This window comes from Camponotus floridanus, unplaced genomic scaffold, assembly GCF_003227725.1.
Source record: "Camponotus floridanus strain SB8 unplaced genomic scaffold, Cflo_v7.5 scaffold37, whole genome shotgun sequence".
Lineage (NCBI taxonomy): Eukaryota > Metazoa > Arthropoda > Insecta > Hymenoptera > Formicidae > Camponotus > Camponotus floridanus.
The window spans coordinates 1,121,074-1,222,397 of record NW_020229514.1 but is presented as its reverse complement, the minus strand read 5'-3'; the positions used below and the strand labels follow the sequence as shown (position 1 = coordinate 1,222,397).

Below are 101,324 nucleotides of genomic sequence, written 5' to 3'. Positions count from 1 at the left end.
AACATATTAAAATCATAAAATTATGTAGGCTGCACCAACATTATTTTGAATTTAAGCAATACTTAAATATGTATCTGTCTTTAGTTATCTAAAGTGGTTGAAATTTAAAGAGGCAAATATTCAAGTATCGCTTAAATCCAAAATAATGTTGGTGCCGTCAGGCCTTAGACGATTGATCGATTATATTTGATGTTTTAACATCTCTTATTATTTTTTTTCATTATTTCGTCTCGTAAGACTCGTATTAAACGCATATCAAACAATGTTACGACAGGATCAAAGAGACAAAAAATAAAAAAAGTCGGGGAAAATACGACACTTGTATAAATACACACACACGCGCGCGCGCACGCACATGTACGCACACACACACACACACTCCTGGTCAAAATTAACGTATAATTTTTTTTCACTTTTCCTTTAAAAACTGATACTTAAATTTTAACGATATTAATATATACATATATATATATATATATTAATAAAAATAAAATATTAAAAAATATTATTCTTCAGATAGGTAGATACGGATATTTGCAAAATCATGCTGATGAATATAGATATTTGCAAAATAATGCTCTTCCCTATTAATGAGATATTACCCAACATTTTTATCATTAATTTTATCCAACGCGAAATAAAACTTATATAACTTAGGTGACTTTCCACTTACTTATGTATTAACGTCATAAGATGACTGTGTAATTTTTTTTGCAAAATACGTATAAATATTATTTTTTATATATACTAAATAATTATATATATAGACTGTACCGGAATTCGCGGATACGGAATGCGCAGCGTGATAGTTCGTGCCAAAAAAAACAACTTTTTCCTTTGGCAAAATTGCGTCTGAATCAATCTTGATTAACAGAATTACTTATGATATTTGAATAATACTTAAATATATAAATAGTAATATTAAATTAATTTCAACTTGAAACAAAATTTAGAATTGTTTTTCAACTGCCTATTATTTTTTCTTGAACTTTGACAATTGTAATTAATGTTTTTTTCATAAAATAGAAAATTTGATAAAAAATTATGCTATAGATATAACGGGATATAAGCGGTTATTAAAGGTTAAGATCGTGCAAATTACAAGTTTTAAACATAGATTTATTATTTATTTCTCGTGATTCGCACAATTCACACAGACTTCTTTAGAGATTCTTACGTTCTCTCGCGATCCGTATATTATAAGTTTACTGTTGTTTCTTTTTTTTCTCTTTTTGAGCGGCGTTCAGTAAAAATAATCTTATTCAAGCGGTAACGAATGACACTTGATTTGTGCAAATCTAGAGGTATCAAAATATTTTCTATACGTCACAAGGAAAAACGATGACACTTCTTTTTCTCTTTTCCGATTTTCTCTCGTGGGGAGCGTCACAAATTATTTCTCTTAAATCTGTCTTTCCTTGTCCTTCTTCGGAATATATTTAAGGCCGTGTTTATACTTATCTCGCAACATAGGAAACCACGATGTGTGTGTTTGATCTTGCATAGTATTATTATCGGACTACTTTTATCCGCCTGTTTTTGCGGCGATTGTAAAACTTACAATTGGAGCGATTGGAGCTTGGTAATACAAGCAATTGCGACAGATACATGGAAGGATGTACAGAAAGTCATCTCAGAAGAGCGTGAATGTTCTTTTTCCCTCGCATGCATCTTTCTTAAGGCTCCGGAGTAGTCACCGCGGCCATCTTTAAATCATGTCATAAGCGAGAAAAGACACCCAGATTTATATTGCGACTGACATTTAAATAAAAACATGTTTGAATGAAATAAGACTACCAATCTCTTCAGCACACCTGTAAAAATGGACGGATACTAATCCTTTCCTTTCACAATATTTATAAATAGCCGTAAATTGAGTCCGAAATGAAGCCTTGAAAATGCGAAAAAACACGCGATTTGACAGCTGTCGAAAGGAGAGGAAAATATTACTTTCTAAAGTTTATTTCTTATACAGCTTAGTATCCGTCCATTTTTACAAGTTTCCTTAATACATTGCACATCACAACACTAGCACAAAGCAAATAATTATGAAATGGGACGCAACGTAAATTGGGCTGTCATTTCTCACTTACGAGACCATTTTTCACGCCTTGTAGTTCACTTTAACCTATGTCACCACCGTCAACTCAGAGTTTCACGGTGAGTACTCCGGAGCCTTAATATCCAAATCGCTCTGCTTGTCAAATTTTCACACGTCGACAGCGAAAGAACGCCAATTGACAATCGCTCCATATAAAGCCATATCCTTACACTCTAAGTACACATAGGTATCGACGATAGATTTTGTTTTATATCTTTACACGTATAAGCTCATTACAGTTACAGAAACATCCTAAATCCTCCTCGATATACTGTGCTCGATGTACTTTCTCTCTTTTTCTCTCAATCCCTGTTTCTCTCACCACTTAACGCTATTTTCGTGTTGACTAGTACGCAGTAATCTTATAGATCTTATACAATAAATTAAAGATATTTTATATATCTCTTTATATCGGCGACAACGCTATTCCGTGATTTGTGTCGCGTATGTGTTTCGCCATAATTAGGATGCAATGTGAAAGAGAAAAAAATGCTTATGTTCCTTTATTTTTATAAAATAAAAGGCACCAAGTTTCTCTTTTGCCAAACGTTCAGTCTATTTCGGGAAGCTTTATCGGAAATTAAGAATGCGAGTTTATTCTGAGCAACATATTACTAGAAATCAATCACTATCTATTATTGTGCAAATAAAGTGATATTTATTATAATTTCAGATAAGTCACTCTTGCATGTGTTAGCATGATTATTGTTTGTATTACTTTAAATTGTAACTTACTTGAGAAATAATGTTGCAAAATGTAAATATATATATATATATTCACTGCAAATTTTAAATACATACATATATATATATATATATCTAATTTGCAGTGAAGTGTGTGATATTAATTCAATATTTAGTCTGTGTTTGAAAATACTCGCACACAATTTTGCAGTATTAAAAATATAACGATAAATAAAGGATAAAACTCCTGATTTCCATAAACGATTTCACATTATTTTCTTATACATTTTCCTATACTTCTCAGTGAGAATTAATAGGAATTTAGAAAATAATTTGTGCGAAAATATAGGATTCGCCGATGCATCTTATAGTTATAGAAACAAATTAATAAGCGAGTTAAGTTATGCAATGGTGCACTTTGGTTTCGTTGAAACTGTGCGTTTTCACGCATCTCTACATCGTAATGAATATTAAAAATATTTTTCACATAGATATACATCGATTAGATTTTCGGCCCGTGACACGCAGGCTTCCGACGACTTAAATGTACAATTCATCTAAGATATACATAATAAATCAACAATGTTATACTCGAAGTAAAAAAAACTTGTGGAAAAATGTGGACGTGTTAAATTATTCTACTAGCTTTGGCTACGATATAAATAATTAGTTCAATTAGTACATGTCGATTTGATTAGTTTCTTCCTTACACTTTCGATGTTTAAGAAGCAATTTCGCAGAAATATACAGTTCATTATAAATATATGTCTCATTTTTGATAATGTAAAATAGTTTCAATTCCAGCTTCAACAAATAAAATTCCATGTAATGCATGCGTGACATTTGCAATAGCGCGCGCATACGTATACATACGTACATATACATATACATATGCATATGCATATACATATATATATATATATATATATATATATATATATATATCTATATATATATATATTTGCCTTTAATAATATACATAAACAAACCAATCTCAACATATACTGAAATTGTAGCGATATTGAGGACTTAGATCTAATATATCTTTACAATACAAAAGACGCTATTGGGGTGCTTATGAATACAAAACATATACCGACACATATTTTTACTGTAAATATTCTCAACCGATTTTTTTTTTAAATGAGCGTAATCGACTATAATCGAAAACACTCGTGCTTATTATATACTTTGCAGTTTCTCCTTCAACTTCAATAATCGCGCATATTTATATTCATCCGCTATTCATTATTGATGTATATACATTTATAAGACGCACACTGTATATTCTATCAGTAAATTAAAACGATCTCTGGGTACTCGCCTCTCTCTTTCTCTCTTTTCAATATAGAATTTTGTACTATCCGTTTAATTATACTGAGAGAATAACAACGGACTGCAATAGAGACTGTTTTCAAAAGAAATCGCCATCATTACCATCACACAGAGCTCGATGTTCAATCAATAAATTACGTTAAAAAATATGAATGTCGGATATATGTATGTGTAAACTTTAAAAGTTTATATATCATTACAGCAATCTAATTTTTTTCTATTCCGATAGGAATACTTTTGACATATTACCGTCGGTAGGGCGGATTTTTTTTTAATTGGTTGCGCGTAATTTGTGCAAAATAGAATTCGCGAGTGAAAGATTAGACATTTGATTTTGCATATTGTTCACTCGCGTCTTCTTATGCACAAACTGATGTTCATCTTAAGCCCACCCAATATAGTTTTAGCCTTTACATCGAATAATTTTAAAAAGTTATTCATTGTTCACGACAAACACGAATATATATTGCACTTTTAGTATAACAATCATTTTAAATGTTTAGATATAAAAACACATAAAATTTTAAATTTAAATCAAATATAATAAATTAAAATAAATATAGTTAAGTCAAAGATAAATTTTTATCTTAACGAGTATTGGTAAAATAAATAAATTTAATGTTTATTCTTTCGATGTATTAGATGATAAATAGATAAATGTATTAGATGATAAATAGATTAAATTATTTTAATATATATCTTGTATATATATATAATAATCAATATATATAATGTAACTCATTACAGACTTATGCATTATATTAATTTATAGAAGTGTAAAAAAATCATATTTTTAATAAATGCATTGAATGATTCACGGAAAACATGATCGAGTGGGCTTTTCGTACATGTTCTAATGAGGACATGACAAATTCATGGTCCCGTTTACTCTCCCATTTTTTTCAAAGATGTTTCGACTAGATTCGCGATATATACTAACATACTAAACATCGTGCCAGCGATACCTTAAACCTGCACCATACCTGTATATGAGACAAGGCTTCACGAAGTACGATATAATACCTCTCTATATCACACAGACTTACCTAAATTGTATACATCGTGGATGTTATGCAAAAATCCTCTTCTTATATAGTCATATAATTTGACGTTATACAAAATAATAATTTACGAGACTAGTATGTTCTTGTAAATAGGCCTGCATGTTTTCGTGTTAATATCTTCGCATTTTCGTGTGTGTTATACCGGTTTACTCACAAAACTAAAGGCACAGTTAGCTTAGCTTATGTTTAGGTTGGCTCGCATTAGACGCATCTGAAATGCAATTTTGTGGCTTGGATCAAATCAATTTCTCTAAAATATAATTAAAAACATAAAGTTCTAATGAGAACGATTAACTATACATATATATAATGTGACTCACCTCCGTTAGATGTTGTTCCAAAGCTACTAATTAAAGAACAATTTTGACTTTTCTGAAACAAATATGGTTCTTATTTAATTATATATAAAATAAAAAATAAAAAATTGATTTGAGAGTCAGATTAACCTTTTCAAAAGTAACTAAATTAATTTAAGAGTGTTCAATTACGTCATATAAGTATTATAATAATCAAAATATATAAATCAATTAAAGTGTACTAACATCTCCCATTACAGCTATTGGTGTAGTTCCAGTTGCGATAGCGACTTGATGTTCTATTAAATAAAACATGTACTCATCGTAAAGTAGTCTGATAAGATGGAAAGATCCAAAACTCGCAGCGCTTCTCAAAGTGAGATCTCGGATAACCATCGAGCTATAAAAGAAAATAATATACATTCAATTAAAAGCAAAATAAAAATAAATTATTATCAATATAACAAAAAATAAGATGCGTACCTATAAAACGACCACTTGAGCAAAAATTGACGTGCAGCTTTAGCAAATGTCGGCTTCTCCTCAAATGGTTTAAGAACTCGAGTCACGACTCCTTTTAACCAAATCGCCCAATCTTCCAGAGAATTTTGCTGTCGTAACGTTGATTTAAAATCCTCCTCTAAACGTTGTACCATGGCATAATCACATTGACAAACCCAGGATGCCTAAAAACAATCATAAATGTATAATTTTTATGTAATATCTTATAATATAATAATATCTTTGTTTAGAAAAAAAAGATATACCATGTATATTGAATATTAGCATAAAAAGACAAAAAAGAGAAGATAATTTTGTGGGAATATTTCAAAATATCGACTTACTTGTTCTTGCACGTTATGGAAATCGACACGATTAAGATCGGTTAACATTTGATTGATTTGACTAGGATTTTGAAGCACCGCACGTGCTGCCTGCGCAAGATGATTTAATGACGTATAGCGCCTTAAAGTTTGAGCAAAAGCTGACACTGCAGTTAACTGTAACCAACAATTATATTATACATGACATATATATTCAATTATTGAATTTTTTAAAATATATGTTTTACTAACATTTTTGATCATCTAAACATCGTTGTATAATGAATTTAAATAAGATAATACCTTAATTTGCATCAATACTTCAGGACAGCCGACCATTGCTGACTGTAACCAAGATTCCAATCCTTTTGCAAAGTTTCGAATAGATTGTGTCAACGAACCTTATCAAGACAAAGAATAGCATTTAATACACAAAATAAAATAATGATAATGAATCTTGCAATAATCTTACATACTTGGTATCGGTCGTAATACATTAGGCATTAATACTTCGACTAGATTCTGATAGAATGTATAGTCCACTTTTTTGATAAAGTCTTGTACTCCTGTGCATTTACACATCTGATATAATTTGGTTCTAAAAAATAGAAATCATTACGCGTTATTCATTACGCGTTCATGTCAAGGTTTATAAATAACATAAAATTTATATGCAAATGTGATGCACATATAAATAATGATTCAAAAAGAGACTACTTGCAAAAAATATTAATTAAATTTTAATATTTTAAATTGATATTTAAAAATAAATTGATTTAAAAATAAATTTAAATTAAATCATTTTCACATGCAATTTTTATATGATATTGATAAAAGTATCTCTCACTTTGATAAATATTTCTCCTCTTCGCACTCATCACCATTATTGTTGTCTTGGCTGCGCCAGAATTCTCGCCAGAGGCTTTCTACCGTAGCAAATTCAAAATTCACCACCGCGTCCAAAAATGCCTCACAGTGTTCTCTGTATATACTGCGAAACGTATCGATATCCTCGAGAGTGCAATCTTCGGGCAAAGAAGAATCGTGACCGATAAAGATTTCCGGAAAATCGGGAATTGCGCCACTTGCTTCGCCGAGATACTGATGATATTGCGGCGGTGAGGAATTCGAGGAGATATTTGTGTTTGCATGTGCATTATTTTCGTTATAGGATGACTCCTGCTTTTGATTGACAAATTTAAATCGCTTAGCTTGAGAGTTTGCGCTCTGTTGTTGTCTCGACGTGCCATCTTCGTTCAATATAAGTAGAGGTGAGCTTGGTTTTACGCGAATTCCATAATAATGATATTTAGAGTTTCCCCTATAATTAAAATAACATACCATGTAATGAAAGATATATCAATCCAATGTATATCATAATGTCTTTTGAATTATTATAAAAGCTTTACCTAGTCCCTAAACGTCTAGTTCTCAATCCTAGGAATACAGAACGTATCAATTTCCCGAAACTGGCTGCATTCACAGGATCTAATTTGTTGTCGGAGCAATGACGTAAATAATGATTGTAGAGAGTTGATCTTGGAAGAGATACTCCATCAGCAGTTTCATAATTTTCCAGCAACCAATGCACCTATTTAGAGAGATATATAATTAATATTCTATAATATTAATATTTTATAAAAATAATTCTATTAAAAATATATTAAAAAATGTAAGAAAATGAAAATTATTTTATTTATTTTTATAGCACTTGAAAAAAATATTTGTATTATTCTGTGGAAAAAAAGATATCAAAATTTTATCTCTAAAAATAAATTTGTATTAGGAATATAAATAGGTTCGTTGCGACAATTGTTAGAAAAATCTATCAATTGCATAACTATGCATACCATGTCACATTTCATTAAAGATTGCATGAGAGAAATTTTTTAGAAATCAAATTATGCATAACAATATTAGAATAGTATCTTCAAAGCAATTTAATTAATAAAACATGCCAAAAAAATACTGATTACTACACTAAATAAGCTAAAAAAAAACAAAAAACTAAGAGATTGGTTTCTATCTTACAGTGGCTTGGGAAACTCTAGTGGCATGCGTCATATTTGCAGCCGCAGCCGCTGCCTCTTCAACGGTGACAGTAGTACCTCCAGAATTACCGCTGATCAAGTATGCCCCGCCACTCCCGCTAACCACTGCTTCCTATCAAACAACCCAATATACCAATGCATTGTTAACCCCTGAATTGAAAGAATAGTAAAGATTTCTTTTCGAATACTAATATGATTTCTTTTAAATCATAAATTTAACTTTTAAATCTATAAAGAATATTTAATTATATATTATATCCAAAAAACTATGCAATCAATCAAAATAATTTATTATATATATTTTATTTTTTACTTTCATCACCCTCTGTGTTTACATATATTTTTGACAAAATTTAGACATTAGAAATTTGAATTATATTTCTGTTAAAACTGTTGAGAAAATTAAATATAAATTTCGATAGCCTTTACAATCATACAGATCCCCATGCTTGCAGAGATGAGACATAATATATATTTTATATCGCAATTGATTGTTCAATGTAAGGCTAGTTTACTCAATTTCTAAAAAGTGAAAGCAATCGAAGGAAGTCGTAAGACATGCAATCTTACCGCCGTTTCCGTTTGCGGGCTGGCACGCGCAGCGGCCGCAGATATGAGCGCGTGAGCAGTCGGATCTCCATCTACTACACTTTGTTGAATCAAATATGTACCGTTGCCCTGTGATAATAATTGTCCGGTAGCTGAATTCGAGCCTTGTCCTGTGACCTAATCCACGAAACGATTAACGTTAATATTACTGTGATATTATAATTATTGTATAATGATTCTTATTTATATTACAATTATATATATATATATATATACTTGTGCATATGTTACTGGTGTGGTTGCTGGAGTGTAATATTGATTCGAAGCTGGAGTGTACATTGCTCCTGCCTCGCCGACAGCATAAACAGGATATGTCCTGTAAAATATTACGTCATTATTATAGGCCATTTTATAAGTTATAAATAGTTTATAAAAATTAAATATGCAAGATCACTTACATCTGGCCATTCGTCGGTATATACGTGGAACCATCCCCTTCAACATATTGAACATAGGTCGGATGAGAAACTGATTCGGACCCCACCGCCTCTGCGTCACCGGACACTGAAACAAAAAAAAATAGATACAGTTAAATATATCTGAATACACATTATTTGTATCGACATACAAAGCTCACATATAAATGCAATTTTATTAAAACACTTGTAATTGTTAAAATTTCCTTAATGGAGAAAGTCACTAAAGTATCTTTGGTACATTGCACTCGGATAAAGCGAGAGAAGAGAGCAGTTCTGTAAATTATTAAAAATTCATTAGTAAATTCATTGTATCTATATTTGTTGGCAAATGCATAAAATAAAAAAATAAAATAGATTGAATAATACTATATAATCGATATAGAGATACATGTAAGATTGGAGATCTTTCATTCTAATATTCTAAAAACTAGAATGTACAGATAATAAAGGATATAAAACGCATGCTGTTTATATTCTGCCCTCACCTACAGCCGTTGTGAGGGACGCGTAGGATGGTGAATCACTCGTGCCTAGTGTAGTCAGAGTGGAAGTATAGAGATGCATGTTTTTCAGCAGCATGGAAAGGGCCAAATCTCTACTCAAACACTATAATTTTTCAAACTGATTCTCATACTCACCGCAAATAATAATTTATTCGTAATCGAGTTTTAAATACTTGACATTAACTTCTATCTATATGTTTATGCAACTAAATATCTATAGTTTAGCGTGTGATTGTTTGCAATGTGATGCTGTTTGTCATTAGAATTGTGCATATTGCAATTAGATGAAATAAAGATTGATTCTTAATGCTTTTTATATTAGAGTTACACTTATATTTGATTTTTGATTTATTACCTGTAACTGTTATGTAATGCGGGGAACCACTAACAATAGTGCCAGCTGATGTAGAAGCTGCGTCAGAATCCACTAGAGTATGCTGGCCCGAATGAGTAGTATTTACTACTACTTGTGCTGTAACATGTGCTGGTGTACTTGTCGAGCCGTTGGAAGAATCTGCAGCTGTTTCAAGTGGATCCTGAACCAATAACTAAATTATTATTTATAGTATGCATGTTCTCTTGTCCCACGATTTACTTTCATAATAAAAATTTAAAAAATTATATATGCCTTTTATGTACATTTATAATATCAATATGTATAGTATGGAGAAAGTACTCATTTGTAACTGCTCAACATTTGTATATCATTGTTATCAGATACTAAGAACAGATGGCTCAAACATGTTATCAGATTGGGTCTATAGTACCTTTAAAGGTGTACTGCAAACAGATGTTATAATATCTATCACATATAATAAAATACATTAAATAATTCTGAATATATTTTTGACATTAAATTCTTATATCTTCAGTTTACAATAATGTATAATAATAGGGTAATAAATCTTTAAAAGAGAAAGACAGAAAAAAAATAATGCAACACAAAGTGTATTTTATAAATACTGAGATTAATATAATAGTATAAAATAATAGTATAAAAGGAATATAATTTTCCTCACAAATTGACAAAAGGCATATAATTTATAAATAATACAGAATAATTATTACTAACCTGGATGGGCTGTAGATTATTTGGACTGGAAGGATCAGGACTTGTTACAACAGTGATAAGTTGCTGGCCTCTGGCAGACTGAGTCTGTGCTCCGCTACCCCCACCACTGGAACTGGAAGTAGTAGTCACGACAACCACACTTGGCTTAGATTCCACCCCTACCGCTGTGGAGCTACCCCCACTGTTATTAGCTCCGGTGGATGCTGCTGCGAGGGCATACTGGGCTCCTGTCGTAGTCATGGCAATCACTCCTTCACCTCTCTCTGCACCCACTGAATCACCACCACTGCTGCTATCTCCCCGCTGCTGGAGAGACGAGTCTATAACAGAGAGATATACATATATATATATATATATATATATATATATATATATATTCTCTCACTAAATATCAATAACATCTTCTACCAGACCCAGCGATGAGATCTTTAAGAACACGATGTGCCTCTGCATTCCCATTTTAGCTTATAAAACATGGATATGTTCTAATAATGATGTGAAACTCTATATATATATATATATATATATATATATATATATATATATATATGGATATAAAATTTAATATTAAATATAACAATGTGTGTGCTATATAAATATTTCTAAAATAAATTATTTTTTATTTTTGACAAATTATTATACTTCACAAAGAATATATTTTGTTTTCATATTAAAATCTATATATATATATATATAGGAATTCTCAAAATAAAGTTTATCACATACTAACATTCATCATTTAGATCTGATTTTCTCGTTTGAAACTTGAACACAAAAGCCCAAGTAGTTTTTAGAATACATACAAGATTGTAAATAAATTTTATTCATCTTGAAGCGATAAGTCTTCTTGTACAGTCGATAAGTCAATTTCTCGCCAAAAAGAGTGAAAAAAGAGAGAATCTCGTGTGATTCTTTAAAATAAGATATTCGTGCAAAGGTGGATAGTGTATTTCGCGCCGAGAAAAACTTCGAGATCGCGAATGTTCCTCAAAACGAGCGTCGAGGATGAAGAGACGAGAGAGCGTCGTATGTGTATAAAACGATGAAAAATCCCACCCGCGTCCCGTCCTAACCTATATATCTCGCAGCGCGAGATCGCAATAACGTACTTTCTCGCAGGTGTGGCATTCAATAATCCACAGATCAAAGGGAAGCCCCGACATGGAGTTCGCGAAACGACGAACGATACACGTCACTGCCATTATTACCCGTGTATATCATGGTGTATCGGAACCAATGGTGTACCTGTTGGGGCGGCAGGTACCAAACACAATGTATCAAGGGGAAGAAATCGGCTGGGGTGGATAGATAGGGGAGGGGAAGGTAAAGGGTGCCCCAAAACGCGCGCTACCCACGCGTGACTGAACACACATACACGGCTCGCTTTAAGGGGGTTGAACATATCAATGAAGGCAGTTGGATCAGGAAAGCAATTAGAGAGCATTATCCTGAGTAACTGCATAAACCCTCACTCTTTTCGCCAAAGATGGACCAGGGGAGCTAATAAGCGACGCACACTCTGTGTTAATATATTTTGCCATGTGTCGGGGGAAAGGTGGCTATTCTGTATATTTTATCCCTCTTTGAAAAAAACTACATAATATAATATATAATAAAACATGATTCTTCTTATATACATATATATGAGAAGAAAAATCTCTGTTATATTTTGATAAGAAAAAATCATAACACTTGTTACTTGATATTATTGATTAGAAGAATTGTAACTGGATATCTAAGGGTCACTTGTTTTGATATACATATCAGCCAATTAATATAAGAATAGGAAGAAAAAGAAATATGCTATAATATTACCTCGCATAATAGTCTTTGCCCTAATATAACTAAGCAGCCTAGCATTGCGAATAATAAATATGTAAAGAAAAAAAATACTCTACTGTTCTGATAATGTTACATGTAGCTGTAAATACATTTCTAAATCGAAATTTGAAGAATTTTATCCATTCATATTTTTTAAATACAAGTAGAATATCTTTTCTTAATATGATTTTTATGTAAAACTTTGGAGCATTTGTTATATTCTATGTTATTTTTTTAGATATACTTAACATTATATTTAGACTTGGGGTGATGTCTTACATAGCATTTGCCAAATGTTACTGAGCAGGCTGATATGATAGTCTGTGTTTGTTACCTATCTACCTACCTACATACATAATGTCATAAATGCACCTGGCCACTGTTATGCATGGCTGATTGGGAGAAACTTATGTTCTTTAGTCTTTCCTATTGATACAATACATTTATGTATTTCATTTATATTCAATTTTCCCATGTATTTAATTGTGTGTGTAAAAAAGAATTTATTACTTAAATTTACACATATATCACATAAACTGTATACTTTTCTGTATATTGATATTTTTTTTCTTAACCCCTATGAAAATAATGCACCTGGAGTCAGATAAACTCAGGGTGAGAACTTATGCAGATGTTACAAAGTAAAAGGGAGAGATAAGAAATAGATAGCATGAAATCTAACGATAAACATTAGCGACAAAAAATGTAGATGAATCATAAAAAAAGTAAAACATAGCTCTTAATATAAATTACACAGTATGTTCAAAGAAATTAATTTTGAAGCAAATTGAAGCAAAAATGGCTGAAAGAATAAATATATTCATCAACTTGGAGATATCAGTTGCAAAGATCTTACAGCTGAAAGATTGCATTCATGGATAATCGATAAACCCATTTTAATTGGAAAACCTCGTTGCTTCTCAATATTACATACCCCATAGAAAGTATACTATAATAGGGTTGCCAATGCATTACAAATTAGGGGAATGAAGCCAGAGATCTACAACGATCTCCCTGTTAAAGACCCTGTTAAAGACTGTTCCAATATGATGTTCGTGTTCAATCAATATCTATTATATGTACAAAATTGATGACAATAACATGGAGAAAGAAATTGATAGAGTAAAATTACACGATTCAAAAGATATAATTCTAATTTTGCCTTTACATACACTGCAATCTAGAGAAACCCAATTGAGATCAATTGTAACAAATAGATTATATAGATTCTCCGCAAGATAAATTTGCTGCGATTTAACAATCCATATTACTACTGTGTGAGCAACAATTACATTCTGTACATTTAAAATTCCAGAAATTCAAACTTTGATAGAGGGATAATTTCAAAGTATCTCCTTAAAAAAAAAAAAAAAACCTGCACCCTCACTGCACAAGTCGAAAAATGATTGCATCAACTGTCATGAGAACGACGTCTCCGTCGCCGTCACTTGAAATTCCGAAATTAACGATCAGGATTTCGGACGACTATGCTCCGATGACCCGTCGACCTCTCTCTCTCTCTCTTTCACTCACCTGTCTTCATGAATGGCTTGTACTCGAACGCAACGGCGCCCGGGCGCACTCGTGCGGCCGAACGACGTGTCTCCCCGTCCTCGTCGTCGTCGTCGTCGTCGTCGTCGTCGTCGTCGTCGTCGTCGTCGTCGTCGTCGTCAAGCGGGTGCGCTCTCTATCTCTTTCCCTCTCTCTCTCCCCGTCTCCTTTTTCCCTCTGTCATACGCGCGCACGCACACACGTACACTCTTTTTCTCGCTCGCCTTCGTTGCTCGGTCCCTCGGTCCCGAAGGCGGCCCGTCACCCAGGAGACCGCGGTCGGCTCGTAGGGTTCGCCCGGCGCCGGTACAAAGTGTGAAAAGAGCGGAGCGACACACTCCGACAAATCTCTATACTTTGTTGTGGACGGCTGGCCGGAGTGGTGTTGCTTGTCTGCTGCTACGGTCGCCTTGGCTACGGCATCACTGACCGCGTCACGATCAGGAGCGTATTCGACGCCCGTTGCGCCACGGATGGCTTTTCCGTCGCGATTTAAATTCTATTCACTCGCCTCAAATCGGCTTACGTTCGTTTCGTCCCAATTCCCTGCGATTAGGCGATAATGCGCGAGGTCCTTTCAATGACGGAAAGCTCACGTCGATGACAAGTGCGTGTCATAATGCGGCTTTTCGGCGCCATCTTTGGCGCGCGCAACTCTGGTTGCGCGCGCATCAGATTCAATAACGTAACTAGGGGCCTCGTCTATCTTTATGCTTCTTTTATCTCTCTATTAAATTTCCTTTATTTTTATCGAAATAAAATTGTAATTTAAATAAGTAAAAAATGTATGATTAAAAGGAATGTTTTTTTTTAAATAAATAAATCCGAATATACTTTGCAAACGGATCCTTAGCTCATACGTTAATGACGTAACTAGGGGTCTCGTCTATCTTCATGTTTCTTTTATCTCTCTTTTAAATTTCCCTTATTTTTATCGAAATAAAATTGTAATTTAAATAAGTAAAAAAATGTATGATTAAAAGAAATATATATATTTTTTAAATAAATAAATCCGAATATATTTTGTAAACGGATCCCTAGCTTATACGCTAATGACGTAATTAGGGCCTGATCTGGCTTTGCATTTGTCTTATCTTTTCTTTAAATTTCTTATTCCTTTATTTTCATCAAAATAAAATTGCATTTAAGGAGAGAAAAAAAACTGTTGAATTAAAAAGAAACTTTAGATAAATCAACCGGCGCTAATTATTATTACGTTAGGAATAATTACTTACACAATGGTTGGTTTCTGAGAAAATAGTAAGGCATGTCCGACCAATATTCGTCCACCATCTTGCTGGCGAAATTTTTTTCGGCGGGATCGTTTCGAGTTGGTTTCGCGCCCAGCTGTTCCTTTCTTCCTGTCGGCACTTTCGAATCGTCGAAATTCGCGGGAAATCCTCGAATTCGGCGGTTTCCAAAGATACCGTTTCCACGGGATATCCACGAAAATATTTTCCGCGAGACTCGCGCGAGACGATCCTCGGGCGCTCTCCTCGACGATAACAATTGCGGATCGTCGGTCGATTTTTTTACGCCTAACGTCGTCTGCCATTGTTGCTTTAGCGCATCGCGTCGGCGTAGAAAATCTGAAATTCACGAATAAATTTGTCAAAATGACAAATTTATGTTTATATTAATTTATATTTGATATTAGAGGGATCGCTTACCTCGGGAAAAATGCTATGCGACACATTATCGTGCATGTTATACCTTGTTCGGAAAATGAGTCGATCGGACCTGTGTCAGATAAGTACGAAGTTGGCCAAGCATTTTAAATCGATGATCGACGTGTGTGTCGCCAGTAGCGAATTAACCTAGTTCCGGGCCATCAAATTCTCGTCTATAAAATAAAACGATAAATCAATATAATTTCTTCAGATTCAACCTTCGAAGCTAAAAACGCGTAGAAAATAATCTATATGTTTATAAATCCTGTATAATAAGATAAAATGAAATTTTCTTGACTAGAATCGAAAATTTGAGAAGTTATTAAAATTCCCGCTCCTCGTCTGAAGTAATAAAAAAATGGAGAAAATTGGATCATTTCGCATATGTAATCTAAAAAATATATTTAAAAAATATAAAATAAAATATATTTTAATGTAATGTAAAATAATATTGATATAATACACATACACAATTAATAGAAATTTGGGCATTATATCGAAGCGTACTCCCCCTCATGCGCCCTTATCGGCTCTTGTTTGCGCAGGACATGCGCGCATATGCTTGCTGCGAGCTGCGAGGGCGGCTTGGCGGCTGGCGTTGTCATCACGGTGTTGTCCAGCTGTCGCGAAAGATGATGACCTCGTCGGAAACGTCGGAGGTGGAGAATCTGGGAGGCGAGAAGGGTCCCGAGGACTCGGCGATCCTGGAAGTGAGCTCCATGGCGGTGGGCGGGATCGTGAAGCAGGAGAGCCGCGACGTCGATTTCCTGTCCAACTGCAGCACCTCCATCGAAGGCTCCGTGGTACGAGAACCTACGTAACATAACCTGGGACCCACTTTGACAGTTCGTTTTTGCGCCTCCTGTTTTGCTCGACATCGCTTCATAAAATGATTAATATGTAAATTAAAATTGTAATAGGCGACATTTTTTAACGTACACATATGTTTAATTATATATGTATATACATGTAACATATGCGATAAATTCGCGCGTGCGCGTGTAAACTTGGATAACTTTAAAAGGGGGAAGAGAGCAGTTCATCAGATTAATTGTTTATTATGTCAGTTAATAAGTATTTCGTTACAGATTGCATCTCCTTCTATCGATAGCTTCTCCACTTTGCCGGATCAAGAGATATCAGATTTTCAGACGGACTCGCGAGATCTGCAAGTGAAAGTGGACAATCCGCAAAAACATTTAGAAACCTTGGAGACGTATATTACATTCCGTATAACGACTAGAGTAAGTATAAACATATAATAAAGTATGATCTGAGTCGTACAATAATATTAATACATATTATAATCATATATATTATAGACTACGCGTCCAGAGTTTGAAGAAGGTGAATATATAGTTCGCAGACGCTACAATGATTTTATATGGCTGCGTCAAAAGTTAGTAGACAATTATCCGACACATATTATACCAGTAAGTTTTTATTCTTCTTTTGAGAATAAAAGATACACATACATATATAAAATTAAATTATTTAAGTTATGTATTAAGAAAATTAAAGATTGTTTACAAATTCTGATGCTTGTTACAGCCAATGCCAGGCAAGCATACGCTCCTCGCTCAATTGGATCGTTACTCCAAAGAGTTTATCATAGCACGCATGAGGCTTCTGCATATATTTTTAAACAGAGTGGTGAATCATCCAATTCTCAGCTGCGACAAGAATCTCCATATTTTTCTCACTACCAAGCCTGCAGTAAGTAATAGTCTTAATATACCAATGCATACTATATTACAAACCATAAATTATTATTGCTATATACAGGAATTTCTCATTTATCGTAAAAACCGTGGAAACGTACTCGGGAAAATGACCGATTCTTTGCAAAACATAGCAACTACATATACAATGAAACAGCATCATTTGGAATTTGAGCAGATTCGGGATTATTGTACAGCATTGAGCGAAAAACTGTCGGCCATAGATAAAATTAACCATCGCATATACAAAGAAAGGCAAGGTATGTAAACTGAAACTGTTTCTAAATATAATCTCATTGTTATTTTAATAAATCTAGCCCTTAGCAATTTTTTTTCATGTTATACATTATAATGCGATAGATTATTTATTGGAGCTTCATCAGTTACATCCCATATTCACACTGTGGACAACCTCAGAACCGGAACTCGCGAGTATTTTATTAGCGATTGCCAAAGCAGTAGAAACGAACGCGATAGCTCATCAGAAACTCTTGGAAAATGTCCCTAACGATGAACGCGAATACATCTCGTATATAGAGGCGGTTAAAAATGCATTATCTCGACGTGACTCGATGCAGATTGAATACGAGATAACCGTTGATGTATTAGCAAAGAAGAGATTAGAAAAGGATCAGGTACTAATCTTGTATATATATATTCTTTTTTAATCTTTGAAATTTTTTAAAATCAAGACAATTGTATTTTATTCGTGTAGCTGATAGGAAATACAAACTACACAATACCTGCACAAGGCTGGGGTGGATCTTTATGGAAAGCAGAATCTCGTGATGAAAAATTAGAGAGACTCGGTCAAACCATTCCGCGATTAGCTAAACAAGTGGAGATATTGCAAGATCGCGTGGAATGCGCAAACGAAAATCTGCGAAGCGATCTACAGAGATGGAACGTAGAGAAGCAACAGGATTTAAAGAATATGCTAATCGCGATGGCGGATCGACATATCAGACACTATCAACAGTGCATGAATGCGTGGGAAGAAATTCTCACCGGCCTTAAATTGGACGGAATTGGATCTGACGTTAATGTAGGTCCACCTGTTAAGATACCTGTTTAAATTGCTAGTCTTTCTTCGCCACTCTAAAAAAACATAGAATAAATATTAGTTATACACACAAAGGTAATAATACACCAATTTAAGAATCTCTATTATTACATAATGACACAAAGTTTATTGCAAATCCAAAGAACAATCTATCGTTAGCTTCGATATCATTGCTTCTAAAATCGAATCATTTCTTCGGAATCTCGAGATTACCATACAGTAATTGTAATTATTTAATAATTGCGGAATTGCAATGAACGCGTTTGATGATAATAAAAATCGCGCATTTATGTATATGTACATATAATACGCTAATATCAAAACTCTATTTGGAAAACTCGCCTTTATGATACAATAATCTTGTGATAATGTGAAAAATTAAGTATATAACGCGTTTGGTCCTACATACTAAGGGAGCAAGTTCTTTCAGTATATATCATGTACAGGAAAGATTTTTCAATGTTTCCTCTTTTTTTAGAGGTTTAGATCACGAATTATAATTTTGGGGACCAAGCATTGAGCCGGTATTATCGCCATTGGTGTTTCTTTCTCTTTCCTACTTTGAATCACATTATAATATATTTATTGACAATCAGTTTAGCCACCTATATCTACTACTTACCAAAGTACAGTTACCATGATAGCGTAGAGATAGTCAATGTCAGAGTATACTACAGCGCTGATAAATTTTATAAATCGCGGAGCAAAATGCTTGCAATAATTTCGTTGTATTATTAATTAGTACCTTTAGTCTAAGATATTTCTAAGTTATGAACAAATCACGTCGCACTTAGTCGTCACGCTCTTGGCATCACGGAAAAGAAATATAATGAGAATTCTATATATATGGCGCTTATATATTCCTCTTCTTGTATCTATTATTTATGCTCAAAAAGAAGGTACTCTTTGTTATTTGTCATAAGTAAAACGCAGAATACATTCCTATTTACATTATATGCCGCGGCTAGGCGCAAATCGGCAAAAATGATGAAATTTGTATCAATGAATAAATTATTGTTTGCAATGAAGTGCGAAGTGGCTTCTGTGTTTTCTTCACTCTATTAAGGCGTCGTCCGTTTTATTCTATTTCTGGTGTTAGATAAAACTGCACCAAATTGTCCAGATCGATAAGCTTGGTAATAGAGTCACCTGTAATTGATTCTATGTACATGAGAAATGTCTCTAAAAATGAATAAATTTCTACAACGGAAATACTGACCTGCTAAACTCATTTCGTTGTGCAGAAAACGTACGGTATGCGCATACGGTTGTTGAATCTTTTCACGTAACTGCGTAGCCAAACGACGCGTCGGATTCCACAACTGGCTACGAAAATTTGGTACATTTGTAAGCGTCGGCTTCCAAGATTCCGGTTTGACCTCCTCCATCGGCAATACGTCTGTTATTCTGTACTGACTTGTCTCGATATTCCATGTAAACTTACATCCAACTTCGTATTGCTTTCTCTCTTGCGTACTGTTGAAAATGTATTAATTTATCAAGATCATAATTTTAATGATATTTTAGAACAACGTAATATGTGTGACAATTCATATAGGATAATACAATACAAAAGAATCATGATTAATATTCATAGAATGGAAGAATAGTATGTGTGCTTACCATTGCGTTTGGCTGCATAACTCACTTGCCTGGATTTTCATTATGTGTAAACATATAATGTCTCCAGTGAGCGCACATACATCGATCATTTCGATGTCATAGTCACTGCAATGCCAATACTTTTTCTTAAATCTCGTGCAAATCCAGTCTGCTATGTGATGAGAAAAAGTCTCGATATCGAAACTCAATTGAGTTATAGAGACACACGGCACTATCTGAAAGTATTGTTACATATATATATATATATATATATATATATATATATATATTTATATATATTTTTATATTTATATATATTTAATTTATAATTATTCTAGAATTCCCGATTTTTTCTAAAATATTTAAAGAATGAAGAATATTAAAAGATTTGAATATGTATTTCAAGATAATAAATACCAATTTTTCCGCTTTACTATTGCTGATCATCTGCATTTGAACATATCCAGAACCATGCACAAGCATTGGAAGTACACATTGATAACTTACATATCCTCCTGTTTCTTCATCTGTATATAAGCATCATATATTGATGTACAATATTAATATTTTACAGTTGAAACTAATTTATAAACAGAGTTCCAAAAGAGTAAACTTGTATAAAAAAATTTGAATACCTTCCACATCTGTAATTACTGATATCATCTCGTCGTCGAGCTCTATATAGCTACGTTTGAAACGCGCGGTGCATTTTATCGAAGGATACTGCAAATTATTTTTAGGAACCAAAGGTGAGAAACTCTGACAACACTTGCCGACGCGATCTCTATCACGTACAGTTCCGTTAGACAATTGGTTCTGATTCAATGGTCGAAGCACATTTTTCTCAGCTAGTAAAGATACACAAATTTATTACATCTTTCTTTTTTTAATAATAATCGAGGATTTTACCTGATTCGGGATTCGACAAATCATTGGCTATATCTTGAGCAAGATTCAACTCATCTGATTCGCTTTGATCTGAATCGAACCAGTGCCTTCGTCCGTTCGGTAGTACCGCTGGCGATATTGCCGGTGAGGAGGATATTAAATGTATGGAACAGGCGCCACGATGCCTGAATTGATCGCGTATATTCTTGAAAGGAACTATATTCTCTGCATCTTCCGTCTCATCACAAAACTCATATTTCTTGTCAGCGAGTCGGCGTTTCCTGAACGAACTGAGCTTCTCGCAGGTTGTTTCTTGCGTCTCATCAGTAAATTCGTACGCCTTCTCCGCTTCGAGAATGAGCTTATGGGTCGCTCTTGTTGTTCTCGTTGATTGGCTCGGGTTTACGACAGGCGGAGGCGAGTGCAAATTCGATCTCTTGCGCGAGCTCGGACGAAAAGATCTGGTTGCGATGGGCGGCGACATCAAGCGGGACGAATAGGAGGACGATGGGCTACTACTGATCGAAACAGACTGCAATGGCGAGTTTATGGAAGCCACGGAATTGTCCGAAGCACTTGTGGATTGCGACGAACTAGAACTCGATTGTTGGCTGCTACTATTAGTCCGTTGGACTTGGGTTCTGTGACTAGATTCCGAATTGCGAGTGCGCAGAATATCTGACGGTGGAGTGAGTATTGGCAACGACCATGCCGCTGTCGTAGTCTTGAGATCAGTGGGCAGCCTCTGCGGCGTCGAACGCGGCGAACACGACGGATGTTTCACCAGCGTAATCAGATCGCTGCCGATATTGAGTTCCTGCGACGTGTCCTCGCAAAAATCTTGCAGGATCTTGTCTCGAACCGAGATGGCTGTCTGTTCAATGCCACCCGGTCGCTGCGAAGCGGGACTATTGCTGCTATTATTTCGGCACTTGCATTGCTCGATCATTTCCGAGCATTCGCATAACTTAACATTTAAAGCATCGGCAGCGGTAGACTTACTATTTATATCACAGATACTGTCGCTTTGATTGCTGCTTGAGATTTTTAACGGTAAATCGCGTCCCAATCTCGTTTCTAACTTAATTGCTTCATCTAAAAAGTCGTGTTCTAGACTGGATTCGCATTTCGGAGATCGATCAAGAGGGCATTCGGGCGTGCCCAGCTTTTCGTCTGAACTTTCGTATCGCTCTGTCCTCGTCGAGTAATCCGTTTCCTCGACGTCACTCATATCTAGCGGAATTGTATCCGGAACTATAGAATCAGAGGCATTCGGTTTATCAGATGTCCTCTGATTTTTCGACTTGGGTATATTCAAATCTACTCTGAGAACGTGTAGGAAGTTTCCTGTGTTGACCACCACATGATTCCAATAATTCAAACATACTTTAGCTCGAAATTTCGGATACGGCGAGATGACTTCGTATGTTGTATGAACCGTGAGACCATGTTGCAAGCAGTTACATCGCACGCAACAGTCCCAATTCGCAGCTAATTCTGCATGATAATATTAAGAATATTAATTAATAATACATAAATACACATGCCATTTGTGCACACACATCTAAAGATCTTTTCTTTCTATACAAAAATTTTAAATTATGCATTACCTTCACCCTCTTCCTCGTACGACGCAGCGACTTTTAGACAATCTTTGCAGTTCTCCAGAGACGGTACCGTTGTTATAGTTAAATATGCTCTATCAGTCGATTGTAAATGTAAAAAATTTGTACTGTAATAAAATAAAATATATAAGATATAAGATTATTGAATTTCTCTAAAGATTTATCTCTTAATTCTATATATAATTTAAAACTTACCAGAGGCCATGTATTACAAGCTTATTTCGCTCCATTGGCCATTGTGATATAACTATGCTTAATTCCCTATAAATTGGATAATTGCCAAACAATGTAACTTCAGCAACTTTGCGAGCGACATGGTTTGGTGTGAAGGCCCACCAGTGTAATAGATATTTAAATAAAGACGTATTACTGCTGAGCTCCATCATGTATGTATATGTGAGCAGAAATTGACCACACTGAGTCAATCCCATAACAATGTGCCTTGCAAAACAAAATTTTATTACTATTACATATTGTTTACTTAAATTAGAAGCTGAATTATTGAGACATTTCTTTGTTAACTAGTTAAAATTTGACGATCAGATATATGCTCAAAGATTTGCTACATTAATGTAGCCTTTGTTTCTCAATTTTTATTAAACAGAGAGTTCAAGCTCAAGAGAGAAATAGCTAAGAAACTGATTAAATAAATCTATTTAATAAATCATTATTATCAATATATACCCTGCTTCGAGAGCCGATTTTGGGATTATATGTAAGAGAGACAAATGTCGCCATTTAGGTACAGTTGTAAACAGTCTTTCCTCTGACGCATAATTGTGCGCCGATAGACATCCTCTCATCTGCAAACAAAAATAATTTAAGCCCACAATGTTTAATAGTCATTTATATGAATTAACGCACACTGGTGATATTTTGTAGGAAGAAAACAAATTTATTAGAATATTCATATACAATGTCGACGATTCTCTTGAAGGAAAAAAATTATACATCTAAGAAAGAGTAGGGTATCTTCTAAATGCAGGCTGACAGCTGACTCTGAGCAAAATAAACTAAACAGCGGAATAATTTCTCGCTTCTAGTCGAGTTGTAAGTTTTATAGATAAGGTAATTCGTCTTCTGTGACAGCTCGAAATGAGCCTGTCAGTCATGATGCGGACTCACGATCGGGCTCGAGGATTAAGGCCGGCTTACCTCCCTTATCAGCAGTTTCTGCAGAAAATTCTTCTTGCTACGTCGATGAGACGGACACGGCTTGCGTCCCACCACGACGAATTCCGATCTTTCCGACGTAATGTCAGAGAAAGACTCATTGCAACAGTCTGAGGTAGTGTCGGAAGACGACGCGTCCGCCATTTTTAAATAATCTCGCTCGTGGCGTCACGACTCGTGTCGCGGCGTGGAACACGACTCGCCTCGGTAGGGATGAAAGGGATCATCGTGTAGGAGTCAGCTTCTCTTTTTTTTCTTTTTCGAGTGACAAGTGATACACACACACACACACATATAAACACACAGCCTGCAGCCTGCATCAGCCGATCAGTCGCACACGTGTGGACTCTCGTGACAAGCGACACGGCTCACGTTGTGATTGTGACAATCACTGACGATACACATCAACTGCGAATATCGTATTATGTATATTATGTATATGATGAGTAGCACCTAAGGGATAATCGAGAGATTTTGCATTAAAAAAGTATTCCAACACATATTCTAAAACATATTCTACGCAAATATAATTTATTAGAAATAAAATGGATATTACATTGGATGATAAACTGAATGCACTGCAACAAATAAGCCAGCGGAAGCTTGTAGATATACTGGATGCTATTCCAGGCACAAAGGATCTGATAATAGAGCAGAAATTGATGAAAATACTGGACAGTTTTGTAGGAGTGACTGTATTAAAGTATAAATGTTTTTCCAAATTCTATATGTACTAACAAATTATTCTATTATTAAAGATTGTATAATCTTACTTAGGCGATACGGAGTGGACAAGATTTATAAAATGGAAGAAGGATTAAAACTATCAAACAGCCAACGTATATTTTTAGTATCTAATGATTTAATTGCATGCAAGAGGGTTCTGGATCAAATACAATCCGAAATATCTCATATTACTAAGCCTCATGTCGAAGTGTGCCATCATTTATTGGTCGTGCCATTTGTTCCAGCTGTATTACATAATTTAGTTGAAGAGGAAGGTCAGCAAATTATTATTGTTATTATTATATTATCCATTCTATTTATCTCAACTATTATGTCAAATCATTTTCATTTAGGTTTGGCTGAGCTAGTTACACTACAGACACTATCTACAGAGTTTATAAAATTAGATGGAAATGTTTTATCCTTAGAAAATCCATTGTTCATTGATCTTTACTATCACAAAGATACCAGTCTTCTGCGAGCATTGGCACGCAATTTATGGTCATTGCAGTTGATACTTGGTTCACCAAAGCTTTCATTTTTTGTTGGCAAGCATAGCCAACAAGTGGGCAAACTGATGGAATCCATGGAACATTGGGGTTCGTCCAGCTTAGAGAACGAAGTCGGCGCTCTAATTGTGATGGACAGAAGTTTTGATTTGACGACGACTCTGTTGACACCTATAACATATTCGGGTTTATTGAACGAAGTTATAGAGGTGAATGTTAACACAGCAGTGCTGGGAAAATCACAAGTTAAACTGGATCCTGATAGAGATCAAATCTATGGACAAGTAAGAGATACACCCTGTAGTGACGTTTTCCCGATTTTACACGGAAAGGCTAAGTCATTAAAATGTATTCCATCTTTATCCCGAGTCATTATACTAATTGATATCTCGCTAATAATATTTCAATATTGGCTAATATATTAGCTGAACAGGAAGCCATACAAACGATGAAATTGGCCGAAATGGAGAGGTATGTTTCAACAAGATTGCAAAAGACCAAAGATATGACGCAACAATTGACGTTTCACATATCCGCGTGCCAGACTATCATGGATACTTTGGGCTCCGAGTTTCAAGCCTTGCAAACGATCGAGAAATTGATGCTCGACTGCAAGGACAGAAAAGAATGTTTGAGTTATATAGAAAGGAATATAGGTACACATATATATATTTTTTCACTTTTAAAATTAATAAAATTTGTAATCAAGTTATAATCATATTAGTTATAATCAACATTATAATTTAATTACAATCAAAGTATACGAAATATCTGTCTTGCAGATGAGCATGCGTTACGATGTTTGCGTCTTCTATGTCTGCTGTCCATCACTACCGACGGTGTTACACAGAGCGAACTTCAAAATATCCAAAAACTACATCTCCATACTCACGGTTATCAACATATCCCATTATTTTACAAATTGCACACCGTTGGTTTATTAAAATATAGAAATGAGAATATTTTACATAAATTACCAAATTGGAATAGCGAGTGGAGCAGCAGTGCACAGAAATTAAAAATGTTACCCAATTACTCTAAACGATATGATCAGAACAGTCGTACTTGTCCTAGTTATGTGTTCAACAATGCTTATATACCCGCCATAGTTCGTATTTGTATAATTTTCTTTCTAGAAATAATAATATTATTTAATTTTGCAATAATGAGATGATTAATTGTAGGCACAAATATTAAACATTATATCGAATCAAGAAAAGGATCCTCGCAGCTTCGAAGACTTGATGAATTTATCGGATTGCGTCGTAAGTGGCCAACGGGGCGCGTTATCGCCAAAGATGGTCGTGATTTGCGTAATTGGAGGCATTACATGCGCAGAAATAGCGGCCTGTCGACTCATTGAGAAATCTACGGGGATACGTCTCATCCTTACGTCTGATACTATTTTAACGGGTAATAAACTGATCCAGAGAATACAAGAAATATGAAAACTCTTGTTACGTTCATCAGGAATGTAAAAAATGTTGCATCTATCCTTTTGTATAAATGGATAAGAGATTACAAGAGTATTTTATATATATAAACAACGAAAAGAGTAAACGCGAATGAATGAGCTTGCAATGTATCAACACGAATTGTGTATATAATTCTTATCGATATATTATTTATATATGAGTGCTTAAACGTTACAATGATTACGTTTAAACGCTCGAATAAATGTCAAAATTTAATATTATTTCATTTATTATCTTACTTAATAATTCCTATTCTCTTCTCGATTACGATCGCGCTCGCGATCACGTCTCTGCCGACCCCAATCCTGTCCTTGGCGATTATAATTTTGACGATCGCGGAAATTGCCTTGATTTCCTCTCGAGAAAAAGTTGCCTGCAAGTGTTTATTATATAAAAATCAATTGTGATTAATTTTTGATTATAGCTTTTTGATAAAAGCTACATATTTTATGTGTAAGTATTTTATGTGTATTATAATAAATAAAGTATACGAAAATATATAATGATGAAAAAATATATGATTTCTTAAAAAAATTATGTACTTCGTGTTTACCTTGTTTCATTTCAAAAATACGTTCATTCGAATCGACAAAGTTGTTTACTTTGTCAGTGAGTTGTAGAGCTAAAGATTGAAGGCGGCTCGGTTCGCTGCGATGCATAACAACAGTTCCTGTCGGATCATCCAAGGATGCCTAAATTTACGAAAAGAAAAAATGCCATATAAATTTTATAAAAAAAATCTATATTATATCTTATTCAATTTAAATATTAAAATGATGTGTATTTGCGCAATACCATAAGCTCTTCATTAATAATCATTTTGCTGATAATGGAGTGGACCACAGGTCGTTTTAACTGAAACATGTCTGCAAGTTTTGGCATCGAGATCGAATCATAAACATGCGAATATGTAAACAGATAAGTCCTCAACGCTTCTTCCTTGATCAATCGCGTCAGCATAGCTCGTACTTTCTCTGCTTGATGAAAAAGATCCCAGACCTGATATCAATGAAAATAATTATCAATCGTGTATGAGAATATATTAATATATATTATTATTCTCGATTTTTCAAATTTGAAAGGAATATATAATAGTTAGTATGTATAAACTTTTATATACCATTTACCTTTGCATTCATCTTTTCATTTATAATGTAATTATTGCAAGCAGACCAATTTCCATTACGCATTGCTTTTGCAGCAGCAACAACATGTTCCCTCATAGATTCCGGTGGTCCCACTAGCGATTGACGTTCGCTAGATCTTAATTGCTGATAGAACGTCTTCGAAATCATTCTTCGCCTCGCATCAAATTCATGCGCTAGAATTAAATAATTTGTCACATTTAATTTATTGCTTTAAAAATATATAATTGTTGAGTGATAAATATTGAATATATTTTATATATAGAAATTAATATTAAACACGTATGGAATATATATATTTACCAGCCATATACGGAATCTCGATAAGCATTGCTGAGACGAGGTATACGCATTCGAGGAGTTCTAGATTTATATGCATGTGAAAAGGCATTTGCCTTTGCTTTTCAATTTTCTCCTGTTCCTTACTGCGTTCGTGTTGTCGTTGCGGAAGTAGACCTTGCGCCAAAAGTTCCTTTACTTTACCAGTCACCATTAAATCAACCAAACAGTTGTGGGCATCTTTAATATTCGCATGACGAAATGCACATAATCCTAAATGAGCTATTGTACGGTTGTATAAAATCTAAAAAATAATATAAAATAAATATTTTATTACAAATTTTTTTTAATAACACACAATGATAAAAGTGCATGTATATAAATTTAAAAACCTGTGTAGCTGGATCAGAATGTTGAATAGTTTCCTGGAGATGCGACATCAGAATTAAATCTCGAGCTTGGAACCAATTATCGTGAAGTGCATGGTGATAAATGTGCGAAAGAATCGCGCGAGTTCTTAATCGATCGGTGTTATCATGAGCATAAACGTATTTGCATAATTTTTCCATGACTTGTACAGATGTAATTGTTTCTGATCCCAGTTCGTTCTAGTACAAAAAATAATTTTGTTAGTATATCAAACAAAAAAATTTTTGTATCTACAAATATTTTATACAACCTACTTCTTTTTGCTTAAGAACATTTGAATCAAATTTATAATATAAATGTTCAATTTTACGCAAATAGACGCGGCAAAGTTCAGACACAATTCCTTGCCTTTCTAAATATTCCTGCACCTTATCTATTATAGCAGCAACTTGCTTTTCATCTTTTAATCTGAGAAAAGAAGATATTTTATTTAAAAAATAACACAAATCACATAAAATTATTTAATTCTTTGAAAAATATTACCTCTCCACATATTCATTACTATGTGGGTCACATTCTTTCAATAATTTAGTAAATTCCTCATCAAGACGCTCCACCAATGTCAATACACAGCCATGCATTTTAAATGGCGGTGTTTCGAAATCTTCCGTTTCTTCTACAATTGTTTCTGCTATTATCATATCTGTACTGTTTAACAACATATCCAACATTTCGTTAATTCGTTCCAGTATTCTGTAAAAAAAATATTGTATGAAAAATATTCTTTAAAAAATACTAGCTAGTATTTCATACACATTTTTTCTCATTTTATATTTTAAAAGATTAATTTAAATTTATATTATATATATTTTTGCAGAAGTACATACTTGGACCAATATTCTGGCTTCATAGCATCAGAAACCTTTGGATTATAATCGAATATAGAAGACACAATAGAAAATTTAATCTTCACAGCTACAGCTGGACCAAGATTATGTGCATCAGCAATCGATTGCAACTCGTGCAAGAGTTCTATTTGTTCCCGTCTATCCGTACGCTTTTTACCGCGAGCTGCAATTATCTCAGAAAGTTTCTTCAACACCGCGTTGGTATTAATTTCTGCATCCTTGGCGAACATCTTTGGCTTTTCAGAGGGGATAGCCACGCCACCTTTAACAGTTTCCCACTCTCCTTCACCATCATCTTCATCGCGTTTCTTCTTCGTTCGTTCCTTCTCTTTACGCTCTTTACGTTGTTCCTTTCTCTTTGCTTTATCCTCATCATCTTCTTGGGCTGAAGCTCTATGTACAAAAATGTACATTGTATTATATAACATATTTATATTGTTGAATTTATTCTTTTATATTATTTTTCATTAAGCTTTATTAAGAAAATATACTTTTTAATGAAACGTTCACGAATATTTTGATATTGGCCTTCGTCATCACTGCTTGTACTCTCACTGTCTGAATCACTGCCCCAATCAGATTCACTTTCACTACCGTCTTCGCCATCAGTTGCAGTCTTCTGTAATGCAACATGTGTGCAATAAGTTTATAAAGAATTATATATTATTTGAAACAGCTTATCAGAATAAATTGTATTATAAAAACCTTAAACTTAGCCACATCTGGTTCACTAGCTTCTGAGCCTGCTTTCTTAAAAGCTACAGCACTGTCCTCTTCTTCTTCAGATTCCATAATCTCCTCAGCTAAATAGAATTTCTTTATATTAAAAATCTAAATTTTTTAAATAAACATTTATAAGAAATATATATTTCATAGTTAAACCTCTCTCTTCTTCTTCATCGTCATCCTGATCAGGATTCTCCCTAAATTTGACTATATCTTCTTCAAAATCTTTGTTATATTTACGTAGCTTTTGACGTAATGTCGAAAGTGATTTGGAATTATTCTTGGACATATTCTTACGTCCATCACGATCTTCCCATACGTCATTAATGAAATCTTCCATTTCTACTAAACATCTAACATAAAATCGTGGAGTTTGTCCAAGTTCTTCTTTTGCAATTACTGGTAAAGCTTTTTGATAAGCTCGCATCAAATCCTCAAAACCTAAAATAAGCATTTACAAAGAAAGAATCTTTTTATTACATTTCTATATATAACAAGCTATAAATAATGATTCAATAGTTACTAATGTTTAATACTCTATTGCATAATCAACAATAGGTTTACAAAACTGAAGTTACTTACTCGTTAACATACTGCTCATATCTTTAATTTTCTTATAATTCCTAATAAGTTTTATAAGATTAGCAATTTCTTCATATCTCTTTTCTTTTGTAGAGCGCACAACACGCTTTGTTTCCTCCTCATCATCACTAAACTATAAAAATATCTCATGTTATCTTAATAGCAATAAAATTGTGTAAAAGATTTAGAAATAAAAAATATAACAATGTATTTAAAAAAATTTACTGCAATTTTATAACACGTACAGTAAAAGCTGCTGCTGGCGCTCTTGGCAGCTGTTCCTCCTCAGATGCGCTATCAGACTCAGAATCTGAACCAGTTGCGAAGAAACGACTCATGATGGCAAATTCTCTATAATAATCAAAATAATATAAAAAAGGCGATACATATTTATTAATTATATTTTAAAGCTATAACTTTTTGCATGACAAAATTTAATAATGCATTAGAAGATTCAACTGTGCCAAATCAGAAATTTAAAACAAATATCATAATTTCAACAAGTATATTGCGTAATATACAAATACGATTTAACAATCTCAAAGAATCACAGAAATCACATATGGGGAGTGATACATTCACTGTGTCTTATTTTGACACATGGCGTAATATATTTTTAATAAGAGAATCATAAGCCTTTTACTTTAAAAGGTGTACACGAAATAAATGCGAGTGATAAAGTGCGCGATTTCCAAACGTATTTTAAATTACAAAATTACCAATATTCTCTTGACAAAAGCAGGCGCGTCGCCGACAGTCGCGAAAAGAGAGAGGTTAGGATTAGAAAGCTCACGGCATGAAAGGCGAATTCGCAAACGCATTAAAGCCGCGTTTCTAATTGGCTTGCCATTTTAATGACTCATGAGATATGATAAAAAAGCCGCATTCAGCTTGTTTGATCACAGCCAATTATATCGACCTATAATCAGGAACCATTGACCAATCAGAGAGTTCTATTTTAAATAGGCCAATTGGCGACGCGGTTGATCGGGTGCCACCCTATTCAGCAGACTCAACAGTTGGGCAATATTACTAGATTTTTCGGTATAATTCGACGCTGATTGGTCGGATCTGAAAGTAGAAACCAATCATGTTCGATTGCTCTTTAACGGTTGAATCCGCTGAATGTGGCCAATAGAGAATAATGTAGCAGAATAACGTTATTTATAACGACGACGAATATATACCATTTCATTTTAAATAACTTGAAATATATTAGAAACATTCAATTCATTTCATTGTTTTTTTTAACATTTAATTTTCTTTATTAAGATTTTTTAATGAAAGAAGAAAAAAAAAGGATATCTAGAAGATGAAACGAATGAGTTTATTCACTGTATAAAATAATTTGATTTGCTGAACGCATAAAATGATCATCCGATAATTGTGATCCGACACTTTAGCTACTTTTGTATGTACTGACTTTTGACAAACAGGTGATATGATATCAAAAAAGGAAAAACAGAGATAGAAAGAAAAAAATGTAGCAGGTAGGCCAGGTCGCACAAAACAAATATCAATAAAGGAAGAGAAAAAAGATACGAATTTATTTCATTAAGGAAAGCTTCAGTAAAGAGTTTGCTAGTATTTTGGAAGTTATTTATTAAAGCTTTTGAAATGGCTTTAAGTCCTGGAGATCCGAGCTCTTATGCAAGACCAGGTATTTTTTTCATTATTATCATTTTTTATTATTGATTTCTTTGTTATTATCAGTAAAACATTTAAAAATCGTTTTTTGTTAAAACAAGACAAAGTGCAAAAAGATTATCAGTCTTTAATGTATTAACATATTTAAACAAAAAAATCTCTTTAATAAATTTCTAAAATACACGTATTCCATAATTTTCTGTTAATAATTTATATTTCAAAATTTCTTTTTAAATAAAATTTAATTAAAATATAAAAATTAAATAAAATATAAGTATAATATAGTATAAAATTTAATTAAAATATAGCATGCATGTAAATTGATTTTTATTTGATAAAATTTATATATATATATATATATATATATATATGTATGTATGTATGTATATGTATATATGTATTAGATTTATAAGTTTATAATTATTACAGATCTTGCTGTTGTAACTCATACTCATTTAGAATTAACTGTTGATTTTGATCGGAAAGTTCTTGAAGGCAAAGTAATATTAGACATAGAAAGAACATCTTCAGCTAATGAAATAGTGAGTGAGAATTTGTTTCATGTTAAAAAGGAATGTTTCATGATATTAATGTATATCTAAAAATTAGATTTTAGATAATCGCAAGCTTGTTATATCAAATATCACAAATACTGTTGATGGATCTAGTTTAGAATATTCCATAGAAGCTGATGTTGAATTTGGAAGTAAATTGGTTGTTCAGTTACCACAGACTGTTAGAGATGATAATACTAAGTGAATAAGAAATGCTTTTAAGAAAAAAATAGATATTAAAAAAAAATTATCAATTCAAATATTTGATATATTTCTTTTCAGGTATAAGATTGAAATTATATATGAAACATCTCCAGATGCTACTTCATTACAATGGCTAACAGCTGAGCAAACTGCTGGTGGTATACATCCTTATCTGTTTTCTCAATGTCAGGTAAAAATAAATAAATATACTTTTTATAATATATCTTTTTTATATTTATATTAATGTATAGCATAAATATATTCATGTATCTTTTAGGCTATACATGCTAGATCCATGTTTCCTTGCCAGGATACACCATCTGTCAAATCTACATATTCTGCTAAGGTAGATATTTATACTTAGTTATACTTAATATATTTACACTTAGTTCGTATTCATTTATATAAGCACAAACAAATATATTGAGTATTGATAACTATATTAGTAAAGGAAACAAATATTGTTTTAATTAAACTGAAATAGAGAAATGTTGAATTTAAATTTCACATATTGATATGTATTTTATTTTTTAGATCTCTGTATCAAAAGAACTTACGGTTGTAATGTCAGCACTTTTGGATAAAGTATCAGAGAATTCAGACAAAAAAACATATGAATTCCATCAGCCAGTACCGATACCATCTTATTTAGTGGCTATTGCCATAGGTGCACTAGTGTCCAAACAAGTTGGTCCCAGAAGTAAAGTGTGGGCCGAAAAAGAATATATTGATCAAAGTGCTTATGAATTTGGAGAAACTGAAACAATGCTGCAATGTGCTGAACAATTATGTGGTCCTTATATTTGGGGTAAAAATAAGAATTGTTCATGATAAGAAAACTAGCGTCTACGAGCCACAGCGGATGGTAATGCCTAAAAATTCTTTTTAATTGTACACGAAATTTAAACGAAAACACGGCATATGCATATATTTTACTTGGTGCATTTAACCAAGATATAGATTCTCATTTTTGAGAAATTCTATAAAACCTATAAATTCTATATCTTGGTTAAATGCACCAAGCAAAATATATGCATATGCCGTGTTTTCGTTTAAATTTCGTGTACAATTAAAAAGAATTTTTAGGCATTACCATCCGCTGTGGCTCGTAGATGCTAGTTTTCTTATCATGTTATTTAATATATAACGAGCCTAATTCCTTTCGATTTAGTTTAAGAATTGTTCATTTTATTATATGCATAATAATTCTCTTATAAATTATATTTCAAGAAACATTTTTCTCTTAATCTAATTTTGCTACATTCCTGATATTTGTACAGGCATTTATGACATATTAGTATTACCACCGAGTTTCCCATTTGGCGGAATGGAAAATCCTTGTCTAACATTCGTGACACCGACTATACTTGCCGGGGATCGTTCTTTGGCCAATGTCATTGCTCACGAAATCTCACATAGCTGGACAGGAAATTTAGTTACAAATGCAAACTTTGAACATTTTTGGTTGAACGAAGGTTTTACTATGTTTATAGAAAGAAAGATTAATGCAAAAATGTTTAGTGAAAAAACAAGACATTTTGAAGCATTGCACGGTATTGAATGTTTAAGTGAAGAGGTATGTACTGAATATCAAAAATAATAAAGAGAAATAATTAAATAAATATAAGCAATAAAACATATTATTTGAGAATAATGTATCATGTGTTATTGCATTTTCACTGTTATCTTTTCTGAAGACATATTATTATTATTATTATTACAGATGAAAAATCTCGGTGAAACTAATCAATTAACGAACTTGGTGCCAAACTTGATCGGTATCGATCCTGATGACGCGTTTTCAATTGTGCCTTATGAAAAAGGACATACATTCCTGTTTTATCTAGAGCAGCTTTTAGGTGGACCAGAAGTATTCGAACCATTTCTAAAATCTTATTTAAATACATACAAGTATAAAAGTATAAAGACTGATATTTGGAAAGATTACTTGTATCAATATTTTTCGGAAGAAGTTAAGGTAATTTTCATTTTTTTATAAAAAAAAAATATATATAATTTACTTTCAATACTAATATTATGGATAATTTTTATCTCGAATTTTAGTTGTTAAATTCTGTCGATTGGGATACATGGCTCTATAAGCCAGGTATGCCACCAGTGATACCTGATTATGACAAAACTTTAACAAACGCATGTACCGAATTAGCGAAACGATGGATCCAATGGGATGAAAGTACTGTTTCACCTTTCACCAAATTGGATATAGAAAGTTTCTCTCCTGGCCAGAAAGTAACATTTTTAACCAATTTACATAAATCACCTGATGTTTTATCACTTGATAAGATACAGTTGATCACAGCCACTTATCAATTGGATTTAGTGAAGAATTCTGAAATACGGTATCATATTAATGTCTCTATGAATATTGATATTGTAATTACATAATGTAGCACATATGTATCTTTCACAGATTTGTTTGGTTGCGCTTGTGCATCAAAAGTCGATGGGAGCCAAAAGTTTCTGACGCTTTGGAATTTGCTACCGAACAAGGACGCATGAAATTTGTTCGTCCTATATTTCGAGATTTATACGAGTGGCAAGAAATGCGTCAGCGAGCAATCGATGTATACTTGGAAAAGAAAAATAAGATGATGTACGTGACTGCACACATGTTGGCAAAGGATCTTCACTTGAATGATTGAAACGAGATAAATATGATATTTTATAAAATAATATGCGATACTAATTTCCTATATAACTATAAGAATGCATCCCAATGTTCTTTTTTCTTAAAATGTAAATATGAAAATTGAAATAAAATATAACTTGCTTGTATGATATGATATTCAGTTAACTAGAACTAGATATATAAAATAAGTCGTAGCTAGACCCTCTCATAGTATTGTTTACATCAATGAGCGGAAATTTAGAAAAAAAGATACGTATTTATTTATTTAGATGAGATTTACTTCAGAGCACGTTCAGTATTCAACTTTAATTTTATTTTCTCTTATGATATATAAGTATAACATAATTACCTGCAAATGCTATCATTTTTGTGTGCTTACAGTGATACAGAATCAACATTACAAGTACTATATTTACAGATAACATCTGTATAATAAAAAAAGCACCAAAAATCTAATGATGAAAAAAGAATAAATATTGTATACCAGCATAAGTATCAACCAATTATTCCACCGCTCTGTTTCATTAGAGTTGCAATTTTCTTTTATATCATAAATATTATAAATAAAATAAAGATTTCTGTACGTTTCAAATAAATTTATATATTTTATGTATGTAATACTGCGCGCACATATTAAAAGGTGATAATATCGCAGTTATAATAAGATACAATCCTGGCAATGTAGTGATTTTTGGATCCTACTTAAAATAATTTAATTTGATTTATTTTTGAGAAATGCGCACAATACTTGAGAACAAATTATTTTTGTGCCATGTATTACCTGTGTAAAATTCCACACACAGTATCATATTGTCTGCGATATATGAAAAGCTTCATCGATAAAATATGATTGAGATATAAGAAAAGTAATATAGTACTTGTAATGAATAACGTTAATGTGGAATATATAAATATTTTATATTTTAATTTCATATGATCAAGATGAGATAAGACACTTATGATTACTTTAAAAATGTGTCCACAAATATCATGTAACTTCAATAGCTGCACATTCGTCAAATTAATCTTATTACGTTAAATGAATCACAGCAGCTTGTTTTAATTTAATCTAACCTAACCAATTATATTATATGCTCCTCATTAAAATGTGTAAAACTGTACGTCGCACATTTAATACGATTAATATACTACGTAATAAAATGTAATACACTAATGAAATAATTAAATATTATTTTTGAAAGCATGATAAAATCCAGGCAGCATACACTTGTGTTTACATCGACATCCAAAGCACTGAGAAGTTAGATTAGGTTAGGTTAGATCGAAAAAATTTATCGTTTAACAGTTGGCAGCCCTACGAGATAGGCTGTGCAGCATTGCGCGTATATAAAATAAATTTAAAATCGCTTCTAGCCTAACCATCTTCACGCGATCGACTTTATTTGAATTGCACGGCATTGCATCGAATTATGATGCTGCGCCGATTTGTTCGAACGTAATTCGGGACATCGCGATGCTGTATAAGCGTCGAATGAGCACGAATTGTCACGCAAATATGATAAATCACATCTACTCACCGTTCACCGGCTGTTCCACAGGCCGCTCCACTCGCTCGCCTCAGGACATCCCATTCCGATCTTGATGCACACAAACTCACACGATATCATCAACGCGAACGCGCGACACTTTATTCGGCACTCCCGATATTCGCTCGCATCCGATAATCATCATCAAGGGCGCAAATAACGCGACGCGACTTCGCTCCATCTTCGCGATCGCGCTATCACTGAATTGTCGAAAACAGCTGTCGCGCACTTTCACTGACATATTATGAAAGTCGCGCGATCATCCTTGGATACTTTAGACGCTCTTTCACTCGCGATATTCGTTTAAAAACGGTTAAAAGACGCGAAAAATGCGGACGTACGACGATCCGTGTAACTGCGTATGACTCCGAGTCACGTATGACGCGTATGACGTAGCTATGACGCGTATGACGTAGCAGTCACGCGCCAACATGGCGGCCGAACCACTGCGCATTCGTTTCTGCGCATGGCCATTCCTGCGCGCAACGTTCGCACAACTTTGATTTCTGAAATATTGTTTACGGCTTTAATTAATAGCACATAATGATAAATATAAAGATGGAATTAATTAATCATATTGGTCATATATGTAGATTTGCCTGAAGAAAGAGAGAAAAAATTGAGATATTTTTAATTTTTTTTTTAGTAAAAAATGGAAATGTCTATTCATAGGCTTGTTCTTCTTTTCCTCTTTTGTGCAATTTCGATTCAATATATAACGTAGAAAATTCATAGTATATTGCATTTATTTTTATATATTCACAACTATAATATTCGCGCGATCATTTTTTGACATTTACAATACTCGTGTACCTTGTTCTCGATGTTCATTTTTAAAGGAATAAAGAGAATTATATATAAATGTAAATAAATTGTCCGAAGAGAGAAAAAATTGAGGGATATTTTTAGTGTTTTTAGTAAAGGTTGAAAATGTCTATTCATGATAAAAATGCAAAGAAAGAAAATTATTATGTTTAAAATAATAATTTCATATGAAATACAAAATTAAAAGTTACATTATAGAACTTGACTTTCTAAAAGCGTAATAAAACAATCAAATAGTAGACAGAGAAAAGACTAATTGTAAAAGAAAAAAAGGTGTTAACTTAACTAAACCATTTAGCTAAATTATTATCTTTTTAATTGGAATATTTAACTACTATAAATCTAACATGACATTTATTTAACTTAAATATTTCGATATTTCAATTAAAAAAAAAAATAATTTAGTTAAACGGTTTAGTCGAGTTAACAACTTTTTTTCTCAGGTACGTGAGTGTGTGTGCGTGCGTGTGTGTGTGTGTGTGTGTGTGTGTGTGTGTGTGTGTGTGTGTGTGTGTGTGTGATTTTAAAAATATACTTGTATATAAATACAATTTTCACATACGTCACAGTACGCGTTAAATATTTCGGCAGCGAGCTAACACGTCATTCGACCTTGTGACGTCATTTGGCCTTGTGACGTAGCGCGCTATTGTTTACATACGCGACGACCTCCCCTCATTCGCACGGCGACATTCCAACGGAGAAAGTAGCGATACGGGCCGCTCCGTATTATCGAATTCTTTTCCTAAAGGTACGATCGCGATTAGATCGAAATATAATAATTCGACTATTACAAATGACAAATAATTAACTCTTATAATAAATGCAATTGTGGCGACGATAAATTCATCGAAACGCGATCTTTCATTATTACAAATAAAAATTGAAGCGATAGGGGCAAAAATTACAAATTTTCTTGCAATATTCTTCGATTATCGAACTTTACAAATAATAATTATTTCTTTAACATTGCATAGAATGAAATTCGATTTCGCCCGATGTTTTAAACTTTCCTAAACTGCATGCATATATATCATATTAATTAAACGATTGCTGTATCACCAATTTACATTACTTTAATATTTTAATCTTATGATTCGCGTTATTATGCATATATTATACATCAACAAATAGAAATAGTTAATTAGTGTAAGAATCGAGTGGTGCATGATTTTGGCTTCGTTTAAAAATCGAGCGAATTATTGTAATTTTTGTGTCCCTCTCTTATAATAATAATAAAATAATAATAATATTATAAAAATACTCGTATCTCGTATGATTATTTTGCGATCGGGAGTGCCGTGCAAAGTGTCTCGCGATCGTTTCTGTATATGACTGAAATATAATTAACTGAAATATAATTGTTTGTTCGCGAGTGAATACGTGACTGCTACGAGGAAACAACAAAGGATAAAACAACAAAAGAGAAGGACATCTGGAAAAGTATCGGACAGTCAGAAAGCAGGGAGAGAGCCTGAAACAGCCAGAGACATGCGGTGAGTAATTTATAAAAATTATTTATTATTTATTATTTATATACACTATTTTTAAAATAGATATATTGCTTATTATTTTATTATCGTTTTATTTTTCAATCATTTAAATATATAATTCGGATTAAAATGCAGTAAAACAATCGAATCGTAGATCTAAATAATTAACTTAACAAAAAGATCCATAAAAGATATATTAGTTCTTTTAATAAATAATATCGTATACTTAATCTATATAAAAATGAAATATTATCTATTTATTTCTAAATATTAAATACTATAAATTTAATAGTTATATATTTTGTAAAATTTAATTAAAAGAATCTTTAAAATATTCCAAAAAAAACGAAGAACTTTTCTCAACGTAGAAAAAGTTAATTATAAACAAATTTATATTTAATTATTATAATTAATTTATATTTAATTTTATTGGAATTTTATTATTAATTTTATTGCATTGTCAAACTCTACGTGATCTCTGTAATGATAGCTATTCACGAAATAGGTACAGTGAAATAATCAATTATTATCGAAAAGAGGCAATAATATACTTTTAAATCTAATTTAAACTTTTGATAAACGATATAAAATTTTTTTATTATGAGAAATCTTTATTAAAGATCATAATTGCAAATAAAAATGGAAATAACTTCATGAAGTATATTAATCGGTTAATAAATAATTAATCCGTGTGTACGTGTGTACGTGTGTGTGTGTGTGTGTGTGTGTGTGTGTGTGTGTGTGATTTTAAAGATGTGTGTTTAATAAATAATTAATCCGTGTGTACGTGTACGTGTGTGTGTGTGTGTGTGTGACTTTAAAGATATACTTGTACATAAATACACTTGTATATAACTTTAAAAATATTCCCGTTATGTTAATTATCCGATTTTTATTCGATCGTTTTATTGCGCGTTCTGAATCAAATTATATTTAGATCAAATGATATCAGAGAGAATATTTATTTATTATATTAGAATTCTAAATGTGTGTGTGTGTGTGTGTGTGTGTGTGTGTGTGTGTGTACACATATATATTAGGATAGAAACAAAATAGAAATAGAAAAGTAATCATTGCTTGTAAAGATTGCAACAAAATAATAATTTATAATTTTCTATCGTATAATCGAGTATCGTATTTCGAGAGCAATCAACTATTTATTAATAATAAAATTGTATATAACTTACGAATATATTCCACTTATTCCGGACGTTAATATCGCGACAACGACGAATAAACTTTTCAAAAAAGTTCAATTCAACTATTTCATGTATGAGACAGTTCTACCAATCACTGATACAAAAAACTCGTCAATTGACCAGTTGGTGAAACTGTTTCAGTCCTGAGTATTTTCTTAAAAGAGCTGTTGGCGCACATACATGCGTGTATTATGTTTACGCGTGTCACGCGTTCGAACAAACCTTAGCCGGTATTCATAGTCCGATCTTATATTTAAGATTGTCTTAAGTCTGGTCCGAGGTTGACTTATGACCTCATTCAACCAATCAAACAGCTGCGTAGCATTTCAAGCTCGAACTTAAGACGATCTCAAATATAAGATCGTACTATGAATACCGGCCTTTGTTAATCTAGTGACTTTATTCTTGTCTGATTTGAACATTGTTCATCTCATCTAGTTCAGATAAGAACCATAGCATGGACACGAACCATGTACCGTTATCAAACGATACAGTTCACGTCCACTTTCTCAGGCGGCACCTAAGGGACAATATGCCCGTTAAAGCGAGGTGGCCGCTCTTAGGTTTCTCTGCACATGTAGACACATACACAACCATGTTAAAGATGTCAAACCATTAAGAACGATGATTTTCATTTTGGCATTCAAAGCGGTGATAAGTACACTTGTGGACAATTATTTACCTAATGTATATGACGTTCTTTGAACTTTGAGCCTCATAGAATAGGAACTGAAGTGTCAAAGTGCTATTAACGAAAGGAGACATTTGCAATATTTTCTTCAGTTTTTAATATACAAATCTTATTTGTTAAACAACGCTTGTTCTAATTTTGTAACTATTGTCATAAACAAGTCTACAAATATTTCGCGTGTATCAATCCATATTTAATACGTGCTAACATATTGTAATACACAAAAAATGATTAACACAGGGTAAGTATAATCTTACAAACATGATAGGTACATAAATGTGTGAAAAACGTTCATCATTGTTACAATCATACGTGTGATCTACATTATTGAATTTTAATATTGCGCAATAATTATATATTTAAATGTGCAGTAGAGCTAAAGTAATTTTTATGATGTATGTAAATTTCTACAAAAAATGTAAGATATATGTTATCTTAAATATTTATAGAGTTATATATAGTCTTAAATACTTATATATTACTTACGTAATTGATGTTCTTCTCCCATTTTGTTAATTAAAAAAAAATTCATTGACTTTTGTATATAAAGCTTAATTATTTAAAAAATGAATTATTTTTGATTGATATGTAACATGATAAATGAAATATATTGGATTATAAAATAAAAAATTATAAAACTATAAAAAGTTATAAAAAGTTATAAAAAAATTATAAGATAAAGCTCTTGCATTTAAAATTTAAAGCCAGCAAAATTTTTTATTATATAGTATGTAATTTATATATCATTGATAAATAAAATTTAATTGTTATTTTCAATAAATATACTATATTCTATAGTAATATGTCCAATAAGTAAAAGAACAACATTAAATTTTGAAAATTGACCATTTTTTGATTAAAAGTTATAATTTATATTTTCCAAAATTCACTGTAGCTTTATTTCTTCAGTACCTAGGAATTTTAATTATTAAATATCTTAATGACTTGAATATGAAGATTCTATTAAAATTCTATTAAGATTCTATTAAGATTCGAAAATTAAGATTCTATTAAAATTGAATTGCAAATATATCCTAAATATTATTTGTGTGATTGTAGACTTGAGATTTATATCCTCAACAATATCATAAATCTTATATTGTTAAGAAAAATGATACTGATCTTTATTAATATATATTTGACACAGGAAGTTGGCTGGTCGCACTATTTTTATTACAGGAGCTTCGAGAGGTATTGGAAAAAGTATAGCATTGAAAGCAGCAAAAGACGGTGCAAATGTTGTTATTGCTGCAAAAACTGCCCAACCACATCCAAAACTACCGGGTACCATTTATACAGCAGCTAGCGAAAGTAATTATTGATTATTAATTATTCAATAGATTCAGATTTCTGATAAAAATCTTATTTTGTGGTGCCATTTAAATAATTTTATCAAGGTATATTTCTATATGCGAAGAAATATATATTTTTAAATTTTAACAAAAATTAATTCATTATTAGCATATAATAAAAAAATTATTTCTAATAAAGAAAAAAATGTCTTGTATTTTATTAATTACATTAGAGATGATAATCTTGATTTATTGCATATTATTAATAGTGAATTTTTCATTATGTATAATAAGTATTTAGTTAGAGAGTTTTCGAATTTAAAAAATGCTTTAAATTTTAATTATATAGTATTCCAAAAATTTTGTTACTGAGCATTTTTCTTATTTACAAAATATGTAAGAATGGGATATTTTGCGATTTTATATTTGACAATAAATGTCAGCTAGATATGCATTAGATAAAACAATTTTAAAGTTTAGAAATTTGTTATATATAATATATATTTTTCAGTTGAAGCAGCTGGTGGTAAAGCTTTACCTTGCATCGTGGATGTACGGGATGAAACCCAAGTGATTAGTGCAGTGGAAAGTGCTGTTGCAAAGTTTGGTGGTATAGATATTGTAGTGAACAATGCGAGCGCTATTTCTTTAACAGGCACTATTGGAACGGATATGAAAAGATATGATTTGATGAATAATATTAATGCTAGAGGAACTTTCCTTGTGTAGGTATCTTTTTATATCATAATCTTCTTGATATTCAAGCATATGTAAGATTATATATATATATACATACATATATATATATATATATATATATATATAACATTTTATTAAAATTATTAATATTTAATATTCATGTTGTAATAAAATTGTGTTCTAGATCAAAAGTCTGTATACCATATCTAAAGAAAAGCACAAATCCGCACATAGTTAATATAAGTCCACCATTAAATATGAAAGCAATTTGGTTTAAAAACCATGTTGCATATACAATGGCTAAATATGGAATGTCCATGTGTGTTCTTGGTATGGCAGAAGAATTTAAACCTGATGGTATTGCAGTTAATGCTGTTTGGCCAAAAACAGGTATGTTATTGATGTCATATTTTTATAAAAAATAATCATAGTATTCATTATTCAAAGTAATGTGTTAGTAATACCTCAAATGCAGAATATATAGCGATATTAAATTAATTAAAATATGATAAATTATTTTTATTAAACTTATTTGTTGCATAAAAAAATTTGAACTTAATATTATATAGAATTTATTTATATTATTTTATTTCCAGCTATATATACAGCTGCAATGGACATGTTATCAGGTTCGGATTCGAGAAATGTTTGCCGAAAACCTGATATTATAGCAGATGCTGTTTACACTTTGCTTTGTAGAGATAGTAAATCTATTACTGGGCAATTTATGATTGATGAAGACATATTGAGAAACGAGGGCATTGACGATTTTACACATTATGCATGTAATCCAGGTATTTTTATTTCTTTAATACTTTATAAATAACTAAAAAATTAGTATAGGTTATCACAATTCTCTATATAACAATTAATAAAATTCACATATTATTTTGCATTGTTACTTACATATTTTATTTTTTACATATAAAATCTTCATAAAGATATGTAAATATTGCTGAATATTATAAATTATTAAATGATTTTGAAATGCTTTTGTAATAAACATGTTTGTAATTTCTTTCTTTAGCAAACAAGGACAATTTAATGTTGGATTTCTTTTTGGATGATAACACTTTGGATTCTCAAGATAATTCTAACAAAACAAATAATAATGAAATAGGACAAGTTGAACGCATATTTATTGCAATTAATGCAAATTTGAGTAATGAATTAGTAAACAAAACTGGTGCAATATATCAATTTAATGTAAAAGGTAATTTTCCTTTTTGTTTCTTGATTCAAGTTTTTATAATATGATTACAAATATGAATATATACATCCTTTTTTGTTTCAGGAAAAGAAGCTGGTGTGTGGTTTCTGGATTTAAAAAATGGAAAAGGCGCTATTGGAAAAGGAGAACCAACTCAACCGGCAGATGCAACACTTACAATGGATTCAGAGAATTTCTTTGCCATGTTTTCAGGTACATATGAATTTCAATGCAATTTGTTTTATATGTGCATGTGTGTACATGTATAATTAATGTGTGTTATTGTTATGTGTGATATAGTTTAATATAATTAATATAATTTTTTTTAACTTGCTTTATCAACAGGTAAATTAAAGCCAACTGCAGCATTTATGACAGGCAAATTAAATATTAGTGGAAATCTGCAAAAAGCAATGAAATTGGAAAAATTAATGGGTAGTTTAAAATCTAAATTGTGAAACTAAAATTTAATATAATATTGTTGAAAAATGCCACATATTTTATATATTTTTATATATAATAATATAGAAAATGTTTATAAATTAAAAAAATATATATATACATTTTACATACGCACATCACATGTGCAATTTTTATCTTTCACAAAACTAAGAGAAACATATATTAATACAATTGCATTTTCGATTAATTATCTGTACTCAATTTTGGCATTAATATTTCTTTAACCAAAATTTAATTATAAATCTCATTTTTATTTTATAAGCTCAATTCTGAATATTGATGTTGAATTGAAGACTTGTTAGATAGTTTTATATGAAATTAAAAATAATAAAAATGAAGATTTAACTCTTAAGATATCAAGATTTGCTAAAAATATTAAGTATTCAAAATACTGCACTTAAATTGTAAAATAAAATGTACTGATATTTCAATATTTGTTTTTAAGAGATATTTATTCCAAATTGGAGTTAATAACATTGTTCAGATAAATGCATAAATTGTAAATGCAAATTGCTACAAATTAATACTTATTACATTAGTATCAGTATTTCTGACTGAATTGTTTATGATTGTTTCTATGAAACAGAGTATTTCTCTATTTCAAAAAAAATTTGTAATATATAACAAATACAAAAACAAGGTAAAAAAATATGTAGATATAAAAAAGAATAATATAACAATTGTATTTTTATAAATTATATTCAAATAAATGGGAGTTATATATATTATATTAATTAAATTATTGCACATATTGTTATAGGAATCTCAGAATAGGAAAAATAAATATTATATTTTGTATATTGGAAAGAGAATGAAAATTTATATATATATATATATATATATATATATATATATATATATTCATATATATATTTCACATATTTCATATGTTACATATTTTAAATAGCAATATTCCCTTTTGTGTAACTTTTTTGTAACATTATATAAACTTACGTAGTTATTTTAACATTGAAAATACTTTCTGTAAGTAAGCCTCTTGCCTTTTCATAAACTCCAAAGAATATAAAACCCCCCAATGTAATCCATGTTATTCTTGGTCCGAGACCGGCAAATAATCTATGATATTAAAGCATTTAATTCTTATTTCATAAAGATCTTATTTCATAAAGAGATTACCAAGAATATATCTATTAAGTAAGGAACATTTAAAATATTTGTCAATTTTTTATTATAGAGAAAAACAAAATCACTAATTGTAAATATTTACCCACGAAATCCGTTTTCTATATATGTTTCATGAAGTACATTTAGTATTGTCAGTTGTGATGAGAGCATGGTTTTGTTAGCAAGCATTATCCTCGTTTTTGCAACATCCAATGGAGTTGTAACAGTTGCAGAAATGCTTCCTAAGATACACAGATATATATACACATTAAATATACAAACAGGTCATTCTATTTATATGATAATTTATTATCCTATTCTATATATTTATAATATAAAATAAAAACCTGAAATTGCACCACAGATTGCACTTTCCATTGGATATATTTCTCTCTCAATATAAAAACTATAAAACTTCTTCAAATATTCCCATAATGGAAACTGTACTATACTAAAAGGTGTGTCTCGTAATACTGTACTCCAATATCCACGGTACAATAACTTAAGACCAAGTGATTCCTTATCATATATGAATGCTTGTTTTCTTTGTTTCATGACTTCCACTGGAACTCGTATTAAACATGCTACCTTTGAATATAAAATAATATGATTAATATACATAATTAATATGACATATATAAGTATTTTTTTTTACAAATAAATTAATTAAATACAAACAAAAAACATATAAAGTATATATTATATAATTAAACGATTATTTAGTATATTTTATTTAGTATATTTTATTTTAGTATTTAGTATATTTTAACTTTGAATATAAAATTGTATCTATATATTAAATTTTTTTTTCAATTTTTAATTAGTAAAGGAAATAATAATTATTAAAATAGCACCATTTCTCCTAATGTTGCTGCTCCCATATGGACTATTGTATAGTACTTTGCAGAAATCTTTGGTTGCATTATAGTTTTAATTTCTTCATATGTTAAAAAGAATAGCGCAGCTAAAATAAGAGAGAAAATATATTAAATATATATATATATATATATTTAATATATATATATATATATATATATTTATTTATTAAATTTATATATTTATTAAATTTTAAATCGGACAAACACCTGTTGGTGCTGAACCAACTATGACTGGATAAATTCCTCTATAAAGACCTGTGAAACCCCCAGCCTTTAAAAATCCTTGTACAGACTGCAATCGAGTTTTCAATGTATCTATTGGGAATAATGTAATATCCACAAATGTTCCCGCTGCACCTCCTGCCTAAATAAATAAGTATTATATAAATATATAAATATTTTATTTACTATTTTTATATTTGACATTTTCACAATCATTTTTATTATTATTTAATAGATATGTTCTTATGATCTAATCATTAAAAATATAAATATTAGTAAATCAATAGTTGAGTTATATAACAATTTTAATTAGTCCTATTTCTAATATATTTATTGTATTCATATATGAAAGAAAAATTTAAAATATTATTTGTGAATATTACATGTGTAATAAAAATACATTGTACAAATGCAATATTTTGCTTACAACAAGCGAAGTAACAAAAACATTCCGCACGTTCGTTCCTTCTTTTCTTCTTTCGATATTCGTCATTTTGTTCTTATGCTAATTATTCTTATCTGTAAAATATAACTTTTGCGTTGATTAATGTAATGTGGCTCCATTGATTATGCAAATTGTGTGAAGAAATTACTTTACTCTCGATGAAATGTAATCTACGTATATATATTTCGGGAATAAAAGAATATATAATGTTTTCTTCGTGATTATAATAAGAATTATAATTTCTTTTATAATCTTTTTTTTTAATCTCCAGTGTTCAAGTGAATTGCACGATATTATGGATTATCATGAGATTATTTCTTTTTTTTTACTGAGGTGGAGGATTTAACGTCATCAACCAATTTTGTCTTATTCGATTTTTTAGACACGTGAGATTATTTCTCATTATATCGAGGTTAGAAATCTATCAATCATATCTTTTTGGGTTATGTTTGGGCTACTCTTTGGGTTATGTTCGAAAATATATCCGTAGGAATAGAATAATGTTTGATTGTCCAATTAGAACAAAAAAAAGCAAAGATTTCTCTCTCTTGATAGGTCAATCAAGTGCTATTCTATCCGAGTAGATTTTCGAACGCAACTCTGCTGTGATTTTTCGCGCATGCGCGAATACAACGTGGTCAAACGGGACGTTCCCGCGAAAATATGCAGTTGTGGAAAATGTAAGCGCGAAAGTTTAGTGATGCGTGGTCCAAAATAACTTATAAACTTTTTGTGAATGTACAAAGTTATAAGAGAAATTTAAATCGTTAATTCGACTTCTGTCTGTAGGAACGAGATTGAGAGAAAGCTTAGCTCGAGTAAATAGGTGAGCTCCATAATCAATTGGAACATCTTTAATCCAAGTGTACATCGATATTGATACTGAACACGTGGATACAAGCAAGTTTGAGCTGGTTAAGTGAGTACGAGATTCTTACGATTCATACGTGAATTTCATTACATTCTACTCAACTTTGACGATCAACGAGAACAAAATCAAAATGCGAATTAGATTCAATCTAATAAGAATCTGATGAAAATCTAATGAGAAGTCGAAGAATTAAATTATCCATTCTTTTCTCATCGAACGTGTTTTTTCTAAGTGATTAAAACTGTATTATTAATTCTCAATTGTTGTTTTGAAAAAGAACAAATTTGTGAACAGATTGTCGTTTTTGAAATAGTTCTTTCTTTTCTTCATTCAAATGCTGACAGCGAACAAATATTTTCTATTATAATGATAAAAAAAATCGGAAAAACTATTTAATATCTATAGAATGAGATGTTTCTTTTAAATTTTTATATATTTTTTTTAAATACTTGTTTTTAGCAATTTTTCTTCCTTTTTAACAAATCTATTCTGACATTATATTTTTGCTAAATGAAATATTTTGAGTATCATCTCCATGTGTTTTATGTAAAGTAATTTAATGTGTTTTATTTCAACATTCTTTCCTTTTTTAATTTATCTTCTATTTTTTAATAAATCAATTAAATATAAACTATTATATTTTTTTTAATTATATTCATATATGTTAATAATATTTATAAAATTATATATGAGTATTAATAATACAATTTTTTAGATATTTTATTGATATTAAATTCTATTTCACACACATTTATCTGATTATAAATTCTCTTATTATACTTTTTCATAATATAAATTAGCTGAAATGAAAAATGTCCATTTATGACTTTCAAGAAACAATAAACAAATACAAATACAATAAATATTTTTATTATATTATATACACAATTTTATTATATTTTTGTTAAAATTTCTTGTTAATTAGTAAATTATATCTGAATGTGAATTGTTAAATGGATATCTGCAATTTTATATAAAGAAATAAAATCAATAGAGTGCAAAGTGGACATAATTCTAGTTTCTTCCGCCAATTTCTCATATATTAAGTAATAATTGAAGATTCTTAATATCTACACATATCGACTTAGCTTGCATCATAACATCGAAAACGAGAAAATTATTATGAATCACGCGCAATAATTCATGTAGATTGTGATGAAACAAATAAATTTTTTAGTTTAACAAAATAGGCTTATATGATAAAAATATTGCTATTCTCTATTTGTGTACAATATATTTATCATAAAAATATATAAAAATAATTGTGAAAATGATTCAAACCTCAATGTTATTGTTCTGTACATAATATGATTAGATAATTTAAATTTTACAAATCTGCTTTGTATAATGTATTAATAAAGATAGTTGCATGAATTTTAGTTGCAAAAATTCTGATATTTTCCTTTGCATTTTGCTCGCTTTTGCCATGTCAACATGTCTAATATAAGTATCAAAGAATTCTAAGATTATTTGCAGTGTTATAGTATATTTTTAGCCTTATATTATGAATGTCAACAACACACTTGTTATACCACATGTTAGCATTTTTCTCTTCATTACAGTATAAAAAAATTTATTATAGGAGAATTGAAAGTTGACTTATCTCCTTATTTTATCTAAGAACATAATATTAAAAATTAAGATTGTTAATCATAAACAATCTTTATGATCGCGATTAAAAAGATAATATCTTCTATAAAAGTTGTATAATATTTCTCATTTAATTCTTTCCATTTTTGTCTTCTTAATTAAAATATTTACGAATATTTCAATTGCAGATATATATATGTATATATATATACGTCCGTTTTTTTATCATAATTATACAATTATAACAAAAGATGGAAATAAACCATGTTATTCTTATTTATATGTTAAATATGTAAAATTCCGTTATATTTCGGAATCGATCTTAAAAGATAATTAATATTATGTGTAAATTATCATGCTGTTCTGTATAAAGTTACACTTGCAATATGTTGATTCGCCATAACTTCAACAATCGCATCTCGTATACCATAACAAAACGTACAACCAAAAGGATTGGTTGTATTTGTCGAAGATGCACGATTTAATACTACAGGACGCGCGCTCGCTTTCAATTGTTCACTCACTCTATCCCATTTTGTGTAGGCAGTGATCTAGAAACAAGATTAAGATTCATTTATTGATCGATAGCGTATATAAGTACATCTAATTGTAAAAAGAATTTTAAAAATATTATCTATATATATCTATAATTACCGTAACTGGAGAAGGAGAAACATCTATCAGTTTTCCCGATTCTGCGGAATTATTTTCAGGCGGCAGAGTCAAAGAGAATTCACAACGGTGATATATATTAAAGTTATAATGTCCTGGATAATTCGTGTGAAGCACAAACTTTTTTATACATTGAGTTTTTGCATTGAACAAGATATCCTGTAAGATATATTTGAAAAAAAATTTTATGTTACGTGTAGCGAAATTGATAAATCACAATTGTGTGTGTGTGTGTGTGTGTGTGTGTGTGTGTGTGTGTGTGTGAGTGAGAGAAAGAAAGAATCGATTAAATTCTAAGTCTAAAATTTAAGTAGTAATTATCTATATTTAAATAATAAAATGTCTATATTTATTTTTCGCGAGATTGAAAGAAAAATTAATAAAAAAAAAATAAACAGCATTTCATTACTTTTCATCGAGCAATAACTAGTCTTTAGTATTATCAATTTGTAATATTGTTTTGATTTAATTATAAAAAAATCATTTTATCGAAAAGGTATACTTACCAAACCTAACGTGAAATAATTGTAGAAAAAATCTGATCGTCTTATCTTGTCTCGTTTATGTGCGTGTGGACTGTGGATACGCATTTTATCCTCAGCTTTGTAGAATACCCTAGATGGGGCACCAAGTGCGCTTAAGACGTCTTCGCAAGTGTCTCCAAATAAAACCTAAAATCATAAATCATAGATTAAAATATATACATAATTATTTTTATTTTAATATTTTGTTGTGATAGAAATGATAATCAATTAAAGATGAATATTTCGTATGTCGAGAGAAAGATAAGCAAAAATTAAAAAAAATAATATTAAATTATGCTGACAAAAATAAAAAAATTTAGTGTAAAAATTAATTTTTTTATATATTATTATGCACATTTGATTAGTATACTGATAACCCTTTTGGAATAAGATAAGATTTTTCAGTTTGTGGATTAATAAATAAGTTTTGATCAGCTTTATTGTTGAAATCAAATGTAAAATACATGTAAATTATATATATTTATTAATCCAGGATTAAAAAAGAAAGTTTTCAATATAGTTTTCAATATAGTTTTACTAATCTATACTGTCAAATGTACAGGACAATATACATGAAATATTTATTTTTATGTATAGTATATAAAAATTATTTATATTTTATATTCGTGCGTCTAATAATTATAATTTAATTGTAATATGGAAACAATTAAAGTACTATATTATTTTATCTCCTACATAAAGAAAAATATATTAATAAAATATAAAACATTACCTCTTTGGTCAGACATCGTTTTTTCGGCTCCAGCAATGCTCTCGTCCCACAACTACCTTCAGTAAAAAGATGTAATCTAAGTCCTCGAGTTCGTGTTTTATCTCTAATAATGTCAGCTTTTTCCAAATATAAGTTATTGTGATAACAGACCTATTCAAAAACATATATTAAAGATACACCTTATCATTCGTTCGATAGTTTTGTTTTATTTTAAAAAATGATAAAGAGATAATCAAAGTCTAGCTATATAATTACAAGTGGCAAAGGTGGTGGTGGTGTTTTTGAACCATGTTCTTCGCCGCTACCACCCGCAGGCATATTCCCAACGTAAATCGCAGTTTTCGCGACCAAAGGAGAAGTGCCATTAGGAAATTGTAACGAACCTAATCCATGGGCATAACCAGGTTGAAATTTCGAATCGATTGGAAAATAAAATGACAGTCCTCGAAAATTCAATACAAACACCTGTAATCGTTATTATAATGAATAAGATTATAATGAATGTCATGTATATATAAATATTATCGAATGTGTATGTGTGATAAATCTATTCGTAATTTTCTATGACTGTATATTTGTATAATTAAATTTAAAAAAATAATGATTCTATACCTGTTTTTCGCTATCATAAACACCGGGATGAGTTGCACCGAAAGAATGTTCGATCTGTTCGATCGAAGGTAATACCTCGGGCGAATTAAATGGCAAGCCGCAATATTTCAATTTTACTAATTTCATGTTATAAATTTCAATTATCTTAAGTCTTTGTACAACGGGATCGAATATAAGCCGAATGCCATCGTGTGGTAAATTTATTACTAGATCTACATCTAATGGATTCTGCAAATATACATAATACTTAATAAATTTATATTATCTCATTATAATAGAGATAAAAAGAATATTATTCATGCATTCTAAAACTATAAAACATCCAATGCATAATTTATGTGTATTATGTACATATGTAAGTTTTATATATTAATAAAACATCGAATACTTACAGTATCACTATAAAGTACTTGTACTCCTCTTATAACACCAACTTGAGATTGTATTATTGATACCGACTGAGAAAAATGCATACCTGTAACATAAGTATATTTAAAACTTGGAATTTTAATTAATTGAAGATCTGCACATTTCTTATTGCATTCTTCATGTAACAAAAAATCTAGCATATAAATTTTATATGAGGTAATAATGTAAAAAGAAGTGAAAAAAAATTAAAGAAGCATGTAATACAATATCAAAAATGGACAAAAATATTTGCCATTAGGAAAAGTATTTATAAAAGTATAAGCGAAACAACTTTAATGAAAATACAGGCAATTTATTGTAACTTTAATAGTTGTTTTGTATATACAAATCATAATATATTGTGTGAGCATAGATTAATCTGAAATAATTATCTTATCTATAATTATAATCTTTTAGACTAATAATGTTAAGCACATACAAAAATTGCAATGAAATAAATAAATATGACACATCAATGCTTTGGTTCATACATTTGACTTATACATTTTTAATTGATTTCGAAAGAGAACATATTGTCAGTATTTTTACTATTCATTTTGCAGATTTATTGGCTTGCGACATTTCCTGTATATATTTACGCAATATGTTTATTCGTTTATTTGTATATATTCTCTGATGTAATAGAGTATCAAAATATGCCAAAAGAATTATATATATTTGAATACATATATGTATATTGCATATTAAAAAAAAAAGAAAAAAATAACTCTCATATTTTTGCTATCGTTCCTTGAAAATAATTAAATGTTTAATATTGAAAAAAAAATAGAAATAAAATGGAAATAAAAATAGAACATAGACACGAAGTCTGAACGAATTGTATATATACAATGAAACAAAGACTAATGTCTACAATCGATATATAAACTGACAGACTACGATCAACCGTATGATCGTTCATGCTCTGTACAATACATACTTTATTGATTCCTTTGATTCGATCGAATAAAATCTAGACGAAAAATAGACTTTTTTTGCGCATCATGCAAATCATAATAAATATACACACTCGTGTCGCTCGTTCTTTTGCGCTTGCGTTTTATCACTTGCCTAAAATAAATTCCCATTGCTCGCATCCGAGGGATCTCTCGGGCACCACTTCGAGTTCCAACATATTATCGCTTGTTGCTGCCTTTACTCGAAGCGATCGATAAACAGTATTTAGGCAAAGCGACACGCGATATGTCAGAAAAGAACTGCGCGTTGTTTTTCGTCTATCTTAACATATCGCTCGATTATTATTCAGCAGACAGCTATATTGCACAATCACATCCCGAACAATGAAGCTCCTTCGCTGTTTCCCGACTCCTTTAGCTCTTAGCTTCTATGACTTCTACAGTTGGCAAACAGTCACTAAACAGCTGATGTGCACCGTGGAATATGCGTAAACATCTAGATGCGACATTCGATTCACTAAAATCTATGAGTCATCAAAAATAAAAGAATGATTCAGTTTGTAGAAAAGAATACATGCTAGATGGGATCACTATTTTTGTCAGAGATTCATTAATTAATACTATTTGATATCATGGCCAAAAACATTATATTCATTTCTATTTTACGAGCTGAAAAAAGTAAATAACTTACAACTATTTCCAATTTCTCATTGTTTAAATTAACAAATAAAATTTCTAAACATTTTTCTTCGAAATTACGTGACACTGTGTCACTTTTATTGCTAAATGTCTGATGAGAAATGTATTTTTAATTCAGATAGTATGATATATAAAAAGAGACGGAAATCCAATCAAAAATATACCTCTCTCTTTTTAATTCTGGCCCTGATTTTCTATAGGATACATCTGCTGCTCGCGCATGCGCAAAAAAAGTAATGCTAATCATAGCTGCCAATTCAATCACGAAGAACAAGAGCAGTAATCAGTACTCAACAGTAACAAAGGAATATAAAAATGTATTAGGCATAGTATATGGCCTCTCTAAGTTCCTGACATTAGATAAATAATAACGACATAGTAGTTTTAATAATATATATATGTATATATATATATATTACAAAGCAATAAATTATGTAAATTAAAATATCATTTGACAGACAAGCTTAGTGATATAAATATTCAAGGTATGTAGCAATATTTTTATTTGTTTATATGGTATAATAATTATCGTCACACAAATCTACATTATATTATAAATAGCAGTCATATATAATGTTTAATATTTCAGAAACAACATTCGCACATAATGGTGGTTCCTAACACTATGATGATGAATGAAAATTTATTTAAACTGCAATGTTTGATTAAAACTACTGAGATACAGCAGAGCATACAGTGCAATTTTGGGAGAAGATTATTTCTTGCACTGACCACCAGCAATGCTGAAATTGTCCTTTATTTCAAAAAAGATCTCTCATGTTTGCCTGTCATTAAGAGAATACCTTGGTTTCAAGGGCCACATAAACAAATAGCTAGTTTTTGTTTCGATCCAACTGGTATTTGGTTATTATGCATAACCTTGGATGGTTCGTTGTACATATTGCCTGCTTTAACTCTAGTCGGTGAAAATTATGTTACTGACAAAAGATGGAAGACAGATGATGCAACCTATATCCCTTTTGTTAATCTTCAGCTCTCTCATTTTAGGTATTGTATAAAACTCAAAAATAATTATAAATAAATAAATATATATATATTTCACAATTATATATAATGTAATTATAATTATATAATATTAAAAGAATTTTTCTACATAGATCATTATATATTTTTAGACCCACTGCTATCACATGGTGGAAAGATACAAAAATGTCTATTGACATTGGTATCATAGGAACTGAATGTGGAGCAATTATACTTTTCAATCTATTAAATGGGCAACAGTTGGGTACAACATATGTCAATGGAAGTATAAGCAGTCTGCATATTTGTCAAAATGAAAACAATGAGGCTGCATTTGTTTTGATAACTAGTAAATTTCAACAACAATGGCGTTTATCTTTGAAACAACATTTATATAATCTTCTACATAATCTTGAAAACAAAGAACTTCATAGTAGCGTAAATTCAAATGGTACTATTTATAATAACACAGAAGATTCTTCTGTTCCTAATAAATCTAAGTTACAAGAACTTAAACAGCTCTCTGTCGAAAAACTGGCCATTTTCAAACAGAAATTAATTGATACTAAAAATCAAACATTAGGAGAAAGTTCACAATGCCATGGTAAGTATATAAGTATATTTTAAAAATACAGGAAGTCAAACAATTTTAAAGAGCTTAGAGAAATAATATTCCTGTATTAATTTTTCTTTTAATTATGAAAAAGTAGCATATCATTTTCTTTCCAAAAGAGCAAACTTGAAATTATTTTTCTAAATACTTGTATTTTCACAAAATATTTTTTATTTTTTATAATTTTATGTTTTAAAATAAAATATTTATGTAATTATTTATTAATACATCATTTTTTCAAGTATATTTATTTGCAAAAGAGAAACAAGCTAAATCATTAGTTTTATATTGCTTTTATTGCATTGTTAGGGAAATATCACTAAAATAATAAAAAGAGTTATTTAAACAATGGACACTTTTTGGATGCATGCTCTGTCCAATTTTGTTTATTAAATATTAATAACATGCTAATGTTATAGATGCTCCAAACAAAAAAGAAATTTATAATGGACTTGCTGTTAATTCAGAAATATCAGAATCTAAAACAAATTTTATCAATCCAGAACCAATATCAAAAGATACCTTTTTAACTTCGCAATATGACAGAGAAGGCCAGCAATTATATACATGTTATCATCCTAGCACTCATCATATCACAGTAAGATACAATTTTATGGTATAATAATCAATTTATCTACACACATGCATACACACATGCAATTTTAAATTTTAATAGCCTCTAACTTCTCTGTATATATGTTTTATTGTTACTAGAATTTAATGTAACATTAATTCTTATATTTAATAACAATTTATTATTCTAGGTGCATAGTTCAAATATGGCTGCAGTACCATTATCGATGCACAAAGTATTCGAATCATGCGAGACTGTTTTATTGACACATAGATTTTTTTTCATTACCGATATTAATCAATATGTGATATATATAATATCTGATCAATTATCTGAAACTCATATAAATAAAGATTACAGATTCAATTCCGAGTCTATTATCGGAACTTTTTCTTTTAAGAGCAATAAGGAAGTGATACGTGCGGTTTACAAAGTAACAAATTTTGATAATGTGATACAAAGAAAAGTCTCTCAAGAAGTAGAGAATAAATGTACTTTACCAAAGAATATAAAAGATATTAAAATTGAAGTACCTAAATTAGATACATGTATAATTGTTACAAATCGTTGTGTATACGAAGTTATTTTAAGGTAGGTCTTATTGTAGCAATAATGAGTGAGAGAAGTATGTTTACAGAATATTGTAAAGATTATGCATATTTATTAAATTATTTATATGCTTTTATTATAGAAAATCACTTTTTTCTATTTTCATGGAGTTAGTATTGAAAAAAAACGAGCTACAAAAAGCAGGAAAATTGGCAATGATTTTTGGACTGAATGGACAACAATTGCTGGAATATGCTGGTGATATATTTCTATCAAATAAAGAATTCCCACGTGCAGTAGCTTCTTATAAAATGTCTAGGGTAAATAAAAAGACTTATAAAATAGATAAATCATAGATTAATTTACCAGAAACAGAGAATTTAAGTAAATTCTATTGGAAATTTAAAGATGTATAAAACAGTAATTTATAAGTATATTATCATTCTTTTGAAACATTTAAATTATTTTTTCTCTCAATTAAAGAAAGATTTAAATATTCTGTTTCCAATGTGACGTATTTTATATAAAATATTTATCATTTCAAAAAAAGAAATTGCTATATATATTATCAAAAATTTCATGTAAAAATATTAATATTTCTTCTTTTTTCTTTATTTATCAATCGCGAGAATTAATTTTGTCTAACGTTTATATTTCAGTGTAAATTGTTGAAGAGTGTGTTAAAATTTGCATCAATTGGTCATACTTCTGAATTATTAAGTTGCCTTACTCACTGCTTATTGACACCTGTCATTACTGAAATGCCTACTGCAACAAGGATACATTTATCTAATTTATGTATTCTTGCCTTTATCGAAATGACATTGAGGGTTTGGTCAGAACAATCTAAAGCAATTTACAAAGAATTCTTGTAAGTTGCATTTTACAATGCAATTATCACACATTACCAAAATGATAACGATATGCGCTTCCTTTCCTGTTAAAATTGTTGGAAAAGTAATATATGCGCTCTTGTTTATAATTCTATATTTTGTGTCCTTAGATACTTTTTATCTACAAATATGTTTTACGACGAATTGTTAGCTATTAATATAGCTGGTCAAACTTATTTATGGGAAGTATTACATCATTTAGCTACACAGAGAAGTTTGTATGGTCAAATGTTGGATATTCTCATGAAGACAGTACAAATGTTTGGCACAAATAATGTTCGCCCAAAATCATGTAATGTATACATATATATGTATAAATATGATTGCATGTATCTGACAAACAAGTTATATACATTAATACAAATGAATATTACTAATGTATGGAATGTAATATGAATTATATGTATATATTTTAGATGGTTTACTTATATGTTTAAGCGAATCTGACTTGATACAAGCAATGTTATTGAATCATGATTTAGCAAGAGCTCATATGTTGTTTGTACGTAGTAATCTGCGGGAATCTCAAATTTTCGTGCTTCAGGTGAGAAATCTTAACTTTTAAGTATTATTTTTTATATAAAATTACAAAAATGTGAATCTGGTTTTTATGTCTCAAAATATATGTTGCAAAATATAAAATGATTTTATTTTCATAATAATAAATATTATATCATGAATAGATTTTATATAGAAATCAAATTTATATTCATATACAAATAAATGTGAACTGTTTATTTTATTTTATTTTTGTTCTTTTTTATTACATTTTTCAGCTCTGCTAATAATTATTTATTATGTTTCAAATAACTTTCACGCATTTTATAGATAAAATGAAAAGAAAGATATATATTATTTTCCATTTGACAACTAAATTAACAAATTAATCAAAGAGAAAAAAACTGTAAAAATATTTTTAATTACTTTTCTTTATTAAAATTTATATGTGAACGAAGAAAAGATAGCTTAATATGTTTACAAAATTTAAATGTTTTTCATTAAATGATTTTTCAAGTGTGCTACGATTATAAAAATAATAAAATAAAATATATTTGTAATACTTTGATATTTTACAGAGATTAGTGACATTGTATGATCCAACAAATCCAGTATTACGACCTAAATTGCTACAGTATATAACACGCCATAAAACGTCATATAATCTACGATCTAGTCAATGTGATTTTACAGATATTACAGATAATATTGTGAGTACTGAAAGCTATTTTCATATAAATCTGTATAGTGACCTGAGAGAGAAATCGATATTTTTCTTAAAAATCATAACTATCTAAAACAAAGAGAAACTTTTATATTAAATTAGTTCTCAGAATCGTTAGTATGCAATAGAATGTTGTTTTTTGATTATTCTTTCATATAAGTATATTAAACAAAAAATTTTAATTTAGCCTTTGGTTAATATTATATTTAACGTTAGATTTTATAATATTGTAAATAGATATGTCTATGCAATACAAATTTTAAAAGAAGAAAATCAATTAATATAAAATAGGATGCTTTAATTATGAAATATTATGCACAAATAACAAAAACATTTTACAGGATCAGCTTGATACACTTGTGGGAGATATAGTAGAAACGTTTATATTAATTTTATTGACTCTTATACATAAGAAACAATTATTAAACTCCAATTACAAATCTACGTTTTTGTATGATGTGCAATTGCCAGAAATAAACAAGGTAATTTCATAAATATTTACTTTTTATAAATTTTGATTTATACGAAATATGGTAAAAGGAAATAAAAAAAGGAAAGTTATAAAGCTTTTATCATTGAAAAATTATAGAATTTATGCAAAGGTATTTTTTTCTTTAAAAAATTGTACGTCTATGAAATTTTTTTCTATGTATCTTTCTTCACATATGCTTCAAAGTATTTCTTTTTTTTTATATTCTTGAAAATCTATCGGGCTTCTATTGTGCATGGTTTTTCAATATGTCTTCATATTTTTTAGATAATTTTTGACAATCTTTTTCTTTATATGTTATTTACATTTTTTAACATATAGAAATTGTAATTACAGTTACATTAATGTATTATTTTAAATTTTTTTTACATAATTTCGGGCATAAATAAAGATAAAATATATTTTGCATATAAAATTAGCGTAACATAAATATTTATCTAATTTTTGAATATTCGAGTGTTTTTGAAAAGATGCTAGAGAAATTTCTCAGATTAAGGAGAGAAAGATTGTCATATACATCAATTGCATAATTACAATCTTGTTTTCCATTTGCCGAATCTCGTATTTCCATTCCAATCATTATTACATTGGCTTAACTTATAATTATATCTTTAATCTTCATCTAAGCAGGAATACTCGGAAATAGCATTGCATGTTGATTTTAAGAGAAGATCACTGAGTGCTGGATTTTCTCATGTTGCTCTTATTAGAAATGGTAACATCTATACTTGGGGAAGTTCGGTGCAAGGTTGTTTAGGTATATATTTGACCTATTTTTTATTTAAATAAAAAAAGACAAATTATAATAAATTATATGAAGCGTTTTAATCCACGTATATAAAGTATAAAATTATAAACACATATTAAGAAAGTATTATTATTTTATTAATATTTTTTAATTAAAAGTATTAAAGTATATATTAAGTATTAGTAATTTTTAATTAAGTATTAAAATATATATCTCTGTCAAATTAAAAAAAAAACTTTTTTTATTTATATTTTAATTTTTCTATTATATTTTTGCCATAATCCTTAAAAAATTTTCTAGAACTTTTAAATCACACATTTTTGTTATATTTCTGTATATTCTTTGACTTCGAATATGATTTAAGATAAAAAGCAAAACATTTGTCTTTCGATAGTCACTACAAAATTTATATTTATTTGTATCTTTCGTTCAGCTCATATTGGTTTTTCGATTTTCTTTTTTAAAATTTTCGATCATTGATCCATTTTGTATTCTTTTCAATTTTTTGGCATATATATATATATTAATTTAATAACTATATTACTATTAATTAGGGACTGGCTCTAGCGTCTTACGATATGGAGCACCTCATGCTATATGTTTCTTCCGAAGTATGGAGGTAGAGGTTTTCAGCGTATCGTGCGGACATTGCCATACCTTGGCTGTTACCAATAATGGAATCTACGCCTGGGGATCAAGTCAATTTGGACAGCTGGGTCTCGGCAAAGTGTTGCAGTGTTCAAGTCCAGAATTGATCATTTCACTGGCGCAAGAAATTATCATCGACGCGGTGGCCGGGCAATATCACTCCGTAGCTCTTACTGCAGACGGCAGAGTGTTCACGTGGGGTTGGGGTATCCATGGTCAACTGGGTCATGGTAACACCGACGAAAAGATCACGCCGTCTTTGGTTACGGCTTTGCTCGGTGTGGTTGTACGATGCATCAGCGCCGGGTACGCGCACACCCTGGCACTATCTGTAGACGGTATTGTATACGCCTTCGGATCTAACGTCCTCGGTCAATTGGGAATCGGTGGTAACGCTAAGAGTTCCATACCGACGAAAATATCGTTGCCGGATGGAATAATACTTATAAATACCGGATATTTTCATAATGTAAGTCAGTGAACGATATATATAATTTGCCTCGCATAAAGACAAGAAGATTGATCCTTTTAAGGATCACAATCGTTTATTAACTCTTTTATTTTTATACTTGTATCGCTAAATAACATTGGGGAAGAGGCAATCTCATATATTTATACTCTGTGTGTTTACAGCTAGCTCTCAGTGATACGAATAAATTATACGTATGGGGCGCGAGTCCTCAGGTTCTCAGGTTACAAGCGCAAGCACAAAAGAGGACTCGTATATTAGAACAACAAGATGAAAGAAAGAATAAAACTTTGGAGGAATCGGAGAAAATGCCAAGCGGCGTTATAAATTTGAACGAAGATCTTTTGGAGGACAGTGTACAAACTGTAGAAACGGAAAGGATCACGTCTAGCGTAGAAACGCGAAAGAAACCATCCGGAAGCGCAAATTTGAGAAACATTGAGTTAATTGATGAGAGCCAAGCGCATTTAAAGCCATCTATCGTCGATACTAGTTTGATAAGAGGACAAATTACTCAGGTTTGTTGAAATGAGTCTGAAAATATTAAAAGATTATGTTCTTAAATTACACTTCACTTAATTTGTAATTTTGCTTAATAATAGTATGAAAGATATATATATATTTTTTTTTATTCAAATTATTTCCGAAAATATTGTTTTGTGACGCTAAAAAAAAATCCTGCATATTTGCAAAATGAATGAGATGCAACTATGTGATCATATTATTATGTATCTAGATATCAGCTGGCTGTCATCATAATGCATTGATAACGAAGGATGGCTCTTTATACACATGGGGCCGTAATCTGGATGGTCAACTAGGCAATGGTACGAGAAAAGAAGTGCCAATTCCAACGCCCTTATCTTATAATCCAGCTTGTATTTTGGCGCAAATACCACCTAGACACACTGATTTTAAGAAGACACAGAATCAACGAGACTCAGATAATGGTGCTAAATCAAACGATTTATCGACGAATAATAAAAATGCGCATGAGAATAATGGAAATGTTACTGGTGTATCGAAATCGGAAAATATAGATCACAATAATAAGGAGAGAAGCAATCCTATAATTAATACCGTTGGGATCGTCTGTGGTTACGATTATACGGTTGCGATACAACCAGGTTAGAAAAAAATAAAAATTCGAATTTTTTTGTAACTTTTTGTAATTTTTTTATATTCTAATCTTTCTTTATGTCAAAATTATCTATCTTAAATTTAAAAAGAACTTAGCAATTTTATTTTAAATGAAGTAATTTCAATTTTATAATTAAATTCAATTATAATTTACAATTTTTTAAATTTTATTTTATAATTGATTATATCTTTATAATTTTAGTAACAAATGTTTGATTTTCCTGTAAATTTTTAATATCAATTTTCAAACAAAATTATTAATTGTCTGATGAAATTCTTAATCTGCAATTTTTAAAAAATAGAAGCATAATAAAATATGATTGATTAAAATCATTATTTATTACACGATTTTTAATAGATTGAAAAGGAATAAAATATAGTAAATGTGCATTTTTTTCAGGAGGTACAGTACTAGCCTGGGGTAATAATAACAGGGCGCAATTAGGTCGTATCCCCGCAAAAGAGACGCGCGATACCGACGATAAACTTGTATTGCTGAAATCGTCAAAGCGAGTAGTACGACTTCCCAATACGTTGCACGTAGCTCTAGACGTTCCCAGTCAAGTGCCCGGTATTTCTATCCCTGTAATCTCTTATCAATCTAACGACGCCACCTGTTTCACTGGACTTATTCGTCCTCTGAGCGTCATCGAAAAGTCACCTGGGGAATTGACGCTTCATTATGTCCTGGAACAATTTTACTCTTTATATCATTCTGCTAATATTATGGACAAGGTTCGTTGATCACTTTATATGATTATAATATGATTAATATGATTAAAGGATAATGAAATTTTATACATAAAAAATAATCATTTTTATCATGTTAATCGTTCAATCGTTAAATGTCGTCTTCTAGATAACATCTCTTATATATCTTTTATATATCTTATATATCTTATATATCTCCTACATATCTTTTATAACTTGAGAGATTTTATTTAATTTTATCATATTGATTTTTTCTCTTTTTTTAAAAAAAGTAATAAAATATTCTTCAGCAATCTCTTTTTTTCGTAAAACATAATAGTAATAGTATCTTGTAAACGCAAATATATACAATTGTGAATATTTTAATTTAAATTCCAATTAAAACATACTATGAATATAATATCTTTTGATAATGTAATAACTTTTGATTTCTGAGTGAAGTTTTCATAAGTGTATAGATTCTCGAATGTATCATCATAACTTATCTGTTACAGTGTATCGAATTGGAAAATTATCAAGCTTGTTCTAAAATAGCGGCATTAGAAGGTGACATTCTGACCGCTTTTACATATCAATTGAAGGCGTTGCACAAATTAAGTATTCGCTCATCTATAAGTCATTCAATGTCGGAAACAATTCCGCGGGAATCCACGGCTAAGATTATTTCGCAAAATGCGGATGCGACGAAGGACACTGCATCTTGTCGAAGCATTAAGAAAAATACTGAATTGTTCAATAGACAGGCGGAGAAAAATCTTATGGAATCTCTGGAAAACAGTGTCACGCGAAGCTGGACAAAGATCTCCACGAGTAGATCATTGAATAACTTACAAGCGATCGCACAAGAATTTTACACCTTTGATTGCCAGGGTGGTTTAGAAGAATTATGTATAACGCGAAGAAAGGAGGAAGAATCACCTTCGAACGAAAACCAGATTTCTGACATTGAGTCTAGTCCGAACAGGGATGAGCAATGCGAATGGATCGAACATCTTTTCGATAAGAACGATTCACTGTCGCACAAAAACATTGCCCGTAACAATGTGCAAAATCTTACTCGATCAATTTGCGCGAAAACAATAATAAATAATGTTAATAATGACAATCAAATGAATCAGTGTGACGCGTATAAAGAGAATATCACGTTTCCTGATAAAGTGTCCTCGCGTTCTCAAAGAAATTATGTGATCAACGAAACCATAAAAGCACTAAAATTTTATTTAAACAGAATCAGTAACGAAGCAAATACTCTGAAATGTGAAATATTACGAAGCGCGATCCGTTTTTGGTTTGAACATGATTTACCTATGCAAAGTTTGGAAAATGTTTTTCTCGAACATATATGTATTATCTATTATCCACTTGGATTATTATTATTTTGGTGAGTTGATGTTACATTATATAACAGCTTTACAGCAACTTATGTTTTTTATCTGATCTTCGATTAAAATCGTAATTTTTTCATTTTTTTTAACATGATATATTTAATAAATGAACGCAGAGATTAACAAAATGCCTTTTAAAGATACAGCTCTTTTTAATTTTCTATATATTCTTTTTCAAATTGTAGATAAATAAAATAAAAAAATAGAAAATATATATTAAAGCTTCAATCTCTGATCGCGCACAAGAAACGTTTTTGACACATGTACATACAGTTCGGGAATTTCTAAGATAGTGAGACTAAAATGTGAAGCGAATCATGATATAATTTCTTTTACAGCCAAGATGCAATGGAAAAATACCTGGATATAAATAAGTGCGACAAAGAGAATAAGAACAATTGGCGGATAAGTGACTTATTCTCGCTCAAATTTTGTCTACAAATATTATCAATGTTGATGCAACATATAGATGAAGGTTTTTCTTTTTTTCGATTTTTTGGAAAACGGATGAATTTAATAAAAATAACATTAACGAATAACTTGTACTTTAGACGATACTATGCCCGAATACATCAAAATCTTCTCTTCTCTAATGGCTGATAATTACGGAGCGCCATTAAACGGATATCCGGGCACAAGTAGAAATAACAGCTCGCAACAAATGATGGAAGGAATTATCAGTACGGTATCCTCCGAAATGGAAGATTCCAAACTATTTGCACACATCAAGGTAAAATGTTTATCACTAATCTATATATACTTCATCTATATATACTTCATTATATTAATTTATATTTGTTATTTATATGAAATTGTTAATTATATCAAATTAGCAAGTTTTTTACATTAGTTTTTTTTCTTTTTTCTGTTAACTTTAAAATTAGTTTATAATAGTCATTTTAAAGAAAATTAGTATGTGTATGTGTCTATCATATAATAAAAAAATATTAATACTATTTATTTTCCATCTTCTAAATATAAAGTTAGTCAATATCAAGATCATACTTGCACTTTCTTTCACTTTTCGCAGAAATTTAAGAACTGCGATTATTTCGTGCGATATGTTCGTGCGTGCAAAGATTATTTCATGTTTTACAGAAATATAACAATTTTATTATATTTTTTAATTATATTATAAATCTTATTATATTATAGTTTATATTATGTTGTATATTATTGTAAGAGATTTATATTAACAGGATTCGGATGCTGTGGATCGTTTGCTCACGATGGAAGAGGATAATATGATATTTACTTGTGGACATCACTTTCCAATTTCTGTATACGAGACGGATGTTATTCCGACGATGGAAACCGAATTATTGACGTCTCCGTCGTTAGTTCTTCCATGCACATCGCAGTATTTAGGAAATATGTTATCTCATACGTCTAAGCCAGAAATTCTATGTCCATCGTGTATAGTTGGAGCATTGAAATTGACGGCAGAGAAAAGTTACGAGTGAAACTATTTCTCCGAAACACGAGCGAAAAGTTTGAGAATTTTTTCAATGATCTGATAATGATTTTCACGCGCAAAGTGTGATCTTTTCATTACGCGTACAACTTTCGAAATAAGGACAGCCATGTTTGCTGTAATTTAATTATAACTTTGACACTAACGAATCATTCTATGATTCTCGAACATATCCGATTTTTAAAAAATCGTATAGCATATTATAAATAAAATTTTGCTAAAAATCGGACAAAACGAGAACAATCGAAATGATTAATGCAGCATAAATAAAAAAGCCGCGACACTTTATCTCTTTTTAATTATAATAATAACAGGAATTTATGCTACAAGTCTTGTTTGATAATATCGTAATTATAACAATTAGAATTATCATCTAACCTCTAACGTTTTCTCGTACGTTTGTTTTTCATTCCTATTCGCGCACCCTTCCTCGCTCCAGAAATGATACTCTGGAACTTGCCCGCGTTCTTTTTCTTCTTTCTGTAAAAAGAATAAAATTATTCAATTTATTAATATATTGATAAATTAAGCAAGAGAGTGATATGACAAATATATTAATATAAATTAATTTATGTAAATATATAAATGTGTGTGTGATATAAAATAAAAGAAATATATTGTTGACCTCTTATTCAATGCGGCTCTTGTTAAGGGTAGATACGCGTAAGGGTCTGGTTTACCCTTCTTCTTGATATCTCCTCCGGCCTTCATCGCGCGATATTCCGAACCATGTTCGCGTTCCACCTTTCTCGCTTTTAGCGGTCGGTGAATACCCGAACCACCAGCTAAAATCGAAATTAAGATGGAATAATTTTTAAGAAAGATTTTCTTTAAAAATTTGTCGAAAACTTTAGAAAATTAGTCGATGATTCTGAGATATCTCGAATCGACAAATTTGTAAATGTACCTTGGTATTTCGACGTTGATTGACTTTTCAAGCTCATCATATCTGATATACTCTCACTATATTTACGTTTTTTGTTGGTGTTCTTCTCGGCCACCGATATATCATCTTTATCTTCTACGAAATGTATAAAAAAGTATTACGAGGTATATAAGAGATATATCATTAACACAATTCTAATAAATTCTAGTAATGCCTTACCGTAATCGTCCTCTTCTAAATTATCCTGAAGGAAAGGAGCCTTTTTCTTATTCTTTTCCTCTGTATCACTATCTTTTTCATCACCATCTGTGATGATGAGGCGGCCATCAGGTGCAGTTTTAAAGCCGTGATCTTTTACTTTTTTTACAGGAATCTTTGGATTTGACACGCCCGGTTGCGTAGCTGAAATATAAAATTGAATAATACGAATCCCTTTTGCTAAATTATTATAAGCCGTTTTACAAACATTAATTACATATACAGAATTACAATTGAATCTCAGTTTAATTAATTAAAAAAAAGAATAATATAGAAAATCAATTAAGAAATTCGGTTTAATTAACCAAGAGAATTAGAAAAAGACAGAATTCGTTAATTTTACTAAATTAATTATAAGAGAGAAAATGTTTAAGAACTTTCATTTATAAAGAATTGTAAACTAACTTGTGATATTTCTAGCAGCTGCAGGATCTATAAGATCGACTATGTTCCCCTCATTCTCTTGAATCCAAGCATCTTTTCTGGATGTTCTCTTTTTATTTTTTGTCGATTCCTCGTTTTCTGTAGCTTCGAATTCCTCGTCACTGTCAGCCAATATCTCCTCTATGCTCTTAGGTCGTCTCTTAGCGTTAAATTCCATGTCGTCGTTTTCTAACTTCTTAGCTCTTTCAAGCTCCCGCTTCTTCCTCTTCGCATCCTCAATCTTGTTGATGTTCTTCAACCTTTTGTTTAGGATCACGTCCGAAGCTGGTACCATACTCGATATCGGCCCTATGCCATACTTCCTTATCAGCTTCGTAAGGATATCGCGTACTTTTTGGCGAAAATGACGCTTACAATCTTCGTTCATTTGCGACAGAGCGTCGATCATCTGTGGTAACATCGGACCTACGACGATGGACGGCATTACGTTGATGTATACCTTTACATAAGACAACGCGGACTCTACTACTTCCCTCGTAGGACTCGTCAGAATCGTACAAACATGCCCCAAGATCTCTCCGATAGTCTCCATGCCCAGAGAACCATTGTAATGATAAGTAAGGGATGCCAAAGCCAGGAGAGTAGCGCTAATGTATTTTTGTTCGCCGCCTAAACCCACCATCAACATATCTGTATAATCCTTGAGGTGCTCAGGATTATCAAGGAATTTCTCGGCGATCACGTTGAGCAACTGATATGCCGTATTGCGGCATCTCTCGTTTATATCCTTAACGCCGAGTATGGCTTCCGGTACAATCGCCTGCAAGAATTTGGTCTTCTCGAGTTGCGGATGCAACTTGACGAGATGCGTCAGGCATCGTAAACGAGCGCCTCGACTAGTCGTAATCACGCTGGTCGCCGATGTTATCAGCAGTTTCTGAATCTCGCGTCTATGTTCCTGCAGAAATTGTTTGCACACCTCCCGATCACTCCCGCATATCTCCTCCAGAAATCTGTAGGCTTTCTTCTGCTCCTTCTGCTTGGTATCATCCTTGAGGACTGGCATGCACATGTCGTAGTATTTTTTTAATTTATCAACGTCCGTATAGCCAATCAGCACTCTTATCAGATCGTAAACGCTCTCCTTGAAGAATTCGTCCGCGCCAGGCTCATCGGCCTTGGTCAGCGCGCGTTCAAACATCTCGTTTGCCAGGTCGCTACTCGCGATTGTCAAGTAAGTCTTGATCGTGTCGAACGCGGCGAGACGTTGTCCTTCCTCGTCCGTACCGCTCGGTTTCGTCGCGTACAGGTTGAAGAGGATCGGTAGGTAGTTCTTGGCGAAGCGAGCGAGTTCGGCGATGTCGTCGACGCATTCGTCCCGCGTCGCTTTCCCGATTAGCTTCCTCAACACTGCCATTATGGATAACTTTAAGTCTTTCCGGTCACTGATCATCATACCTAACAGCTTGGCGATACTCTTAAAATTATCCTTTACATCGTTGGCGTTGTTGCATATGCTCGGCAAGATTGACCAGATTTGCGGTACCAGAAATTCGTACGTCTTCCCTTCTATGCCTGTCTTACTTTTCTCCTCGCATGTCAGAGCAATCGGAAGCAGAACGTCCTTGAAGAAGGAGATGGTGCCGCCCGTTATGCAGTCTTTCAACAGCGGGATCAGCCAGCCCCGCTTCAAATTTATTGTGTCGTCGTCGATCCGAAGAGGGAGGATGTTTAATACGACCTGCGGCCCCATGGCTCTAATTGCAGCTCCAATAGCGTATTCGACATCGCTATTGTACGCGAAATTGTAAGAATCTCGTAGCTCTCCCAGAGACCTAATAATATCCGTAAGTTCCTGAAGCTTTGATTTCCCGATTACTTGGAACATCAAGGCTATGAGATGAAAGATATGACGCCAGGCTTCGAGATATTGATAACTCAATGTCTTGTGCATTATCGAGACAATCTGAGTTAAAGTCGAATTGTACTTATTAATTCGCTCTTCGTTCTCACAGAGAGGCGCCACGCATTCCTCCAGAATAGTCTTGACAGTGTTCGACGTGCCAGTTATGACTTCCGTCTTATTGGATAACCAGAGTTCAGTACACTTACTCAACATTCTCGGTATAACATTGTCCAACATTGTCGATCCAACATTCAAGGTCGAGGACGTCGTGTTCAATGAAACATATATCAGATTGCAGTGAGCCTCCTGCATGACCGCCAACCATGCCAAGATTGGCTGCGTGTCAGTCATGGCAGGTTGATAATCATAAAGGGCTTTAATGATTTCCATGTTTCTTTGCAGAGGCAACGTTGCTTCTGACGGTCTTGAGACAAACAATCCGTGCAACGTTTGCAGACAGCACGATGTTATCAATGCATTTTTTAACGTCATGATACTTAAGAGACGTTCGCAGATGGTCTTCACATGTGACTTTGATAGTTGATGCATTATATCCTTCAATAATGTAAGGATATGCAGAATAGTGGTGATTCCCAATGATGATCCTGGTTCACAGGCGGCATTCAATTGTGCTATGCAGTGCGTCGCAACCTGTTCTGCGGCCGGATGATAAGTCGGTGGCTTCTCGCTCTTCATTATATCGCTGCCTTTGAGGACAGCACATATACCATGTTGAGCGGACTTGCGTACTTTGGGTTTAGCATGAGTGGTGAACGATAATATAGCGTCCAGCACTTGCGCAATCGAGGGATTAGCCCAGGCAGCAGCCTCCTGTACCCTCAACAGCACCGAAAGACAACCTATGCAATGTCGCAGGATGAGAAAGTTATCTGTCATAACATACTTAGAAAGTATCTGAAGGAAAATCTGACTAGCTGCGTCAAATTGCAAATTAAGTACGCTCTTAGGTACCGTTTTCAAGCTCATTCCAAGCAGTGACAACGTCGCAGCTACGGAAGTATCATCCTCGACCGTTTCCAAAGTGGTCATCAAGGCTGCAAAGTATTCTGTCGAGCTTTCATTACCACCGTTCTGCTTGATGATCTCCGTAACGGCTGACAGTACCGCCAGCATCTCTTTGTGTACGAGCGAGGTTGACTGAAAGTGACTGAGAAACTTGCCAAAGGAAACATTGGTGCAATTGCTATAATTGCTGGCGAACGTGTCGAAGCTGTTCGCCGTCCCGTTCACGGTGCTCTCTGGCTGATCCTCGGCGATGTCAAGTTTCGCGAACTGCGGCTGGATATTACCCTGGATAACGTCATGCTTTTGCAGATCCTCCCTCGTGATACCCGGTGTGCCGGAAAAATCCTTGAAGAACATACCGATGGCCTGTTCGCGGTGCTTTGTGGTCACCGGGTTGGAACTGGAACTCTGACCCTTGGCCCATCGTTTTGCCTTTTTCCTGCTTCCTAAACGAGGCAGCTTCGCCATCCTGTTTCTTCAGAGCACGTGAGCAGAGGTTAGCCTATTTTCCTCGTTTTTCGCTCGTTGAATTTCCGTTCTGTTCAGGGTGTTCAATTGTAATGCATAAACTTTCCCTTGGAAAAATAGGGATTTGAGTTTCCAGTATTGCCTACATCGATTTTTTGTCGCGCATGTGCGGCAATATGTAAACAAAATCTGTCGCCCGCCAAATTTCAAATTAATAAAATTCGTGTAGTATTTTTATTAAATCATACATTCGGTTTGAACGATATGATGAGTCATATCGAAATATCCATGTTATTGTAAAAGAATTATGCACATCTTTTTTTTTTTAATGCAGATAGATTTTACAAATGATAACTATATACGAACAATAATTCTAAACTGATTAATTTCATATATATATTTGTGCTCTTTTTTTTAATTCAGGAAATAAAAAGAGTTGCCTGTACTTGAAATAGGACACTATAATACATATACAGCTATATATTTTTTATTTTCTAAATTTCAAACATTTTTATATAATTATATGTAGAACCAATATAAAATATCATTTTATTCATATTATTTTAATATATTAAATGAACTAGAAAAAGAAAAATTACAAACATTTAAAGCAACTTATTTCATTGCAAGAAAAAGAGAAAAAAAAAAGAGAAAAAAAAATAGAGAAAAAATAATATAAACTTTTAAACTTAATAAATGTTGAGATTCTAAGATCTTTCTCTTCAAAGCCTTAAACTGAAAGTATTCTTAAAAAATAAAAAAATTGCTAGTACAAACTCTATAATATTTCAAAAGTGCAGTTCATGATGAAAAGATAAATTTTTATCTTTTATCTTTCATTTTTTGTGTTTTATCTTTTTAAATTTTTATCTTTTAATCAAAAAATACGTATATATATTAATCTTCTTTTTATAAATTAATATTCATCATTTTTCTAATTGTTTTCAGCTGATTGTTCATCAGTGTTTGCAGCATAATGTTTAATGAATCTAGCAGATGGATCCGTAACATTTTTAACCCAGCGCGGCATCCAAAAATAAGGTATAAAACTTTCTGCTCGCCCCTTGTAATATGACTCAAAGATATTTCTAAAATGAGCAAAAGATAAAGTATTATCAAGTAAGAAAGTTCTTTTACTCTAAAATGTTTATGTATACCTATAATAGAGTGCTTCTTTCGTTCTTGGTGTACAATGAGGGTATTTAGTGTGAGCTGCACTTAAATCTTCATCATGAACACGATTTTCTACTATTTCTTGAATCACTTGAAAAAGAGATTTCTTGATAGATGCCACTCCATCACTGAAAGCTTCTTTATGCCTCCATAGTATGTTCAAAGGTAATAAATCAGTTCCATCAAAAGCAGCTCTTAACAAATGCTTCTCGATTCCATCTGTATATACATATTCAATTTTTTTTGCTTCCTTTTATGCATTTCTGGATAGGGATTTGCAACATTTATAATGTTCAATTTGCTATTACTCTACCTTGAGGTTGTCTTATATTGGAGTCCAAAGATAAATAATATGATGTGAACTGAAGATCTAAAAATGGTACTCTTAACTCTAAACTAAATGCACTCGTCGTGCGATCAGCTCTTAAACCATCATATAAATATATATCTTTCAATAATCTTAAAGATTCATTATGAGCATCTGCTGCACTGGGTGCATCTCTGAAATAAATATAGCCTTGTGCCAGTTCATCTGCACCCTCTCCACTAAAGATTACAGTTGTCTCTGTATTCTGTTTTATATACCTTGAAATAAGATACATCCTGCAAAATAAAAGGTTCTTCTATTATAGATAAATCACTATAAAATTGCATCATTATAAAATTTCCTCTTCTTTAATTAAAGAAAAGAAACATATCTTATACTATAATTTTTTGATTTATAACTGAAAATTAAATCACATTTAATGTTATATATCTTAATATAATTTGTCTTACCCTATCGAAGCTCGAATAGTCGTAATGTCATATGTTTCTAGTGAATAAATAACTTTATTCAATATATCAATTACATCTTTTTCTGTAAAGATAATTTCATGATGCTCACTTCCAATATAATCTGCAACCTATATTGCATAATAAAAAATTTAAACTAGCCAGTAATTACTGATGAAAAAAGATGATACAAAAGTGTAAAAGTTTCCACCAACCTGTCTTGCGGCAACAATATCTGGACTGTCACCCATACCTATTGCAAAACTTTGAATCTTATATGGTAAATTATGTTCTTTTGCTTGTTTCACTAATAAAGCTGCAACCAAACTAGAATCTAATCCGCCTGACAACAAACATCCTATCCGTCTGTCGGCCATTAATCGTTTTTCTACTGCTGCTGAAAGTAACTTTCGAATATTGCCATGAATATCTTTTGGATTCAAGGCTGCAAAAAATAAATTATATATATAGATATATTATATACTATATACTTTCTCTCTCAGAGTGATAACAGAATTTCATCTACTCACTTGGCCAAGGAATAAACACTTGGAAAGAAGGTTTATCACCAGGTTTATAATAACAAATATTAGACAAAATTTTTGCTCGACCATCATCTAAAATTTCATATTCCTCATAATGACCTGGACGAAATGGTTCTAATGTCCATTTGCCACTTATGCGTTTTGTAATTTCCATTAAACCCTAAAATAATTGTCATATTAGTAAATTATATTTTATAGAGATGTATTTATAATTAGCAAGAAAAAAATTATTTTTAATTATTAATGCAAAATACCTTGCTTTCTGAACAAATGGCTAATTGCCCATCATCTGAATATAATTTAAATAGTGGTCTTACACCATATGGATCTCTGGCTATTAAAATCCTCCTTTTGGTAACATCCATTAAACAAAATGCAAATACACCATCTAGAGATCGGGCAACACTGTCGGCACCATTGCATGTATATAAATGCATAATTGCTTCTACATCGCATTTAGTAGCATATTCAAAATGATATTGTTTTTGTAACTACAATTGCATTTATATTATTTCATACGAATAGTTATTTCACTACTTCCATAAAATTTTGCATACATGTATTTTAATATAAAATATAAAAACAATAATTTAAAGTGTCATATTTATTGCTATGAAAAAAGCTATTAAAAAATGCTTTCTAAAGAAATTGATCACCTGACAAAATATAATGATGTATAAACATATATAAGCAAGTATATAAATACGTTGTTTATACCTGTTTCTATCAATGTCGTTTAACTTTAATCTTAGCTAAACTTACTCTTTTTCTCCTTCTAACTGTTTCTTTAAAAAAAGACAAAAAATAAGTTAAGCTAAGATTAAAGTTAAGTGATGTTAAAACAGCCATTATATAACACACATATATAGTTGTTGCTTATAAATATAATTTTTGTACATGTTATCATTATATTCCACTAATGATAGATTTCTTATTGAAAAATGTTAATCATCTTCAGCAACTTATAATTTTCTTATCAAGTGATAAATTTAATTAATTCTTATATTCTACTTGCCATAATTATGTAACATTAGCAAACTTTGTTCAAATCATTAATATTGTTTTCAATAATATATAATAAATATGCAAAAAATAAAATATTACTCTTTCACAATTATATATTTCCCCGTTACACAAGAGGAAGAGATTTGGATACTTGTGTAATCTCATAGGTTGCATTCCATATAGGCCATCAACAATGGTTAATCTGTGAAATCCTAGATACCCATTCTGTAAAAAAAAAGATATATTTAAGATTTGTAAAAAAAAAGATATATTTAAGATTTATAAAAAAAAAAGAATTATAATATTCTCTTTTCTATTTAACAAAAGTGACCTTAACTCTGTTATCAAATTCGATTTTAAAAGCTTCCGGACCACGGTGCGAGATCTTATCAAAATTTTCGCAGATACAGGTCAAGGACTGCGTGTCCAATCCAAACAATGCCCAAATTCCACACATTTTTTTTTTAAATAATCGTTAATTGTTCGAAATCAATCAAATCGTTATTGCCACGTGGTATATGATAGAGATCCCCGCTGTTACAAATAAAAAGGAATTTTGTAGAATAATCTTATCAAAAGAGAGTCAATATAATATTACGCGATGTAAATACAGCATTATTTAATAAATGATATAAAAAATTAATTAAATAATAAAGAAATAAATCTCATCGATCAGATGTACGTACTTTCGCGCCACGAGTATCCACGTATATATACGAACTACGTTAACACACTTCACTCACGTTATCACTGAACTGTAGATAACTACAGATTTCCAGTAACTGGCAGTATTGTATATACCCTTGATTTTTTTTTCTGATGATGTAATAATTTCAATATTTGCAAACAATAGGAGCGTCACAAGATATAGGAAGATCGAAAGAAGTTTTCAAAATATTTGAGACGCATTTATTTAGGTCATTTATTAAATTTGTAGAAAAAAAAGATGAATGTCAATTACATAATTGTACCATTGATCGCTTATATCTCAGCAGAGATTTTTATATGTGTATTTATCAATAGAAATCTTTTTATCATGTTTTCATATTTTCTATTGTGCTTCTATTGTGCAAATGATGGGCCTAATAAGGGTACGGTCACATGGACTGATATTTTCCGCGTAACGCGTACCGCGTACCTAATTAGAGGCGTAATTCTGTTATAGTATAACAGGAGCACAACAGAATTATTCTAATCAAATATATACGCTAATTATTCTAATCAGATATATACGCTACTTCAGATCATTTATATGACCCTTTCTAAACATGCGCGAAAATAATCCGACAGATCAATGGCCACATTCAGCGGATTCAAAGCTAAGTAACCATCGAACCTGATTGGTTTCTACTTTCAGATCCGACCAATCAGCGTCGAATTACATCGGAAAATCTAGTAATATTGCCCAACTGCCGAGTCCGCTGAATCTGACCAATCAGAATAAAGAAAAAAACCCATGGTTCACAATATCCAATAGAAAAGTTTATTTTCTTGGAAAAATATAGGAATCTTCGTCTATTGGATATCTATCAACCTATCACAAAAATTCACTGGGAATAGCTCGACCAATCGGAATAAGGAAATTTTTGTTCCTCTCCTATCCTGATTAGTCCGATTTGCTAACAACCTTGGAATTAAAATTCTTTCACGTGTCATGACTCATGACCTTAAGGCGCGAAATTGAGAGGAATCTGACAAGCGTCATCTGACGGCACGACGAACGAAAGCTGTCGACAGGCAACGTCGACGTCGCATATCAACGGTCGCGGTGCATATATAACGATATACATCGCACCTTCGGAGATTCCTGCATAATACGTGTCCGTCCGTCCCGTGTCCGGTGTTTCTGCTATCCGTAACGCGCTCGGTGGCAATATTACGAAATCTATGGGGATTGTCCGTCGCCGTCGTCGTGTCACGTTGGTGGGATTTCTCGTTTGTGCGTTCGCGTAAAAGGGCGCCCGGCCGGTCGGCGCGCCTTTTCTCCTTCGGAAATAAATAAACATGCGTCGGGAACGACTGCTATTCCACTTTCTGGCGTTTAGCCTGCTTTCCTTGCTGGCCTCTGCCGACGAGCACAATCACCTCGTGAGTACTCGCGTTTCAACCTATTCCTCCCTCGAATGTCCAGATTGTCATTCGAACCTACGTACCATGTTGGCCTCTCAAGTGGAAACGTCGCCAAATATTTATCTCGAATTTTTATTTCCTTCTCTTTCTCTTTCACTTCCTTTCTCTATTTGTGTTATGTTGAATGAATTTGCATGATGCTGTGTTCTTACTCGATATTAGCAATTCCATTATATCTAGTTGTCATTAGTCTTGAATTTCATCTTGATATAATGTCTTCTTACAAGCTCAATTAATTATTGTGATCAATGGATTATATCTTTGTTTCTAGTACGAAGACGGCGACGAGGTTGTCCTATGGATGAGTACTGTAGGACCGTATCATAATCGTCAAGAGACGTACTCCTATTATTCCCTACCCTTTTGTACAGGCATCAAGAATGTTATTAATCATTATCACGAGACCCTATCAGAGGCTCTACAAGGGATTGAATTGAAGTTCAGTGGCTTAGATATCGAATTCAAAGGTAGATACATTTATATGAACGAATACTGTTTGGATAATATTCAAAGCATTAGAGATACAGAATCTAAAACCTTTTTCCATTACAGAGGATATCTCAAAAACAGAATACTGCCAGATAAGTTTAAATGAAGAAAGCCAGAAAGCATTTGTGTACGCAATAAAAAATCAATATTGGTATCAAATGTATATTGATGATTTGCCAATATGGGGTAATTGAAAGATTATTTGTTTTACATATATATATATCAAGTTATAGAATTAGATATTTGAGGAAATTCTTGTATTACAGGTGTTGTAGGGGAATTGGAAAACAATGATGGAGTTGCGGTATCAGATTCCTATTATATCTGGACGCACAAAAAGTTTGACATTGGGTATAATGGTAAGCAGATAGTGGATGTTAACCTGACCAGTGAAAACAAGGTGAAGCTGGTGCAGGGTGCACGTATATCTTTCAGCTATGAAGTCAATTGGAAAAAGAGTAATGTCAAATTTGAGGATAGATTTGACAAGTATCTGGATCCTAACTTCTTTCAGCATAGAGTAAATTTCTTATTATACACACCATTCTTGTGACCTCAAATAATGAATATAAAATATAATATATTCCATAAATAAAAATTACGAATAATTTTTTCAGATACATTGGTTTAGTATCTTCAATAGTTTCATGATGGTGATCTTTCTCGTCGGGCTCGTGTCAATGATTCTGATGCGCACTTTAAGAAAAGATTACGCTCGATACAGCAGGGACGAAGAAATGGATGATATGGAAAGGGACTTGGGTGATGAATATGGCTGGAAGCAGGTTCACGGAGATGTTTTTAGGCCTGCGAGTCATGCTATGCTCTTCTCAGCTCTTATAGGTGCGGGCTATCAGGTGTGTATTCACTGGATACTCACTTTTATTGATTCGTTAAAGTAGAAGAAGAAAATTATAAATCATTCCTTCTCCAATCTTTTATATACAGGTCACAGTGGTTGTACTGAGTGTAATTATCTTTGCGATCCTGGGCGAGCTATATACAGAACGCGGGTCGATGCTATCGACGGCGATATTTGTATACGCTGTCACATCGCCTATCAATGGTTACGCGGGAAGCGGACTATACGCGCGGATGGGCGGACGCGTCTGGATTAAACAGATGCTCCTCAGCGCTTTCATGTTGCCGCTCATGGTCTGTGGCACTGCTTTCTTCATCAATTTTATCGCCATGTATTATCACGCCAGTAGAGCAATACCTTTCGGATCCATGGTTCGTAACTGTTCGTTAAATTGGATAAACTTATGTAGAAATCATTATGCTGGTATATACGATCAATCGTATGTGTGCAGGTCGCAGTGACATGTATCTGCATATTTGTGATATTACCGCTGACAATGGTAGGTACGATTCTAGGCCGAAATCTCGCCGGGACGCCCGATGCTCCGTGTCGCGTGAATGCGGTGCCTCGACCGATACCCGAGAAGAAGTGGTTCATGGAACCGCTAGTGATCATAATGCTCGGCGGAATCTTACCTTTTGGTTCGATCTTTATTGAAATGTATGTTTTTTATATATATTTATATATATCTTAAATTGTTCATCCAATCACTTTCTTGCGCATACATTGATCTCGAGCTATGGTCCTTTTAGGTACTTCATTTTTACCTCCTTCTGGGCGTACAAGATCTACTATGTTTATGGCTTTATGTTATTAGTATTCGTTATTCTTATGATAGTGACCGTATGCGTTACTATCGTATGTACATATTTCTTGCTAAATGCCGAAGACTATCGATGGTAAGTCTATCTTGTTTTTGTATTCTTTTCTGTTTTCCCAAATATATGATTTATACAATATTATATATTTATATATTTTGCTTTTCGCAGGCAGTGGACGAGTTTTCTTGCAGCGGCTTCGACGGCCGGTTACGTCTACATTTATTCCTTTTATTACTTTTTCTTCAAAACTAAGTAAGTAGAGGTACATCAATTTTTCATGTCGACTAATGAAAGTCTCTGTAATCATTCGACGGTTTTATTTCCGCAGAATGTACGGTCTCTTCCAAACGGCGTTTTATTTCGGATACATGGCGTTGTTCAGCTTGGCCCTAGGTATTATGTGCGGGACAGTCGGATACATCGGTACCAACGCATTCGTGCGGAAGATATATTCCACGGTAAAAATAGACTAAAAAGTATATTGCTGAATATAATATATACTATCATTTACATCGTGAGTCGAACGATGTAATTTCCGTGCAGCCTGTGATGCTCACGATGTTCTCGACAAAATGAAGTATACATTTCTTCATTTGTCTTGAAACAGTCCATTATGTCACCCGAGAATGCGATTTTTTTCTTACGTTTATCATTGGTTCAATTAATCCAACTGCGACTAGAAAAATATCACCGACCAACAGTATCCTTATTAATCTTCCAACAGAACTCACGTCACGTACTACCTACGATATTCAAACAATGTTCTCGCATCTCATTTATTAATTCTTCTTTTAAATTGCTATATTTCATGCAAGTAAAGATGCGCTGTAAATGGATTTTACTGTACTAGTACGCGCGCACATGTCGCAATGCAGTCATCTGTCAATAATAAAATGATAATTGTAAGTATTAGTCGAATTCCATATGTGAGTCTGAATAATTATATGAATGAAAATTCTGCAATCGTGCGCAAAATTATATTGTTATATATTTTTGTTTCAATATCAAATTTACCACTGGTATATTAACAAAATTATAACATGATGAATATTTATATACTTAATTTAATAATTATATATGTATATGTGTACACATATCACACACAACATACATGCACAGACACATATACACATATACATATATATATATTTATATATATATATAAACATGATTGCATTTATATGTGTATGAACATGTGTTTTTTGGAATGTCTCAATGCTGCAATATTTGTCGCTGTCTCACTTGTCGACAGTAAAAAATTGATCAAACTATTGATATTCAACTATCAAGGGAAGATTGAAAAGTTTCATCTTGTTCTTTGACAAAAAAAGCAGAGCTTTTGATTCGGGCAAAGCGTAATGGTTTATAAAGCGAAATAATGTTTTCCATCTCTTGAAAAAAAAAATACAAAGTAGAATCTTATAATATCGAAAGCTCTAATAAACAAGAGTGGATATTGAAAAGCAAAAGTATATTATAATTTACCAACATGATAGTTTTATAAGACTTTTGCATCGATATGCAAATTGTGTAATGGAGATATAATTGTAACTAGACTAATTTTAAATTCTGTGACTATTAAATCAATTTGCCAATTTGATTATCAGTGGAAAACTCTTAACTTATGATTAGGTTCTAGTAGTAGTTCAAATGAAGAGGAGAAATCGTGAATGCATAGTATTCATAGTAAGGTTTCCTTATATGCGGTATCGTAACTCTGTATTATTTTTTCTCTTCGTTCGAATATTTCCATTGTTACTTTGAACGAATCCTCGCTCCTGATTCTCTTCCGCACTGTATACCGCATTGCTGTTGAAAAAGTGAGAAGTTAAAATTTCATAACACAGTTAGAGATAGGTACTTGTGGATACTATTCGCGAAAAATATAACGACGAGTGTATTATATTTCATTAATTTTAATGAAAGAGAGACTAAACGTCGGTGAGAGTCTTCGAAAATAAACGATTTGTTGTTAGATGTAGCGATTCTAAAAAAATATAAAATTTCTACGTATACACAACACAAACGTCGTTTTTCATTTATTTTTCTTTACTAATTATCAGAGAGTGTCTATTGTCTGAAAAACCATGAAAAATCTGGAATTCTCGGGGATTTCTTTTGTAACTGAAAAATTTTATTTAAACTTAAGAGTGTTTTTCTTTTGTATGATTAAAAAAATATTAAAAAATGCATACAATAAAAAATTAATTTTAGGAAGTTGCAAAAAATTTTTCAAATATTCTCTTTACATGATTGAATTTTGAACGAAAAAAAAAGCGAATTAGTGAACGTTTTTTACAAAATTTGAGTAGATGACACACCCTGTAACTTATAGTTAAGATTTCATTTTGTCCATGTTTATTCTCGATGTTGTAAAAATTATTTTTTAGAAAAATTGAATGCGTGTGTATCCAGCTCTCGAATTATTCAAATCAGAGATCGTTCTTTAATCTCCATTTATTACTTTGATAAGCGACATGAAATATGGTATTGGCATGATTTATACGTCGAAATTATTTAAAAAATCATTAATTATTTTAAATCTTAAAAGGAGAAATTTTTAATAATGATGTGATATTCAAAAAATCAAAATTCCCGCCACGTATGGCAAGTGAAGGATCTTTTTCCCTTATCTAAGCGTTTAAATCTTTTTCCCTTTTATTGTTCTATGCGATCAAAAATAAATATTTCGACTATTGTAAATTCATCAGGATCAGTTTTCAAAACACGAGTGTGCGAAGAATTCGCTCAATTGACTAGCGTGGTGACAGTGTGGCACGAGGAGCTGCCGAGCTGTCGCGCAACTTTACTTCACGTGTCAAACCACGCTAGCGCACACGTCGCGGAACGTCACTGTGTCGTTTGTAAACGCCGGACACGCATACGGTGCTTTCGCGGCTCATCGAGCTCGTGCTCTGTTATTTCGTGAAACACACACTATCGAGGGAATCTGACGATGGCGCCGAAGCAAAGAATGCGCATCGCCAACGAGAAGGCGACGAAGAACATCACGTTACGCGGAAACGTTCCCAAGTCTTCGGTAAGTCGGTCGTTTTGAATCCCGAAGTCGATGTGGATCCTCTTCTGACGACAATTTTCGAGATGCACATTTCGATTCATTCATTAAGATATCATTCTACTTAAAAAAAAGAAAAACACAAGAAAAGAATGTTATATGTGTAGAGATCTGTCAAATTTAGAAAATGTGATTCTCCCAGAAGAAAAAATTATACATATGGATAGGGGATGAAATAGATAAAATGTAAAGATAATTTATACATGCTTGCGATTCGATTCTAATTTTTTAATTGATTGTTTTTGAAAATACGTAACTATCAACTCGAGATACATATAATATAATATTGAGAGGTTATAGATAAACATTTGTTTGTAAGAATTTGATCCTAGTCAAAGTTTCTCAGATTTTTATTTCTTCACTTCCTTCCATTAATATTATTTACTTTCAGTTATTATTTAGAATCTAATAATAAAAATGCATCAATTCATATATTTAATAATTATTATCGATAATCTCTCTGTATTAAAATGTTTATGAATTAATGAAATATATATATTAATTAATGAAAGATTTATCTTCCTCATATATGTTCCATCTGTTAAATAATATTTTGGAAATACACCAAGATACAGGAGTGTAGCCAGAGGGTGGGGCAAGAACAATGCAAAGTTTGATCTTGTAACTTTTTTGCATGCTTTTTAAAAAATCTAGCAATTTTTAAATACCTATATTTATTTTTTTAAGTATTTGCAAATTGTTTGTAATATTGTATTATTTACAATAATATTTGTTTATAAATCATATCCTTTTTTTTGCTCATCAAGCAACAAAAATACTCTGTCAGTTTTCTTGTCTGTTTTAATATCTCAATCTGGTTACACTTCTGCCAAAATATATTTATTTTCATATTTAAGTTGCTTTATATTTATAGCTATATATTTATAGCTTTTAAATAATAGAAATTTTTATTATATTAGAAATCGCAAGAAGAAAGTTCTCCAGTTGGTCCTTGGTTGCTAGCTTTATTCCTCTTTGTTGTTTGTGGATCTGGTAAGTACATATATATGAAAATATAAATCTGAATATATCAAGTTTACATAAACAAACAATTTTATATATAAACTTGTCTGTCTTATAAGCCTATAATTTTTTCTTTTTTTAAATTTATATCTGTTATAGTTGGTATATTTGGAATTTTAGATTCCCATAAAGCATATTTTAATTAAAAGAGTTGTAAAAAAATGATGAGAAAGAGACATGTTTTTTGTTACAGCTGTATTTCAAATCATCCAAAGTATTAGAATGGCTTGAAGATGAAGAAGAAGGAAGGTGCTACTGTTAATCTTAATGCAACATACTGTTTACAACTCATCGCTAATATGAAAAAAAGATTAGCGGATTATTTCAATAGATTGTAAAAAGGAAGAGTGATATTATAGGAAACAAAATGTATACTCATAATGGCAAAATTTTGACAGTAGCTGGAAAATTATTTTTCTTTCACAGAAGCTCAAAGATTTATTTATAACATTTAGCATTTATAAGCGTTTAACTTAATTACGCTACACATAAACGAAAGAAGAGCATTTTGTTATTATAATATTATTAAATGAATAATATTTCCAAAAGAAAAGAGGTCTTAATATCTAGAGAAAGAAAATAAATATCTGTTTATAGTTGATTATTTGCTATATCCTAAATATTTATATTTTCGTTAAGTACTTTTCATATTCTGCTTCCTGCCAAATGTATATTCTTTCGTCTATGTGTATGTAGTAAATAATTGTATATACAGGATTTATTATATGCGGATTTCTCCTCAAGTAGGCCTGTCTAAAATTGATAGGCTCGACGATTTGACAGACCTGTCCTAAAGCATTCCACTGTAAGCAGTTGGTAGGCTTTCTGTTGGTATAATGGCCTTTGTACGATGCTCATGCATTATCGATGCATTGGAGGTCATTATATACTTATACAAATATATATTATAATATACACATATATCAAGAATGATTTGTCTATACAGAATATTTGAATATTTGCTACTGACAGTGCATTATATCTCTTTTAATAAAATATATTATCAATAAAGATCTATATATATATTGTTTTACATGAGACATTTTAAATAATTATATCTCTAAATATATCACTAAACCAAATCCTTTTTCTCTGTATAGTTTACCCAACTGTAATCTGTCTTGTTTTTTTAATGATAAGAAGAAGATTATGTTTTGTTTTCACTTTTTATCGCTATTTATTGAACTGACACATTGTTCAAAATTCAGTTGTATACATATTACATTATATCTTATTAGTTTTATCATCTTAATATTTTTATCATTTATGTCTTATTTTTCCTTAAAGATTTTAAAAATATGATGGAGATTCAGAAGAAAATCTTTTTGAAGTTTATGTTAAATTGTTACAAGATTATTCTAAAATGGCGCCATTTGTAGTCGCTCTCTCTCTTAGATAGATGGCGATTGCAAAGGTTATTCTATTTTTTTAGGTTTTACGACAATCTATCTTTCCGATGAACTCGGTACGAACAAATCAAACGCAAGCGCATGGAGAGAATAGATAAACGGTTGTTTTTCTTTTCAAACGTTGAAGATTGTAAAACGATTATAGTCCACTGAGATTACTAGGCTTTCCTGTGTCAACTAGAAGCTAAAAGGAAAATTGCAGACTTATGATAGAGTCAGTTTTATAAGATAAGTGGAAAGAATCAAGCGTATACAGACGTATCCTAGACATCCTACACAATAATAATTGAAAAATGTCTAGTATATTTAATTTATTTGGCGAAATCGCCGAATCTGACAGAGGTGAGCAAAACTTATTTTTACGATTATAATACGATTCATATATAGTATATGACACAACAAGGTATTCTTTTATAATCCATTAAAATTATAAACTTGCAACTAATACATAAAATCAAATATACTTGTGAAAGAATATTCTTTTTTACTATATCATCATATAAATCAATATGATAGTTACAAAAAATATTCTAGTTCGAATAATCACATTATTTTGAATCTTATAAAGAGAGAAAAGTGTTTTATCAGAATATATAAAAATTATATTGAATGGACATTATTGAGTGATAAGTTAGAATTGAAATATATATAATAAATTACAGGTCATATAATGAAATCTATTGTGCAATCTGAAACATCTCATAATATTAAACTGAATTCTCTTAAGACTATGGGAGGCACAAAGCCAAAAAAACTAAAGATGAGATCAAATTCTGATATGAATCTGTCTCATAGCACACATTCAATCAATATCAAGAAAAATACAAATGGTAACAAAGAACTAGATTGCCTAAAACTGAAAGTAACTCAAACAGATAATAATGGATGCCCAATATCTCCAGGAAAAGAAAAAAAAGTAATAAAATTTATATATATATATAATACACAGATTTTAATATGTAGACTTGATTATATACATAGATTTTATTATAAAAAATTTTTTAATTGTATCAGAATTCTATTGTATACTTTTATAAATTTGTAGAGTCTTTTTTGTTTACTAAGAAATTATTTGCAATGTTTTCTTTTCCTTTATAGAAATTAATTGCACAGTCACCCAAATTCAAAGAATCTGCTTTAAAAGAAACAACTGTGATTGATAAAAGTCCAAAAGCACAATTAAATGAAGATATTTTTAAGAAACCATTGTCTTATAAAAAAAATATCAAGCAATTTCCTAAACCAGAAAAATTAGCATATTGGTATGACGATCAATATAAATTTGGTATGTATGGACTGTTATTCTTATTTAATAAATAGATAATTAATAATTAAAATGAAATTTAAACGAAATGTTATATAATAGTATTAATGCAGCAAAATATTTTCCAAATAAATCTTTCATATAGATTATGGATATATTGAGGCCATAGAAAAAGAATTTAAAGATCTACTTTCTAAGGAAAAAGAAAATATAAAGCCTTCTGAAGAAAAAGAATTGATCTCAGGTATAAAGCACAACATATATATTTATTCACTTGTAAGTTTACAATTTACATTTTCTTTTTCTTTCAGAGACCCCTATGTTATTAGAAGTTCCAAAATTGGTTTTTGATGACTCTTTTGATGAAGAACACAAGAAATTTTCATCTTGTGATTTACCTGAAATATCTGATATATCCGATGATGATACACTGCAGTAATAACCATAATATAAGAATTATTTTTATGTTCTCAGATTCTTGTAAGATTAGACATAAGTTTTAATATTGAATTTTTATTATAATAATTTATTTTTTATAATTAAATATGTTTTTGTATCGATAAATAATAAAACATTGTAATTATATGCATATTAAATTATTTGTAAATGATCAGAAAGAATATGAAATTTAATTTTTATTAAATTATAACATTTTAATAACAAAAATAACATATAGCACATCTTTTTCTTTATTCACACATTTTAAAACAAATATACAAAGAAATTGATTTAACGGATTTTTTTTAAATCTCTAATAAATATTTTTTAGTTTGGTCCAGAGTACGGAAAATCAATTGAGTAACTTTCACTTGTCTTCTCCTTTCAAGATTAATATATTAATGAATTATTACTGGTTTTTTCCGGATAATTCTTTATAGAATCAGATCTGTTTGGAAATATAGGCGCTTCCTAATATTAATCTCTTCCTTTCCTTTACAAAAGTTTACCTTTCAGTATCTCATAAACCATTTTGTTCCTAAAATACGGCATATCATCCTGTGTAAAAGTTATCTTCTTGTTGGCGCAGACATACTCGGCGAACATACAGGAAAACATTCCACAATCACTGCCATTCATTTGTTGAGGAATATTTTTGGCAGACTGCAATGTCCAGTTGCTCATATCGTATGGTTGTTTCTTCTTGTCCTGACTTTCATCTTGTAGATACTGCTTTAGTGCCATCAGGCACTTTGGATTATTGCCACCCATACTATCGTAATAAAGAATTGATTTGTCCCGGAAATCTATTATCGACATACACCAGTGAATATCGAGATGTATGGGCACGACCACGAGATCCTGTGCAAATATATCCACCTTTCTGGTCCATCGTCTCAGAGATGAGTGTCCACCTGAGAGTAATTTCGGATAGAAAAATGTGTTCATGGCATGTACCTTCGGGTATTTATTGGAGGACGTGCCTCTGGCGATCAACAAGTTCATATAGAAGTTTATCACTTCGTCATTTAACCAATTTAAGCCAGCCAATGTATGGATGTCCTTTCTTGTGATCCTCAGGCCAAAACCTTCTGCGAGAACCTCATCTTGTGGACAAGGTATGAGAGCATTTCTCACTTCTTGTACCATTTTATCCGTAAGCACTGGTAATGCTGGTTCTTCCGGTTCTTCTCTGTCATCCAGAACAGCTAGACATAGTCTCATAGAGCGTGCTAACTGTTCTTCTAGAGCCGCTTCCCGCGCATATCTATTGTGTTTTGATAACACACATGTCATTTTTTTCAGTTCTTCGGCCTCTCTATGCCGCTGCTCGATTCGCTCGTTATATCTCTTGGCAACTTGCGGGATAAAATCCTGCCTCATGACTGCTTTCGCGGCCAACTCGTCGCGTAAGGAATTAGTTGCGACGACTTTAACAGGCGACTTCGGCACAGTAACAGGTTTTACTGTACTGATGTTGGGCTTATCGATTGTAATCTTCTTGAAGGATTGTAAATGCGATGTAATATCTTTCTTGCCATAATCTAAAGTAGGAACTTTTCCCTTGTCTATTCTAGTACAACTCGATAAGTTGCCTCTGCTAGAGTACACCGTACAGGAGTGCACAGGAGCATTGGTGGTGACAGGTTGAACCTTATCATTAGGTGTTACAACCTCCTCGTGTTTTTCCAAATCGATTACTATGGGCTTATGCATATAAGTATGTTCTGCACATTTATGTTTCAATATATGTATCCTATTTGGAAGGAAATTATGCAGCAATTCTTCGTACTGATGTCTTTCTTTCAACTGATTTGTTTTACATAACGTAAGACATTTATGACTAGGATCTTGTATCCTGTGTTTATGGTTGATTAAATGGCCCATAGTAGATTTATTGTTGATTGATTGATGCGACATAAATGGAGAGCATGTGGATTTATAAGCGGAAGATGGAACTGATGCATGACATTGATGAGATGGTTGTTTCTTGTGAGTGCCATTCAACTTGGCACATGGTCTTGTTGGAGAACATTTCTGTTCGCTCAGGAATATAACATCATCATCGTCATCACTGTCATCAATATCAAAATAATCTTCCATGGAACGTACCGTGTTGCAACTGGTTTTAAACCTCTTTGGCGTATGAAATTCTCTCTCAAAGTTATAATCCCTGGAAGCTTTTCGTTTTTTAGATTGCTCATCTGCCCATCCAAAAATTTTCTTCAAAAAATCAAATATCATTGTCATTGTCAAGAAAAATATATATCCCAATAATTTTATTGTCCATTCAACACATTCACTGTCTTCTATTTAGCTCGACCTAAAAGAAAATAAGGAGATTATATATGCTCTAACACTCCTGAATACTAAATATGTTCTTGTTCAATTAAAAAGTTTTATTCAACTCAAACTGAAGTTCAAAAAATCACATTTAATGAGAAAAATAAAATGATTCTTGTCTATACCTTGCGTATTTTCAAATAAGGATACTTACATCATATCTGAAATTAGGCAAAAATATGCAAACACTGATACGTATTTCGTTTCTGACTAGCGGCCACCTCGCTTCGACGAGCATATTAGAGCTAGGGATTCTCAAGTGACGGATGGGACAAAGCCGCCATTAATGGATAGCGGAAATTGTAGCATTACGCGCCATTTTTAAATAAAACAAAATGAGGAATTATTTCAATTGAGTTGAATAAATAAATAAAATTTAATTAAATGCAATAAATGTCATAAATTAAGAAATTGAACAATAGTAACAAATATATATATATATATATATATATATATATATTTCAACCGTAACCGAATTCGCAACGTGTAGTGTGATTACGGCTTAGGGCTGTAGGTAAATCGACCAATCATAATCGAACATTCTTATGCGTTGTGAGAATGCTTGATTATGATTGGTCAATTTACGATCTTAGGTTATTAAATTAAAATCTTTTCATGGGCAATGGCTTTTACGCAGAATTCTCCCGCGTCTTTTTTCAGGAATGACTCGAGTGTCGATAATAAAATTTAATATTAATTTGAGATATTGTAAGAGAAAAATCTATAATTTTTTTAAAAAACTGAGTTATCCACGAATATTTTATAAATATATAGAGAAGAAGAGAAAGCAAAAAAGCTAAATCCCCCTAATTTTAAATTATCAAATTTGTGAGTTGAGAATAGAGGAAAGAGGAGTTTAGTTTAAAGGGCCTCGATTGTAACCTCATATCTTTACGTCTGGAATTGGAATGTTGTTTTTTCTCCATCTTCGTTTTCGTTCGTATATCTACAACAGGATGAACACCGAAGTCTGAAAAAATTTGTAAGATTTATTACACACGTTTTTATAAGAATAATACAATTATGTATAATAAACTGTAATAATTATTTTTTTGGACTGTAATAATTATTTTTTTGGATATCTAAAAGTCCTAACTTTTACTGCTGCATACTTAATAAATGAAGCAGAATCTATTAAAATACTAGGATTTATTATACTTAAAATATATTTTCCATTCTTTCTATTATTATATAAATGAATATATCTATAACAATTAATTATAATAATGGGCAATTGACTTTTAATTATATTTTTATCAACGACATTTTTACAGCTGAGATAAAAGTATTTTATACTTGAGTATAAAAATAAAGTGGAAATATATATATATTACTGATTAGAAGAAACAAAATCTAATTTCATGAGTAATATTAAACAAGGATTTATTGCTGTACATGTGGGTATGTAATTGATTCAGATATAATTTATAATTGTCCTATATGATTACTAACAATACTATTATACTTTCTTGTTAGGTGCTGGACAGCATTCTGCATCTCTCAAAGAAAAATATCAAAAGTTATGTCATGAAGCATGCAAAGTGGTAAGACTTTTAAATGTTTTAATTAACCGTAATATATATGTAATATTGGAAACTAACAAAAATAATAATTGTTCAATATTTTTGTTATAATGAAAAATCTCCAAATTTTGATCATAAAATCTACTATTAAAAGAGTATTCAGAAGTTTTAAAATAATCTTTATGTAACTCTTAAATCACTTCTATAATGCCCAAATCAAAATTGCTTTCTTTTTAATTAAAAATTGTTTTTCCAAGGGAGCTCAAAGTTTGACATGCAATGGCAATGCATTAGATGCAGTGGTAGAGACGGTGATGGTGCTGGAAGATTCTCCTATGACAAATGCTGGATTTGGTTCAAATCTCACCTTGAATGGAACAGTAGAATGTGATGCAAGTGTGATGGATGGCAATAATTTGCAGTATGGTGCAATTGGTGCAGTTAGTGGAATAAAAAATCCAGTTTTGTTGGCAAAGCGTTTGTGTGAACAGCAATCTATTAAATTTGCATACGGCCGAATTCCACCTAGGTACACATTTAATATCATTTCATCTCCTCAAAATATTAATAATTGTATTATATGTATACATATAATTATTTTTATATATGTATAATCTATTTTTTTACTAGCTTTCTAGTTGGAAATGGTGCTCATATTTGGGCACATGAAATGGGCATACAAACATTACCACCGGAACAATTAATATCTAGTATGTATACTTAATAATATAAGAGATATTTATTAGATTTTAGCAAAATTATTTCTGAGAGAGATTTTTCTGTGTATAAGAGAGTTCTGATATTTCTCGTTACATCTCTTATTTATTTCTAATCTCTTCTTATTTCCCAATATCTACAATTAATAAAATATTTTAATATTGCATTTCAGTGAGAGCTCAGAAAATATATAAACACTATAAAAGAAAAGTAGAAGATTGCAGTGTGGAGGCTCAAAAGGTATGAAGTTATTGAACCTGATTAAAATAAAATTTATCATCACTAATGATTGTTATTATGTTGCAGTGTGTAAAGAAAAGGATGGACACAGTAGGTGCAATATGTGTTGATGTTGATGGAAATATTGCTGCAGCTTGTTCGAGTGGTGGTATAATTCTAAAATATCCTGGAAGAGTCGGACAGGTATAATTAATTTATATTTCTTAAATGGCTATAAGAAATTGTCCATGAAACACATGTAATTTCAATCTTTTAAAAAATTTTTTTAAATTTTTATACAATTCTTATACAGAATGTCTGGAAAGTTGTAAAAAAAATGTAAAAAAGAAGAATACCAAGCAGACTATAAGTTACGATTTTTTTTAACGTAAAAGTGGCTCTAACTTGGAAACGACTTATTTCCGGACTTATGTTTATAGCTTTTTTCCTTCTTTTTGGAAATCACTTCCCGAAGTACTGCGGGCAATTTTCCGAACATCTTGTATACGTTTTTTACATTTACATCTTGTACTTGTAGATTTTTACATTTACATCTTGTACTATATTGTATCTACATCTTATATTCCAAATATTAGGCTGGAGTATGGGGTTGCGGTGCGTGGGCGTGCAAGGATACTTCTTATTCAGTGGGCGCTAGTACGTCAGGTTGTGGTGAACATCTTGTGCGCACCTCATTAGCGCGTACAGTTGCAGAAGCTATTTCCAACACCTCTTGTCCGACTACGAGTCTACATCAAGCGATGAACGTAGATTTTATCGGTGCATCATAGGTTTAGCATAAACAATGTCGCAACGCTTAATCAAAGCAATGACAATCTTTTCAATGTTTTTCCATTAGATTCGAAATTTCTCTATGGGCTCGAACAAAAACTTGGCGGTGTTATCGCTATACGTTATTCGCCACAAGAAGGATTAGGTGATTTTCTGTGGAGCCACTCAACAAATTCCATGATAATAGGTTACATGAATACATGTCAACGCACACCAATGGTATATGTTCCATTTTTTCTTTGAGTTTAATTTTAAACATACTTTGCTTGCAATATAAATATTTACACCTGAAGAATATTCTTATTTCTAAGCACCAATTTGTTTTCTAACAATATTATTAAATTAAATTATTTGTATGTTAAAAAAGCATCTTTTTTTATAGAGCTACATGTCGGCCTTACCATCGCATGAGGTAGGAAAGAAAGCTATTGTCGAAGGTGTCTGCTTCAAGATAAAATCTGAAAGAGAGGTTGAATAAGAGTATATTATATATTACCTGATTATAATTATAGATTATATATATCGCCTGTGATGTTTTGTAAAAACAAGATTTTGTAAAAATAACTGGTAGCCTAAAATACTTTATATAAAATTTTTATACGGATTCGCGTCAATTTGTTTCATGGAGTTCATACATAATAATACTGCCAGATTAAATTGTTTTGCACAATCAATTTTGCGAGATACACATATTTTTCTAAATTTTTAACTTGTTAACTTGTGCATACAAAATACAATGAATCATGATGACAGTTTAAAAGTAATTTTTACTTACAATACTTATAACTATACTCTCTATCCATCAAAACGCACATGATTTAATATATTTAATATATTATATATATATATATATATATATATATATATTATATATTACATATTTAATATATAATATATATGTATTATTGTATAATATATATGTACAGATATACACAGAGAATTCAATTTTATGATCGGTTCAGATGCTATGGCAAAATCATTTATCTTAAAGGAATCAAATATATTCTTAAAGATAATAAATATGTTATAAATTAAATATCTTTAGTTCTATCGATTATAATCGTGAACACTCTGCATATTTTGATCGATAGATTTACATATTTTTCAAAAACTTGTTTAATTTAGTAGAAAATGTACCTATATATCACAATTACAAACTGCCTATATCGTTAAATCGCTTTAATTTCTCCGGAAATACGTCCTTGAAGAGTACTGGATCTGCGCGAAATTCGACCGATTCCAATGGCATGATTCCGTAAATAGAGGAGAATTTGTTTATACACTGTGTACGTTCCACCATGTGTGTCAAATCCGCAGATAACATTTCAGTATTGGTACATTCAGGACATCGAAACTTTTTCTTTGGCGTTACCTGTATAAAGTTTTACGAGATTTTTAGGAAAATGTCAGTATCACGAGACTTGAATAAAAAAATGTTTGCTTACTTTTATCGGAGCTTTTCCAGTAACGTTTGCTATTAGAAAATTCATCGCGATATCTTCGCAATTCATATGCTCGTCGACCCATTCCTTTATATCTCCAGGCATGGCTGTCGTATACATGTAATTCCAATACTGAAAATCATATTAGTAAAATACAACAGTAACATTTGATACCAATAAAAATTATGTAGAAATTCTATAATTTACTTTGTTAGATTAATTTCTGTATATTCCTGGATAAGGATAACAGGAAAGGATATTGTTTTTTGACTAGAAAAAAGATCCTGAAATTTCTATAACAATATCTTTGTAGTCTGTAACATGTTAAAAGATGGATAACAAAATTAGGTTCAATTTTTAATCAGGTTTTAATTTTTTAATCAGAGAGAAGACAACGTAAATGTTTACGATATGTACCTTATGATGAAAAGCTGCTCCTGTTAAAACCATAGAAATGCTGTTTGTCCATTCACTCTCATACTTCCAACAATTAGTGGTATTATCCCACATATGTATACGAGATGGAAATCCAACGATTCTGTCTGGAAATTCCCTCCATACCTAAAAGTATTTAAGATAAATTTCATCACTACCGAAAAACTAGTTATGTTTTTGTGAAAGATATAATATGAAGTCTTTGATATTCAAATATACCTCATAAGCAAATTCCACTTCATCAGCAGTTAACATAATAATATCATCATCTATCGATAATACTGCTTCAGTTTCAATTTCGTCATATGGATAAAAACGATTTGACAACTTATTTTCCTTTGTTTGAATCACTTTTAATGGCTTATTCACTTTTGGCCATCTTGTAGCTGTATAATATTAAATTATAAAGAGAATTTGATAAAATGAACATGTGAATAAATTAAAAATACATGCTTACAAATAAATAAAAATTTCTTACAAGGTGGTGGATTTTTATGCTGATTATTCCAAATTACCAAAACTTTAGATAAACTTGGTACCTTCACAAGTTTATTGATTAATAGGAATAACAATTCCAGTCTGTCATATGTTAATATTACAGCAGTAAAACCGCGTGTTTTAGGAGCAGTTACCGGTAGAAAAAGTGGTGAAGGCTTCCCCTATAAAAAAAATATTATTTGACATATGAAAAATATGTCATTTTTGCTTCAATAGCTCCTTTATATCCACCTTATAAGATGGCACATTCCAATATGTGTAATCTCGTGTCAAATGCGGAAATACGCGGTCTGTGAGTATTTCTAATGTAGTTTCTGTAATCTTTTCCATTGTACTGAAATAACGATTATAAAGCCATGCATTTTGTTCTTGCATCTCCATGATACGTTGATGGGATATCTTTTTTAGCAATTGTATTATTAATAAAATGTCGACTTCGCGTACAAATACAGCAGCTCTAGAAATTAGAAAAAAAAAATTAATTCATAAATACAACTATGCACATAAAATTAACTATAGATTTTAATTTACGTTGCTCACTTTGTCCAATCAATTACATCATGGAATGGCATTGTTAGAGAATCAGCTATAATCACAGGTATACACCCAGCTGCCATTGCATCTAAAAGTGAGCTTTGGGCAAGCCTAGCGCCACGGATTATTAGACAAAATGTTGCGGACTGAAAAAGTATAAAAGAAAATCTCCATCATTTATATATTGAGAGAAAAAGAAATTGTTGCAATAATTATTATAAATATATTACTTGCAGGATATCAGGATATTTATAGATGCCCTTGCCAACGCAACGTATTGTATTATTCATAGGATTAAAATGTAGACATGGACCTAATATTAAAATATCCTTTGGATACGTCGATTTTACTTCCATTAAATCTTGCTCAAAAGCAGTATTAATATTGATTTGCGAAGACATCACTAACCATGTTCTAGAATGTAATAATTTGTATTACAAATGTATTATATACACATGTTACAAAAATCAGATATATATATATATATATATATATATATATATATATAATATATATAATTACCTCCCATTACTGTAATTTATTTTGAGATTATTTATTAGTGGATTGTACACTGGTAAACTAATATCAAAACCAGGCCTGTATGTCAATGATGACATTCCAGCACCTGCAATCATAGCTCTTCCCACTGGCACATCAATGACAGTGTTGTAATCTGGCACACTTCCAGGTACCATGTTGAAAATTAGATGATTCTCTCCTTTCTTCCAGCTACATACATAATAACAAATTTTATTAATTAAATTATAAACTATTGTTACAATAATTAAGTTGTAACTTACAAAGGTAATGATTTTAATGCTTGAGAAACCTCTTGCAATCTTAATCTGTTCTGATTGAGAGTATCAATAGAGGGAACAAAAATACAAGCTTCATATGGATTTGGAGTATAAAATTTACTGTTGATAATAGCATTCAGAATTTGATAAAATTCCCTCGTTATTTGGTTTGTTATTGGTCTACCCATAGGATCCAAGTATATCTTGGGTGGATAAACATATACCAAAAGTTTATTTCCCTGACTGCCGCATCGATATACATTGAAACAAGTGAAATATGTACAAGAAGAATTGGTAGCATCACTTGCAGTCAAGTCAGCGGATAACATTTGAGTGGGTAGAGCACTTACATCATCCAGTGTTATAGGAATATATTCAGAACGTTTTTGTATAGTGCCAAATTTGAAAATATAATACACCGAAATCAATATAATAAATAGTGTAAATATTAACAAACATATCGCAAAGATATTATGATAATGATATGAGATTCTATTGCTTTTATGCGATAAACGCATTGGGAATATCATCCTGTATATTTTATCAAATATATATATATGCTGTAAATCTCACATATATTATAAAATATTCCAATCTTCCCTGCGACATTAAACTGTAATGTCTGTGTGGAATATTTGCAACATTTGAAGCATTTTATGTGTAGATATTTCAGTATATATAGTATTGTGAGAATACAAATCTCATTATCAAGATTCTATCTTACTCTTTCTTAGCTTTAATTTATAAAATTGTCAATATACTATCAATACAGACACTTGTAACATATATATAAATAATGTATATATAGTATAAATGTGTCAAGATTTGTTAGTCTTGATTTTTTCTTATTAAAGTATCTCCAACAGATACAGTTATCCGATACAAAGCTATTGGTTTTGTTCTCTTAGTAATTTCTATATAATTATATCATTTCTATTTTGTATTTATAATAACTCTGTTCATCACAAATCTTTTTCACAAATTATATATTAGTTTCCTAAAGTCTCTCTCGTTCTCTCTTTTTCTTATCTTTTCTCCATCCTTTCGAACGTGTCAAAATTTTGCAATCGCATAAAAAAATTACTTTTATAACTCATATCAACTTTACAACTCATACATTCATGTTTTGATTCTACTTTTTACACCGAGTGTATTCCAGAGGTCCGTTCGAATAGCTACGCAGAAACCCCCCAATCGTGCGCGATGGGCCACGTGAAGATCGGGCCTGAGGCAATCGCCGGGCGTTGAAAACGTCAGCGTGAGCTCGCGAGAAGGAACATGGCGGCGATGACAGGCTGGTGACAATTTGATATGGGATGGGCGTCGCGTTAAACGAGGGAGAACGCAGAGTCTTTTTTTCTCGAAGTCGTGATGATAATGAATGGTGATACCGCGACGTTTAAACATGGCGATCATTTGATATCACAGTCGTCTTCCGAGCCGCAAGTTTTGCTGCTGAAGAGCGCGCGGGGGTAGTACACCGTATCTCGTCTCGTACACACGCCCGCCGAGGAAACGTCAGTGGCTTCGCACGTCGGGTTAAAGATCATCGTCATTTCCCCCGTGGCATCGAGAGGAGCATCGTAAGATGGCCCGGGAATACGATCATCTGTTTAAGCTGCTCATCATAGGAGACAGCGGTAAATATAAGCACACGGAGCATCACCATACTGTACATGAAGACGCGCAATTAAAGAAATCTCCGTCAGTCGTTCTTTTTTTCTCTCTCTCCTCCGTTTCTTCGTTTCTCTCCCGCTCCCCCTCTCTTTCTCTTCAATAAATTTTGTTCCGGGAAATGTAAAAAATTGCAGCGAAAAATGACAGATCGCCCAGTCTTTATGTGTCAAGTGTGATGCCCGTTGATCGCCTATCATTACCAGAAGTGTCAGTTTATTAAATGATGAGTCTGATGACATATATACATTGGCTGTCCACTGCACTGTTGGCATAGCTTAGATACATTTCATGATGAAAATTGTATCTTCCTGTAGGGCAGATTCAGAGCAATGGTAGAAGATTACGCATTGCAACATAAAGAGAAATAGATAATGAAGTGATAAAGAGATATTCATCGACTACTTTTTATCACTTGTTCATTTCTCATATTTTCACCATTAATATTAGCTTATGAATATAATAAAAGATTTATATACATATATTTATTTTAATAAAATGACTATGTTAGTATAAAAATATGAAATAATTTCGAAATATATCTCAGCGGTAATATTTATTCGTTAGAAGTATTTGCATATTTTGTAATTTTCTGAAAACTATCTTTATCAACATTTTATATACATGTAAAGAATATATTTTCTTTTGTCTTTAAGGTGTAGGTAAAAGCTCGCTACTTCTGAGATTTGCCGATAATACTTTCAATGGCAGTTATATAACTACGATAGGAGTGGACTTTAAAATACAAACTGTGGAGATAGACGGTGAGCGAGTAAAGCTGCAAATTTGGGATACCGCTGGGCAAGAACGTTTCCGGACAATAACCTCAACTTACTATAGGGGAACACATGGCGTTATAGTTGTATATGATGTGACCAGCGGTGATACGTTTGCGAATGTTAAGCGATGGTTGCATGAAATCGAACAGAATTGTGATGTGGTTAACAGGGTACTTGTAGGAAATAAGAATGATGCACCTAATCAGAAAGTGGTGTTGACAGAAGATGCGCAAAGATTCGCCAATCAAATGGGAATACAATTGTTTGAAACTTCTGCCAAGGATAATATTAATGTGGAGGAAGTACGTCGCTCTAATTTTTTTCTGTTTTATAATTTTAAATGATAAAACTTTAAGTATAAACTATTTAATTATTACATTATGCCAATATTATATTAATGATAAAAGTAAGAGTAATTATTCACTAAAGTTTAAAGAAACTTGTACATAAATTTGTAGATTTATATTTTGAGAAAAATTTACAATAATGCATTATTTGCAGATGTTCATGGCAATAACGCGACAAGTATTGCGGACCAAAAAAGAACGCAAGGAGCGGCAAGCCATACAAACCAACGAGACAGTCAACCTGAGGAAAAGCACAAAACAGCATAGGAAAAAATGTTGTTAGCGAGCGTTGTATAAGCATGCTACTTCCTATTCACAAAATATTATTTGATACGATAATTAGGACAGAATAAAACAGAGAGCATGTGTTAGTATCACTAGCGGACATGAGACGCTGGAAACCCTGATATTTTCTAACACCAACCTTTTTGTGAGTTTTGTATTCCAATTATGATACCTAAGATTGTATGCTAATGAAAAAAAAAGTATACACTTTTGACGTTAATATATCGTATTTAAATATCGAGTCGAAATATCGAGTGAACGCGTAGGGCTTATTTAGTGAAAACGATTGTCTATACGACATTCCTTTTGTGCTTTCGCGTGCTACGTTTAAGAACGAAGGCCTATTCATTTACAAAAGGACTTTTCACATATAAACATGCAAATATTAAAAATTATTTTCACACGAACGTGCGCCCATTTCATATTACATAATCGTTAAGTAAAACACACGACTAATAAATCCTCTTTCATAAAACATTGCTAATTTTTCCAAAGTCATTTTGGTCATTGCATAGAGTTTTGCTGCACAATGAGTTACCATATTTTAAATAAATTGTATTTAAAATGAGTAGGATAAAGTTTCTTGAACAAAAAATCGAGCGATCGATATTATTAGCTAATCCAAATAATTCGCGTAGGACGTTTTAGTAAAATTAAGGTACATCCTGTATATATATATAGTTTGATGACGCTTTCAGTGCACTCTAAAAAGATTTGATCGGACATTAGGCAATTGAATGTATTGATATAGAAAAAAGACTGGATACAGTTTATAAAAATCATAAAAAATCTGCTTGGTCATGTGAAATTCGATATACTTCCTTTCTACCATATTCAAAAGACAATCGTAATGAATTTAAAATCAATCGTGATTTAATTTACGAAATTTACAATGAGCATATTTATAACATTCTCTTGTGAATTTTATAATTAAATTTTTTTATGCTAAAATATTGTAATTATTTTAAGCATACAATTTGAGTATATATGAGAACAACAATATTTTTAAATATTTTTTAAAGAAAAAGATTTTCTTTAAGAATGAAATTATTAAATGCAATCTTTGATAATTGAAAGTGAAGTAAATTTTCTCTAGTAAAAGATATATGTGTCCTTTATCATATATTTCCATCGGAATACGCAGTATTTAGTTGTGCGCATGAAAATAAAACATTCAACAGTATTATATATGTCATTTTTTAATTTTATATACGGTCTAATGTATACCTATATGCATAATATAGCGGCTCTATAACGAGAAAAAGAAAAGTTTATATCTACGCGTCCGAATTTTATACATACTCAGAGAGATATATAAATACGCAGAAAAGTACTTTAAATTGTCCATGCATTTACGACGAACATACACATACACACGCCCCCATATACATACAGTTAAATATTTATTGCAGAAGGGTAAATAGCAAGACGATAAAATACGAATAATGATCGGTCATGTCCAGCTATGACAGAAGCTGTCTGTATTAATCTGTGATAATAGTTAAGATAATGTCGCCAGCTGCCAGTGTAATACTGCTGCGTGTACCTACTCCCTGCCTCCATTATAATTGTTGTAATTAGTATCATTAGCCATTTATTTCTCTCTTCCTCTTTTTTTTTCCTTTAATATCAATTACATATCTTCCTTTTAGAGGCAATAAAGCGGCATCCCACAAAATATGTACATATTCTCTACTTGCCAGTTTTAGTGGCACATTATTCACGAAATATTTCAATCGAGCATATTCATTCTTGTTTACTGTTATACAGTTACGACGTTGTAATATTATTATACATACTACGATTATAAATAAATAGGAATCTACATGTATTAAATAAGTATTGCTTCCACTCCTATCTCTGTCGAGTTGGAAAATTTCTACTCAATTTTTTCATATTTTTATATGAAAAATATTTTCTTTAAATAATCTAAAATATATATCATCTAATATATCTAAAATATATGTAAAAACAAGCAGAATCACGTTGATTAAATAGCAATGGATATACATGAAAAAAAGAGAAAAACAAAGAGATATTTTCAAGAGAACTTTATACATGTAATGATTCTTAATGTTATGTGCAAATTATTTCTAATTTATAAAAATGTATGTCGCATGATTTTTTTTTAAACGAATATAT

At 31.4% G+C, this 101,324-nt stretch overlaps 19 protein-coding genes across 33 annotated transcripts; 10 read left to right on the top strand and 9 right to left on the bottom strand.

Annotated features, from left to right (window-relative positions):
• Positions 1 to 4,903: 4,903 nt before the first annotated feature.
• On the bottom strand, positions 4,904 to 16,640 carry LOC105253226 (DNA-binding protein RFX2). 8 transcript variants are annotated; one of them, XM_025411054.1, is made up of 19 exons: positions 16,470 to 16,640; positions 16,001 to 16,173; positions 15,566 to 15,919; positions 10,959 to 11,278; positions 10,242 to 10,434; positions 9,869 to 9,913; positions 9,363 to 9,468; positions 9,181 to 9,280; positions 8,926 to 9,081; positions 8,336 to 8,467; positions 7,714 to 7,895; positions 7,152 to 7,625; positions 6,781 to 6,902; positions 6,608 to 6,705; positions 6,326 to 6,481; positions 5,964 to 6,166; positions 5,727 to 5,880; positions 5,505 to 5,556; positions 4,904 to 5,395 (listed from the first exon to the last, which is right to left on the bottom strand). In XM_025411054.1, exons 3-19 carry the CDS (start codon positions 15,621 to 15,623, stop codon positions 5,355 to 5,357), a joined length of 2,592 nt encoding a protein of 863 aa, XP_025266839.1. In that variant the 5' UTR covers positions 15,624 to 15,919; positions 16,001 to 16,173; positions 16,470 to 16,640; the 3' UTR covers positions 4,904 to 5,354. The 8 variants fall into 8 exon arrangements, with proteins under 8 accessions (XP_025266839.1, XP_011259408.2, XP_025266842.1 ...); XM_011261106.3 differs by having other exon boundaries at positions 10,242 to 10,422; XM_011261107.2 differs by having other exon boundaries at positions 5,282 to 5,434.
• LOC105253227 (sorting nexin-7) lies at positions 16,534 to 19,254 on the top strand. Its single transcript, XM_011261108.3, has 7 exons — positions 16,534 to 16,803; positions 17,089 to 17,244; positions 17,323 to 17,433; positions 17,552 to 17,716; positions 17,786 to 17,981; positions 18,082 to 18,356; positions 18,437 to 19,254. The coding sequence occupies exons 1-7, from the start codon at positions 16,549 to 16,551 to the stop codon at positions 18,794 to 18,796; spliced, it is 1,518 nt and encodes a 505-aa protein (XP_011259410.1). The 5' UTR covers positions 16,534 to 16,548; the 3' UTR covers positions 18,797 to 19,254.
• A 180-nt stretch (positions 19,255 to 19,434) lies between these two features.
• LOC105253232 lies at positions 19,435 to 24,226 on the bottom strand. Its single transcript, XM_011261114.3, has 10 exons — positions 24,055 to 24,226; positions 23,584 to 23,702; positions 23,095 to 23,340; positions 22,885 to 23,006; positions 21,296 to 22,771; positions 21,022 to 21,234; positions 20,804 to 20,913; positions 20,408 to 20,622; positions 20,004 to 20,260; positions 19,435 to 19,933 (listed from the first exon to the last, which is right to left on the bottom strand). Exons 1-10 carry the CDS (start codon positions 24,214 to 24,216, stop codon positions 19,863 to 19,865), a joined length of 2,991 nt encoding a protein of 996 aa, XP_011259416.1. The 5' UTR covers positions 24,217 to 24,226; the 3' UTR covers positions 19,435 to 19,862.
• Positions 24,227 to 24,432: 206 nt separating this feature from the next.
• Positions 24,433 to 27,003, top strand: LOC105253231 (vacuolar protein sorting-associated protein 33B). The gene is made up of 6 exons (XM_011261111.3): positions 24,433 to 24,775; positions 24,850 to 25,073; positions 25,152 to 25,655; positions 25,733 to 25,963; positions 26,090 to 26,415; positions 26,492 to 27,003. Exons 1-6 carry the CDS (start codon positions 24,618 to 24,620, stop codon positions 26,753 to 26,755), a joined length of 1,707 nt encoding a protein of 568 aa, XP_011259413.1. The 5' UTR covers positions 24,433 to 24,617; the 3' UTR covers positions 26,756 to 27,003.
• On the bottom strand, positions 25,002 to 31,591 carry LOC105253229 (eukaryotic translation initiation factor 3 subunit C). The gene is made up of 16 exons (XM_011261109.2): positions 31,511 to 31,591; positions 31,037 to 31,142; positions 30,792 to 30,924; positions 30,366 to 30,650; positions 30,189 to 30,286; positions 29,975 to 30,102; positions 29,463 to 29,876; positions 29,119 to 29,328; positions 28,890 to 29,043; positions 28,599 to 28,814; positions 28,231 to 28,510; positions 27,910 to 28,103; positions 27,578 to 27,781; positions 27,336 to 27,474; positions 27,022 to 27,155; positions 25,002 to 25,478 (listed from the first exon to the last, which is right to left on the bottom strand). The coding sequence occupies exons 2-15, from the start codon at positions 31,127 to 31,129 to the stop codon at positions 27,022 to 27,024; spliced, it is 2,682 nt and encodes an 893-aa protein (XP_011259411.1). The 5' UTR covers positions 31,130 to 31,142; positions 31,511 to 31,591; the 3' UTR covers positions 25,002 to 25,478.
• Positions 31,592 to 32,408: 817 nt separating this feature from the next.
• LOC105253233 (leukotriene A-4 hydrolase) lies at positions 32,409 to 35,992 on the top strand. Its single transcript, XM_011261115.3, has 10 exons — positions 32,409 to 32,451; positions 32,868 to 32,980; positions 33,048 to 33,193; positions 33,275 to 33,386; positions 33,474 to 33,542; positions 33,731 to 34,004; positions 34,477 to 34,772; positions 34,920 to 35,174; positions 35,261 to 35,556; positions 35,628 to 35,992. The coding sequence occupies exons 1-10, from the start codon at positions 32,409 to 32,411 to the stop codon at positions 35,857 to 35,859; spliced, it is 1,836 nt and encodes a 611-aa protein (XP_011259417.2). The 3' UTR covers positions 35,860 to 35,992.
• A 3,577-nt stretch (positions 35,993 to 39,569) lies between these two features.
• Positions 39,570 to 45,299, top strand: LOC105253234 (hydroxysteroid dehydrogenase-like protein 2). Of its 2 annotated transcripts, none has more exons than XM_025411063.1 (8): positions 39,570 to 39,714; positions 42,749 to 42,912; positions 43,405 to 43,618; positions 43,777 to 43,982; positions 44,189 to 44,386; positions 44,620 to 44,805; positions 44,887 to 45,015; positions 45,148 to 45,299. In XM_025411063.1, the coding sequence occupies exons 1-8, from the start codon at positions 39,710 to 39,712 to the stop codon at positions 45,258 to 45,260; spliced, it is 1,215 nt and encodes a 404-aa protein (XP_025266848.1). In that variant the 5' UTR covers positions 39,570 to 39,709; the 3' UTR covers positions 45,261 to 45,299. The 2 variants fall into 2 exon arrangements, with proteins under 2 accessions (XP_025266848.1, XP_011259418.1); XM_011261116.3 differs by lacking the exon at positions 39,570 to 39,714 and adding an exon at positions 41,412 to 41,842.
• Positions 45,300 to 46,152: 853 nt separating this feature from the next.
• On the bottom strand, positions 46,153 to 48,435 carry LOC105253280 (S-adenosylmethionine mitochondrial carrier protein). The gene is made up of 7 exons (XM_025411072.1): positions 48,083 to 48,435; positions 47,917 to 48,008; positions 47,475 to 47,631; positions 47,244 to 47,353; positions 46,737 to 46,977; positions 46,493 to 46,631; positions 46,153 to 46,341 (listed from the first exon to the last, which is right to left on the bottom strand). Exons 2-7 carry the CDS (start codon positions 47,980 to 47,982, stop codon positions 46,215 to 46,217), a joined length of 840 nt encoding a protein of 279 aa, XP_025266857.1. The 5' UTR covers positions 47,983 to 48,008; positions 48,083 to 48,435; the 3' UTR covers positions 46,153 to 46,214.
• A 2,181-nt stretch (positions 48,436 to 50,616) lies between these two features.
• Positions 50,617 to 54,729, bottom strand: LOC105253235 (UPF0183 protein CG7083). Of its 2 annotated transcripts, XM_011261117.3 has the most exons (8): positions 54,416 to 54,729; positions 53,329 to 53,411; positions 52,937 to 53,164; positions 52,580 to 52,789; positions 52,325 to 52,474; positions 51,574 to 51,738; positions 51,050 to 51,226; positions 50,617 to 50,946 (listed from the first exon to the last, which is right to left on the bottom strand). In XM_011261117.3, the coding sequence occupies exons 1-8, from the start codon at positions 54,477 to 54,479 to the stop codon at positions 50,749 to 50,751; spliced, it is 1,275 nt and encodes a 424-aa protein (XP_011259419.1). In that variant the 5' UTR covers positions 54,480 to 54,729; the 3' UTR covers positions 50,617 to 50,748. The 2 variants fall into 2 exon arrangements, with proteins under 2 accessions (XP_011259419.1, XP_011259420.1); XM_011261118.3 differs by lacking the exon at positions 52,937 to 53,164.
• Positions 54,730 to 55,411: 682 nt separating this feature from the next.
• Positions 55,412 to 67,144, top strand: LOC105253237. Of its 2 annotated transcripts, none has more exons than XM_011261120.3 (20): positions 55,412 to 55,445; positions 55,550 to 55,968; positions 56,097 to 56,548; positions 56,977 to 57,155; positions 57,322 to 57,722; positions 57,823 to 58,000; positions 58,340 to 58,551; positions 58,684 to 58,865; positions 58,990 to 59,117; positions 59,650 to 59,781; positions 60,137 to 60,277; positions 60,916 to 61,042; positions 61,588 to 62,150; positions 62,315 to 62,668; positions 62,887 to 63,277; positions 63,691 to 64,025; positions 64,496 to 65,382; positions 65,725 to 65,861; positions 65,938 to 66,116; positions 66,586 to 67,144. In XM_011261120.3, exons 2-20 carry the CDS (start codon positions 55,568 to 55,570, stop codon positions 66,847 to 66,849), a joined length of 5,643 nt encoding a protein of 1,880 aa, XP_011259422.1. In that variant the 5' UTR covers positions 55,412 to 55,445; positions 55,550 to 55,567; the 3' UTR covers positions 66,850 to 67,144. The 2 variants fall into 2 exon arrangements, with proteins under 2 accessions (XP_011259422.1, XP_025266887.1); XM_025411102.1 differs by having other exon boundaries at positions 60,913 to 61,042.
• Positions 67,133 to 71,861, bottom strand: LOC105253236 (RRP12-like protein). Its single transcript, XM_011261119.3, has 5 exons — positions 68,410 to 71,861; positions 67,966 to 68,148; positions 67,768 to 67,881; positions 67,486 to 67,645; positions 67,133 to 67,340 (listed from the first exon to the last, which is right to left on the bottom strand). Exons 1-5 carry the CDS (start codon positions 71,786 to 71,788, stop codon positions 67,241 to 67,243), a joined length of 3,936 nt encoding a protein of 1,311 aa, XP_011259421.1. The 5' UTR covers positions 71,789 to 71,861; the 3' UTR covers positions 67,133 to 67,240.
• A 769-nt stretch (positions 71,862 to 72,630) lies between these two features.
• Positions 72,631 to 76,558, bottom strand: LOC105253238 (asparagine synthetase [glutamine-hydrolyzing]). 3 transcript variants are annotated; one of them, XM_011261121.3, is made up of 10 exons: positions 75,972 to 76,558; positions 75,617 to 75,819; positions 75,385 to 75,510; positions 74,535 to 74,771; positions 74,266 to 74,440; positions 73,951 to 74,180; positions 73,739 to 73,866; positions 73,275 to 73,564; positions 72,946 to 73,180; positions 72,631 to 72,876 (listed from the first exon to the last, which is right to left on the bottom strand). In XM_011261121.3, exons 2-10 carry the CDS (start codon positions 75,740 to 75,742, stop codon positions 72,723 to 72,725), a joined length of 1,701 nt encoding a protein of 566 aa, XP_011259423.1. In that variant the 5' UTR covers positions 75,743 to 75,819; positions 75,972 to 76,558; the 3' UTR covers positions 72,631 to 72,722. The 3 variants fall into 3 exon arrangements, with proteins under 3 accessions (XP_011259423.1, XP_011259424.1, XP_011259426.1); XM_011261122.3 differs by having other exon boundaries at positions 75,623 to 75,819; XM_011261124.3 differs by lacking the exon at positions 75,617 to 75,819 and having other exon boundaries at positions 72,633 to 72,876.
• A 731-nt stretch (positions 76,559 to 77,289) lies between these two features.
• LOC105253240 (transmembrane 9 superfamily member 3) lies at positions 77,290 to 81,607 on the top strand. The gene is made up of 10 exons (XM_011261127.3): positions 77,290 to 77,373; positions 77,687 to 77,882; positions 77,968 to 78,090; positions 78,171 to 78,424; positions 78,522 to 78,761; positions 78,853 to 79,137; positions 79,218 to 79,426; positions 79,519 to 79,665; positions 79,756 to 79,839; positions 79,916 to 81,607. The coding sequence occupies exons 1-10, from the start codon at positions 77,290 to 77,292 to the stop codon at positions 80,058 to 80,060; spliced, it is 1,767 nt and encodes a 588-aa protein (XP_011259429.1). The 3' UTR covers positions 80,061 to 81,607.
• A 747-nt stretch (positions 81,608 to 82,354) lies between these two features.
• On the top strand, positions 82,355 to 84,098 carry LOC109610126 (stress-associated endoplasmic reticulum protein 2). Its single transcript, XM_020028130.2, has 3 exons — positions 82,355 to 82,627; positions 83,584 to 83,656; positions 83,880 to 84,098. Exons 1-3 carry the CDS (start codon positions 82,544 to 82,546, stop codon positions 83,915 to 83,917), a joined length of 195 nt encoding a protein of 64 aa, XP_019883689.1. The 5' UTR covers positions 82,355 to 82,543; the 3' UTR covers positions 83,918 to 84,098.
• Positions 84,099 to 85,005: 907 nt separating this feature from the next.
• On the top strand, positions 85,006 to 86,878 carry LOC105253241. Its single transcript, XM_011261128.3, has 5 exons — positions 85,006 to 85,437; positions 85,758 to 86,011; positions 86,194 to 86,380; positions 86,505 to 86,603; positions 86,671 to 86,878. The coding sequence occupies exons 1-5, from the start codon at positions 85,389 to 85,391 to the stop codon at positions 86,796 to 86,798; spliced, it is 717 nt and encodes a 238-aa protein (XP_011259430.1). The 5' UTR covers positions 85,006 to 85,388; the 3' UTR covers positions 86,799 to 86,878.
• A 226-nt stretch (positions 86,879 to 87,104) lies between these two features.
• Positions 87,105 to 89,412, bottom strand: LOC105253242 (sentrin-specific protease 1). Its single transcript, XM_011261129.3, has 2 exons — positions 89,295 to 89,412; positions 87,105 to 89,120 (listed from the first exon to the last, which is right to left on the bottom strand). Exon 2 carries the CDS (start codon positions 89,045 to 89,047, stop codon positions 87,293 to 87,295), a length of 1,755 nt encoding a protein of 584 aa, XP_011259431.1. The 5' UTR covers positions 89,048 to 89,120; positions 89,295 to 89,412; the 3' UTR covers positions 87,105 to 87,292.
• A 1,002-nt stretch (positions 89,413 to 90,414) lies between these two features.
• Positions 90,415 to 93,213, top strand: LOC105253244 (threonine aspartase 1). Its single transcript, XM_011261132.3, has 9 exons — positions 90,415 to 90,541; positions 90,617 to 90,684; positions 90,921 to 91,192; positions 91,294 to 91,373; positions 91,553 to 91,620; positions 91,687 to 91,803; positions 92,196 to 92,379; positions 92,459 to 92,610; positions 92,774 to 93,213. The coding sequence occupies exons 1-9, from the start codon at positions 90,502 to 90,504 to the stop codon at positions 92,867 to 92,869; spliced, it is 1,077 nt and encodes a 358-aa protein (XP_011259434.1). The 5' UTR covers positions 90,415 to 90,501; the 3' UTR covers positions 92,870 to 93,213.
• LOC105253243 (exostosin-2) lies at positions 92,665 to 96,873 on the bottom strand. Of its 3 annotated transcripts, XM_011261130.3 has the most exons (11): positions 96,101 to 96,627; positions 95,823 to 96,029; positions 95,531 to 95,714; positions 95,307 to 95,446; positions 94,998 to 95,223; positions 94,747 to 94,927; positions 94,488 to 94,654; positions 94,251 to 94,394; positions 93,837 to 93,965; positions 93,529 to 93,763; positions 92,665 to 92,849 (listed from the first exon to the last, which is right to left on the bottom strand). In XM_011261130.3, the coding sequence occupies exons 1-10, from the start codon at positions 96,625 to 96,627 to the stop codon at positions 93,542 to 93,544; spliced, it is 2,127 nt and encodes a 708-aa protein (XP_011259432.1). In that variant the 3' UTR covers positions 92,665 to 92,849; positions 93,529 to 93,541. The 3 variants fall into 3 exon arrangements, 2 of the variants coding, with proteins under 2 accessions (XP_011259432.1, XP_011259433.1); XM_011261131.3 differs by lacking the exon at positions 92,665 to 92,849 and having other exon boundaries at positions 93,490 to 93,763; XR_003123160.1 differs by lacking the exons at positions 92,665 to 92,849; positions 93,529 to 93,763 and adding an exon at positions 94,041 to 94,147 and having other exon boundaries at positions 93,858 to 93,965; positions 96,101 to 96,873.
• A 475-nt stretch (positions 96,874 to 97,348) lies between these two features.
• On the top strand, positions 97,349 to 99,973 carry LOC105253245 (ras-related protein Rab-35). Its single transcript, XM_011261133.2, has 3 exons — positions 97,349 to 97,737; positions 98,428 to 98,852; positions 99,052 to 99,973. The coding sequence occupies exons 1-3, from the start codon at positions 97,686 to 97,688 to the stop codon at positions 99,178 to 99,180; spliced, it is 606 nt and encodes a 201-aa protein (XP_011259435.1). The 5' UTR covers positions 97,349 to 97,685; the 3' UTR covers positions 99,181 to 99,973.
• Positions 99,974 to 101,324: the final 1,351 nt, after the last annotated feature.

Bases quoted from the DNA above. Each gene is read 5' to 3' on its own strand.
- LOC105253243 (XM_011261130.3), bottom strand. From the start codon at position 96,627: ATGATATTCCCAATGCGTTTATCGCATAAAAGCAATAGAATCTCATAT. The intron at 95,715-95,822 runs GTAATTATATAT...ATTACATTCTAG, and splicing joins ATAAATTACAGTAATGGGAG to AACATGGTTAGTGATGTCTT. The intron at 95,447-95,530 runs GTAATATATTTA...ATACTTTTTCAG, and splicing joins AATATCCTGATATCCTGCAA to TCCGCAACATTTTGTCTAAT.
- LOC105253231 (XM_011261111.3), top strand. From the start codon at position 24,618: ATGGATATTACATTGGATGATAAACTGAATGCACTGCAACAAATAAGC. The intron at 24,776-24,849 runs GTATAAATGTTT...AATCTTACTTAG, and splicing joins GTAGGAGTGACTGTATTAAA to GCGATACGGAGTGGACAAGA. The intron at 25,964-26,089 runs GTACACATATAT...TCTGTCTTGCAG, and splicing joins TTATATAGAAAGGAATATAG to ATGAGCATGCGTTACGATGT.
- LOC105253237 (XM_025411102.1), top strand. From the start codon at position 55,568: ATGGTGGTTCCTAACACTATGATGATGAATGAAAATTTATTTAAACTG. The intron at 57,156-57,321 runs GTAAGATACAAT...TTATTATTCTAG, and splicing joins CTAGCACTCATCATATCACA to GTGCATAGTTCAAATATGGC. The intron at 63,278-63,690 runs GTTAGAAAAAAA...CATTTTTTTCAG, and splicing joins TACGGTTGCGATACAACCAG to GAGGTACAGTACTAGCCTGG.
- LOC105253235 (XM_011261117.3), bottom strand. From the start codon at position 54,479: ATGTTGGAACTCGAAGTGGTGCCCGAGAGATCCCTCGGATGCGAGCAA. The intron at 51,739-52,324 runs GTAATGTTTTAT...TTATGATTTTAG, and splicing joins AACGATGTCTGACCAAAGAG to GTTTTATTTGGAGACACTTG. The intron at 51,227-51,573 runs GTAAGTATACCT...TATATCTTACAG, and splicing joins ATTATTTCACGTTAGGTTTG to GATATCTTGTTCAATGCAAA.
- LOC105253236 (XM_011261119.3), bottom strand. From the start codon at position 71,788: ATGGCGAAGCTGCCTCGTTTAGGAAGCAGGAAAAAGGCAAAACGATGG. The intron at 67,882-67,965 runs GTAAGGCATTAC...TACATTTCGTAG, and splicing joins TTTAGAAGAGGACGATTACG to AAGATAAAGATGATATATCG. The intron at 67,341-67,485 runs GTCAACAATATA...TTCTTTTTACAG, and splicing joins AGAGCCGCATTGAATAAGAG to AAAGAAGAAAAAGAACGCGG.
- LOC105253240 (XM_011261127.3), top strand. From the start codon at position 77,290: ATGCGTCGGGAACGACTGCTATTCCACTTTCTGGCGTTTAGCCTGCTT. The intron at 77,883-77,967 runs GTAGATACATTT...TTTCCATTACAG, and splicing joins CTTAGATATCGAATTCAAAG to AGGATATCTCAAAAACAGAA. The intron at 79,138-79,217 runs GTTCGTAACTGT...GTATGTGTGCAG, and splicing joins CAATACCTTTCGGATCCATG to GTCGCAGTGACATGTATCTG.
- LOC105253280 (XM_025411072.1), bottom strand. From the start codon at position 47,982: ATGACGAATATCGAAAGAAGAAAAGAAGGAACGAACGTGCGGAATGTT. The intron at 46,632-46,736 runs GTTTTTATTTTA...TGTGTATCTTAG, and splicing joins AATCTGTGGTGCAATTTCAG to GAAGCATTTCTGCAACTGTT. The intron at 46,342-46,492 runs GTAAATATTTAC...TTAATATCATAG, and splicing joins ATAGAAAACGGATTTCGTGG to ATTATTTGCCGGTCTCGGAC.
- LOC105253227 (XM_011261108.3), top strand. From the start codon at position 16,549: ATGCGCGCATATGCTTGCTGCGAGCTGCGAGGGCGGCTTGGCGGCTGG. The intron at 16,804-17,088 runs GTACGAGAACCT...ATTTCGTTACAG, and splicing joins CCTCCATCGAAGGCTCCGTG to ATTGCATCTCCTTCTATCGA. The intron at 17,245-17,322 runs GTAAGTATAAAC...TATATATTATAG, and splicing joins CATTCCGTATAACGACTAGA to ACTACGCGTCCAGAGTTTGA.
- LOC105253232 (XM_011261114.3), bottom strand. From the start codon at position 24,216: ATGGCGGACGCGTCGTCTTCCGACACTACCTCAGACTGTTGCAATGAG. The intron at 23,703-24,054 runs GTAAGCCGGCCT...TTTTGTTTGCAG, and splicing joins AGAAACTGCTGATAAGGGAG to ATGAGAGGATGTCTATCGGC. The intron at 21,235-21,295 runs GTAAAATCCTCG...TATCTTTACTAG, and splicing joins TTTGTCGAATCCCGAATCAG to CTGAGAAAAATGTGCTTCGA.
- LOC105253234 (XM_011261116.3), top strand. The intron at 43,619-43,776 runs GTAGGTATCTTT...ATTGTGTTCTAG, and splicing joins GCTAGAGGAACTTTCCTTGT to ATCAAAAGTCTGTATACCAT. The intron at 45,016-45,147 runs GTACATATGAAT...CTTTATCAACAG, and splicing joins TTTCTTTGCCATGTTTTCAG to GTAAATTAAAGCCAACTGCA.
- LOC105253241 (XM_011261128.3), top strand. From the start codon at position 85,389: ATGTCTAGTATATTTAATTTATTTGGCGAAATCGCCGAATCTGACAGA. The intron at 86,012-86,193 runs GTAATAAAATTT...TTTCCTTTATAG, and splicing joins CTCCAGGAAAAGAAAAAAAA to AAATTAATTGCACAGTCACC. The intron at 86,604-86,670 runs GTATAAAGCACA...TTTTTCTTTCAG, and splicing joins AGAAAAAGAATTGATCTCAG to AGACCCCTATGTTATTAGAA.
- LOC105253242 (XM_011261129.3), bottom strand. From the start codon at position 89,047: ATGACAATGATATTTGATTTTTTGAAGAAAATTTTTGGATGGGCAGAT.
- LOC105253226 (XM_025411054.1), bottom strand. From the start codon at position 15,623: ATGGTGGACGAATATTGGTCGGACATGCCTTACTATTTTCTCAGAAAC. The intron at 7,896-8,335 runs GTAAGATAGAAA...CTCTCTAAATAG, and splicing joins CTAGAGTTTCCCAAGCCACT to GTGCATTGGTTGCTGGAAAA. The intron at 5,557-5,726 runs GTTAGTACACTT...TATTTGTTTCAG, and splicing joins CAATAGCTGTAATGGGAGAT to AAAAGTCAAAATTGTTCTTT.
- LOC105253229 (XM_011261109.2), bottom strand. From the start codon at position 31,129: ATGAGTCGTTTCTTCGCAACTGGTTCAGATTCTGAGTCTGATAGCGCA. The intron at 30,925-31,036 runs GTACGTGTTATA...ATATTTTTATAG, and splicing joins CGCCAGCAGCAGCTTTTACT to TTTAGTGATGATGAGGAGGA. The intron at 28,815-28,889 runs GTAGGTTGTATA...TTTTTGTACTAG, and splicing joins ATGTTCTTAAGCAAAAAGAA to AACGAACTGGGATCAGAAAC.
- LOC105253233 (XM_011261115.3), top strand. From the start codon at position 32,409: ATGGCTTTAAGTCCTGGAGATCCGAGCTCTTATGCAAGACCAG. The intron at 32,981-33,047 runs GTGAGTGAGAAT...TCTAAAAATTAG, and splicing joins CATCTTCAGCTAATGAAATA to ATTTTAGATAATCGCAAGCT. The intron at 34,773-34,919 runs GTATGTACTGAA...TTATTATTACAG, and splicing joins TTGAATGTTTAAGTGAAGAG to ATGAAAAATCTCGGTGAAAC.
- LOC109610126 (XM_020028130.2), top strand. From the start codon at position 82,544: ATGGCGCCGAAGCAAAGAATGCGCATCGCCAACGAGAAGGCGACGAAG. The intron at 82,628-83,583 runs GTAAGTCGGTCG...TTATTATATTAG, and splicing joins GAAACGTTCCCAAGTCTTCG to AAATCGCAAGAAGAAAGTTC. The intron at 83,657-83,879 runs GTAAGTACATAT...TTTTTGTTACAG, and splicing joins CTTTGTTGTTTGTGGATCTG to CTGTATTTCAAATCATCCAA.
- LOC105253238 (XM_011261121.3), bottom strand. From the start codon at position 75,742: ATGTGTGGAATTTGGGCATTGTTTGGATTGGACACGCAGTCCTTGACC. The intron at 74,181-74,265 runs GTGAGTAGATGA...TATTTTTTGCAG, and splicing joins AGTGTTTATTCCTTGGCCAA to CCTTGAATCCAAAAGATATT. The intron at 73,867-73,950 runs GTTGGTGGAAAC...TATGCAATATAG, and splicing joins ATATTGTTGCCGCAAGACAG to GTTGCAGATTATATTGGAAG.
- LOC105253245 (XM_011261133.2), top strand. From the start codon at position 97,686: ATGGCCCGGGAATACGATCATCTGTTTAAGCTGCTCATCATAGGAGAC. The intron at 97,738-98,427 runs GTAAATATAAGC...TTTGTCTTTAAG, and splicing joins GCTCATCATAGGAGACAGCG to GTGTAGGTAAAAGCTCGCTA. The intron at 98,853-99,051 runs GTACGTCGCTCT...CATTATTTGCAG, and splicing joins ATAATATTAATGTGGAGGAA to ATGTTCATGGCAATAACGCG.
- LOC105253244 (XM_011261132.3), top strand. From the start codon at position 90,502: ATGAGTAATATTAAACAAGGATTTATTGCTGTACATGTGG. The intron at 90,685-90,920 runs GTAAGACTTTTA...TGTTTTTCCAAG, and splicing joins GTCATGAAGCATGCAAAGTG to GGAGCTCAAAGTTTGACATG. The intron at 92,611-92,773 runs GTATATGTTCCA...CTTTTTTTATAG, and splicing joins CATGTCAACGCACACCAATG to AGCTACATGTCGGCCTTACC.